Genomic DNA, 122,224 nt, shown 5'->3' on the forward strand with positions numbered 1-122,224 from the left:
AATTTTGTATTTATGCCAATTGAGTTGATTCGGTCAATTTTGATTGGAAATCACTAGCATGGACGTCAATTATCCTACGTGGCACGGTTAGCGCTAATGTGGATATTTTTTAATATTTTAAATAATTTTTTTAAAAAAAATTGAAAAAAATGCTTAAAAATTATTCAAAATATTAAAAAATTGTCCAAGTTAGCGCTAGCCGTGCCCTATAGGACAATCGATGTCCACGTCAGCGATTTTTGATCAAAATTGGCCAGATTAACTCAATCGGTATAAATATAAAAGATTTATGACTGAATTTGCAACAATACATAATGTTTAGGATTGAATTAGCATCAATAAAAGGTTTAGGACTTAATTGACACCAATGCAAAATGTTTAGGACTGAATTGGCATCAAAAAAATATTTAGGACTGAATTGGCACTAATGCAATAGGTTTAGGACTTTTTTGACACTTATCCCGCTTCCGGAGACCCTTTTTTTTTGTTTGATGGAGTTTTTTGTGGTGTTCGAGAGGGTAGTGAAAATGGGATCTGTGAGAAAGATTGGGGATTTACGTTCCAAAAATTAAAGAATTGATTCCGACGGGTAAATTGTGAGTTTTAGCCCGAAAATTTGACTGAAGCCTGCGGTGCCTAATTTCCCCCTCTAAGTCAAATAAACGTGGAGATCGGACCGACCACATATCAGGATCTTAAACTTTTTCGATGGATTGACATGAGGCTTCAGTGCAATAATTCCGAAGACCCAATTGTCCTGCCTTTGTATATTCAAAGTCAAAGATAAAAGTGTGGCTAAGAAGAGAAGCTCCTGCCCAGATTTTCACGCCAATTCAAAAGTCCCAAGTTGAATAGGAATTGGCCCTCTCTGTCAATTCGAAATTGCCACAATCTACTCTATCATGACAATTCATAGATTCATCACTACATTTTTCCTCTAGTTTCAAAAGGACTTCCCCGCATTTTTTTTATTGGTCTATCCTATGTCGAACTTTCTATTCTCTCTCCGACTTTTATTCTGTCTCTTTGTGGAACGTAAAAGTCGAACCCTATACTTATGATATTAGCGTTCTCATCCTCAAAATTTTTTTACCAGCCCGACATGGGCACTTGTCTATTATGGTCGAAGCAACATTGGATGAGGCAAGGGGCCCTTGGTGGTTCACATCATGAGCTGTTTCACATCTTTGCCACGTAATTTTGAGTAAAGTGGCACAATGATTGATTTGGCAATCCCCCACTGCCAATATTTTTCGAGCAACAAATTTTTTTTGAGAAATGATATAAAAAAAATATCAGCATAACAATTATTTTTCTGACAATTAACGTTATCTTTTGCAAGAAGAACAACCTGTATTTCTCCCGTGTAACTGTTAGGTCTAAACTTGTTGGTAATCCGGGTTCTAATACCAGTATTTAGTGGTCTTATGCCTCTCTCATCCTAAAAGCTAGCTCAAAAGTTGAGACTTTTCCTCATTTATAAACTAACCATCATCTCCTTCTACAACAGATGTGGGACAATCCCAATAGCTTTATCATTACGTTGAACCTTAAAAAAACCAAAAATACAAAGGTTACATATGGGGTAACTTGATTTAAGTTTATCCCTTGCATATTTTCTTCTTCTTTCTTTCTTTTTTTCCACTTAGGATGAAATTGGTGATTTTTTTTTTCCCAAAAGAGTAGTTTTTTAGCTAACTAATTATTGTGTTGAAGAGTTGCGTATGTTTGTGTTTTGTACCAGGAAACCGTTATCCTAAAAATAATCTTAGCGCAAGAGGGAAGAGAACCATCCATTAGTTTTAATGAATGCACGTGGTTTAATTAAAATTTTAATACATGCCGCCGTAATTCGTGTATTTTAATTGCTTAACTTTCGTTTTATTTGGTGAATCTAATAGTTCTATTATTTTTTATTTATTTTGTACTAATTATAAAATGAAAGTTCAGCAGTTCAATAAACAGACTATGACGTAATGATATATATTCATGTATTAACTATACAAAATGCATTCATTAAAACTAGTCGATGATTCTCTTCACTCTTGCTTGTGCCTAGGATGGTTTCATACTAAAAAAATAGAAGGAAAGATTCAAATGTATAAGTAGTTTAGGCAATAATTAGTTCACTATTTGTCAATAAATAATTTTTTTTTCGGAAAAAAGGGTCACAAGTTTCGTCGTAAATGGAAGGAAACCAAAAATATAAGAAAATGCAGTCAATGACCTTAAATCAAGAGCGACCCAATATTTGATATTAGTCTTCGCAACTGAAATATTTTACGATCTATTGGTATGCTAAAGTAGCCAGGAAGGGATATATAATATCGTCTACTGAAAGTAAAAAGGTGTCTCCAACCATATCCGGTGTGGAAAAAGCGTGAACCTTATTGGAATTACAACAATTATCAATTGAACTCCGCTAAATGTAATTAAAGACGCGTGAATCTACTAATTTATTGATAAATCACAAATCACATTGTGACAGAAGAATTGATTTGGTATTAATAATTGGGTTTATATACAACATGAGGAAGAAAGTACCTATAGGCAGGCTAACTGTGAGAAAGTGTCGAAAAAGTAATAAACCTATTGTCTTTGTGTCAATTTAGTCATAAACCTTTTAATAGTGCCATTTTAGTCTTAAACATTTTGATCTAGAGCCAATTCAGTCTTTTCAGCTAATTTTGGCCAAATTTTATTGACATGGACGACGGTTAATTCACATGGCACGGTTGGCGGTGACGTGGACGATGTTTATTGATTTTCATTTTTTCATTCTTTTTGTTTCTGTCTTTTTTTACTCTTTCTTTTTTTTTTTTCTTCTTTCCCCGATGGCTACAAGGGCGGACACTCGCGAGGCCGGGTGTCGCATGGGCCGAGACGAGCCCGGTGAGGTTGCCCTGGTGTAGGCAACGCCCGGCCTCACCCGATCCGGCGAGGGCGGCCTTGCCGACGTTCGCCCTCGCCCCAACTAGGTTGACCGTCGTTGTGATGGAGAGTGCCAGCCTTGCTCGGGTGAGGCTAGCCCTCTCTGGCCATCGGGATAGAGGGAGAAAAAAAAAGAAAGCAGAAAAAAAGACAAAAACAAAAAGAAAGGAAAAAAAAAAGCAAGAAAAATAAATAAATAATAATTATTAAAATATTAACAAATACTTTTTATGTCAACGCCGATCGTGTCACGTAGGCCAGTCGACGTCCATATCAGCAATTTCCGGTCAAAATTGGCCGGAATGACTAAATTGACTTTAGGTCAAAAGGTTTAGAACTTATAACTAAATTGGTATCAATACAATAAGTTTAGGACTTTTCCGATACTTTTTCCGGCTAATTAGTGTTACTCGAAAGGTAAAATTTTATAGTAGGACAAAATTCAACAGGTGGAGATTCGAGGGATTAACATTTAATAGAAAAATAAACCTTTCTATGATTGTTTTGTGATCCTTAGGCTTTATCAAAAAGGTGTCAACAGTCACTTGATGAAGTATTATCTCAATGATAGAAGACTCAAACTCAACATGCAGATGAGACAAGCAAAGCTTATTCTCAAACTTTTTATTTTATTTTATAATTTTTGTTGTTGAAGACTTAGTGGGGGGAGCCCCACGGTATTATTATATAGACCTTTGTCTGCTAAATTGTCTGAAGAAAAGCCATCATTTTCAATCTTGAACCAGCTCTTGTCTACAAACCCAATTATTTTTTTTTTCTGTAAGTCCATGTCTCATTTCGGATGAATAATGAGATTACACGATTTGTTCATCATTTGGGCCGCCCACACTTTTTGATCTGCATTAATCATCTTTTTGCCTTATGATTGAGAACCACAAATTGCTTAATCATGACACGTCTAGCATTAGTTTTGCATATCAAACATGATAGGCATATTCCTCTCTCTCTTCTCTCGTGAAGGCCTACTAGTGCCAAGCACAGTGTCTTTGAAACTAGAGGTATGTCATTGACAAGTCGGTTAAAAAATATTGTGCAAAGAACAGGTCGACAACGTAGGAGTCAAAGCTCCGATGATTCACCCCAGGCGCGGGACGCTATTATATGATCCTACTTGATAGTACCCATTTGAAGATGACATGGAGTCTCTCTTCTCTACAATCACATCCCTAAGTTGAGAGAAAATATTGTTTTTCTCTTCATCCTAAGGAATACCCCTGAATTTTACGTCATAGAATTCAAACGAAACAGTTTAAGGACTTTACTCAAGTCCAATGTCATTGTATGAGCACACAGGATCATTTTGATGCCAGTTCCAGCAAACTCATTGCTACAAAACCCTAATCCTGACCACCAACTACCATACCCGGATAGGAAAGTTGAAACTTCAACAAGATTCTTGACGTGCAACTGACTAGACACGTACTGTCTCCCTACGCTTTCAGCTTCCACTTTTGGAGATTAGGTGAACACAGAACTAGTGAAGGAGGTTGAACTCAGAAAAGTGCAATGCAAGTGCGTTTTTCCTCCAATGTCTATCTTAATCGATGAGCACAAAAACATTGAAAAATCATCATATGAGACCAACCCGAACCAGAAGACCTACGTGAGTAATTAGGGCACAAGAGAAAACAGATGCAGAAAATTGTAAATGACGCCAAAAAATAGCTGATTATGTATTGTCAGTTCCGAGTTTGCAGAAGGATAAATGACACAAATGGTCCTCAAACTTTAGCTTAAAGTATAATGTGGTCTCTGATCTTTAGCAAATAAATGCGCAGTGTCGTCCATGAACTTTTAATTTGATTATTATGATCTTTAAACTTTTGGTACATGTTCAATTTCGTCCCTAGACTGTATAAATATGTTCAATATTTTGAACAAATTTAAAGTTCATGGAAGACATTGCACATTGAGCTAAAGTTCATAAATCACATTGCATATTAAGTTAAAGTTCATAAACCAGTTATGTCACCATCGCTTTGCAGACCTTGTCAAGCAACCATTCTTTAGGTGCATAAAGGATGAAAGACTACATATGGAATGACCCCTTGAGTTTTTGGACTCTGTTCTTTTTGCACCAAAGTCCAAACGCCTTCTCTGAAGGCGAATGGTCAATTTAGTGCTGAAAGAACAAAGAGGTCTACAACTAAAGCACATAATACAGGTTCCACGTTTTAAATGCATGGCTCAATTAATTCTTTAAAGAAGTATGATACTACGCATTATCAGGTTATTAGGCATTAAAATCTTCGTTGTATTTCGAAAGATATTGTACATGCAATCTCACCTTTTCAAGTCCTTGAGTTGAGTTTCGGCTAGTGTCATAATAAGATGAAGAAGATGGAACTCACCGGTAGAAGTGGAAGTTGCGTCTCTTTTTCTCACCGGCAAAGTTGTTCAGTCCTTCGGCATCTGCGGCACGATTTTTGAAAGTGGTTGCAGGGTCAAAATTGATGCTATTCAACACAAGGGATTTTGTCCTCGTAATATTCATCCTTTCGCAGCGAACTGTCGCTTCCTACTTAGCAACAACCCGGGATGGACTTTGAAGTGGACCAATAGACCTATTAATTTAGTCTTTTTTCGATTTGTCATTTTAATGTTGGCAATGGTTCCTCTTTGTAATATTTCGACGGCTTTTGGTGGAACGGAAGGTTAGGTTTAGGAAAAAAGAAGAAGAACAAGTCACGAGGTTGATGAACATTTTCTGAGTCGTGGTATCTTCAAGGGAAAAGAGGGTGGTGTCTGAGGCATCCAGGGTTAAATCAAAATGCCAGGGGGCCACAACAGTGGCCCCAAACACATGACCACCAACTTGGGCAGATCCCCATGTAAGCAAAATTTTCCATTGGGTCTTGACAAGATCATGAACAAAAATCAGGTACTCAGCCCACAGATTTGGGTATGTCAGTGGATGGATGGTATATTGAAATCAACGATCAGACAATGATGGCATCGATTTAGTCAAGTATTGTTGTTGATGTTTAAGCTGACATGAGTAAGTGTCAGATTCAACAGTTGTCAAATGTTTGGTATGCTTTCACTTGATTCAAGAGGCAGGAGCATCAAGAAGAAATTTGCCCTTGCGCATGCACAAGCTGTGCTGCTCGTTAAGTGGAGAAGCTCAGAGATCTTTCTTCTCTCCTTTGGGAGAAAGGAGTTGGATCTCTCGTAATTCATTTCAAGGAGAAATATTTTCCGATTGGAATGCTTTTGCCACGCCAACAACTGTCCAATCCAAATTGTCATAATCAAAGGCAAGGAAATCAATGCTTTGTCTCCTGCTTTCTTGGTTGCCACATAGACAAGTGGGTCTCCAAATTATGTTTTAATTCTTGATTCCATTTCATTACATGATCCACTGCATTCTGACATTATTCCCTCTTATCATACCAAACATACAAATAATTGAACCAGATAGTCGAGACTAACTGCTGTATCATGATAACGTTTGGTGGCCTCTGCCTCTGCCTCTGTCGGCCATTGCAGGGAAACAGAAGGGCCATTGGACCAAACAGCAGATGAGCAGGAAAATTTTGGGTCAATGTGTTATGATATGCGTTCATTTCCTTTGTGCTGGTGCATGAGAGGGGTCCAAAAGCAACAGCAACAAATAAAACAGCTACATTTTTCTCTACAATTTCCTATACAAACCCACCATTGATTCACTAGCTGGAATACTTTTCACTCAAAAAACAATGAAGAATAAAGGTCTGTCAACGAGTTGCATTTGTATTTTCTAGTTCTTAAGAAAACTTCATGATCGCTGTATCAAGAGGAAGACTCGTGTTCCAAAAGACCAAGCACCCGCCTGCTCTTTGGTCTTGCAAACACCATGTATCGTGGGTTGAGTTTTATTCAAGCTGAGAACTTCAAAAAGATCATACACAATCCCCTGGAAGCAAATTCACCTTATCATCTCGAGAGCATTTGGCCAGATCCTAAGGGTGGTTGCTTCATCATGAATGGACTGCCTTGTGTTCATCGATTAATTGCGGGCTTGCTTGAAGATCTGTTCAAAGAGTTATTATATCCATTAACCGATTTACAAATAGAGCAAAACAAAGTTAGCCGTTTGCCAACTTAAGCATCACAAGGCATAACCAGTGTTCGTATAGTAATCTAGTTACACGCTATAACGACCTATCTAAAACTTTAAGTAATCTAGCCTTCTGTATGTGACAAGTCAAAAGACAACTCATGACATAGCAGCCTGGCCTTCGCTGTTAGGCTCAGAGTAGGCGTGACGGTTGACGCCATCTTAACTAGATCATTATTTGGTTCTGCAGAACACAAAAGATAGCTATACTAAGTAAGATGTCCTCAAGTGAGGATTATGTCAAGTCATCATCCTTGACTTCCAATTATGCTTACATCATACTGCAGAATGCCTTGACCTCTCCAATACCATTCTTCATGAGCACATGCTGGTCTATCAATGTACAAGTAGGTTCTAATTGTAAACAGATGCAAGTCTAAGTGACAAATGATTCCGAAGCAGATCAGCAATCATCAAATATTAAGAGAAGTGGAAAACAAATATGCACAGTCCAACAGCTCACCTCTTCTTGATTTGTGGGATGGTTGATTGAAATTGGTATGCCCTCCATGACTAGACTTAAGTTTTCCTTGTTCTCCCTTCTTCCTTGATATTGAGGAGCTCAGAGAGCCTTCGACTAACAAAAACAAGAGAACTGAGTTAGGGAATAAATCAGAGAAAGGAAGACTTCTTTAGATTATACGAAAAATCTTGTCGAGGCCAACTCAACATGTCAAATTAAAACGAGAGACTTTAACATTTTGCATATTCTACAGACACTACAATGGTTATATGTGGCGGGCATAGTACAGATAGTTCGTCAAGCCCTATCATATACCCCACATGAACTCGTCTTCCTTTTCTTATCAGTAGAGCAAATGAACTCTTGTTCTGCCGCAAATGAGATCTGTATTTATAATTATACATCCAGCCAAGTGATGTAGTTATACATATCCAAGTAAATTTGATGCTTCATAGTCCTTGTAGAAAATGATGATCCTCAATATATTTTGCCCATATATTCACAAGTATTAAGAAAGGCAATTCTGCTTCAAATGCATCACGTTCCTCATGTCATTGATGAAAGATTGTCTTGTAGCTATCCCAAAATAGAGTTACATGCTCATCTCTTCTCCTTTCAACCCGTTCTCCTTCTTTGCTTTCTTGTAAATGAGACCATAATATAATACCCAGAAAAAGCTGAAACATATTTTAATCTCAATGCTGTCATCTAATGATTGCATAGTTATTGACCTTCTTTTCTTTGTTTTATATGTCATATTAACATTGAAATAAAGAATCAGATGACTTTTTTAATATTGTCCAAAACATGCAATTCAAGTTAGTAGGCAGAAATTTCCGTAATATTCTATGGACACTTCAACTACACAAACCATGAAACAGATGACAAATGGCGCTGGTTGATAACATGGTGGCATTTCTTGTGAGACACAGAAATGCAGAAACTACAGAACGTAGAAAAGTGCAGCACCATGGAAAAAACCGTCAAAACATTTGCAAATACAATGGCGTGGAATTTTCTCTGCACTGTGTTTCAGGTAGAGAAATGAGCCAAAGCATTTGTGACTGTGTTTTCGATATTTCAAATAGTACATCTAACTACGAAAAACAACCATTCTGCTGTGATCCTCTTCAAGTGATCCAACTTGTGGAATTATGTTACAAGTTACACAAATTAAACATGTGCAAATTCCGATACCTTGCCACTCCCAGACCACTTTTGATTCACCCTTAACCAGCTTTGGATATCTATCTATGCGAGAATCTTCCTGGACCAACTCTTCAAGCTGCCACACAAATGGATATTAATACAGACAACTCTTTTCTTTTTGCTGGAAAATGAACAAGGGGAATTAGAAAAAACATGCTATCAATAAATGCCAGAGCACACATGTGTCATTAAAATGTTATCTGTCCAGAATTGGGGGTGTACGAACCTTCTTCCACAGGACACCATCTTTCCTTTCTTTCGGTAAGAGAAGGTGATCTCGTAGCCTAGCAGCAACTACCCATGGCTCAGTTTCGCCATTACCCTTCTTTGATGTCAAGGCATTCTCCTCGAGTATGTCACAAACCTATTGGTAAGATTGCAATCAATGGTCAGACATGAAGTTGCAAGTAAAATGGAAGAACAGTACGAGACTATTAAATAGCTTATATAGCCCATCAAGCTCAGCCACTAGACCAATGTTTGTAAATCATTCTATAGAGTCATCTCTCTCTATGTTCATGATGGACGGAAAAAATATAAGATCAAGGCCCTAATCATCTCAAGAACAGGCAGTCAAAGTCTTCATTTAAGTTAAGTGCCTGAAAAATACATCTTATGAGGCAAAAAGGTGCAGATTAAAAGATGGGACATGCATTCCAGATTTAAGCAGGTTCTCCACGAGGACAACTGGACAGGAGAACTAATATGGCGGAGACAGCTATAATGAGTATAAAGCATGGGTTGACTCCAATGAATGAAATTACAGTTATGTCTTATCTTTGCTTTTAGTTATCTCCAATGAACTAAGTACTTTTTAATAATCAGCCAGATATATCCCTTGACTACCTGATGGTAAAGCTCTTCCACTCTAGTTGACAAATGCCATCTGCGACGGACTTTCCAGAATAGCATTGCAGAAGCCACGAGCTGTATACCTTAATACAGTCAACAAGCTTTGGTAGTATAGATGGTAAAACATAAACAGTGAGATCTGCCCAAGAATATAATACCAGCAAAGAAACTGGCACAACCAATAACACATGCTTGAAGATCCATTGACGGATTCGGCAGGTGTATGGCTTGAAAAGTTCTGCTACTGAGTCTGGACACTTCAGCTCTTTCATCCTGCTCAAAAGTACTGAAGCATAAATGCACGTCCTCACTACATCTTCACCTGACTTTTCAATTAATGCAAACAACATACCCAGAAAAACCTGTCCTGCTCTCCATTATTTTTCCAGCAATTTCTACTGCCTTCTGTTTTGTATAAATGAAAATAGCAGTGTCCCAGCCAAAGTTCTTCATCAGTGGGTGTCCGTCCAAATCATTCAATATCTCTTCAGCTGGAACCTGACAATACTTAGTTAGTTGTTTAAGCAAACAAGTAATCTGTAACTTTATTTAAACGCAAAGAGACATAAAATGAGTATGTAATTGTTCCAAAGTGACAGAGGAAGAGATAAGCAGCAAGAACATACCCAAGCTGTCCCAGTCCCATAGCAGAGAAGCTGAGCATTCGCTGCACAAAGACGGTTTTCAACCCATTCTGACTGAAATCACGATGATAGATTGCACGATCCGCGTCAAGATATTACATCCAACAAAAACGACACAATGAGTACAGTAGAATCAATGAGACTCATAGCATACAAGTTTCCTGGCTGTTTCATTTATATCTCCATCTTCCACACATGACCTCCCAAGCTTTCTGTATCCACGAGGACAATCCAGTTTGCCCTGATGGCATTCTCCATGACTTGGACAAGGCTCACAATCATCTGTAGTCATGAGAGTTAATGACAATACTGCCGATGTAAGCACTACAATGTAATTTATAGCCACGTAATTTAAACACAAAAATGCGAAAGAAAACTGCTACTGGAAGGTTCCGCCAGAAAGAGTTTGGGTATAAATCATTTAGTCTTTGCATAATGAAAAACTGAAACGTCTTCAAGAAAAGAACGTCAAAATGCCAATGCACAACATGTCAGTACGATTTTGCCCAAGAAAGACACCTTCAGTTTTCCGACATGGAAGGGAACACAAACACCAAGCGGGCCAACAGTTAGATGATCAACACTTACCCATGTAAGAGCAGCTACCTGATCTAGCTAAAGATTCTACCTTGTGCTTGCCAAAAAGAAATTACATCATATGACAGCGATCTCGAACTCAAGCGGCCATTTAGACTTACAATCCAGCCAAAAGTGCGCTTCTCATCGCAGCTTAATGACACAATTAACAAAAACAAAGAACGCAAGCGCGACGACAAACGGACCCACGAACCAGGCACCGAAAGCACAGGACTAGAGAAACCCATCAACATTGAAAAGGAAGGAACCTGCGAATGCATCGAGAGGGTCGATATCGCTGTCGCAGAAGGGCTTCGTCTGGGGGCGGAGGAAGTTGGCGAAGAAGTTGCAGGTGACGGCGACTGAAGAAGCGATGGCGAGCACAATCACGAGCCTCAGCAGCTCCTGCTTCGACGGGAACAAGAATTGCGGCGGCTCCAGTGCGATCGGCGATCTCCGGGATGAAGGACGAGGAGAAGGAGAGGAGATTTTGGGTTTTGGGCGCTTCTTTGGCGTGGACGACATTTTTCTTTTCTGCATCCAAATGTCGAAGCTTGGAAATGCAGTTTGCTCTTGTTCGGCTGTTTGGTGGGACAAAACAAAAGGGTCGCGCTATTTCCATACTTATTTTGATTATTATTTTTTTCAATTAACGGACGGAAATACCATTCTTTCTTTTCAATTTATTATTTTTTATCATCGTAATCAATATAACTGCCTTTATTTATATTTTCTCTCTTAAATTATTAATTTCGCAATATAACTGCCTTCATTTACATTTTTCTTTTCTGCATCCAAATGTCGAAGCTTGGAAATGCAGTTTGCTCTTGTTCGGTTGTTTGGTGGGACAAAACAAAGGATCGCGCTATTTTCATACTCATTTTGGCTAATGTTTTTTCAATTAACGGACCGAAATACCATTCTTTCTTTTCAATTTATTTTTTTTATCGTCGTAATCAATATAACTGCCTTTATTTATATTTTCTCTCTTAAATTATTAATTTCGCAATATAAATATCAAATTACACTCAATAAAATATTATCTTATCATACATAATGTTATTACTTTGTCAAGAGAAGATCGTTATTTTTAATTTATGGTCTCATTTTTTTAATTACAAAATTTTTATAAAATGTTAGAAACTTTTAATTGTAACGGCTGTTGAACATACAATTAAATGGCTATGTTTTATGAAATAATTTGAGGAAAACTTATAACTCAGTCTATCTAGCAGATTATAACCTAGTGGGTGATTTTGCGAATTAAATTTGCAGGTTTCTAAAGTTAAACATTGTTGATTTGTGCTTTCTTTTTAGCTTTTCGCATTTTAATATGAATTACTATATGTTGTTGAAAATTTATTTACACATTTTGTACTTTCAAACTCGGGTAAGATTTGACCCCAAAAAAAAAAAAAGCTTGCGTAAGATTTTTTTTAGGAAAATTTTTAAGCATATTTAAAAATTTTGATCTACTTGCTATGAGAGTGAATTTACAAATTACTTTCTTTGTAGGAAGAGTTGAGCAGTAAGAAGTTTTGTGTTTTTTTCCTTTATGCGTTTATCCTTTGTTAATATTTAGATATGATCTAAATTTAAATATGTTTTACATTTGATGCTTTTAACAAATTAACCTTTTACATATTTTGACTAATTTTTCTTTTCCATTTTTATCAAGATTGGTTGAATAATTAAATTGAATTTTAATTTTTGATTTTTTTTTTATGATAATGAATTTTTGACATGGAAATATAATCTCACTCACACTGTTAGGGAAAAAGGCACTTAATTGTATGTTCATAAATTATCATAATTAAAAGTTTCTTGTGAATGAAAATATAAGCCGTGAATTAAAATTGACAACATTCTCCAGAAAAATGATACTAAGATATGGTAAATTGAAATCTTGACGAGTGTAATGGAGCATTTATATTATGAAATTAATGAAAAAAGTGATAAAAATAAAGGTAGTTTTGTGGATTAGCCTAATAAAAAAAGAAATAATAAATTGAAGAGAGAGAGAAGGGTATTCCGATAAGTTAACTAGAATAAATGAGTGCCTAAGCCAAAATGGGTGAAAAAATAGCTCCGCCCTTAAATAAATATGTAAATATATATAATATATGTTCATTTTCATATAGGGTTATTGGTTTCTTCTCCAATGAGCTGTTTCTTTTCATTAAAAAAAAAAATCAATTTGCCTCTCAAATCACGAGCTGAGGGCCCACTTGATACTTGAACTAAAGGAGTATAAATATAAAATATTCAATTCCTTTTTTTTCTATAGCCTGATTGGATTATTTTGTATATATAGTAATTACTAGTTTAAGTAGTATTATAGAATTCGAATTGAGCTTGCCAAAACATAAATAAAGTAGCATAATTCGAGTTTGCCAAAACAGTATTTTTTGGTTGAATAATTTCTCTATTTTCGTTTTTGGGTCTAATTGAATTTAACCATTTACTTAACATTTATCTAAAGCTACAAAATTCATGCTATGCATGCTTTATATAAACAGTACATATGATAAATTTCCTGGGATATGATGGGAGTTTGCGTGCCTCGCTAGGAAAGAGGTCACCGAGATGTAGCGCAATATCACCTTCTCTTGCTGCCATGGGGTCAACCTTTGAAGAAGGATAACCCAATTTTCGACCCCCGCCAAAAAAAGGTGAACCCAATGGGAACCATTCAATTATTAAAAGTAGAGATTGTCACATATGTTATTTAACATTTTCAAACAATCATGGATTTATTGTTGTGAAATTGAACAAACAGGTTCTCAAATCTAAACTAAGGGATATTATGTTATCAAAGAGATGGAGTTATATTAGGAGAACTAAAATTTGCATCTAAAGATAATAAATTATTATGGTCTTCGTTCTTATTATAATTAATTATGTTGTTTATTCATTTATTGAACCATGACCAAATGTCACCTAAATTTATTGTATGACCAAATGTCACCTAAAAAAAAAAATGCTTGAAAGTGCTATCTCTCAGTAATTTCAGGGGGGTGAAAGGTGGCTACAGTCCTATTTTAAAAAAGAAAAATTTAGTCACTAACTAATTATCTCAAATAATATGAGCAATTATTACTTTTTTTGGTCGAAAGCAATTAATCTTAAGAAAATGTTTGTGGAATTATTTAGTTTTCACGAGAGCAATATGCAATATCCATTAGTATTCAATTCGATCAAATTCAACAAAAGACAATGAAAACTCCTGGTCGGAATCTCCTTTGCTCTCGGCTCCCTCCGTTTCTCTTCCATAGCCGTTTCTTAAAGGACCCGCAAATTGCACGGTAGATTCCAAACGGACGAGGCTCAATCTAAGCTCCACCTTTCTTGAATCTTCTTTGCATTTCCGCCCCTTTCCAGCCTTTTGCCAGGTGCGTTTGCGTATTCTCTTTCACGGCTTGATTCGACCGATTTGGTCTGAAATTATCTCGGAAGTCGCTCGTCGGGAGCAAACTTATGCAACTATGTCGTTTTGCTGCCTTTCTGGAGGTCCCATGTCGCTGTATAGTTGCATCTGGATAAATGTCGGAGAGGTCGACGTTGCCGTGAGGAGTTAGATTCGATCGGAATCTTGCAATTCGAGTAGTTTTGTTTCTTTCGGAACCAGACCCAGTTAGGGATACGATCATTTTACTGGTTTAGCATTGCTGGTTTCATGATCTAATTGTAGATAGTTGGGTCATGGTTAGTGAGATTAATAAGGATGAAGCAGAAGAAACCCAGTATCTGTACGATTCATCGATTCATGACAGCAGACTCAAAGTTGTGATTTTTTCTTCTTTGTTTTCGGAACTGACTTACAGTTGTGAACTTCATAAGCCAAATTTTAAGACTTGAAGTTAAAAATTGCTTCCATGCTTACATTGTGCCTCTACCTGATGGTCTGAGTTCTTGAATGACACATGAATCTTTTGCTATCACAATACAGTTTATTTTGAGTCATTGGGTTGAATGTATTTCACATGCTACACTGGCCGTGCCTTCATTTTCTCGTGATTTATACATCATAACTTGAGAGTGTTTAGTTCGGCTTTTTTTCATTTATTGCTTTCTTGTGATACTTTCATTGAAGATTGACGTTTCTGAAGCACTTGGTGAGAGTTCTCCTTATATTCTGAAGGATCAAAACGTTGGGTTTCTTGAAGTATTGGCAGGCACGAATACTTTGCGTTCTTGTTTTTGCTGTTTTTCTGCTGCATTTTGATATTCCTCCTGTATATGGAACAGCTCTCTAATACGTTTCTCTCGAAATTATCTTCATTTCAGTTTTGATCCCATATGAGGTGACCGGAACCGGATTTGCTTAATGGCAGACTTACCGGGGTATATGCGTGCCTGCTTGCATTCAGGGAAACTTGCTTTCTTGGCAATTTTGGTCTCTGGTGGAATTGTGTTGCAAATTTTGGTTAGTATCAGTGGTTTTACCAGAACTTTGTTTGAGTGAAATAATAAAAAGATTCCCTTGCGAAGCACCAAGTGTCTTCTAACATTCTAATGATGTGCTGCAGGCATGTGCTTTGTACGATAACTGGTGGCCGATGCTAAGCTGTAAGTGACTGTCTCCTGGAGTATTGGATGTCATAACCTTTATTTGCATGAGCCCATGTTCACTAAGGAATTTGGACTCTCCAGTTCTTCTTTTATTGTATGGCATCTTAGCTTTTAACAAACTTAAATATGGTCATAGTCGTATGAAATCGAATCAATTGTCAGTAAGATTGTGTCCTAACCAATAATCCTGATTCTGAATGCTTATCTTATGATTTATTGTTATGTTAACATTTCCAGAGACAGACAGAACTGCAAGAAGTTACCCTAACCGACTTCTCTTCTTTTGTATCTTAGGGGACATACCTAATATAGACTTTCTAGCTGATAGCACCTGTGATAATTCTAAATTATGACTCTTGGATAAATTTGTTTCAGAAACCGAGAATTTAGAAAGTGAATTACCGTTGCTGTCAGTAAGATACTGTTTAGAGTGTGTCTCTCTATGTTGAACTTCTTATCAGCCTGTGCATCTAGTGACAATATGCCCTACATGGTTATGTAGCTTTGCTTATTTATCAATCATTTTGTTTGCTTATCAAGTTGTACTTTTAGATCCCATAAAGATTTTTTGACTCAAGAGACGAATGTCGTATGACTTCAATTCCTTTTGCAATTAGAACTTCAGTCCTATAAAAGCCCATTTTACATACGCTTCGGTTAAGTTGCTTGAGCACATGCATGACTTACAAAATCCTCATCCTTGCAGTAATCATGTATGTGCTCCTGCCTATGCCACTGCTCTTCTTCGCTGGCTCTGATAGCTCTGCTCTGTTTTCTGAATCTGATAGCGGGTTAGTCCAATTTCCTCCAACGAGAGTCCTTATCCTTTCTTTCTTATTTTCTATTTGTTTGAGCAAATGCATGAGAATTGACAAGTCCTTATTTGTTCTTTGGTGACCGATAAAACAGATGGGTGAACGCAACCAAGTTCCTGACTGGAGCTTCAGCAGTCGGAAGCATTGCCATACCTGCGATCTTGAAGCACGCCGGCGTTATCGGCTGGGGAGCTCTGGTTTTGGACCTGTCGTCATTCTTCGTGATTGTGCTAGCTATCATGTGCTACATCCGGACAAGTGACAACGAGGAATACAGGATACTGTGAGATACGACGCCACAGTAGCAGCTACAAAGAGAAACCCCCCTAGACCATTTGCGTCTCGTATGACGGCGCATCTTGTTACATCGGAGACTGTATCCATCTGTGTTGACAGAGAATTCGTTATTGTTTTTGAGCGAGTGATTCTTTGGCTTTGTCTGGTGAGTGCTTTTGTTGCACGGTGACTTGTTAGCCTCTTGTTGTACAGACACTCATGATGTTAATGAATTTGGGAAGGAAAGCAGAAATACTCCTGTTTCTCCATGTGCAAGGTGGTGTAACTGCAGAGAAGAACTTGGTGCGCTCCACATAATTAGACAGCTGACACTGGTGCAGCTAAGAAGAATTCAAATGTCTGATGGGTCTCCGCAATCCGTTCTTAACTATCGTAAGAGTATCTTTTGAAAAAATTTCATGGGTTAATTTCGATAAGACAGACAGAGTCATTGATTGATTCTTTTGACAAATATGTTCTGCCCATACACAATGAACATGATGATAGATCTAGCTACCAGGTGAACGATAGGTTGATGGGTCGTGTCGGTCCGAAACAACACGGTAACAAGTGCAATCCCCGAAGAAAAAATGCCGAGAATGAAACATTCATGTACAAAATCAAGATATGTGCTCCTACTTTGGATCGCTTGAGGAAATCCCGAGTAAATGAAGCACCTTTTCGGACAAAAATTCTTCCTTTGACCGTTTGCTGCTTGGTACTGGTAGCATCTATTTTGGTTTAGGTTTCTCTTCTCTTAGAAAATAAAAAAGCTTCATTTAAAGGAACTTTAAAATGAGGATGTTTTAGAAAACCAACTCGAAATACAGTTGTTGCCCGCCTCGTGTTCGTATAACCTCAACAGTCGTTTTGTCTGTCAAATCGATGGAAGATTTAAAATCCTGCCTTGTCCTCTCACTCTTTCCCTTTTTCCACACCCAGTTGACAAAGCTCCGCACCTTGTCACACCAGGCACTCTTCCAATGATTCCGAGATACGGCTCTCGCTCTTTTCTGGATAGCATAACGTGTTCGACCTTTCGATGGACGCTGGATTATCTCCGCAAGGGTAAGCTTCTAGATGCACGGAACGTGCTCGAGAGAATGCCCGACAGAGGACCTCATGGCCGAGTCGGGCACTGGACATCGCTGCTATCGAGATTTTCTAAATTTGGTTTCATTGATGAAGCTAAAGCTCTCTTCGACATCATGCCGAAGAAAAACCAAGTGACATATAATGCAATGTTGTCTGGGCTCGTTCAAAGTGGGAGAATTAGTGAGGCTTGTAGCTTTTTCGAGCAAATGCCGGAGAGAAATGTCGTGTCATGGACTTCAATGCTTTGTGGGTATGCGAATGTGGGGAGGATTGATGAGGCGAAGAGGTTGTTCAGTGCTATGCCGGAGAGGAATGTTGTCTCTTGGAACGCCATGGTTGTTGGGTTGATTAGGAATGGCAATTTGGACGAAGCTAAGTGGGTTTTTGATGCAATGCCTATAAGGGATGTAATTTCTTGGAATGCTATGATTTCTGGGTACACTGAGAATTTCAGAATGGAAGAAGCTAGGAATTTGTTTGAAGAAATGGAGGAAAGGAATATTGTTACTTGGACCATTATGGTAACTGGTTATTGTAGAATTGGAAATGTAGAAGAAGGTTATACTTTGTTCAAGAGAATCCCCGAGCAGAATGTTGTTTCTTGGACTGCCATGATTGGAGGGTATGCCTGGAATGGCTTCTACAGAGAGGCTCTGTCTATTTTTCTAGAAACAAAGAAGAATTTCAATCTCGAACCAAACAAGGAAACCTTCATCTCGCTCGCATATGCCTGTGCTGGAGTTGGATTTAGTCACCTTGGCAAGCAGCTACATGCAAACTTGATACTCAGAGGACTGGAGTCTGATGATGATGATGGGAGGCTAAGCCAAAGTTTGATACACATGTACACTTCGTTTGGAGTAATGGACTTTGCTCATCACATTGTTGTCGGAAACATAAAGAGCTGCTCTGCCCAGTTGTGTAATTTGATGATTAACGGTTATATTCGGAGTGGACAGTTGGAAAAGGCTAACAATTTCTTTGTCACGGCACCTATGTGTGATAGGATCTCATGGACATCCATGATTGATGGTTATTTGAGTGTTGGACAAGTTTCTAAAGCACGTGAGCTCTTCGACGTCATGCCTGATAGGGATGCTGTGGCATGGACAGCAATAATATCAGGTTATGTCCATAACGAGTTGATTGTTGAGGCTATTGACTTGTTCTCTGAAATGCGGAGTCAGGGGTTTCATCCTCTTAATCTTACATACGCAACTCTAATTGGAGCAGCTGGTGCAGTGGCAAATCTTGACCAGGGAAAGCAGTATCATTCACTCTTGCTGAAATCTAATTTTGAGCATGACCTGACCGTTCAAAACTCACTGATCTCTATGTATGCTAAGTGCGGGGAGATAGATGGTGCAAGTAGTATTTTCACGAGCATGATAGATCGGGATATTGTTTCGTGGAATTCCATGATCATGGGTTACTCGAACCATGGGTTGACGAATGAAGCTCTGCAGGTTTTTGAGTCCATGATAAAATGCGGAAGCCACCCAAATTCGACGACCTTCTTGGGGATTTTGTCAGCATGTAGTCATGGAGGGTTAGTTGACCGTGGGTGGGAGGAGTTCAATTCCATGAGGGACGTCTATGCAATTACTCCAGGCCTGGAGCACTATATCTGCATGATTGATCTCTTGGGCCGTGCAGGAAAACTAGAGGAAGCTGAAGACTTCGTGCTGCGGCTGCCTTTCGAACCAAATTCAGCTGTTTGGGGGGCTCTTCTTGGTGTATGCGGATTAAAGAAAAATTCCAAAATTGCTGCCCGTGCTGCCAAGAAGCTTCTTGAACTGGATCCTTTAAATGCACCAGCCCATGTGGTGCTGTGTAACGTATGTGCAGCAAATGGACAGTACATCGATGAGACAATTTTGAGGAAGGAGATGGGTCAGAAGGGTGTACGGAAAACTCCTGGATGCAGTTGGATACCACTGAAGGGGAGAGTTTATTTGTTCCTATCAGGGAGTAAAATATCTTTGGAAGCTGATGAAATGCTATCTCTCCTGCTTGGAAATCTTGATGAGTGAGACTGTTTTATGGATTACATCTAATAACTCTCTGTGCGTCTATTCTGAACTGCATCGGTCAACAGGATTCTTGTTGGTACACACGCAATTCGCATTGGTTGTGTGAGACCAGTCATTAACATGCCGCCAGTTGCACAATTTGCATATAGGATAGTAATAAATGGAGAGAAGATGGAGCTGTTTTGTGAAAGCTTGAGGAGAAACCAGCTGAATAACAAGGTGTAGACATAGCAAAGCAGCGAAGATCAGAAACTATTGCTGCGAAAAAAAGTTTGCAATATCAACAAATTTGGCGTACGGAGGTAACTATCGTTACTCAGTTTTGGAGTGAGATTGTCATTAACAAAACAGAAATGCAATTTTTGATTTTAAGTTTCACATTAGGCGTGAACCAGCAAAGGGACTGAGCTTACCACACCCAATCCTCAAAATGAAAGTAAGTTGTAGGCTTCTTGGATTCAATGTTGAAATTGAGGAATGTGCATTATCCATACGAGAGATTCTACTGACAGATACAAATCTTCCCTGATCATCGTCGTCGCAATCTTTTCCAGTTGTTTTTATGGGGGGTTATAGATATCATACTTGATCATTCATAATTTTGCCGCTTCCATTCACAGGCTTGAAACATTAGGGTTAATCTGTTGGGACTAGGGATTTCCCTGTACTAGGATATCTGTTGCATAACAGAGGACTTCGTGTTTGTGCCGACAGACTTCGTCGACATCATATTCATTATCAAATTAAGATGGAACAGCATTCGTTCTCGTGCAAGCACTCGATGACTTATCCAGTTGAATGCCACTGAGCTTTTGATGGGAGCCCCTCTTCTGAGATTCTTAGCATTGATAATGCAGACATCTTGCTTGGAGCTTCTTCTCATTATCAATCATAGTGAATTACTATGCAGGCATCTCGGAGAATGCCGATGTTGCAGATCTCACCTTGTTCTCTTACATTCTGTTTTTCTGGTTTACCGATGCATTGTGAAGATCGAAACTTTGCCAAGATTACAATCCCGCAATGCTTAATCAAGAGAATTTCTGCATCTACAATGTGGGAAGGTAACTGCAAACTTTATATGTTGGACAAGTTCATTTACAATTTATCTTTAAGCTGTATAATTTTAGTGTGTTGCTCGCAGGTTGTTCATTTGAGAATTGTGCAAGTGCAAAGCATCAAATCAGGGCCATTTCGTTCGATCAAATCGTACCCAGCGATATCAAGAACGTCCCTTCACAGCAGCACTCAAATTTATTTCACGAAGATTGCTCGTTTCCTAAGATAATGGAGTCACATTTTTTACCCAATCCAGACACAGAAAAAGATGCTCATATGAATCATCATCCTCAACAGTCGTCATCTATATAAAAGCAAAAATCATATCTTTTACCCCTCAATCCCAGACATCGAACGACAATCCCAACAATTCACACTCTTATTGTACAAAGCAGGACACCCAAAAGCGGGTTGCTTTCCTCCTCCTCTCAGAAGACCACGCGAAACTGCGGCGCATCGGAGCCGGCCGCCGGGAGGACCTCCCAGCGGCAGGGCTCGAGGTCGTCGGAGACGGGACAGTACCCTGCGAGGGTGACCTTGTCGGCGGTGGCGGCGACGGACCCGAACTCGAAGACGGTGACGCCGGCCGGCCGGGGGACCTCGACGGCGCCGTTCATGCCCGGAGCTTCGGAGGGCGAGTTCGGAGCAGTCGACGCGTTGGAGGGCTTGGGCTGGGATTGAGGTTTGGGAGAGCCTCTGAACCAAGAGAGAAGACCCATGGCGTGTCTGTGGGATGCCGCTGCGAGTGATTCCCTGTTGGATGTTTGTGGATTAGGGTTTTGCAGGATTTGGGGATTGTTTTTGTGGGGAGGAAGGTCGTGAAAAGACATAAATGCCCTTCGTGGGTTTTCCCCCCACTGTCCGGCGGCAAAAATTGCCGTTCGAGGTTGAATGTTAGCTTACGTACAATCAACCGATGCCCGGTCAAAAAAAGTAAAATCACACTAATGATTTCTAAACTTTTAATTTGATTAATATAATTGCTGATCTTTAATTTAATATGTAATGTGGTCTCGAGGGGACGAAGTTGAATATGTTCCAACAGTTTAGGGATCATATTAATCAAATTAAAAGTTTAGGGATATTTTACATATTGCATTAAAGTTTATGGTTCATATTGGTCAAATTAAAAATTTAGGGATTACATTACACATTTGATCAAAGTTTAAAGACCATTTTTATCACTATATATAAAAAAAATAGTGCCTTTAATTGATCTTATTCTTTAAAAAACTTTTAACTTTATGTCCAGTCCCAAATCTATCATGAACTTTTTCTTATCTTAGAAAAAACTCTCAACTTTTGATCCAGTCCCAAATATGCTTTGAACTTTTCTTTGTCTCGGGAAAAGCCCCAAACTTTAGTTCTAATCCCAAATCCGCCTCAACTTGTATAAAAAAATTTCGCAAAATTTCAATTTATTCTCAAATTTATCCAAGTGGTCCATCCTAACTTGATGTGGCATTTCCACATCGATAAAAAAACCATGTTGACAAAGTAATGATGCGATAGGTACAAATCAACGTGGCATTTTCACGTAAATAACAAATTCACGCCAATAAAAATTATTGAAAATTTTCAAAAATGAAACCATTCTCGGATATGAAAAGTAAGGATGACTAATGATGATTTTTGGACAAAGGGCTAATGGGGGTATATTTGAGATTAGAGTAAAATTTGGTTATTTTTCGCTTAGAAAAAAACATTCGGGGTAAATTTGGGATTAAACCTAAAGTTTGGGGGGTTTTTTATTAAACAAAAAAAAGTTCGGGGTACACTTGGGAATGGACTGAAAGTTGGGGATTTTTTCCGAGACAATAGAAAGTTCAAGATAGATTTGGGGTTGGACATAAAGTTAAAGATTTTTTACGAGACAAAAAAGTTCGAGACCGGACTTAAAGTTGGATTTATTTTTTTTTTACGGAATTGGGAAGTGAATGGGGGAAGATGACTTTTCTATATATATTTTAATATAATTTAATTGATATTAGGGAAAATTTTAAATAAGGAGTTGAAATGTTTTTATTTTTTTAAAAAAAGACATTAAGTGGATATTATTTCAAATAATGGCATAAAATGATGTTATTTTCTTAAATAAGGGTCTGAAATAAATATTATTTCAAATAAAGGCATGAAGTGGCCAAATGCAGTCTCAAAAAAGGGCTTGGCCTTGAGGGCTGTTTTGTCATTTGCTTTTTGTTTTTCTATCTTTTTTTGTCCTTGTTTTTACTTTTTCTGTTTTTCACATAAAAAAGATAAAAAGTGGAAGAAAAAAAAAATACAAAGCAGGGGATTCGAAGGGACGTGCCTTCGTACTATTTTCTTGCGAACTTGTCCTTCTTTTTTTTTTTTTGGTCCAACGCGAACTTGTCCTTCGAAGAGTACAAACAGGGGGCAAAAATCGGGCCTTTTCACCTTCGTCTTCGTCGTCACTTCATCTTTTCAACCTCTCGCTCGAGCTTCATCCTCGTCTATTCATTTTGACAAAAAAAAAAAAAAAAAAGTTTAGTTCTTCACCAAACTCAAATCTCTTTTTTTTTTTTTTTTTCATTTCAATGGCACCTAAAAAGTACGGGCAGCCCTCCTCTCTGTGGCCCCCGCCCCATCCCCAGAGGCGAGGGCCAACAAGCCCTCGCCCCTATCTGGACAAGGGCCGCGGCCCTCTCCCAATTCCAGCAAGGGCCAACAAACCCTCGTCTCTCGCCTGCGAAATCGCTGGCCACATGTAGGGGGGGGACAACTTTCCTGCCAGTTTTTTTTTTTTTTAACTTTCAATTTTTAAATTTTTGTAAAAAATAGAAAAACGAAAAAACAAAGATGAAAAAGATTAAAAAAATAAAAAAAGCGAATGAAAAAAGTGCTATTGAAGTTAGGCTCCCTTTTTGAGACTATATTGTCATGTTGGGTACTTGTTTGAAGCAAGTTATGTCACTTCAAATTCTCATTTGAAACAACGTTTATTTCGGATCTTTATTTAAGAAAATAATAGTACTTCGGGTTTTTATTTGAAATTTTCCCTTGATATTATGATTTGGACCAAAATGACATTGTTTTAGATTTATATTTCATGTTTTAATAAATTGAATAACATGTAGGAGATAAAAAAATAGAAATAAAAAAGCACGTTAGCATTTAAGTTGAACAAAATTAAAGAAGGGATTTAATTTCATCAATTTGACAAGTTTTAGAACTTGGTTGCACTTTTTTAAGTTTTAAGATACAATTGTGCTTTCACGATAAATTTTAGGGCTTCTGGTGAACTTGTCTTTTTTTTTTTTTTTTTCCTCCTAACTAAATAAGAGCTGGTCTTGGACACCTCTGGTCTTGGACTACTTCGATGCGGTGGAACTGCTGGTGGGACATTTAACTAATTTGGTCGATTGGGACATCGATGAAAACAAAGCTTTTAACTTGTATTTCTATGTAAGAAATGTGGATAGCCACATGTTTGGTTCTAACACCAAATTATTCAGCGCAAAATCTACTGTGCAAAGCAGTGCTCACATGCCAGCTGCGTAATAGCCAAAACTCTGATGACTCACCCTAAGCGCGGGAGACTACTATACTTGCTTACCCGGCGGTAGCCAACCGAAATCGACATGAAGTGGGGCACTCCCTTAAGTTGAGAGAATATATTTTCCTTCCCTTCTTCTTAAGAAATGCCCTTGAATTTTACATTCTAAAGTTCGGATGAAGCATTTTAAGGTCGTGCTTAGGACCAAGTGCAAAATCTATTGTGTGTCCTCGTGAAATTTGATAAAGTGAGTGGGTTGTATCTTATTATATTCGTGAACTTGAAATTCTCTACATTAATAATTTCCGAAAAGTTCTGTCTGATTACACTTAAGCAAAAGCAAAGAGCAATTTCTTAATTTCTCGATAAAATTTTAGCTATTATTTAATTTTCAGAAAATTGGGAATTGCATGTGAATTTACGCGTAGGCATTTATATGTTTGGGAAGTTTTAGAGAGTTCAGGTTACGAAAAGTTTAAAGTATGTCAATGAAAATATCTAAATTACGTGAAAGATATATGTAGTCCATAATTCGATAGACAAATTATTAGCCTTGAAAACGTTTCGGCTAGGCTCTTCCTCGTCTTCTTCATCGGGCGGGGGAGGATTCTGGTTTGATAGTGACTTTGGAAAGGTGCAAACACAAAAAAAAAAAAAAAAACAATATTAAAATGAATAAATATAAAATAAAAACGCCTTATAAAAACCCTGGGTTTGACGGACAAATTCGCGCAGGCGTTAAAGAAAACAACAACTCTCTTTGTGCGAAAGCTAACTCAGATCAATGTCCGACATCAACTTAACTACAACTGAAGCTCGGAGGTTCGTTTTGCATTCAACCCGTCGGAGAATTTACATTGATTACTGCTCTTCATTGTCTGAATACGTTCGTCTCGTTCCTTATGAGCCGATCAAGAGTCATTTGTTACTTAAATTGCAACTAATCCGTCTAGATGAGGTATATGGACCTTTGATATTTTTAATGCTGAGCTTTAGTTTGTAATTTTGGATTCACATACGACATCATGTAATGCAATTTTGGAGAAACTCTTACTATAATATTCCATATGTACAATCATATGATTGTACAAGTAAGCTTCCGCCGAGCAAAATTTAAGCATGCAAGTCAACCCCTCTAGCTACGAGCTTCTATTATTACTTGCACGATGGGTTAGTGATTTTACATTTCGTTGTTCTTTTACGTTGATTTGGAGAAGAAGAAGATGCCATCGATGAAAAATCGAAAGATTTCTCTCCTCGGAGTTAAGGATCCACTCATAAACATGCATGCAAACTTCATCACCTTAGCCATAGCTCTCATCACTCTCTTTGTCATCAGCTCGCTAGCAACACGAAGCAATCGTGGAACGGCTTTCATCAATTGCGCGTTTCTCATCTTAGGCTGTCTTGTTGTTGGAAAAGCATTCGACTCGATCGTATTGAATTTGTACATCAAGAGGGTTATCGATGGTATGTTCTTTGCTATGGTAGCTGCAAATTCCAATTACCAACAATTTCAAGAGACAAAACGAGTCTTCAAGTCCACGTGCGAAGCAACTTTTTTGTGACTCAAAAACTTGTTCATTCAATCACAAGCGTCTATTGAAAATCTTTTGAAGATTAATGTTGTGGACGGAGAAGAATCGTCGATGAATAAAAATCCTGCCACTCCACCAGCCGGCGATGACGGAGGCGGGGAGGACATTGTGTAGTTGAACTCATCCCAGAGACTACACTTGATGTCTTGAGTGAGAGAGGAGCAACTTAATTTTTAAATGCAGAGGTTTGGGAGTTTGAATCTTGAACCACGAAGGCAACTTAGTAGAATATATATCCCTACCTTAAAAATTTTACTCCCTAAATTAAGACATGACTTAAATTTGATTCCGAGTTATTATTCACCAAACATGGTAACGAGGAAATGAGAAAGTTATTCCGATTAGTTCTCTTTCATTTTGGCCGTGTGACTTCAATTAAAAGACTCATGGCGACCATTTGCTGAGACAAAAACAGTAGCAAATGAATGGCTTGAACCTAGAAACGTATAGTGACATTCTAGAGATTCATCCTAAGAGTTTGTTAGGGGATTCAATAAATCCCGAGAAACAGTTTATGGGGAATTGGTGACCATAGGATCACAAAATAACGGATATCAACCGTTCGCTGATAGTTTTAAGACTTCTAATACTTTAGGACACTTTGAACAAGAACCAAAATAATGTGATTTCGATAAGTTATGACCGCAGAATAAGTCTATTGAGGGACCATAGAATTCCCCTTGTAGGACCAGAATTCTCAAGTAATGATAAGTACTATAGGAATTACATCACTCATTCCCAAGAGTGTGGATACACAAACTCAAATCGATCTACAGCCGAAGGACTCGAGAGAAGTCATTGCACTGTCAACAGCAGGCATTCCTAAAAGGAGGCAAGTCTTTAGCACCAGGCCTCCTAAATTTTTGCCTTGTGAGGGAAAGATAAAAGCAGGCAGGACACAAAATTAGGAGGAGAATGACACAAAAGAGAGCGCTATCAACATCAGCAGTGTCTTATAGCTACAAAGACTCTTCTTCAGCTGGAGGGTTTCTGAAGATGGTCTAACTTGATACAACTGGGTCACGAACAGTGATTCGATCGATGATAAAAAAAGAGAATTCTGGATTCAGTTTTCCACCTTAGACCGAATTGGAGTTCACTGCCCAACAATAAAACGAAGAGACTAAATTGGAGGAGAGAAACACAGTGAAGTGAAAGGTAGCTCCTTTCTGCTGGAGCTACAACCTAGAGATTAATTTGTTAAATCTGGTGGCGTCATGGGAAAGAAACAGGCTTAACTCCGGAGTCTGACAACTTAAAACGACATCATGCTAATTAATGTTCATGCCATGCCGTGAAAATCTGTAAAGTGACAGAATATCAATCTACCTTATATCCACAACAGACACCCTTTGGAGATTCGTAATGATTCATGAAAGCACAATCCGCTATGGCTTGTGAAGAGCTTGAGGGATGAATCCATCTAAAGCTTTCCATTGCATACATTCGAACATGAAACTAGGTCTTGCACTGAAGGTCTAAGAAACTACACGAACACAACATTGGACCAACAATTTTGTCCGTTCACACAGTCCGCAATGGGAGATATGACAGTGCTAAGTATAGCTATTCATTCCTCAAAAATTGGTGTCCAACTTAGTTGAGCGCAACCACCGCAATTGTCGTGTACAACACAAGTTTCTATGAGTTGTAACACCAAATGCAAGAATACCTCATAGAGCTAAACAAGGTCAATAACAGGAAGATAATTTAGTGGCAAAACAACATGCCCATCTTATTGGGAGTGTGTGGTGTACAGAATCCCAACAGGACTCTATGGTCATGATCACTATCTTATTCGATCCTCTAATCTGGCTACAATAAACCAATCAAGAACGCAATATGTTGACTCAAACAATGGAAAATCAATGCCAAAATTGAGTGAAACCTACCAATTCTCATTCTTCCATCTGTCCCTCTTTGGCGGCTTTAGAACTCCGAAAATCCTTCTTCAACTCCGAGACCCTCTTGACACAATCCACCTTCGTCTTACCCGGGACGGCAGCTGCAATTTTCTCCCACCTCATCAGCGCATCCTTTGGAAACGCCTTCAATGCATTGAGCAGCGCAATGTCTTCCGCGCTGCTCCATTCACTCTCCCTTCTGACCTCGCCACTGCCATTACCATCCGCCCCCTCATTCAGCCTCTCGTCCAGAGGCTTCCTGTTCTTCAAGAACTGAGCGTACGAGTCCTTGTCGCTCGACTTCTTATCGGCCAATTCCTTTGCTTTCTTGATCACACTCTCCAATCTGTGACCCCCATTGAAAGCCTCTGCAATTATCTCCCACCGCCTCGGCTTCCCTGCCGGATGCTTCACCAGTTGCTTCCTCAAGAGCTCGATCTCATCCTCACTCCAATCCTTCTCCTTCTCCCGAAACCCTAGATCACTCTTCCCCTGAATCACTAAACCATTTCCCTCGATCTTCTTCCCCAATTGTTCATCAATTTCAGCAATTGGCGGTGAAAACGCAACATTATTACCTGGAGGCTGCCCTTTAGGCCGCTTCTGGGACGGCTTCCTCTTCGTTTCCTCCACGACCTGGGGTTGCTGATCGGGGAACTCGACGATCGGGCCGCGGCCGACGCGGACGGAGCCGCCGGTGAGGGAGGACGGGGCGAAGGGGCCGACGAGGAGGGAAAGGGAAAGCCAGAGGAGGAGAGATTGGAAGGGCTCGGAGACGTAGAGGAGCGAGAGAGAGATGAGGACAGCCGAGAGTGCGGTGGTGACGAAGAGGAAGGGCTTGTTCAGCTGCTGCCGTTGATCGGAGGTTGAAGAAGAAGAAGAAGAAGACGACGACGACGGAGGAGGAGGAGGAGGAGCCGCGCGCGCTTGGAAGAGGAAGCGAGGTCGGTCGGCGTCTATGAACTCCATGGATCTCCACGCCTCCGGGACTGCGCTCACGCCATTTCAGCAGCTCGGGGTTTGGAAGTCAAACCGTTAGTGGTTGGGCGGGCCGGGCCGTTTGTAGTGGTTGGACCGGGCCTGCGGCCCATCATGTTTGGTCTTTATCATATTATTGAGATGGTTTGATGAAATATGACCACACAATTGTATTGTCGGCTCAACAGCAATCTGTCAACAAGGGAAATATAGCATTTGTCTAATACTCAGCATAGCCGACATTGACTTTATTTCGTTAATGACTTTGTTTTATCACTTCACGCCCGCCTCTTAAAATATTTCTCTCTACGTCAATGGTCTCAACCCTTTCAAGTTTCATCAATATATGCTCGAATTGGTATCCTATTCGGTGCATAGCTGATGTATGGTCAATGACATTAATTGCTTATTTAACTCCGACTCTTTTACATCAAAGTTTACGTTTTTTAGGGTGCAACACATATCCCCAACACCCAAATCCATGAGTAATGTAATCAAATATTTTGTGCCATTATCGAAAAACTCATTTAGTTGATGGTCACGAATTGACATTTTTACCTTCCAAACGACATCGCGTCCGGTCATGACCTCAATTTCCTTTTCATTTGAGCTCAGCCAAAGTCGAACGAATCATCTCTGCATCTGCTTTTGGCTCATATTCCTTCCTCTTTGACTGTGCTTTATGGTAAACTCTTCTCCATAATAATCGTCAAGCTTGAACTCAACTCACCTCTAACAGCGAATCTTCATATGGAGTCCATTTTAATTTTCAAGCTCAAACTTGGGTCGATGAAATGTTTTATTCTATTGAGCCCTACTAATAATGCGAGTTCAAACTCACGCGCGAACTAAAATTCTCGAAAATGATCAAGTAAAAGAGAAAAGCGGGTTTAGTAACGACAACCAAAAGAAAGCAAAGATTAACTACGTTAATGTCTAAAGTTTATTCCGTTCTGTCACTATAGAGAAGGGGAAAAACGTTAAGATTACATACTAAATGATCAACTATCTAAGGGTCAAAAGGCAAATAATAGTGATAGTAAATCAAATTAATCTCTCTCGCAAGTGCTCACCGTTTGTGAGATAGATAAATGTAGGATCAAGAAAAAATTGCTCAATAAGTCCTACACTTATTGCACATTAACCAGTTCAATTTTTAACCTTTTTAATTGTATCAATTTAGTCCTAAACCTAATGTACGAAGGTAGTCTTAAACCTTTCATTGTGAAAATTTAGTACTAAACATTTCGATCATTTGTCAAATTAGTACTAAAACTGTTGATAATTTGCCAATTTAGTAATTATGGTCAATTTTGGCCGAAAAGTGCCAGCGTGGACAATTCTTGTAAATTTTCTGATTTTTTTGCCTTTTTTCCTTATATTTTTTTTTCATTTTTCTCTCCGCTAGTCATTGTCGCGCCTTGTCGATCCACAGGCCATCGGTGAAGGCCTTGACACCCTCCCCCGATCCGGTAAGGTCGGCCTTTGGCAACCTAGGCATGGGCATCCCTCGCTTGAGGCCGACAAAGGTTGCTTGCCATCAATGAGGCCGATGATGGCCAACAAAAGGAAAAAGAGAAAAAAAAAATACAAAGGAAAAAGAAGGAAAAAATAAAAAATTTAAAAAATTACAAAAATTATTCATGTTCGTGCTGGCCGTGCTACTTTTGATGACCAACACTAACTAGCCGTAGCGCCAATGATTTATGTCAAAATTGGTCGAAAGGACTATATTGGCAAATCGTTAAAAAATTTAGAATTAATTTGGCACAATTGAAAAGTTTATGACTAATTGAAAAATCGTTAAAAGATTTAGAATTAATTTGGAAAAATTGAAAAACTTATGACTAAATTGGCAAATTGTCAAAAGTTTTAGGACTAAATTGGCACAATTGAAAGATGTAGGACTGAATTGGTCACAGTACAATAAGTTTATAAATTTTTGGACAATTTTTTGTAGGATTAATGGTTAATTTGATTATAAGGAAATAAATTTTAAAATTATTATTATATAGTCTAGTCTGTTTTATATATTTTGTGGAAATCATCAAGGTATTTATTATATTAAATGCGCAGAGCAACTCCCAATGTTGATTTGTTAATAGTGTGTTTTAGAAAGAAAAAAAAGAAGGAAAAAGCCTTAAGAAATCCTAAACTATGGACATTGTGACACATTTACCATAAACTTTTTTTGGTGACATAAAAATCCTCAACCCATGTAAGATATTTACCCCAAATTTATACCAATGTGACACGTTTATCCCAATCTTTTTTTATGACATCAAAAATCCTAAAATTTGTATCCGTGCGACACGTTTACCTCGAAATTTGGGGTAAATGTGCTACATATCCATAAGTTTGGGGGGTTTTTAGTGCCACAAAAAATTAATTTAGAGTGAATGTGTTACGTGGATATAAGTTTGGGGTTTTTTTATTTTTATTTTTATTTTTTGGTAAGATAAGTATGTATTGATCATCCAAAAAGCTAGGTACAAAGGAGCCGGACACAAAGAAACCATGAATTCAAGATGGCACAGAATGTGGCATAGGGAGTTCATGGGTGAAGCAACTGCAAAAAAACAACAACGAGATGAACGGAACAAAGGCAAACAAGCCAAAAGAAGAAGGCCAAACAACCGGCCAAAAGCTAAGGGGCAAACAAGCAAAGAAGAAGTATAGGCCAAACAACCGGCCGGAAAGTAAGGCCAGACAGACGGCCAAAGACTAGCAGGGGATAGCAAACTAGAGAGAAGACCTAACTGTACATGTACGGGAAGGGGAAAAGCAACAAGGCAAAAAAGAAGGGGGCTGTGGAGGAGTGTGCGGCGGCTCCATGGCAGCAATCCCGAGAGTGACAAGAGAAGATAACAGCGGGAGCAAAAGGCCGGCAGCCTTGTTGAATGGAGTGAAGGTCCCGCCCGTAGCAAGTGGCGGGAGGTGGTGGCCTGAGCAAGAAAACCAGAAGCAGCGGACTTGTTGCAAAGGAGCAGCGGCAAGTTGGCAGCAAGAAGAAAAGCCTTCCGGGTAGCTTCCGAGAGGAGAGCCAGCAATAGGAGCAAGTACAACAACCTGGAGAAGACAGCAGCACCACCGGAAGTGGATGGTTGACGAAGAAGTAGCTTCTGAAGAAGAGCGTCCCAAATAACGCCGGAGGTGACATCTCCGATAGGGAACAACGGCGGTAGGGCTCCAACAAACCAACATCGGTGTGTTTAGTGGAGGAAGGCACATCCACCTCCCAAGAGCAGAAGAGATGTCATTGTTGACATGTTGGAGAAAGGAGCAGCAATAGGTAAGGGAGAGAAATGACAGCAGCAGAAGAAGAGAAAGGCGGCACGGAACCGGGCTAAAAATCCGCAAACGGGGAGGAGATCATAAGTAGGAAGGCTCCCATAGTCCGGTGTCGTCAGAGTCATCCGGATCAGCAACAACAGAGGACGGCAGCAAATATATGTCACACTAGGAAGGGCATCCATACCATGGGGACAGCAAAGGCAACATCCATGAACCAGCGTGTAGACATGTAGTAGTTGCAACAACTACACCCGACGTGAAGGCTCATTAAAGATAGAAGCCGAAAGTCCCCAGTTGGTTTGAATGCGTACATTACACGAATGATCTCGAATATGGCCCAAAGATAAAGCTTTATCCTTGATGAGTTTGGTGAGGTGGGACAGCATCGCGTGCAGAAAAAGCTGCTTATTGCGGAATAGTATATCATTCCATGTAGTCCATATAATGTGGCATAGTGCACCAAGGGAAAATCTCGCGATCCTATGAGAGAAGGAAGATGCACCCAAGTGTGTCTTTGCCCATCTAATAAACCCGTCCCATGGCCGATTACGCCAATGTAAGAGACAGTTGGAAGCCCAAGTGGAGGCTAGTTGACCGGTGATAGAGCATCCAAAGAAGAGATGATCCACAGAGTCCGGTGTACTATGGCAAAAAGCACAAGAGCCATCGTCTATCCTACAATATTGAAGAAGTAAGATTTGGGTAGGAAGACGATTGTGGGATGCTAGCCACATAATAAAAGTGTATCTTGGAGCGAAGGCCTTATCCCATATAAAAGAGTGTCAATGGACAGCTTGGCCTCTCGGCCTAATAATGTCCCAAGTCGAAGAGACAGAGAAGCGACCGGAAGCTTGACCACTCCAATAGAACCTGTCATCCATACTTTCCACTAAAGATGGTGGCGGATCCAACCAAGGCTGCATAGTAGTAAGTAAGGGAGATGGTGGGAAATCGGAGGAGAAGAAATCCCGTACCGAGATTGTGTGAGGGATCCCAGCTCTATATATTTCCCCCGGTGTAAAGAACTTGTAAAGCGGGCCTTTAACATGCCGGTGATCAAACCGGAAGGATGTTGAGACTCCATTTCCCAACTTCCACTTGAAATGGTCAGAGAAGTCTTGGCGAAGGTCCAGGATTTTCTTCAAAGACCATGAACAAATCGTTGGTCTAGTGACAATCCGGAAGTTGGATTTCCGTAGGAAATTGGAATGAATCCACTTACACCAAAGAGATTCCTTATCGTCGAAGAGAGATCAAATATGTTTTAGCATCAAGGCCTTGTTACAATCCCCAAGCCTACGAATCCCCAGGCCACCTTCCTTTTTAGGGCAACATATATTTGCCCAGGAGACTTTGGCCCCTCCAACCCCAAGATTAGGGCCCTTCCATAGAAATTGGCGTAGGATAACCTCAATGTTCTTCAAAACTGATTTCGGGAGGGAGAATACGGTAGCCCAATAAACTTGGATGGAATGGAGCACCGATTTCGATAGTTGTAGACGGCCGGCATAAGATAAGTAGCGCCGAGCCCACGAACGTGCTCTGGCCGTAATAGCGTTAACTAGGACATTACGGTCATTCTTGCTAAGCCTGGATGAAATTACCGGGACTCCCACGTAGCGGAAGGGTAGTTTCCCTTGTTGAAAGTTCAGCACGTGTTGAATTTGTGTAAGCGTGGTCGGGTGCCCACCAGGAGCGTAGAACTCGCTCTTGTTTGGGTTTGGAATGAGGCCCGACCAATCGGAGAACAAGTCCAAACCATTCTTAAGTAGCTCGATAGATGGCAAATGGCCTTCCGAAAATAGTAAGACATCGTCGGCAAAAAATAGATGGGAGAGCCTAAGATGTTTGCACCTCCAATAAGGTTTAAATCCAGCGCTTGAAGATTTGTCGAGTAAAATTCCGGAAAGCACTTCCATAATCAATGTAAAGAGGTAGGAAAGAACTCGTGTAACTCCCCGTTAATCGCGACCGAGAATTTTGGCGTAGTAACACACTCCATGATCGGGCCAACAAGATAGTCCGGGAAACCGAAGGCTTGAAGGACTAGCCTAAGGAACTCCCAACCGACAGTGTCATATGCTTTTGAGAAATCAACCTTGATAGCACATCTAGAGCTATATTGAGGATGGTGGAAGTTCGCAAAAAGTTCTTGGGCAATCAAGATATTGTCGCTGATTCTCCTCCCTTTAACGAAGGCTGTCTGCGAATGGGAAATGATCGATGGCAAGATGGAAGCCACTCTATTGGCCAAGAGCTTAGTGATGCATTTATATACTGTGTTACAACATGCAATGGGCCTAAAATCATTCATTGCCAAAGCATTGGGTGACTTTGGGACAAGCGATAAAATGGTTGCATTTAGTTCCTTGAGTAGCCGGCCACTAACAAAGAAGTCCATGACTGCGGAGACGATGGAAGGGCCAATGATATCCCAAGCCGATATAAAGAATTCCGCATTGAAGCCGTCGGGGCCCGGTGCTTTACCTTTAGGTAAAGAGAGAAAGGTTGCACGAATCTCCTCCTCGGTGAATGGTCTTGAGAGAGACTCCACCCGATCGTTCGAGAGGGTGTGGGAGATAAAGCCCACGATCTCAGCAACACATGGCCGAGTAGTAGCCGCTTCCGAGTTGAGAAGTGTCTCATAGTGGCTAACAATTCGGGCCTTCACTAGATTCGGTTCCGTAAGAGTTGAGCCATCGGATCCGATTACTGAAAGAATGCGGTTATGCAGTCTTCTCTTGTTGACAAAGTGGTGAAAGTATTTAGTGTTCAAGTCTCCCTCCTCGAGTCACTTGATTCTTGACTTTTGTTTGAAGAAAGACTCCTCTTGTAGTCTAAGAGTTGCAAAAGTCTGTATATGTTCCCGCTCTCGGTCTACTAAAGCCTCATTCATGGGGTCATGTTCCAATGCCTCTTGGATCAATGATAATTCAATCCTGGCTTGTTCCGTGCGTTCCGAGATATCGGAGAAGGAACTCCTATTGAGTCGCTTGAGCCGGCATTTGAGTAATTTCAGTTTAGCACATATCACGAACATCGGGGTGCCGAGAAAGGGGGTAGCCCAAACCTGTGAGACTATCTCCTTGAAGGAGGGGTGAGTGGACCAAAAGTTAAAAAACTTGAATGGTTTCTTGGATTGAGGAGGGGGCAGAATTTTCACTACCATAGGAGTGTGGTCACACGAGTACAAATTTGAGATAAATGTGTCACGGTGTCCATAATTTAGGATTTTTTATAAACAAAGTGTGAAAATAACGTCATCTCATATACTGCAACTGATTATTGTCTTACCAGTAAAAGCAAATCAAAGTATAGTATCAAAATTCGAAGATAAATCTGTAGAAGTAGCAACTCAATAACTATACCTTCCATTTTTGAATTTCGCAATTCCGGAAAATCCAAAGATACCAAAACTCGAGACATCAATACAAGACCCATTTCCGTGGAGGGACATGACACCTGTCAACCACATCTGTCTCCAAAAGTCTCAAAACCTAGGAAATGGAGAAGTGTCAAACCAAGCTCAGTGCATTGGCAATTCTGCTGGTGATTGCATCATGTAGGTGGCCCCCTTTCATTCATTTTCTCTGATCCCTCACTTATCATTGCCGCTATCATTGTCATGATACTGGTGATTGTTCCTTCTTTTAAGGTTTTGTGGTCTCGCAAGCTGAGGAAGTGCGCTGCCAGACTAACCCGGATTGCGAACCTAAGCAGTGTGATGCTGGGCTTGTTCCCATCTGTGTGAAGGACATAGGCATATGTGTATGCAAAAGCTACGTGATGGCTCGAGTTGCGACACGCCTGAGGACTGTCGCTACATCTGTGGTCATCCATCGGACCCAACCTGCTTCACCTGTTCCCAGAGAAAATGTGCCTGCTTGTGTTGGTGAGGGCGCGTGTACGGGAGATTGTTTGAACGAATCGATCTTTGTCCTCAATAAGACGTGTTGTTGACCGAGACAACTTGCTTCGTTCGTGTGTAAATGATGATGGCTAAATTGCTTAGGAAGATCAAAGCTGAAAGCAGCACTCAAGTTAATTACCATCGGGAAGCTTGAATAGACTCACAAATCGCTGATACTAGCGGCTCTCTGCAGTATCACCGAGATGAATGCATGTTTCACTCGATTACAAATTCTGAATTGATGTCGGATATATATATATATTGTACTATCAATCTAAGTGTCTACGAATATCGACGACTCTGGAAAGAATAAACGAAGGAAAATCCAATCAATCGTCGATCACTTTGGTGAAAAAGATTATTTTCTAATACAGCCAACTAAATTGACTCCCTCGAAGATTATCCAATGATTATTTTGGAGATTGAAGATATTACAAGAAGATCAACGGATGCTGAATCGAAGAAGAAATCGGCTCCGAATAGAGAAAGTTTTATACATTGATCCAGTGATGCTCTTGTCAAGTTGCTGAGCAAGAAGTTCATTCACCGAGAGCATTTGTCACTGATTGTATGTCTTTTAAAAAGTGTACGAGTACTGTAGTAGTGCTGGGAATTTGGGAGTGATAATCCAGCTTTGAGTAGTAGCACCAGCCACACAGTGACTACTCAAAACATTACTCGTGGATTCCACCCTTTGGGACCTTTAGTTTGGAAGAGTGGACATTAACTTGATCTAAGCCAAATAACTATAAGATCTGTGTGCAACGTCTTCTATTGTTTTACTTATTTTCATATTTATTTGATAGAAGCATATATTGTATTTGATATAATCAATTTATCCTTGCATATTTTAAACGTGATTTCGATAATTTTGTAAAAACTACACAGTTTCAATAATCAACTTACTTATCCCCTTTAGGTTGTACATTTAGCCATAATAAAGTGAAGCGGGATTTAGTAACTTCGTGGGGGGTTGCTGGTGGCAAGAAAGTCGACATTCAATCCAACTCAATGATCGGACATTCAAACCAGCTTGAATATCCAGATATTTACAAAACATGATATAAGATATTCAAAATTCTATTTTTCTTCAATCTGACCTATATATTCCATCCGATAAAAAGTTCCAAACGACCAATTCATCGCAAAGGTAGGACAGATGGAACAAACTACTGGATAAGTGAAGCAGAAAAATGTGGGTGCTTATCATCTTTTGATTTAATAGACAAGAAACATATATTTCTCCAACTGTTTTCATTTTTTTTTTTTAACACGGGTGTAAGATCTTGAGTTACAATCAACATATTAAAGAATAGGACAATCAAGGACAGTCTGGTAAACATAGATTGGACACCAAATTCAAAGACTCTGATTTATAACAATAACATATTTAACCAAAAATCCCCATTGAGATGCTTTGGGAATTGCTGTAGCTTTATGTTTCATGTTTTAGCCACGTCATCGCCACGTAAGAGAGAGAATATTAAAGAAAGCCACGTCAGCATTTTCTGTTAGTCATGGGTGGATTTATCGGAATGACTCGATAGCACCAATTTGACAAATTTTAAGACTTGATTGCACTTTTTGTAAATTTTATGATTCAATTGCTCTCTCGTGACAAATTTTAGGACTTCCGATGCATGTATCCCAAATTAGTATTAGACAGTCTAGTCTATTTCGTATATTTTGTGGAGCTCGTCAAGGGACGATATTCGACATCAAATATATGCGCAGAGCAATTGTTGATGTTAGTCAATTAATATAAAAATGGTTAATACCACGAAAAATCTCAAATTGGTACACTTGATACACATTTACCCCAATAACCACCAAAAAGATTAAACTGGTACATCTTTGATAAATTTATCTCAAACTGTTACTCTTGTGGCAAATTTACCTTTTGTTAGTTTTTTATTAAATTTTATCGTCAAATTGCCGGTTTGGTTAACATGTGGCAATTATCGGATGTACATCTTTGGGGTTTTTACTCTGTATTTGTCACATGTGTGTCAATTTGAGATTTTTGGTGGTATTAATCTAATTTAACATAAACCAACGAAGGGTAAATTTGTGACGTGTACACCAGTTTGAGGTTTTTGATAGTCAAAATAATTAGTTTAGGGAAAGTTTGTCACACGTGTACTAGTTTGAGGTTTTTTATGGTAAAAAAAATAGTTTATGGTAAATTTGTTACGGGTGTACCAGTTTGAGGTTTTTCGTGGTATTAACCAATATAAAAATTGTGTGTTTTGGTTAACAAAAATGGTGTGGAAATAGCATCATCATATATACTGCAAACTAATTATTAACTTACCAGTAGAAGCGGATATGCATTTCGATGAAGGCCCATATAAAAATTGTGTGTTTTGGTTAACAAAAATGGTGTGGAAATAGCATCATCATATATACTGCAAACTAATTATTAACTTACCAGTAAAAGCGGATATGCATTTCGATGAAGACCCATGAAAGGTTACCCTAAAGGAAAACCCAATAATATTAGCAGGGTTACACGATGAATCAGCAGAACTAGCAACTTAATAATTACACCTTCCATTTTTTTTTTTTTTTTGGTAAGGAATTACACCTTCCATTTTTGGATTTCAATTTTCCAAAAATTCCAAAAATGCCAAAACTCATGACATCTATATAAGGCCCCCTTTCCATGGAAGGAGGGACATGACACCCATCAACCACATCTAAGCAAAACCCAAATCCTCTCTTCTTCTGTCTAAACAAAACCTAGGAAATGGAGAAGTGTCAAACCAAGCTCAGTGCACTGGCAATTCTGCTGGTGATTGCATCATGTAGGTGGCCCCTTTCAGTCATTTTCTCTAATCCTGCGCTCATTATTATCATAATTATCATGATTATACTAATGATTGTTCCTTCTTTTAAGGCTTTGTGGTCTCCCACGCTGAGGAAGTGACTTGCCAGATTGACCCGGATTGCAAGCCTAAGAAGTGTGATGTTGGGTATGCTCCCATCTGTGTACAAGGCATATGCGTATGCATCAAGACCAAGAGCCTAGATGGCCCGATTGCAGATGGCAAAGAGCCTTAAAGACTGTCTCCCTGTCTGTCTCCATCCAACTAAGCCAAGTTGCTCCATCTGCACCGAAGGAAAATGTGTCTGCTTGTGTTGATGTTGTGTGTCTATGTGAGTATTGGAGATTGTTGAATTAATCGATTTTATTCTCAATAAGACGTGTTGACCCGACACAAGTCATTGGCTTACTTTTAAGCACTTGCTTCATTCGTGTGTAAAACAAGATGGCTACGCCCCCATGAGATGGAGCTCCTCCTTCGTGAAACCTGATCCTGCCCCAAGTTGAGATTACTTTAGGGTGCGTTTGTTTATCTTAAAAATTCATGATAAAGGAAAATATTTTTCATGAAAATATTTTTAAGAAAAAATGATTAGTTTTTATTTATTTGTTTTCAGTCCATGGAATCATCTTTTGTAGATCTATTAGCTTTCCATCATCCAAACATTGGAAAGTCGGAACATAATTTCCCAGAAATATTTTTCCTTCATATCTGAACCGAATCGAACCGACATCTAATGGTGGAGCCCCATATCGACTTCATTTTAATCATCAAGCTTGAACTTGGCTCAATAAAGTGTTTTATTTTCTTTCACTCTCCTGAAACTGTAAGCTCAAACTCAGGCTTGAACTAGAATTCTTGAGAATGATTAACACTTCCTTTAGCCTTCGTTTGTTTTGTAGAAAATGAACGTTTTGAAAAATATTTTGCTAAATCAATTCTTATATCATTTACAAGATGAATGATTGAAAAATATTTTCGTCGTTCATGAAGATATTTAAATATAAATCATTAGCGATGATGAAAATATTTCTTATTGAGCTAGTTATTTGTAGCGGCACATGTGATCGTTTTCAGTATGAAATTGGTCACATCAATAGTTGTCGTTCTTGGAAAAAGGAAAAGAAAAAAGCGGTTTAAGTAATTGCAACCAAAATAACTAAAGATTAGATAGGGTAAAGTCGAAAAAGCTTATAACACAACTCGTCCTACTTGATCAAACTAGCTTTGTTCCTTGTAGACATATTTAGGACAATGCCATTATAACACGTGAAGCAATTCACAATAAGCAAACTCCAAGAAAAATGTTGATATATGATCCTCAAAATTGACTTGGAAAAAGCGTAGGATCATCTTAAGTGGTCATGTATTGAGGAAACTCTTCACATGTTTGGCATTCCTTAATGTGTGGTTGAGTTATTTATGAACTGCATCACTTCAGCATCCGTATAAGTTTTGTGGAAACGCGATACGACAGAGGATTTCTTTCCAAGTGGGGAAAATCGTCAGGGCGACCCTCTCTCGCCATATATCTTTGTGGTATGCATTGAAAGACTATCTCAACTTATTGATGCTGCAGTAAAGTCAAAGCGGAAGAAACCTTTTCATTTTGGAAAGAGAGGGCCAAGAATTTCTTATCTGATGTATGCAGACGATCTATTGTTAATGGCTAATCAAGGAATTATGTTGAAGTTATCATGAGGCCTCAACACTCAACCCAACTGTCTCTAGGCACAGGTTTTGAATGCCAAATATTGTTCACAACAAAATAATGTACATGCTAAACCTGGTGACTCGACTTTGTGGAAGGCGATTGATGGTCGGCTTTACGGGGCAAAGCTTTGTGGAACTAGGAAATGATCGACAAGTCGGGTTTTGGATAGATAGATGGATTCCAGATATAGAGCCTGTTTGCACTATAGTTAATTATCAATTATCTCCGGTCGAGATGGGCAAGAAAGTATGTGCTCATGTGATGAATATGAATCGAAGTTTTTAGGCAATTTTGGGAATCGCACCAGAAGAAATAATTCTTCGACGAGAAAGAAATTCTCATATGATAGGGAAGGAACCGTCCTGCTAATTGACTTGCCGATCTTGTAATAGAGAAGTGATTGGACATTGCGTTCTACTCACAACCTCCCACGGTGTTATTTCAAACGTTGTTAGGTGATAAAATAGGGGTTTCGACGTTAGGACATAATCTTTATTTCCTTTGGTGTACCGAAACATAGTACATGAGATAAAACAGGTTTTTTTTTTTTTCTATGAACACAATATGTAAAAACCATTAGTTAAGGATATGTAGGAAAGTAAAGAAGGGTTAAATCCCATAAAAGTAGGATCAATGGCATGGATTAGTGAATAAACAATTGTGGGTGATTAACAGAGAACACATGTATTTCTCTAGGGAAAATTGCTGAAAACATTTTAAATCTATTATATGGGGCCAATTCAGTCATAAACCTTTCAATTTTTGTCAAATTAGTCCTAAATGTTATTGTATGACATCCAATTAATTCGTAAACATTCAAATTGTGTCAATTTAGTGCCAAATATGTTGAAGATCGTCAATTTAGTCCTAAACTTTTTAACTAATTGTCAATGTAGTCCCTCTGACTGACTTTGGCCGGACATTGCTGGCGTGGCAGTTTAGTAAGGGTTGATCATCCTACATGAGTGGCCACCACTTATGTGAATAAATTTTCAATTAAAATAATTTCTAATTTTTTTATTTTTTTCTGTTATTTTTCATAATTTCGATAAGTCCGGTGACCTTCGTCAGCCCCTGGGCTAAGGCAACATCGCCTTGGGCGATGGTCATGGGCCACTGAAAGGGCGTTGTAGCCCTTGCCTGTCATAGTTGTGGCTAGTGGGGGCTTGGGCTAGGGCTCATGACGTCCTCGCTCAAATCTAATGAGGGCTGCAATCCTTGTCGGCAACGAAAGTTTGATTTACTGTCAACAAAGTGAAAAATGATAAGAAAAACAATGACGTTTTAGTAAAAATGAATTAGATGCCAAATCAAAATTTTGTTTTATAATGTTATAGACTCCAAAAGAAAAAAAAAATCCAAATTAAGTTCCTTAGCGAGTTATGCAAAACTAAGCAGCTATTGAAGTGGAAAAGCTTAAAACCCAAGAGTTGGATTTTTAACATTCACACTTTGCACTTTGTTCGATATTATTAAATTGTGCATATTTAAATCGGGTCCAAAAATGATATTTTCGAGGAAAAAAAGAAGAAGGAAAATTTATCTGAGGAAATACATACATGTCAGGTATCTTTTCTCATATTATGGTAGGAGAATCATGAATTATCCAAAAAGTGCGCCGATTATAGTAGGAAAATCTCAAAATATCCAATCGCATGCCATGATTACTGATTGTTGTGCACATTTAAATTGAGACCAATGAAATAAATGTAAAAAAAAAGAAAAAGGAATGATATCAGCAGCTGAATATGAATATGTAGCAAGCTAATTACTATTCATCCAAATTTCGAATCTTGCATTTGCTCGAAATCCAAAAATACCATCCTTTAAACATCTATATAAACCCACTTGAAGGGGACTCATGGCACATATCTTCCACAACTATCTCTAGTAATCAAGCCCAAATTTCCCCTCTATAATCCTAAAAAACTCTCTCCATAATCATACCTCAGACAATCAAGCCTATCATATTTGAAAATGGAGAAGGGTCAAGTAAAGCTCAGTGCATTGGTCCTTCTATTGGTGATTGCATCAAGTAGGTTTCTCTCATCCCTCATTTATTATTATTATTATCACTTTCAAATGCAGAACTGCACTAATGAATTTTCCAAACTCCCCTTCTTTTAAGGTCTTGCCATCTCCCAAGCTGCAGAAGGAGAAGGCGCATGTCTTCCGGAGATGTGTCCTGGAGGGTCACGTGCCGTCTATGTACATGGCAAGTGCAAATGTGCCCCGCCTTGTGCATCAGATCAGTGTCCTGTTGGGTCTCAAAAGGTCTACACACACGGCAAATGTTTCTGCGTTCCATCAGAGCGTCGGGATGTCGTGGCTAGTCAGGAAAATGGAGGCGCTTGTATTCCAGAGTGTCCTCAAGGGTATCATGCCATCATTGTAGATGGAAAATGTCAATGTGTTCCAACAGAGCGTCGAGATGTCGCGGCTAGTCAGGAAAATGGAGGCGCTTGTATTCCAGAGTGTCCTCAAGGGTATCATGCCATCATTTTAGATGGAAAATGTAAATGCGTTCCAACGGAGCGTCGGCATGTCGCAGCTAGTCAGGAAAATGGAGGTGCTTGTATTCCAGAGTGTCCTCAAGGGTATCATGCCATCTTTGTAGATGGCAAATGTAAATGCGTTCCAACAAAGCATCGAGATGTCGCTGCTAGTCAGGAAAATGGAGGCGCTTGTATTCCAGAGTGTCCTCAAGGGTATCATGCCATCATTGTAGATGGAAAATGTCAATGTGTTCCAACAGAGCATCGGGATGTCGCGGCTAGTCAGGAAAATGGAGGCGCTTGTATTCCAGAGTGTCCTCAAGGGTATCATGCCATCATTGTAGATGGAAAATGTCAATGTGTTCCAACGGAGCGCCGGCATGTCGCAGCTAGTCAGGAAAATGGAGGCGCTTGTATTCCAGAGTGTCCTCAAGGGTATCATGCCATCTTTGTAGATGGCAAATGTAAATGTGTTCCAACGGAGCGCCGGGATGTCGCGGCTAGTCGGGAAAATGGAGGCGCGTGTATTCCAGAGTGTCCTCAAGGGTATCATGCCATCTTTGTAGATGGCAAATGTAAATGCGTTCCAACGGAGCGCCGGCATGTCGCAGCTAGTCGGGAAAATGGAGGTGCTTGTATTCCCGAGTGTCCTCAAGGGTATCATGCCATCTTTGTAGATGGCAAATGTAAATGCGTTCCAACAAAGCATCGAGATGTCGCTGCTAGTCGGGAAAATGGAGGCGCTTGTATTCCAGAGTGTCCTCAAGGGTATCATGCCATCTTTGTAGATGGCAAATGTAAATGTGTTCCAACAGGGCACCGGGATTCCTTGGCTAGTTGTGTCGGCACTCATGACTGTGTCTCTATATGTGGCCATCCGAAGGAGCCAAAATGCTCGGTGCGTGCCAAGGGAAAATGTGTATGCCCGTGTAACCATTGACTGATGCGTATTGGGAGCGTGTCCGTGTTAGGATAGGAAGCAAGAATAAAAGGGAATAAGAGACAGGCGAGTCATATGTGTCGGAGATTTTCATGCATCAACTTTGCTCTTAATAAGATGGGTTCATACTATTGAGTATTCGACTTATCATCGAAGCATGGTCTAGCAATTTTAACTAGGCTGAACTTCTTAAAGCCTTGTTAGTTCTGATTTCGAAAATGAAGCAATCGGAGTTAATATGTAATTTCAGACCAAGGGAAATACTTCCTTGACAATACTGCTGGGGATGGAGCAACCTCAACCATAAACCCACGAACCATCACCGCATATTTTGCATAAATTACTCAACAAAAATAACTAGCTGTACTGTCAAACCGTGAGGGTAGTAGCTTCCTCGGACCAATTAGTTTGTGTAATGCCGGTTACAAAATTCTCACCAAAGTAACTGTTAACAGATCAAAGGAAGTGCTACCACAACTCGTCCTACCTCATCAAACTAGCTTTGTTCCTCGCAGACATATTTAGGACAATGCCATTATAACAATTGAAGCAATTTTCAATAAGCAAACTCCAAGAAAAATGTTGATATATGATCCACAAAATTGACTTGGAAAAAGCGTAGGATCATCTTAAGTGGTTATGTATTGAGGAACTCTTCACATGTTTGGTATTCCATAATGTATGGTTGAGTTATTTTTGAACTGCATCACTTTAGCATCCGTATAAGTTTTGTGGAAACGCGATACAACAGAGGATTTCTTTCCAAGCGGGGAAATTCGTCAGGGCGACCCTCTCTCGCCATATATCTTTGTGGTATGCATTGAAAGACTATCTCATCTTATTGATGCTCCAGTAAAGTCAAAGAGGAAGAAACCTTTTCATTTTGGAAAGAGGGGACCAAGAATTTCTTATCTACGATCTATTGTTAATGGCTAATCAAGGATTTATGTTGAAGTTATCATGGGGCCTCAACACTCAACCCAACTGTCTCTAGGCACAGGTTTTGAATGCCTAATATTGTTCAAAACAAAATAATGTACATGCTAAACCTGGTGACTCGACTTTATGGAAGGCGATTGATGGCTGGCTTTACGGGGCAAAGCTTTGTGGAACCTAGTAAATTATGGACAAATCGGGTTTTGGTTAGATAGATGGATTCTAGATATAGAGCCTCTCTGCAATATAATTAATTATCAATTATCTCCGGTCAAGATGGGCAGAAAAGTTTGTGATTATGTGATGAATATGAATTGAAATTTTTAGGCAATTTTGGGAATCGCACCAAAAGAAATAATTCTCCGACGAGAAAAATATTCTCATATGATAGGGAAGGAAACCGTCCTGCTAATTGACTTCCCAATCTTGTAATAGAGAAGTGATTGGATGTTGCATTCTACTCACAACCTCCCACGGAGTTATTTCATTCTTTGTTAGCCGATAAAATATGGGCGTTTGACGTGAGGACATAATTTTTATTTCCTTTGGTCTACCCAAACATAGTACATGAGATAAAATAGGTTTTTTATTTTTATTTTTTCTATGAACACATTATGTGTAAAAAAAATTAGTTAAGGATATATAGGAAAGTAAAGAGAGATTAAATCCCTTAAAGGAAGGATAAATGGAAAGAATTAGTGAATAAGTGGAGTGAAAAATCGTGGGGGATTATCATCCTTTATTTTAATACGGACAAATAACATATAATTCTCTAACCGCTTCAACATGATGAAAGTTTAATTAACGGTCAACAAAATAATTAGCGACAAGAAAATTAATGACATTTTGTAAATATGAATAATTAAAATCGAAAGTTTGCTTTATGATAGTTTGACTTCTGAAAAATCCGAATTAAGTTCCTTAGCAGCTTAAAACCAAATGAGTTGGATTTCTATTGTTCACTTGCACTTTCTGTGGCATATTTTAGTTGGTTCAGATAATGACAGTTTAGAGAAAAAGGAGAGCATTTATTTAATGAGAAGACATATACATGCTAGGTATCTTTTTTTTTTAATACATAAGAGGATTAATCATTTAACTGTTGTAATTATATGTATTAATGGCTCAACAATTGCAAGACGTTACTTCATTCGTATCTATTCAGTTCCGCATGCTCTAGGGTCAGTAAAATCCATAATTGCTGCAATTATGGGGGTTAATGGTTCTTCGGTTTATGCAGCAGTTCCTTTTCTTCAGTTACGTGCCAAAGATTTAATAATGATTCTTCAAGTCACTGATATGTCTCTTCTTCTCACGCGCAGCAACATTAATGGACTCGTTAATGGATGCTCTTAAGTTCACGTGAAGAAGTGTGATTTTCATTTGTCAATTTAGAAAGGCACTCCTCTAAGTGGACCGGTTTCGAGAAGTGTTCGATAGAGTCCTATTTGTTTAGTTTTAATACAAATGGATTCGAAGAGTTGTATTTTGGGAGGTATAGATGGTGAAGCTACTTAGCACGGTTGGCATGAACTAATTGTGTTAAGGAGATTCGGTTAGCCGTACTTCACCTCATGTTCAATTTATTTCGAATTTACAGTATTAAGCAAGTCTATATTTGAGTTGTAACATCATCTTCAATTGGAGAAATTATATAAACATTGGCTTGGTCGTTATTATATTTATTCTCGGTTTTTTTTAGAGCTTTTTTTTATCTCTATTTATATTTTCTGATTACATAGTGTCGTGTTACCTATTTTCCCCCCAATACTTTACGCATATATTTTCCAACATTAACTACATTATACAAATTACATTCATCTCATTAACTCCAAGAAATTCTCAAATTATGGTATGGCAATCTAGAATTACCCAATTGATCCAAAATCAAAAACCAATAACTATCATCAGGAAATGATATACATAGCAAGTTAATTACTATTAAAAAAAAATCAAATCTTGCATTTACTCACACTCCTAAAATACCATGCTTTAGACATCTGTATAAACCCACTTCAGGGGGACTCATGACACATATCTTCCACAGTTGTCTTTAATAATCAAGCCCAAATTTCCTCTCTCTAATCCTTAAAAACACTGCAAAATCTTACCTCAAATAGTCAAGCCCACATACTCGGAGATGGAGAATGGTCAAGCCAAGCTTAGTGCAATGGCCATTCTATTGGTGATTACATCTTGTAGGTTTCTCTCATCTCTCGTTTATTACTATTATATCTAAATGTAGAACTGCACTAATGAATTTTCCATACTTCCCTTCTTTTAAGGTCTTGCTGTCTCACAAGCTGCAAAAGGACCAGCATATTGTCTTCAAGATAGCAAGGGAAAAGCTGATGTGTGTCCTGTCGGGTATCATCCCATTTTTTTACAAGACCAATGTTTCTGTGTTCTGTCGCAGCGCTTGGATTCCTTGGGTTGTATTCCAATGATGTGTCCTATTGGGTCTCGTATGGTCATCGAGCATGGGCAATGTTTCTGCGTTCCACCAAAGCGCCGGGATGTCTCGCCTAGTCTAGAAAGAGAGGGCGTTTGTATTCCAGAGTCTTGTGATATAGGGTATCATCCCATCCCTGAAGGTGGCAAGTGTAAATGTGATCCGAATGAGCACAAGGATATCTTGGTTGGTCGGGAAGGAGGAGTCGTTTGTATTCCGGAGTCGTGTGATATCGGGTATCATCCTATCCCCGAAGGTGGCAAGTGTAAATGTGTTTCGAATGAGCACAAGGATATCTCGGTTGGTCGGGAAGGAGGAGCCGTTTGTATTCCGGAGTTGTGTCCTTTCGGGTATCATCCCATCCCTGAAGGTGGCAAGTGTAAATGTGTTCCGAATGAGCACAAGGATATCTCGGCTGGTCGGGAAGGAGGAGCCGTTTGTATTCCGGAGTAGTGTGATATCGGGTATCATCCCATCCCCGAAGGTGGCAAGTGTAAATGTGTTCCGAATGAGCACAAGGATATCTTGGTTGGTCGGGAAGGAGGAGCTGTTTGTATTCCACAATTGTGTCCTTTTGGGTATCATCCCATCCCTGAAGGTGGCAAGTGTAAATGTGTTCCAAATGAGCACAAGGATATCTCAGCTGGTCGGGAAGGAGGAGCCATTTGTATTCCAGAGTCGTGTGATGCCGGGTATCATCCCATCCCTGAAGGTGACAAGTGTAAATGTGTTCCGAATGAGCACAAGGATATCTCGGCTGATCGGGAAGGAGGAGCCGTTTGTATTCCGGAGTCGTGTCCTATCGGGTCTCATCCCATCCTTGAAGGTGACAAATGTAAATGTGTTCCGAATGAGCGTTGGGATATCCCGATTAGTTGCACCAACAATCACGATTGTCTCTCTATTTGTGGCCATCCGAAGGAGCCAAAATGCTCGGCCCGTGCCGAGGGCAAATGTGTATGCCGGTGTAACCATTGATTGATGCGCATTGCGAGTGTGTCCGTATTAGGATAGTAAGCAAGAATAAAAGGGAATAAGAGAGAGGTGAGTTGTATGTGTTGGAGATTTTCATGCATCAACTTAGCTCTTAATAAAATGGGTTGATACTATTGAGTATACGACTTATTTTGGCAATCTCGAAAATTTCCAATGGTCGAAATCGATGGATTTTGGGCGTGACCATCGATTACATTGTAGTATTCAATAACCCGGTGATCAAAAGTGGTTATTGTATTTCTTATATACAAGCTAATCTAATGGTTGACGACTAATAAGAGAACAAAAATTTCGATTTTTGCTTTGAGCTATGGATACTCGACAACTAAGCTGTTACAAATACATGAAGACCGTCCAATAAAAGTTTAGTTTCCTTTTTTTGGTCTGCCCCAATAGAAGGTTGGAAAAAGCTTATTTTTGCATATTTCCATTAAAATAAATGATTTCCTTTTTATATAAGATCTGAATTCTTATAAGAGATTCATAAATAAGGGGTAAATTCACTGTTTGAATAACATAAAATTGATTTTTGGATTTGAGGACATTTGTCGCAATTTCTGGATTTTGGTTGTTGGTGGTCTTAATTCATGGTAGGCGTCGGGAAAGGAGAATGAAGACAGAAGACAAAGACGAAGAATTCTTATGGCTATTGAAGAAAAACTATTCATGAATAGTAAAAAGACAAAAAAATACTATTCACCATAAATGAAGGAGGGCTATGAAGAGTGCTATTGAAGAGGAATGAAGAAAAAGAAGCCAAACTTGTTTTCCTTCAACATTTATTATCTTATCCTTTATTTGACTTTGTGTTTTAGCATTTTCATTATTGTACGACTCTCTTGCTTTCTCTCGTTCAATATTATCTACGACCGGCCACTACAAAAGGCCATGAAGTTCAGAGTAGTTATACACACGAAGCAAAAAGCATTTGCATTCCAATAAAAATTCTTCCTCCGATCCCCATTTTATCCAATTGTATTAAATTTTTTCAAAGTCATCGTTATTGTTTTGGTTCCAACATTTGATATCAGAGTTAGAAATGATATTTACTAGTTCCGTTCAATTGTGGCTTCCAAAGTTGAACTGAAAGAATTTCACCAAACCGGTCCGTCTAGATGAAGGTTCTTTTCAAATCACAAGATTTGTGGAATCTAGTTGAAAATGGCTATAACAACGTGGCCGATGTCAAAGCATTCGAGGTTTTAAGAAAGAAGGAGAAAGAATCTTTGGTGGATTCTCGGAAGAAAGATCAAAAGACATTGTATGCGATCTTTCCAGCCGTGAAGGAAACGATATTTCAAAAAGCATTGAGTGCGGAAACCGCAAAAGTAGCATGGGGTACTTTACAAAAATCATACAAAGGCGACAATTGTGTCCAACGAGTGCGTCCGCAAACGCTTCGAGGTGATTTCGAGTATTTACACATGAATAACTCCGAATCAATCTCGACATATTTTGATTGTGTGCAAAACCATCATTAATCAATTGAGAGTTAATGGTGAAGAACTCCACAATACACGTGTCGTAGAAAAAATCTTAAGGTCTTGACTGAAAGATTTCACTACGTCATCGTTGCGATCGAGGAAAGGCAAGATGTGTCAACCTTAATGTTGGAGTGATTGATGGGTTCATTCTGCTTGCATGAGCAAAGAATGAATCAAAAGTCTATTGGTTTAGTTCTCGTGCAAGCATTGCAAAGTCGAGTCGCTCCATCAAGTCGAGGAGGTCGAGATAGAGATGGAAATTCACATTTCATCGAAAAATTTAAAACACATGACAAATCAATAGTCAAGTGTTTTAAGTGCAACAAATAAGGACATTACAAATTCAAATGCCAGGCAAAGGCTACGTACGAGCGGGTTGAACATACACATGCCACCGATGCTGAAGAATACATAGTGCTATCATGTAAGAAGGATGACTCGAGCACCATAGACACCAATATATGGTACCTGGATACGGGTTGCAGCAATCATATGTCCGGCCGGAAGGAATTATTCCCGCAGTTGGATGAGACGAGTTGTGGTGAAGTCAACTTCGAGAATAAATCAAAGATTATGGTGATGGGCAAAGATAACATTAATATCAAGTCAAAAGATGGTACTAATGTTGTTATTGCATATGTTTACTTGGTGCCAAGACTTTTTTGGAATTTTTTTAGTGTTGGGCAACTTTCAAAAAAAGGCCATAAAGTTCACATTGAAAATGGAGTTTGCACTATCAAAGGTGCGAACAATAAATTGATCACAACGGTGCATATGACAAAGAACCGGATGTTTCTCATGACTCTTCGGACAAAAAATCTCTTTAGCTTTCAAGCAATGATGAAAGACAACTAGTGGCTGTGGCAACTTCGGTTCGTTCATCTAAATTTTTGCAGACTAAAATTATTGGTTCAGAAAAGATGGTGACTGGCATGCCTTTGATCGACGGTCCAGACCGCCCATGTAAAGAATGTCTCATTGGAAAACAACATTGAGAATCATTTCCAATTGGAAAAGCTAGAAGAGCCAAGCAGCTTTTGGAGTTGGTACATACTGACATATACGGTCCTATTGAGGTTGAATCATTCGGACAAAAAAGGTTCATGCTAATTGTTGTGGATGATTTTACTAGAAAAACTTGGGTATATTTCTTAAGAGAAAAATCTGAAGTATTTGGCAAGTATAAAGAATTTAAAGTCTATGTTGAAAAATATAGTGGTTTTAATCGGAAGACGTTGAGATCGGAAAGGGGGAGAATTTACCTCCAATGAATTTGACAAATACTATAAAATTCATGGAGTAAAACGTCGATTGACCGCCACCTATACACCTCGGGAAAATGGTATAGCAGAAAGAAAGAACAGGATAATTTTTGAAATGGCAAGAAGTATGCTAAAAGCTAAAAATTTGCCTAAGAAGTTTTGGGCAGAAGCTGTTGCATGTGCTGTATTTGTACTAAACATGTGTCCAACAAGGAGTGTTCTTAGAAGAACCCCGGAAAAGGCTTGGAGCGGTAACAAGCCGGATGTTTCGTTCCTACTAGTATTTCGGTGCGTGGCATATCCCCATTTATCGGGATGAACAAAGAAAGAAGTTGGATGAGAAAAGCGAGAAATGCATCTTCATTGGCTACAATGATACAACTAAAGGTTATAAGCTGTATAACCCGATCACCGAAAAGGTAATCATCAACAAGGATGTCCAATCTTTTGAAAATGAAGCCTAGGACTAGAACTAAAATGGTGACCAAAAAAGCATCACCATTGAAGATGAACCATTGGAGAGAGAAACGGAAGAACCTCCATCATCTTCGACTTGTAGTACATCTTTACCAACAGCAGCTTCAGAACCACCACCGAGTCATTCACAACGAGCGAGGGAGATGCCAGCAAAATTCAGGGATTATGTTGTTACAAGAGACAATGACAGTGATAGTGACGGAATCATTGATGAAATAATGGTAAATATGATGAAGCAGTTGTATATGAAAAGTGGATCCACGTAATAGATGAAGAAATTCACTCCATTGAGAAGAATGACACATGGGTACTAACTTCTTTACCACCTGGTAAGAAGTCTATTGGTGTCAAGTGGGTGTACAAGACAAAGTACAAACTCGAAAGTCGGGTGGACCGTTACAAAGCCGGACCGATTGTAAAGGGCTATAGGCAAAAGCCAAGTATTGATTATTTTGAACCATTCGCACTAGTGGCCCGAATGGTTACCATTCGGATGATCTTAGCACTTGTAGCTCAAATCCATTGGAGAATCCATCAAATGGATGTGAAATCAGCATTCCTTAATGACGTTCTTGTAGAGGAAGTCTATGTGGAGTAACCATAGGGTTATGAGAAAGGGCACGAAAATCAAGTTCACATGCCGAAAAAGGCATTGTATGGGCTAAAACAGGCACCTCGTGCTTGGTACACGTGGATCGACGAGTATTTGTTGGAGCATGATTTTCAAAAGTACCCGTATGAGCATACGTTGTATATCAAGTCAAATACTAACGGTGACAACATAATTGTGTGTCTTTATGTTGATAACTTGATATTTATAAGAAGCTGTGAATAAGTGTTTGCTGAATTTAGGGAGGTTATGACAAGCCGGTTCGAGATAATAGTTTTGGGATTGATATCCTATTTTCTTGGCCTTGAAGTGAAGCAAACACATGATGCATATTTATTTCACAGTAGAAATATGCGAATGATATTTTGAAGCGATTGAAAATGGAATCGTTGAAACCAATTTAGACTCCCCGTAATAGAACGGTTAGAGCTGAAGAAAGAAGGAACCGATGAACTAGTAAATCCCACTTATTCCAAAAACATTGTTGGTAGTTTGAGATAGTTGGCTTCTATGAGACTAGATATTGCCTATGGAGTGGGAATTATTAGCAGGTTTATGGAAAAACCGTACCAATTACATTTGCGGGCAGCAAAAAGAATTTTACGGTATGTCAGTAGAACTCGTGACTATGGAATTTTATATTTTTGTATTGACAATTTTAGTCTAGTGGGGTACATAGACAGTGTTTGAGCAAGTAATACCGAGACTCGCAAAAGTTTTTCAGGATATGCTTTCTTTCTTGGATTGGGAGTAATTTCTTGGTCTTCGGAAAAACAGCAAGTTGTTGCACTCTCAATAGCTAAAGTAGAATACATGCATTAGCTTTAGCGACTTGTTAAGCAAAATCGCTTCGTAAGATGTTGTATGAATTGAGGCATGAGCTAACATGTCTTACTAAAATGATGGGTGACAATAAGTCGGCCGTTGCATTAGCCAAGAAACTTGGCAGGAGCAAATATATTGACATCAAGTATCACTATATTCGTGATCAAGTCAAAGGTGGTGAAAGTAAGCTAAATTTCTACATATCATAAGATCAAATTGCATATATTTAACAAAACCACTAAAGGCAAATTCATTCAAAAAATTTAAGATAATGCTCGGTGTTGTTGAATTCAAAAGTTAATTTTAAGGGAGGCTGTTTGAATAACATAAAATTGATTTTTTGGATTTTAACACATTTGTCACAGTTTCTAGATTTTGGTTGTTGTTGCCTTGATTCATGGTAGTCGCCGGTAAAGGGGAATGAAGACAGAAGAAGAAGACGAAGGATTCCGACTATTGAAGAAAAACTATTTATGAATAGTTAAAGGACGAAAAACACTATTCTTCATAAATGAAGAAGGCCTATTGAAGAGAAACAAAGAAAAAGAAGCCAAACTTGTTTTCCTTTGGCATTTATTATCTTGTCTTTTATTTGACTTTGTATTTGTGTGTTTTCATTATGGAATAATTGCACCAGAAGTCCTAAAATTTGTCATGTAAATACAAATGAGTCTTAAAATTTTTAAAAAGTTCAATTAAGTCCTAAAACTTGTTACGAAAGTGCATTTGAGTCCTAAAAGTTTCAAAAAGTTCAATGAAGTTACAAAACTAGCCACGAAAGTACAATCGAGTCTTAAAATTTTCAAAAAGTGCAATCGGTGGAAGGACTTGACTGAACTACGGCTCCATTTGTTTTGCTGAAAATAACTTTCCGGAAAACATTTTATGGATTTTTCGATGTTTGGGGGGCGAAAATTCTCTTATAGAAAAAACTCCTTCAAAAATATGAAAAATGTTTTCCTCTTTTTTGAGAAGAGGAAAACATTTTCCACATCTTTCATTACTCATTTCTTTCACATTTTCTTTATTTATAATTATTTTTTTACTTTCTTTTCATTTTTTTATATAATTTCAAAAATTCAGAATTTTAATTTTAAATTTTAAATTTGTTATCTTTTATCTTTTTTATTTTTATTTTTATTTTATTTTTTCCATTTCTTCTTTTTTCTTTTCTCCTTCTTCTTCCTCCTCCTCCTTCCCATTGCCTCTGCCCGCAGCTGCTTTCTCTGCCAACCGCCTACCATGGACCTCGGCGACGGCCGGCGAGCCCAAGGCTCAGCCCTGAGCTCCCAATCTCGGCAAGCTCCGCGACGACGCCTCTGTACACAAGCCTAACCCTCCCTCACCAATCATGAGAGCTCTGCTGAACCCTCTGCTGGCCGATTTGAGATCTGCGTAAGGAGAAAACACGCAAATCGTTGGCACAACGCTGGGTCAACAACTCGTAGAAGGATAGATCCGGCGAGGTGAGGCTCTGGCTCTGGCTTTGGTGACCGAGTAGATCTCGACACCGGTGAGATTGGAGGCGTGCAGCGTGATGCAGTTGAGGCCATGAGACTTGAAGGACGAGATCATGGAGGAAGCGTTGGACTTGCAAACGACCACGTGGAGCCTCCTTGACGGCCTCGAGAGAGGCTCGCCTCTCCAAATGCGGTGTGGCCCGAGCTCGCCGGCTTCAAGCGAGGCCGAGCAAGGGACTCGCCGGGAGCGGCTGAGCCTCGAGCTCTCTGGGCTGAGGGCGGAGCAAGGAGAGATGGAGGAAAGAACCGGTGGAAAAAGGGAGAAGATGGAGGAAAGAAAAAGAAAAGAAAAAGAGAAAAAGAAGAAAAGAAAAAAATTTAAAACCTAAATAATTAAAAAAATGAAAATAAAACTCTTGAATTTTAAAAACTTAAATAAAAATTGAAAAGAAAGAAAAAAAATAATTATTAGGTTATTCAAAAAATTAAAAAAACTATATGTGATGGAAATTGATTTTCCTTATCAAATGGTGGAAAATATTTTCCGGTTCGTTTCCGTGTTTCAACCAAACATTGAAAAATATTGTTATTTTCCAGAAACGATTCATTTTTCGCGAAACAAACGGAACCTAATATGATAAGTTTTAGAACTTGATTGCACTATTTGAAATTTTTAGGACTCGAAAATACTTTCACAATAAGTTTTAGGACTTAATTGCACTTTTTGAAACTTTTAAGACTCGAATGTACTTTCGTGACAAGTTTTAGAACTTTCAATGTATTTTTCCTTTTCATTATTGTACGGCTTTCTTGCTTTCTCTCATTCAATGTTATTTTCGATCGACCACTACAAAAGGCCGTCAAGTGCGGAGTAGTAATGCACACCGAAGCAAAAAGCATTTGTATTTCCATGAAAGTTTTTCCTCCGATGTCCTTTTTTTTTGTCCCATTATTCTAAATTTTTCCAAGTCATCGTTTTTGTTTTGATTCCAGCATGCACTTGACATTATAGCATGATCTGAGCTCCGAAACTTCAGAAGTCGGAAGCACAACCAAAAACGAGCCAGTAACGATATGTCCATTGCCCGGAAACTCACACCAAACACCAGATTCTCATCCCTATCTCTCGACAAGTCCATCAAGTCCCGGAAAAACCTCTCCAAGCCGACACCGAAACTCTGGCCTGACGATGTCAAGCGACGAACTTTAATCACAAACGATGAAGAAGTCGACGAATTGACGTTAGCCCATCCGATTCTGCGCAGATTGGAGTCGAGTAATAGTATCAGAGAATTCAACCAAGCCCATGCGCAGCTAGTTGTCACTCGTCTCTCTCAACACTCTCTTGCCACAAGCCGAGCCGTGAAGAAACTCTGTTCTTTGCGCGAGGTTGCTCGTGCGGCTTCGTTCTTCAGGTGTACCCAAGAGCCCGATGCTTTTCTGTGCAATACTATTATGAGAGCTTATGTCAACATGAACGACGCCTGTAGTGCTATGAGATTTTATTATGACGAGATGGTGGGGAATGATGTTTCACCGAATCACTATACGTTTCCCATTGTTGTGAAAGGGTTTGTGGGGATTGGGTCATTGACCGAAGGAGAGAAGGTTCATGGCAGGGTGTTAAAACTTGGGTTTGACTCGGATTTATTCGTGAGGAATGCGTTGATTCACATGTATTCGGTTTTTCGAAAAGCTGGGAGTGCGCGCTTGGTGTTTGATGCAGGGCCTGTGTTGGATTTGGTTAGCTGGAATTCCATGATTGATGGTCATGTGAAGAATGGGGAAGTGGATGTTGCTCGCGAACTTTTCGATGAAATGACTGAAAGGGACGTCTTCAGTTGGAACTCGATGATTGCGGGTTATGTTGCGCGAGGGGACATGGGTGAGGCACAATGGTTGTTTGATAGAATGCCGTTAAGGGACATCGTCTCATGGAATTGTATGATTGATGGGTGTGCAAGGATTGGAAATGTGTCGGAGGCTCGCAGGTTTTTTGATTCGATGCCTTTCCGGAATGTGGTTTCGTGGAATACCTTGTTGGCTCTTTATGTACGTGTTAAAGGCTATACGGAGTGTTTGAGTTTGTTTGATAGTATGCTACAAGAGGAAGAGATTAAACCCAATCGGGCTACTCTTGTGAGTGTTTTAACTGCATGTGCCAATACAGGGGACCTCAATACAGGCCACTTGGTTTCTTCTTACATGAAGGATAATGACATTGAAGCTGACACGCTGCTTTTGACTGCGCTATTAACAATGTATGCAAAATGTGGCACTATGGATTTAGCCAGGAAAGTGTTTGATCAGATGCCTGATAGAAGTGTTGTCTCATGGAATGCTATGATCATGGGGTATGGAATACATGGGCATGGCGGGAAAGCCCTGGAGATGTTCTTGGAGATGGAGAAGAGAGGTCCAATGCCAAATGACGCTACCTTTGTCAGCATATTCTCTGCCTGCACCCATTCTGGAATGGTTTTGGAAGGTTGGTGGTGTTTCAACCTAATGTCTCGGGTATACAAGATCCAACCTAAGGTTGAGCACTATGGTTGCATGGTCGATCTTCTTGCTCGTGCTGGGCTGGTGAAGGATTCAGGAGAGTTGATTAAAGAAGTACCTACCGAGGCAGGATCTTCACTATGGGGTGCTCTGCTTTCTGCCTGTAGGACCCATTCTCACATCGAACTAGGAGAGATGGTGGCCAAGCGTTTGATCGAGTTGGAACCAACAGATGTTGGGCCCTATGTGCTATTGTCAAACATGTATGCAGCCGAAGGTAATTGGGTTGCAGTCAAGAATGTCAGGATGATGATGAAGGCAAAGGGTTTGCATAAGGAAGTTGGGTCCAGCCTCATTCAACTTGGAGGCGTCGAATCTACAGAGTCCGCAAAAGATGGCATGCACCATCAGAGAAGTATGATTTATACAATGTTAAGTGAGATTGGTTCACAGATAAAAGCATCCTCTAGAGACTCCACGGCAGTAGAGGATCGAGAGTAGAGAGAGACTTGATCATATTGCTGGATTTTGTCGAAGATCCGTGTTCTGTATATTCTTTAGGATTGAAGGTGAAGACATTCTGCAAAGAATACGCCTTGCTTCTAAATGTACGCCTGTACAGCACATCTCCCAGATAAAAGAAAAATCGCAGTATGCAAATTCATGAGTATGCCCATCTTCGAGTTATTGAGAACTATTGCTGGAACACTACTTTGGATGAAAGATACTGTGGAAACCCTTTAAGAGGTTGAGTTAATCCTACAAGCATTAGTCGGTGAAATTAAAAGTTCAGAGCAGAAGTTGGACGTTAATATACATCAAGCAATCATCTCTTAAGTTGGAAGGTAATATGCTTATTGACGAGTTTGCCTGGAAGATGTTTTAGCTGTCGATGTATATATGTTGAACATTTAGCTGGTGTCCTCTCCTCCAGGTAAATAATATGTATTCTAAATTGATTGCTCCATCGCCAATTTGGACAAAAAAAAAAAAAGCATATAATACAGGGCTTAATCAGAACAAAAAAAGTTCGAGGGCCCGATTGAACTTTTGAAAAACTCGAGACGATTGATGCATTCGTCTGTTTTTTGTTGTGGTAAATTGTTGTAATTGAACGAAACGAAGACTTTTTGTTTGACTTTCTTCTTTTGTTGTAAGATAAATATGGTGGAAGATGAAACGTAATGGGGATTCAAATAAATCTAATTTATATTGGAAGTATATAATACACTTTTAGTTATTTAAATCATGGTGTGAGCAACATAGTTATGATTGGTTATGGGATAATTGACTAAACTTCATTCGTGAATCGTGGTTAACATAATATTAATTCTACTGACTTACTATACTTGGTATTTAATTTGTAATGGTAAGTACAATTAATTTTCTATTTAAAATCATCTATCTGTATTATTCAGTAAAAAGGTGGGCTTTGTGTCGCTTATTGGTATTTCTAAATTACCATTACGTTAAATAAGAAGACAAAAAAGGCCATAATTAACACATATTTCCAGTAACCTTCCACTTCATTCACTTCCTCACACGGCTATTCATTTTTATTCCTTTAGGGGAAGATTGGTCGGGAGCCGCATGTTAGTTCCATAGACCCACCCAAAAACTGTACCGCCAGTCTAGTCCGGTTCCCAAGTGAGTCCATGGAACCGGTCCTACCAAGTTTCACACCATCAGTGGCTTGTTTTCTAGCAAGCCATGAACCCGTCCCACCAAGCTTCTTTTTTTTCAGAAAAAAAGAATGCCTCGTTCTTAAATTTCCCTATTATTTGTTATAAAAAAAAATTCAAACGCGTGCAAAGAGTACTTCACTTTCCTCTCAGTACTTCAAACAATGATTAGATTGAAGAGCAAATGGCAGCACTTAGGGTTCTAACTTACAGCAAATGGAATCGACCGAGAGCGAGAGAAGGAGGTGAGGCAGTGAGCCGTGCTCGTGAGGAACAGTTAGGGGTGCAACTGTGAGTCAATGGGAATTGAGAGTCGAGAGACTAAGAAAGTTGCTTGAAAGAGATCGAGATCAAGATGAGATGAGATGACTGACGAGCGAGATTAGAGATTTATTATTTTAGCTTTCTTTACACACACACACACACACACACATATATATATAGAGAGAGAGAGAGAGTGTGTGTGTGTGTGTGTGTGTGTGTGTGTGTGTGTGTGTGTGTGTGTGTGTTCGGTTTAGGTGGGCGGTTCCACACCTGGAATCGGGAATCGGACCGGTTCTAGGGTGGCTCGATCCGATTTTGAATGATTCCCAATTCCTTTGCACACCTCTAATTCCTCTAAAAAAATTACCAAATGACATTTGGTACCAGGTTGGAAAGTAGTCACTCATTTATTGAAAAACTTATGGGAAAAATTTCAAAATACACATTTGATTGAACGCATTTTCTCCAAAGAACCTTAAAAAAGACATGGAAAAATTCCAAAAAAAAGCTCAAAGTGCTCTCATTTTCTCCAAAAAAGAGCCTCAAGTGAACAATGTTTTAAATAAGGGCATGAAGTGGCGTAACATGTTTCAAATAAGGGCTTAAATTGGCCATGAAGCTCAAAAAAGGGACCTGGCCTAACTGGCATTTTCGTCGTTTTCGCATTTTGATTTTATTTTTATCTTTTCTTCATTTTTTTTCCATTTTCTTTTTTTTTAAATTAAAAAAGAAAAAAGAAAAAAGAAAAAACACATACATACAGAGGCTCGTCACTCCATTGTCGGTGGGGGTCGGCAAATGATGGCGGGGCCGTCGGCCCCAGCCCGGATCCGGGAGAGGGCTCAACCCTCTCCTTGTTTTGGCGAGGGCCTGCTACCCCGGCCTTTGATCCCGCCAAGGGGGGTGGTGGTTGCTGGCTCTCGCCGAGGCGTCGGTGACCTTGTCGACCTTCATTGCCCCTTCCTCCCGATAGTGGGGCGGCGGCCTACCCTTCTTGCCTGTGTGTGGATGTGTTTTTTCTTCTTCTTTTTTCAATTTTTAAGAAAATAGAAAAAGGAAAAGACAAAAAAAATGAAAAAAATCAAATAAAGGGAAATGATGAAAATGCCCTTGAAATCGGGCCTTTTTTTAGACTTCATGGCCGCTTCGGCCTTTATTTAAATAAGGTTCACTTTAAACCTTTATTTGAGAAAGTAAATGCACTTCAAGCCCTTATTTGAAACAAAATTTACTTGGTATCCTTATTTGAGAAAATGAGAACACTTCATATCCTTATTTAGAATTTTTCTCAAAAGACACTTATCTCAAATGATCTCTTAGATTAGACCTCAGACCACATGTCATTCGTGTTCCCCTTTTTCGCCGTTGCATAGAGTCATTTTGTCCCCAATTAAACGCTAAAGTTTCTAATTTCTTGGCTAGATAAATCCTAATTTCGAATTTGAGAGAGTAGAATATGAAATTGTAACTTTAATTGAAGCAATAGAGAAACTCACATTTAAACTAAATTTTTGGGTGAATTTGTTTTGGAGAAAACTTCGTGTAAAAAAAAAGAAAAAACACTCTCCTGGAGATCATTTTTCGAGAAAATGATTAGTTTTTCTTTGTTTGGTGGCATGTGACCAAAATATTTTTTAGTGTTTGGATCTCATTTAAAAAGTGATTTCAACCTCATGATTTTATCTCAAGCAAAAAACAAATCACATTTTTTTTGTTTCTTTTATTTTTTTCTGTCTACCTCCATCATGACCGACCATGGTGGCCATCGGTGAGCTCGAGGCTTGTTAAATCCGGCGAGCCAAACAAACCTTGAGCTCATAGACCTCTAGCGAGCTCCTCACCGTTGACCACAACTGGCCGATCGTGGTGGAGGAAGAAGGAAAAATAAAAATAAAATGAATCTAAAAATATAATATTCGAATACTAAAATAATTTGAGGGGAACATTTCCAAAAAATATTTTCATTTCTTTAGATTTATGAATTAACTTTCATAATTTTATGCATGAATTTCTGATAACCGGAAAGATTCGGCGAACCAAACCGATGAAAGTCCAAAAAATTAATTCCTTGAAAACACTTTCACTCAATCAAACGCACAATTAAAACGAGTTAAAACCCTAAATCTCTGAAAATTGCACACATTCACTTGCCCATACCCTTTTGCATGCAAGAAATCACTTACCTGGTTCGCCTCAATCCATGATCTTCGATCGGGCCCTCATTCCACACTTACAATTTTGGATTTCTAATGCACCATGATCAACTGAAAGAGATTTTCTCTTAAAAATGATTTCAATCTCAAGATTTTATCTAGGCAAAAAAAAAAATCACATTTTTTTTTTTTTTATTTCTTTTTATTTTCCTGTCTTCCTCCACCATGACCGGTCATGGTGGCCATTGGTGAGCTCAAGGCTCGTCGGATCCGGTGAGCCTAACAAGCCTCGAGCTCACCAACCTCTAGCAAGCTGCTCGCCAGTAACCACCGCCGGCCTGTCACGGTGGAGGAAGAAGGAAAAAGAAAAAGAAGAATAAAATGAATTTAAAAATATAATATTCGAATACTAAAATAATTCGAGAAGAACAATTCCAAAAGATATTTTCATCCTTTTAGATTTGTGAATTGACTTACTTAATTTTATGCATGAATTTTCTGTTGATTAGAAGGATTTTTTTATTTTTGGCGAACTAAACCGATAAAAGTCTAGAAAATTAATTCCCAAAAAACACTTTCACTCAATCAAACCAACAATTAAAACGAGTTAAACCCCTAAATCTCTAAAAATTGCACACATTCGTTTCCCATACTCTTTTGCATGCAAGAAATCGCTTACATGGTTCGCCTCGATCCATGATATCTTCGATCGGGCCCTCATTCCACACTTGCAATTTTGAATTTCTAATGCTCCATGACAGACTAAAAGCAATTTTATCTAAAAAATGATTTCAATCTTATGATTTTATCTAGGCAAAAAAAATCACATTTTTTCTCTTTTTTTCCTGTCTTCCTCCACCATGATCGGCCATAGTGGCCATCGGTGAGCTCAAGGCTCGTTGGATCCGGCGAGCCTAACAAGCCTCGAGCTCATCGACCTCTAGTGAGCTGCTTGCCGGTGACCATTCTTGGCTGGTCACGGTGGAGGAAGAAGGAAAAAGAAAAAGAAGAAAAAAATGAATTTAAAAATATAATATTCGAATACTAAAATAATTTGAGAGGAACAATTCCGAAAAATATTTTCATCTCTTTAGAGTTATGAATTAACTTTCTTAATTTTATGCATGAATTTTTTGTTGACCAGAAAGATTTTTTTATTTTCGGCTAACCAAACCAATGAAAATCCAGAAAACTAATTCCTAGAAAACACTTTCACTCAATCAAACGAATAATTAAAATGATCTCTAAAAATTGAACACATTCACTTGCCCATACTCTTTTGCATGCAAGAAATCGCTTGCCTAGTTCGCCTCAATCCATGATACCTTCGATTGGGCCCTCATTCCACACCTGCAATTTTGAATTTCTAATGCTCCATGATCGACTAAAAGCGCTTTTTTTTCTAAAAAATGATTTCAATCTCATGATTTTATCTAAGAGGAAAAAAATCACATTTTTTTTCTTTTTTGTTTCTTTTTATTTTCCTATCTTCCTCCACCATGATCGGCCCCGGTGGCCATCGGTGAGTGTCACGACCTAAAAAATAAACAAGTTAATTTTCGGGCTAATGGATTATCAGGTTAATTAATTAACTAACCTAACTCGGATTCTCCCAAGTCCATACCAAATCGCAACTTAAGGTTCAAATAATTAACATGCAACGTGTTTTGAATTTGGAGTCGCCACTAATCATTTTCGGTAGGTTGATTAGAAACCTAAATAAAATAGCGGGAGAAAACTATCTTATTTCCGCGAACCGGAGATTTTGAATTCGGGGATTTGGTTACGCTAGATTACTCTAACGCCCTTTCGGTACCATTTTCATGAAAAATATTTGATTTGGCAATTTCGATGGATTTTACTTGAAATTCAAAGATGCAATTTTTTTGGTTTTTTCTTCTTTTTTATGGGGATGTAAAACATTGAACTTTGTACGATATACACCATGGATGATTTAGAAAGAAAGAAAACGCAGCCAATCACGAGTATTTACAAAAATAAATTAACATGTAATAATGCTAAATTTTGGGACACGTGACATGTCTAAAATAAAAAAACAAATGTTCACACCAAACGATTACATTTTTGTAGATCGAGATGGAAAGGGTTACCTTCTATTCCACAAAATCTTACTCACGTACACGTTATGGCTTCCTTCAAGATCTCGGAGTTGGAAGAACGTGGCTATCGTCGAAAAAAGGCAAGCGGTGGCGTTGTTGGATGGCGAGAGGCGAAGTACGTGCCGGGACTCGTCGAAGATGATGCTCGACTAAAACTCTTTTCTTCACTCTCAAATTTTCTCTTACGATTTTTCTCAAGAACTCTCTTTTTTCCTCTCTAAAGAATTTCTCTCACAAATTCTCTCAATTCTCTTCCACTCTAAAACTCTCTCAATTCTCTTTCACTCCCTCCTCCAATTCTCAAGAACTCTCCCCCTTTTATAGCCAAATTTCTCCATCATCTTCCCTTCTTCATCTTCTCTTCATCATCTTCTCTTCATCACCTTCCCTTCATCATATTCATCTTCTCTTCTTCATCTTCCCTTCACCATCTTCCTTTCATTATCTTCTCTTCTTTATCTTCTCTTCATCACCTTCCCTTCATCATCTTCCCTTCATCATCTTCCCTTCTTCATCTTCTCTTGGTATTTGCAATGCAGTCCCCTGAAGTTTCAAGTATTTGCAATACGAGTCCACGAAGTTTTAAGTATTTGCAATACAGTCCCTGAAGTTTCAAATCTTCTCGGTATATTTTTCCATCCCGTGCCTAGTCTAGACGCATGCTAAATTAAGTGTTCTGCTTGCCCAATTATATGCCAATGCAATGTACGCTAAAAATAAATATATGAGATGATTTTTTTATAATTTTTATGCAAAAAATAGATTAATCAAAATTTAGGCGTCAACAGCTGCCCCTCTTTGAGTGGAGGCTCGTAGAGGTTCCGCTCAAAGACAAAATTGAATCCTAAATTTTGACAGTGCAAATTATGGATGAACTTTTTGGCGGGAGTTTTAATCCCATTTTTTATGTAATGAAGTGATGCATGATATGCAAGACTGTAAATAACATGTGTCATAATTTCCCTTTTTCATGATAGAGAAACCTACACATGGATCGCATACAAGAATACCTGTTTTACCAAATTTCTCGTAAGCTAATGGTTCTCTTAATTTCCAAGCTTCTTTTTGCGGATGCAAGGATTTTAAGGTATTTGGCCTATCTGTTATCAGAGACTTCTCCCTAATGCAAGACAGCGCAAGATATGTGTGTCGTTTGAGATCACAAGAGCTACGTCGTTGTGAGTCGAAAGAAGTGGGATCAAGTTCACAAGAGCTACGTCGTTGTGAGTTGATTAAATGTTGAAATCGCCAGTGCATATGTCTTCACGATTCGATAAAGGGGAACCAAAATCATAAGAGCTACGTCGTTATGATTTGGTTTGGATAAAAAATATGGGTGCTTATGTCTTCATGATTTGATAAAGGAGCCGAAAATCATAAGAGCTATGTCATTATGAGCCGACTAAAGGTCAAGATCACCGGTGCATACGTCTTCGTGATTCGATACCGAAATCATAAGAGCTACGTCGTTATGATTTGAAGAGATGTCAAGATCGCCCAGTGCATATGTCTTCACGTCCCGAGATTGAAACCATAAGAGCTACGTCGTTATGATTTGATAAGATATCAAGATCGCCGGTGCATATGTCTTCACGTCCCGAGATTGAAACCATAAGAGTTACGTCGTTATGATTTGATAAGATGTCAAGATCGCCAGTGCATATGTCTTCACGTCCCGAGATTGAAACCATAAGAGCTACGTCGTTATGATTTGATAAGATGTCAAGATCGCCAAGTGCATATGTCTACACGACTTGACCGTGAAGAGGCATATTGCCCGAATTGAACAATATTTGATAGGAGCACCATCGAATGGAATCGATAAGTACAAAAGGGGCATATTGCCTGAATTGAATCATAACAACTATCATGAGAAGAGTTGTTAATTTGAAAAGGGGTTCGAAAACTTACCCGGGTTCTCCAAACGATTAATCAAGGAACGAAGCGGATTGCTTCGTATCGTACACGGTAGGCATTTGCCAACAAAACTTGCTCATTCAATAATCCTTGGATGAATTTCGAGACCTTGGGAGGGAACTCGAACATCGGGAATGTATTACCTATCATAGAATGTCGAGGTAACACACACAAACATATTCAACAATGAGTATAATGCAATCACTCATACTATGGTTCATGCATAACAATTCGTCAAGTTTGCATTACCAATTTTGTCCAGGGAGGTTCTCACATTACGAATACCTCGAATGTGAGCTGAATGGGGGACTTCGGTCCGAAAGGGCTTTCTCTCACTCTCGAGAAAAGCTATTTATCCTGTCTGCAGGATTCAAGAGAAATCACTCAATCTTTCCATCATCGCATTCGATAAGGATCCAAGTAATCTCGCAATTGATACGACCGAGCCGATCGGGAGGTCTTGATTAGGACCGTAATGAGAGCTAGGTCAAAGGTTTACAAAGGGGACTCCAGTTGAGTCAAGGCTGCTGAAATGAATTTCTTCATCATTTGCTCCGGATTTACAAGTCAAGAATCCCGCAAAAATGAGAGAGAAATAATCTTGCTCGAACTTCTTCGAGTGATGCTTAAAATCATTTAACTCTACGTTAACTCAAGTGCCCTAATCAGAAGAGACTTTGGAGGGTTATAACGTAGGCTAGGATTGGGGACTGAGGAACGAAAAGGCTCGTTTTGGCTCGGAAATTAAATGAGAAGGGGCTTGACGTTGGTGATCATCGCCGACTAGTCACCGATCTTGGTCTTCGGAAATGTCTTCGTAAAGAATACCATCATTGAATGAGGGATGGTAGTTTTCTACTGAAAATTGCACTTTGCAAACCGATTTCTTGGGGAGTCTTCTTCACAACAAGTGTCTCATCAAGGATTTGCAAGAGACACAATGCAAACATGTACATGGAATTTACAACTTAACATGCAAAAATGTACATTCAAAATTCAGAAGTACTTTACAAATGAATGTGCATTGGCCTTGCTTTTGGTAGGCACTTTGCTTTTCCTATGCTTGAAATTTTCATATGAGATCAGCCTTTGCTTTTCTTACTCCCGACTCTCATTTTTTCTTTTTTTTCTTTTTTTCGAGAAGAGATTTCTTTTCCTTTTTCTTTGAGAGCTCTTCGACATCTCTTTATTTTTTTTTTTTTTTTTTTTCGAGAGCGGGCCCTTCTCCTTTAAGCTGAGTTTGCCTCTCCTTTTTTTTTTTTTAATCCCATGATTTTGAACCAGGAATTACAACAAACATAAACATTTACAAAGAAAAATTATGTAAACATAAAAAATCTAGCATACAAGAAATGAGTCCATTCGGGAATTCTCTGTTGACCCGACCATCTCCAATTCTAATCCTTGGGAAAATGCTATCTTCGTCTTTGGAATGAGCAAATGATCACCAACAAGGGTTTAAGAAATGAATTTGCAGGCTCAAGTGGGCTATGCAAAGAATGAAGTGTATAGGATAGAGAAGTGAATGCTCTTCATCATCCTAAGGCACTTGAATTAAAATTCGAGTATAAATGCAAAGAAACACCCGAAGATTAATGTTAGTCCCAAGCAAGAAAATTTCTAACCATTTACCTCGTGTTGCCGCTGGAATTAACTCGCCTGGGACCCCGATGTGGGGTGGTTCTTGACAGGGTAAAGAAATGAAACCACCGCTCAAAAGGGGTAATCAATGGATCACCCGTAGTGTTTGGGATAGAGAATTGAATGCCTCTGTCATTTCGGCTAACGTACCTTTCGCGAGAAAACTCTTTACCTCGGGGAATGCGGAACTTAGCCACCGTTCAACTCGCCTGAAAAAATGGGACGTGTTTGGAAAAAGATTGCCTTTCATCATCCTGTCTTGCCCCATTCCATACATTTGGTGTATCTTATGTAGTTCATGTTCCTTATTCAGAGTTGATAAATTAAACATGAGGAATAATCATGCACAAACTATGCAATGTATGAGTGTTTTCGAGCATATAAAATGCAGCAACTTTTTATCTTGGTGGACAGAATTCGCAAGCACATAAGAAACTTCTTAGGGCGTGGATCGTGAGTTGCCCCTGCTCATGCAAATAAGTTGCAAAACTTCATTATCCGGTTCGAGACATGAGATTGTCAAAGGCTCCGGGGAATTTCTCATTTCATTAATTTTAGGGAGAAGGGATACTTCCCTATCCGGAAAGGCAGTGACCCCTGTAAAAATCAAAAGGGAAAGCATCAATGTACGTTCTCATGTTCTAAACGAGTTGAAACGATACCGCTTTACCCTTGTACGTATTCCTTGTAAATTTTGAATTTGAAAAGATCGATTCATCTGGATCGGATTGTATGTTTGTGATGTTATCTCTCCGGTTTTGTAACCATCTCGGGGAGCTTCAATCGGCATTGAACTGCGAAGTAAAAAGATTTTTATTAATCTTTGTACATTGACGCCAAATCCTGAGACGCCTCGGACCACTATCATTCCCCCGACCACTAAGTCGTGGTGTTGGTGATTTTCAACTTGTCATTGACATTCATCGGGATCGATTGTACCCGGAGAAACCGTCCATGAATGAGAACAATTCAAACCCTGCAGCACCGAATACGCCCATCCTTCTTTATGATCGGGACTATATTGGCAACCAATCGGAATATTTTGTAGTCTCAAGGAATTCGACGTCAAGCACCTTCATGACTTCCTCTTTGATCTTCCGGACCAATTCTAGTCCGGCCCTCCTTGACTTTTGCACCACCGGCTTAGCCGAAAGATCCGTCGGCAAACAATGTTCGACAATGGAACGGTCAAGACCGGGCATATCCGCATAGGACCAAGGCGAAAATGTCCTGGTAATCCTTCGGGAGCTTAGTCAAGCGCTCAATCATCTCTTTGGAAAGGTTTGCCCCGATCTTAACATCTTTAGGGTTTTCCGCATCGCCTAGGTCGACCGAGACAGTTTGTTCACCGGTTAAGGGCTTGATCTCCTCATGTCGTTCGAAATCCCGACGAATTTCCTCATAACTGGATTGGACTCATCTAGGTCGTATACTTCGAATCCACTAAGTTCCCCTCCCCTTGAAACATAAAGTAACAAAATCAAAAGGACAAACAGGGCTTAATTGCGGTATGATTTTTTTGAAGAACTTTTTTTTATTTTTATTTTTTTCAAAACCGTGGGACATGAATTCTTGAAGAAGCCCAACCCTCGGTTCTTACCATGATGACAAACTTGTTGGTCGTTGGTTATCGTCATCGGGTTGGTTTGGGATACTTCAACAAGATTCGAAAAATGGTGCAATTTTATTGATATGAAATTACATCTTCTAGGAAAGAAAATCCAAGAGTGCAAGACAGAATAGAAATCCAAATGCGATCCAAAACCTAAAGGAAACAGAAAATTTCCCACGTAGGGGATTGCATAAACATAAAGATGTTACTCGAATCTAAACCCTCCAAGGGATCATCACATATGGCATTAATGAATGATTTGGAAGGTTTAGGCGCCGGGTAAGGTTCCTCCTTATGCGCTCCGTCTTCGAGATATAGCAGCAATGGTTACATCATCAAAACAACCGGCGATATCGAAGACTCCTTCATCCTTACTAGCACCAACCCTGTCGATTCCCAGCCCGAATACAAGCATTAACTTTACCGGAATGATCCGGCAAAGGATTATTCTCGGACATTTGGCTGTTTGTTGCCTTGGAATGAGAATGCTTTAGAATCCAGGAGATCTTGAATCCGATGCTTGAAGACAAAACAGCCATCGGTGTCATGTCCAAGCTCCCCGCAGTGGTAATCACATTTCTTCGATGGATCATATCTCGGCAAGCTCGTATCATCGGGTCGTAGAGGCTCGGAAGTCAGTAAACCTCTCTTACGCGAGAACCGCAAGTACCGCGACGGGGTTCCCGGTAGAGGGGTAAACCGCCGAGGAGACCGTTGATTCCCTCTTTGTCGTTGCATGCCGAAATTAGCTGCTGCTGATTAGGAATGCACGACCGGGCGTCCGGGTCGTGGGTTTTTGGCTGTAGGTCATGTTGACCTGTGGGGCCGACTCCTTGTCTTTCCTTACCACAAACCTCTTAGTCGTCATGGCGACATCACCGTACCAACCTTTCTTCATGCCGTTCTCGATTTCTTCAGCCATTGCGATGAGATGGCTGAATGACGTGGCAAGCAGATCCCAAAATTCGAGTTCTCATAATCGGCGGCGGGGTGGAAACAAACAATTTCATGAGTTCCCTTTCGGGAGGGACCGGTTTCAGCTGAGATGCCACGTTCCTCCACCTAGTGGCATATTGCTTGATTGTTTCTTCCTTTTTCATCTCAAGCTGCTCAAGGTCCTCTCTGGTGGTGAGCACGTCCAAGTTAAAGCTGAAATGTTTGATGAAAGCATTAGCTGCCTTCTCCCAATCATCCATCCGGTAGATCTCGTAGTCCGTATACCATCTCATGGCAGCTTCTTTTAAACTAGCCTGGAAGGTCTGAACCATTAAGGGACCGTTGGTCGCATGCTTATTCATTCTTGCCTGGTACATCCGGACGTGCTGAACCGGGTTGGAAGTTCCATCATACTTCTCAAAGTCGGGCATCTTGAACTTCTCCGGCACCGTGACCTTTGAAAAGACAGACGAGTCAACTCGGGGTATGTTGTGAGTCCCCTCAACCTCTCGGATCCTCTGTTCCATTTGGGCCAACAGTTTGACCGTATCACCATTCAACCCAGGGCCCACAGGGTTGGCTTGAGGGATTGGGACTACGGGCGGCGTGCTCGAGTTCACGCCTGTGATGATCACATCCTCTAGCGGCATTGTCGGATAGGGAGTAGCTTCTAGGGCTTTACCGACGTTGTCCGTAGGAGGAATTAGAGCAGGAATGGTTAGCGGCGGGCTGGAGGTGGATGATTGAAGTTTGGCGGCAAAGGCGGCCATCATTTCCTCCATCTTTCGGGACATCATCCCTTCAAAGCGCTCGGTCAAGGAGCCAAGTTTCTCATCCAGGGCAGCACTAACGGTGGCGTTGATGTCGGCCATCCTTTTTGCTAACGATCGGGTGATATGTGGAGGATCCGTGATAAATTACCTGTACACAGTAACAAACCCAAAATGAGTACAGGGAGCAAGAATAGCGAGCCGGCCCATGGCATCCCTCTAGACTCAAACGAACAAAGTGATTATGACCAAAGGATTGAAACATGTAATTTTCAGTTTATCCGCTTTTACGAAAAAATTCATATTAATTCGCACGTTGATCAAAACATGTCCAAATTTTACGAGCTTGTAGTTGAGAAGATGATGAACAACTTTTATGTTGGCCAATCGGACTAGAAATGCACGGGTCAAATCAGTTTAATGTGTTTTTCCAAAAAATCACATTCAGAAAACTGTTATAACCGCAGGTAGTTGAAAAAACGAAAGGCCATCTTAAATTATGAATTTAATTCTGAAATTTTGTAGGATATTAGTTGAAACATAGGTCTACAACTTTCGTGTTTGGTACTTACTCAAAGCTCGATCGTAGAATTTAGTAAAAATCGCACAACAAGAACAAGCCAAATCAGAAATGAGGACAACTGATGAAATTGTAAAAGCTACGGAAGCAAAGTGCGAAATTGGAAATAAGACAACGATACTCCTAAACCATGGACCAGCTCAAAATAAAAATGAGATAACAGGGTACAAGAGACAAGAAATTACCTCTCATACGAAGAAAATGCCAATCACAAAGACATGCGCATGAATTGTGAGTTTAAATCTTATTCTATCTATCCAAAAGGCTTTTGCAAAGTGAAATGATGAACGAAACGACATGTCGCAGCCTCACAAGACAGTCATCATGACTAGTCGCAACCTCGCGTACAATAGTCATGACTAGTCGGGTCCAATCACTTCGGCTTGGTTCGGTCGACAAGGGCAATTCTCATGCATCGTAGCCTCACGTGTATGAGAACGACTCTTGAGCCATTTTTTGGAAAAATTTTCGGGATCCAGATAGGATAACCTTTAGCGAAACCTTACCACCAAGGTTAAAGAACCATCTAAATACCATCTTAAAACTATTAGTGTGACCCAGGTCCGGTCACGGGTTATGTGCAATGTAGTGCAAATACGATAAATCATGCACAACAATTAAAGGCAAACATCGCTTCAATGATTCAAAAGTTAAATCACAATTCCAATTCACCAAGTCTGCAAAACAAAGGGTTAGCCGATCACTCCTCCCCTTATAACTCCCAATCTGCAAAAGCATTTAACACCTAAGAATGAGAATTCAACCAAAGTTTGCCAAATCAAGTGATTCCTTTTTCATGAAATTATCCGGCCTAAGTCCTCTTAAAGTCCCCGGTGGAGTCGCTAAGCAGTCACGACCTAAAAAATAAACAAGTTAATTTTCGGGCTAATGGATTATCAGGTTAATTAATTAACTAACCTAACTCGGATTCTCCCAAGTCCATACCAAATCGCAACTTAAGGTTCAAATAATTAACATGCAACGTGTTTTGAATTTGGAGTCGCCACTAATCATTTTCGGTAGGTTGATTAGAAACCTAAATAAAATAGCGGGAGAAAACTATCTTATTTCCGCGAACCGGAGATTTTGAATTCGGGGGATTTGGTTACGCTAGATTACTCTAACGCCCTTTCGGTACCATTTTCATGAAAAATATTTGATTTGGCAATTTCGATGGATTTTACTTGAAATTCAAAGATGCAATTTTTTTGGTTTTTTCTTCTTTTTATGGGGATGTAAAACATTGAACTTTGTACGATATACACCATGGATGATTTAGAAAGAAAGAAAACGCAGCCAATCACGAGTATTTACAAAAATAAATTAACATGTAATAATGCTAAATTTTGGGACACGTGACATGTCTAAAATAAAAAAACAAATGTTCACACCAAACGATTACATTTTTGTAGATCGAGATGGAAAGGGTTACCTTCTATTCCACAAAATCTTACTCACGTACACGTTATGGCTTCCTTCAAGATCTCGGAGTTGGAAGAACGTGGCTATCGTCGAAAAAAGGCAAGCAAGTGGCGTTGTTGGATGGCGAGAGGCGAAGTACGTGCCGGGACTCGTCGAAGATGATGCTCGACTAAAACTCTTTTCTTCACTCTCAAATTTTCTCTTACGATTTTTCTCAAGAACTCTCTTTTTTCCTCTCTAAAACTCTCTCAATTCTCTTTCACTCCCTCCTCCAATTCTCAAGAACTCTCCCCCCTTTTATAGCCAAATTTCTCCATCATCTTCCCTTCTTCATCTTCTCTTCATCATCTTCTCTTCATCACCTTCCCTTCATCATATTCATCTTCTCTTCTTCATCTTCCCTTCACCATCTTCCTTTCATTATCTTCTCTTCTTTATCTTCTCTTCATCACCTTCCCTTCATCATCTTCCCTTCATCATCTTCCCTTCTTCATCTTCTCTTGGTATTTGCAATGCAGTCCCTGAAGTTTCAAGTATTTGCACATCGATCCTCGAAGTTTTAAGTATTTGCAATACAGTCCCTGAAGTTTCAAATCTTCTCGGTATATTTTTCCATCCCGTGCCTAGTCTAGACGCATGCTAAATTAAGTGTTCTGCTTGCCCAATTATATGCCAATGCAATGTACGCTAAAAATAAATATATGAGATGATTTTTTTATAATTTTTATGCAAAAAATAGATTAATCAAAATTTAGGCGTCAACAGTGAGCTCAAGGCTTGTTGGATTTGGCGAGCCTAACAAGCCTCGAGCTCACCGACCTCTAGCGAGCTGCTCACCGGTGACCACCGCCGGCCTGTCGCGGTGGTCACAGGAGGAAAAAGAAAATGAAAAAGAAGAATAAAATGAATATAAAAATATAATATTTGAATACTAAAATAATTTGAGAGGAACAATTCCAAAAAATATTCTCATCGCTTTAGATTTATGAATTAACTTTCCTAATTTTATGTATGAATTTTCTATTGACCAGAAAGATTTTTTTATTTTCAAAGAACTAAACCGATGAAAGTCTAGAAAACTAATTCCCGAAAAACATTTTCACTCAATCAAACCTACGATTAAAACGAGTTAAAACCCTAAATCTCTCAAAGTTGCACATGTTCACTTGTCCATACTTTTTTGCATGCAAGAAATCCTTTCCTCCTTCGCCTCAATGCATGATATCTTTGATCGGGCCCCCATTCCACACCGGCAATTCAGAATTTCTGATTCTCCATAATTGACTGAATTAACTCTAAAATTTGAAATTTCAGCTCTATCTTCTCTTCCAATAATTTATTAACTACAATTGATAACTAATTATTTCTGTGAATAGTGAAAATATTTTTTTATTTATTTTTATAAAAGGTAAAATCAATATTTTTCTGAAAAAGTTTTTCAAATTTTTAGAAAAAATAAACTTCCCCCTTTTTTTTAAAAACATTTTTTTGGCCGCCAATATTGGAGGACCTACGATCCACGATCCAAATCGGTCTGAAAACCCACAAAAGTAACGACCACCACCCCGCCAGGCGCCAGATTCGCCTGCCTCTCCGACCAATGTCAAGCCCCAGGAGGGCCAAGCACTTCGTTACGTTAACCCACCCGCTTCTGCGCAAGCTAGACTCATGTTGTAACGTTGTAGAATTCAACCAAGTCCATGCCCAGCTCATCGTCTCCGATCTCTCTGATCATTATCCCGCCATCATCCGAGCCGTGAAGAAGCTCTGCGCTTTGCGCGCGGTCGCTTACGCGGTCCTGTTCTTCAAATCTACCAAAGCGCCTGATGCTTCTATGTGCAACACCATCATGAGAACTTACGTGGGCGGGAAGGATGCAAGTAGTGCCGTGAGATTTTACCGGGATGAGATGGTGGGTAATGATGTCATGCCCAATCATTACACGTTTCCCATTGTTCTGAAGGGGTGTGTGGAGATTGGGTCGTTGACCGAAGGAGAAAAGGTCCACGGTAGGGTGTTCAAGCTTGGGTTGGAGCCAGATTTGTTCGTGACGAACGCCCTGATTCACCTGTATTCGGCTTTTCAGAAGACCTGGAATGCCCGCTTGGTGTTTGATGCGGGGTCTTTTCTGGATTGCGTCAGCTGGAACACTATGATTGATGGCTATGTAAAGAATGGGGAAGTTGATTCTGCACGTGAACTGTTCGATGAAATGACCGAGAGGGACCCTGTCTCTTGGACCTCGATGATAGGGGGTTACATTGGCAGAGGGGAGATGGAAGAGGCGAGATGTTTGTTTGATAAAATGCCATCTAGAGACACCCCATCGTGGAATTGCATGATCAACGGGTATGCAAGGATTGGCTGTTTTTGGGTGGCTCTTGAGTTGTTTAATTCAATGCCTTCCCGGAACGTGACCTCTTGGAATACCTTGTTGGATCATCTTGTCCGTCATGAACACTATGGGGAGTGTTTGAGTTTGTTTGATACTATGCTACAAGATAGAGATATTAAACCCAATAAGTTTACTCTTTTGCCTGTTTTGACAGCATGTGGCAATCTGGGGGACATTGATAGAGGCCAACTAGTCCATTCTTACATCACAAGAACTGACTTTAAGGCTGATGTGGCACTTTCCACTGCTCTATTGACAATGTATGCAAAATGTGGGGCTGTGGATGTGGCTAGGAACCTGTTTGATCAGATGCCTGATAGGAATGTCGTCTCATGGAATGCCATGATTCTGGGGTATGGAATGCATGGGCATGGCGAGAAAGCCCTAGATATGTTCTTGGAGATGGAGAAGAGAGGTCAAATACCAGATGGGTTGAGCTTCGTCAGCATCTTATCTGCCTGCAAGCGCTGTGGGATGGTTTTGGAAGGTTGGTGGTGTTTTGACATAATGTCTCGAGTTTATGCGATTGATCCCAAAGTACAGCACTATGGTTGTATCCTCGAGCTTCTTGCCATGGTCGGATTGACGAAGGAAGATATAGAAGAGTTGGAAAAAGAAGTCCCGACGGGGGCTGGATCTACCCATTCTACCACTGAACTAGGAGAGATTGTGGCCGAGCGATTGATCGAGTTGAACCCGACTGATGTTGGGCCCTATGTGCTCTTGGCAAACGTGCATGCAGCAGAAGGTAATTGGGATTCTGTTGAGAACGTCAGAAAGATTATGAAGGAAACCGGTTTGCAAAAGGAAGTCGGGTCTAGCCTCTTTCGACCTGGAGACATCGAGTCCGGAGGTTCCAAAAAAGATAGTTTGCCCCATCGAAGAGTTATGATTTATTCAATGTTGAGCGAGATAGGTTCTCATATGAAAGTGTACCGTAGAGACTCGAGAGTTGTAGAGGAACTTACATTGTGTTTGGTGGAGTTGATTAGAAAGGAAAAGCAAGAATATAAGTAATCAAAAAGTAGAAAATGGATGCCGAGGGTTTTTTTTTTGGGTTCAAAATGCCGAGGGTTGAGTCACAACGTTGCTTGGATAGGAGAATTACCAAAAAAACTCCTAAACCTATTACAGTTGTGATAATTCAATCCTAAATTTTTATTTTTATTTTTTACCAATTAAATTATAAATATTTTGCATTTGTGTCAATTCAACCTTTTCGACTAAAATCGCTGATATAGATGTTAACCGTTCTATATGACACATATGGCGCCGGCATAGATATTTTTTAATAATTTTGTGTCGATAGTGTCACGTAGGACGACGTTCACGTTAGCGATACTTTGTCGAAAAGGATTGAATTGGTATAAATGCAAAAGATGTAGGACTCAATTGATAAAAAAAAGATTTTAGACTGAATTAATAAAGTTATAATAGATAATGACTTTTTTGGTAATTTTTCTTTGCTTGGATACTAGCGAGGCAAAAGCATAAAAAGGAACGCATCCCCTAAAAGCACGTGGATTGATCTTCAACATTAGCCCCAAATATCGATTCCTAGGATGGTCAAGACTCAACCTCACGTGAATGTGCGTTTTTTCTTTTATAGGTTGCGACTTCCTGTAAAAATACAAGAGTCACGTCCCTTAAAAGAGTTATGAGAAATCCTACATAGACCCTTCTTGTCATTTCATATCGAGGCACAGCCACAAGAATTTCTCTCGTTTTCCAAAATTCTCTCCCTTCTCATTCTTCTTAAGATCTCTCAAAACATTTTCGTTTATTACAAATGATTCTATTGAGCTAAAGTTGATGGATCATTCTACAAAATCCGAGATTTATTTCTTCATCCATACCATAGTACATGAGTATTTCATCCAAATGTGGAAGACTAATATAAGCATTTCTCTAGCTAAATCACTGCTCATCTCTAAGGAGGACAATTATTCTATAACCCATTGAAAGAACAAGAATGCTCACGAGCAATTATTTCTATTGAACATACTACAAAACAATCAGCTGTCTTTCCTTGGCTTTTTAACAATTAGCTGATCTGTACTCCGGTATCATATGTTTCTCCGGCTTTCCAGTCTTGAGGTATGTTGTTGACAGGGACCAGCCATGTCTCGTCTCCATCGTCGCCGCTGAGCAACATCCTCAGGGACAATGGACCGCTAGGGGGCGAGGTGGTTGTCCAAACTGCACCATATCTCCGGTCCAGGAGCTTGCATACATAATTCTGAGTCTGCCCAAATTTTGATAATATGAAGTCAGCAATACCATCCTCAAAGGTACCACTGCCATTGAGTGTGGTTAGTCGCAGAGCAATCATCAGCAAATTTTTGGATTTTGATAAACGTGATACCAATATTTCTGTAAGAAGCCGGTGCGAGTGACATGAGAGAAATCTTGCCGAGGCATGGAAAATGTGAGATTAGTTGGACAAGATTGACTTTAAAACAAGTTTGAGTATCTTACAGACCTCTGGTTTTGGTTAACTAGTGTCACATGCTCCTTCATGCAACAACAGGAAAAAAGTCACGCAAATTGACAAATGGACAAGAATATCAGCGTGAATTGGTAGGTTCATGAGGATATAAATTTGATTTTCAAGACAAAGTGGATGGTTTTATCTTCTCCCATAGAATGATTATAAATGCAAATTTTAGCTTCTAAATATCTGAAGTTCATGAGGATCTGAAACATGGTTGCAAGGAAGAGGGATGCACATGAAGTACTTGTCATTTGACGGTTTGAGAGCAATCGTCGATAGAAAATGAGTGTTAACTTACCTCGCATAGCTGCACGGCGGTGATGTCCTTATTGCCCTGTTGATACCATATCACAAAGGCCAAATAATAGGGGTTATTGCTGCTCCCATCGATCTTGATGGTTATATTCTTGTTTGGGTAGCTACAGGAAACCCTGCGGAAGATTTGAGATTATTGGATTAGTTCAAACCTTCATCCTGCGTGCCGTTCACATCTTGGCACTACTGATATCTCTAAGTTTTGCTTGCTCTATCACATAAAATCATTAAGAGTACACTCTTTGGCAAGAGCTTAACTATCACACTGGAGTTATGTGCACAAGAAAAAAATTGCACTTATCTCCTTCTCTTACCTCTGGTTTCAGCATAAGCTATCACAGATACACATGATATCAATAAAAACTTTCCAATAGTGCACGTATCAAGCACCAAGTATGATCTCACCGTCTGTATTCGATGTCAACAACACCAAGTGTAAATAAGTAGCTGGCTACATCGGGTGTTTGAGCCATTTGGCTGAAGGCATGTTGGCTTAGAATGAAATCCGTGCGATCACCCGAACCTTGATCAGTTATAACGATGGTTGCGCCTTTATCCGAGCAGTACTTACCGCTGGTGCACCTCACCTGAAGTTGTTATGCAAGTATTAACAACTTTTGCATCCTCATAAACTCTAACTACAGTATGATATTCAAAAAAATCTGTTAACAGGATTCTGACCTGATAGCAAGTGCCACAGCCGACACCACCGCGATAGAGATCAGATGCTGCCGACACATCTCCACCATTAATTATAGTTCCAAATGAACCAAACCCACATGCCCCAGCTGCGGTTGAAAAAGAAACGTCCATTAGCATTTATTTTATCATAGTATCTGCTACAAAAATCTACATTTTTGCTCATTCTAATATTCCTTACAGTCTGTTCCTTGTTGACTCGAATTCGGGTAATAGGAGGCACGAGAAGAGACAAAGCAATTGCTGCAAGTTGCACCGTTGGCCGGAGTTTGCACAAGAAAGAGGGTGGCTGAGAGAGAGAGAAGCAACTGGAGCTTGAGAGCCATTATGCGAAAGCAGAACCAAGGAACTCTCAAGCCCAAGAAACACAATGTGGGGTGCAAGAGAAGCAGCGAGCTTTCGAAAGATTTATAGAGAACATTCAAATGGTTTGGTAAAGAATTTCCAGCTTTGACATTCTGCAAGCAGTATAAATGAAGTAGATTGAAACACAATCCTTTTCAGCTAATAGTTAAGACTTGGAATTTCCCCTGTTTGGTATATAGCGTCCAAATGTGCTTTTCTGACTCGAAGAATTTTTCCTAAGTGTACAATTCCTCCTTCTCTTCTTGTGTTCGAGTTTCCTTGCTTAACGAAAGAAAGTAGGGTCACAATGTTCCCTTTGTGAAAGTTCAAATTGGTATGCATGCTCTTGAACCAATACAGTAGCAGCTATTCCACTCCTAAGTTTACAATCAAGCTATGAATAAACAATAGAAGGAAAAAGAATTTGACTCCCAAAATGTCATCTGATGTATTCATGCTAGGCACAGTTGACCGCTAAGTGATCTTTACCTACCCAGCGCCCGCAATAGAGAGTAGAGACAGAGAGAGAGAATTTGACTTGCAAAATGTCATCTGGTGTATTCATGCTAGGCATAGTTGACCGCAAAGAGAGAGAGAGAGAGAGAAGTCTAAAATGGCAATATGCTCTGACCGAGAAATTATAGAAAGCAAGATTCAGAAGAGAAGGAAGAAGAGAGAAGTCAGTTAGGTGGTGGTGCACTAGCAAAGAAGTTTTACGCATTTCTTGATTTTCCCACTTAAAGCAGCCTTTCAAGAGTCCCAAACGGCTGTATGCTCTGCTATGTTGGCCATGTTCATACTGTTCTGTCTCGGTCTAGGCATTATGAATTCCGGCAACTTACCTGGAGAAAAACTATGCATCCTGTCTATAATGTGGGAAGAATCCTTGAACATGAACATGAACCCGAACCTCAGCATCTATTAGGTGACTTTGCGTGAATGCCGATGCTCATGTACCGGGACAGGAAATTGGTTGAGGAATCTGGCTGAAACTGTAGCGCGATTGCCAGCGCCTGGGTGCTATCTCATCCTAACGCCATCCAAATCGAGGTTGTTGCTCGTGAATCTTTCTTTTCGTTTATTGTCTAGCTCTATCATTGCTCCACGCACACCGAACTTGAAAAGTTGCAAGGAATATAATTCAATTCTGTCTTGTCCGAACAAGATGTACATGATCATAACGCGAGTACAGATGTCTGTCCAGATTTCTTAAGGTAATTCTTAGATATTAGTAGCCAATGAGTTGCGTGTTGATTAGCCAAGAGTTTTTTTTTTTTTTTTCCTTTTTGGCCAGTTCAAATGTGATTGCTTTCCTAAGCATGTCCTTAATTCCAGCTAATTCCTCTTGATTGAACTTTGAATTTTGGGGGGTAGTAACCCAAAGACGACGTATGAAGGAAGCCAATCAGACCGGCTTGAGATTTTTCCATTGAACCTCATCAGCAATGACTTGGAAACCATGATGAAGGTGTAGACCCCCAGGCCCCACGCACGATCAACCAAATTGTCATTTCTCAATGATGAAAACTAGAGAACAGAGAGCCACAGCGAGAACCATGTTTAAGCCTTGGAGGCGGAGATATTGACCATGAATGCAAGATGTACACTGTTTTACTTCCGCTGTCATTCTTATCTGCAAGGAGCCTTGGAGTTTCTTCACATGAAGTAATTGAACACCATTTACACTAGTTGTAACAACTCTATTAAACAATAGGCAAACCGGGCCAAGTCTCAGCCATGTAGAGTCTTTGGTATATTTAGGACAAACAGTCATGTTCTCCTTATGACTAAACCACACAAATACGGATATTTGCTTATTCTCTTTGAAAATAGACTCATTCGTTATCAAAATAGCTAGTTTATGCATGCAACTCCTTTACGTGGACAAGAATTGGATTCTACTCTCCTGATGGCTACAAAGAGATGATGCAGAGAGATGCCATACAGCTAATGAATCATACAGCAATTTTGTTCAGATAACAGTTCATCCAACTGTTAACATCTCGGTGCTATCCAAGCCGGAATATAAGTATATATGTACACGACTCAAAACTACAATTGACAGCCCTCAAAATACAACAAAGTACAAAGAGTCATCTCGATGGCTGTGGCCGTTCACCTATTCCACCAGGGGCATCATCAAGCACGCGAATCTTTTCATCTTGACCAAGAGACTGAGTCTATCTCGTCCCGAGCAGATTTATATAACTCAAGCCTCCTAGTGCATTGCTGCCTTCTTTCCATCTGTGCAGGATCTTCATCCAACAACTGAGCGAGCTGATTGGCCTAGAAGATAGAAAATGAAGCAAATTATGATTGTGCGGTAAAATATGCAATGGCAAAATCATGTCATGCTGATGAGTGTGAGTGACAAGTCCACACACCTCCTTTTTGCCCACTTGAGTATAGAAATGATCTAGTAAAGAGCGTTTTGCTTCTCTCACTTGACAATGGACCACAGCCTTTGGGATGGTGTTCCTCAGTGTCTCGGACACCATCCCGACGTAAGAGGAAACATTTGATCCGATCCTGCGGTAATGCCCCTCCGTGTACCTATCTGCAGCATTGGCAGCTTGATTTCCTCCCTTTTCTGCTTCCTGAGGAAGTCTCCTAAAGAAGTCTACCGTCAGGTATGAAGATTCCATGTCCACCAGCCGTAAAGTTGTCTTCTTGCCATCTTCACGGAACCTTTCCAGTGCTTCACCGGCAGCTGCTCGAATTTCCACTTGAAGAGTTGGAAAACGCTTCAATTCCTGCTTGAATACAGCATTCCATATGGTTATGCTAAGACAATATCACAATCTTCAGCATAACCTAATTTCAGACCTGACCTGAGTTTCTCCAATAGATTTTCTCACAAGGTCCTTCAAGATATAATGAACCTGCGGGAACAAGTGATAAAGGGTGAAGAACTTATTCAGTTTTGACTCCTAACTGATCACCTTAAGCCCAAAAAAGTCATAATTAATTTCATAAGAATAACCACCTAATTCTCAAGTTTCATTTCTTTAAGACACGGTATTTTCATATGTCCCTTTAATCATCTTTGAAACAACCTTTTGGCACCACTTGACTTTGGTAGAATGTAGGAGTACCAAAATAACTAGTAAGAAATGGACTCTCACAACAAATCAACAGAAGCAAAGAAGGATACTCCATGATGGCACTTACAGCATCCACTGATGCTTCAGCTGGCCCTCTAAAATAATTAAGTGCGCCATCGATAAGCCGTCGATAACCTTGCTCAGGAGCAATAAGATGAGGCTGGTAGCCATCTGCCTCTGAGACCACCTTCTTCACATTTTGCAGTGACAGGTGACGATCAAAAGGAAGCTTTCTTAAAGCAGCAGGGAGTTGATTGTCAAAAATACCATAGATTCTAGCACCACCAGGTCGTCTGAGAAAACTCAAATTAACAAGAAAGAATCAGAATTCGAGCTTCTGAAGACAACTTTTAACTGTAATAAACACTAATGACGGTTATCCAATTATAAGCATATCCAAGGAGATAAAAGCAAGAAATTTAGAGATTGTTGCTTCTGAGAGCTGTGAAAAATCAAAGCACCAAATTAGCAACAGACTGCTTCAACTATTTTCAAGCCTTAATACAATATGATGACAAAAACGCTCACATCATGAAGAAACTCAAAAAAAGGAGTCTAGGTGAGAGAAAGGGAGCACAATATTACCCTCCTTCCAAATGCTCCTTGAAAATTCGGTCAAATGCACGGCACAACTCTAGTATGGTATATAACTGGGCCTATAGCAACGCCAATCATCAAAACTTAAACTCATGAAGAATCCATATCATATTCACATGTAAGAGAAAAGGATGGTCAGAAATTCCTCACCCCAGCATCAGCAGCAACAGGTCTACCTAGATGATTCAACTCTGCTTCAAGTTCATCAATTGTTTTATTGATCAAAGATGTTATGTCCGGTATGCGAGCTCTAATGACAGACTCTAGATGCTGAAACCAAGTCAAGTCCCATTATGTAGACAACTCAAAAAAAAAGAGAGAGAGAGAGAGAGAGAGGAAGCAATCCCAAGGTCGAAGACTGCAGCAGGTTATTGTCAAATAAGGAGCAAAAAGAACCTTTGAAAGGAGTTTCGCAAGGTACTCTGAGCCCATTTTACCAGCCAAGTGTCCATAATCAGGGCTTGTTGCAAAGAACTCACGTTCCTTCCTCCGAGCAAAGATCATGTCTACGTTCTTATTTATATCAGCTTGGGATCGGTTCACTATACCAACCCAAGGGTGTTGAAGCCGATAAGACCTTCCTTCTAGAACCTTGTAACAACCGCAAAGGTATATGGATGAGAGAGAGAGACAGAGACAGAGACAGAGACAGAGACAGAGAGGGAGAAGGAGAGAAACTGATGCTCTAGGATCAGATACCAAGCTGGAAAAGTTTGTAGTGAGAAATCACTTACATCAATTGCATTAGTTCCCTTGTCCATCAAATCAAGCTTTGTCAAGACGCCAAATGTTCTCTCACCTATGATCATCACAAAGTTATTCAAAGTTCCATGCTATGAAATCATTTGTATAGGCTGTACCTGAAGGATCAACTTCTCTTGCGAGCTTGATAGAATCAGATGTAGCAATATCTTGATTGGCTGGAGTAATGGCCAAGATAATGCAATTCGGCTACAACAAAGAGAAAAAACAGAAACTAACGCTGAAGTTATGGCCAAGATGATGCAGTTAGGCTACTTATATGCAATAAAATTATGACATGCACATATTGAAGTGGCAGATACTATTTCATTTCCAAAGGGATGCTCATCATAATAAAGCATGACCAAAAAACACGTATTGTCAATTAAAATAGCAAATTCCTAAAGTCTACATAGGAGATAGACTTTGCACTTTAAGGAGATTTGACAATATAATTTCTCGGCAACATTTGAACTTCTAAGTGCCCTCATTCCAATACCAGTCATCCCTACTAGTTTGTGACTATCGTGCAAAAAAGAAGTGAGCTCACCAGTTGGACAGATGTGACCATCATTAGGGATTTCTTTCACTTAATTTGAACTCAAGGGGCTGTCATGATAGACAATTTCATTATTATGTAGAATATAATTCTTCTAATCTGATCGAGAACTTAAGCTCATCTCTCTCAGAAACTTAAACCTGTTACACCAGTTGCTAAGGTCCCTTCAATTTCAGAGATGAACTTTGAGACCGAAGTCAGCTTCCTAGAGTTAGACTAGCCAGAATTAGCATGAAGTTTTCCGACCAACAAGCCTTCCTTTTTTTAAATTCGCTGATGAGGAGAGTTCACGAAAGCAGAGAACATCATTGCCATAGAAGAGCAAGTTTTGATATACAGTCAGAACACATATCTTACCTTTTCAACATACGACCGGACCATAATTTCAATGTCTCGGACGATACTCTCTGGCTGTCCCTCTTTCAGCAACAAAAGATATCCAATACTATTGAGATTAATAGATCAAAAGTGAAATCATATGAAGAAATCCATTTCACCAGAAATGGGTGTGTTAAAAAACATACCTACAGCAACTTTGGTCAATCCGGGCAAATCTATCAAAGTTAAGTTGACAACTGCCAGCAAAAAGAAGCTGGTTGATAACTCAAGAAATGAAACAAAGAATATTGATGAAGTTATCAAACTGAATAATGAGAGCAAAAAAATGTCAAAAAGACATGTTTTTTCATCAGAAATCACAGAAACGGATTATGGATCCAGTTAACAACTTAAAGGGGAGGATGTATCTAATGCGCATTAATTAACTACGAGCCAATTCTTACAACAAAAGGTAGAAGATCAAAATTTTGAGAGGCGACTCCACTAAAAAAAATGAAAACAAAAGTGCGGCTACTATAAAGTTTAGATCTTGTGACCAGTCAAACAGACCAACTTTTCAACTAGCGAACAATGATTAATTCTTGCCCTAACCCTCGTGTCTTGTATCCCACTGCCACCACACTAGCCCACGGGCCTAAATCTTAAAAGACCATCCTTAAAGCTCCATTAACCCCTTCCAAGCCCCCACCAATATTGATAAGACTAAGATTCAGGCATATTTTCAGGAAGCTGCTTTCTGTAGCTTCAGGAACGGCTCATAATTGTTCATTTACAGGAGAAGAGAAAAAGTACACATGCATTAATGCATCCCAGTACCCAAAACAGTATGGTCCAGAAAAAAATGATTGCCAATCTACAATTGGTAGATCTAAATTTCAGATGTTGTTACCATTTGGGGAGTAGATGCTAAGATGGATGGGAACCGGAGATATCTGTTTCGACTTTCCAGTCAATCTATCGGTCTCATCCTGAATTTCATTGCGAACCATAGCTGCATAATACCAAGCAAGAGTCAGACGAACTGCTCCTACTGACATTTCTTTTGCAAATTCAGGAATTCAGAGTATGTAGAGCACATCAATCTCATTTCACACATTTTGGAAGCAAATATTGCATGCATCCAAGAAACTGTTGATCATAAAGGAACATAAAAGTGAAGTTGATCCTTCTTTGTAGACTAAGATCTACAACCAATTCAAAATGCAATAAACCAAGATAAAGGACAGCTCTTGCTGATTAAAGTGCCTCAAGCTCCAATTGTGTGCACCTTATAATGTCGATATCAGACAAACTATCACGTGAGCGAGCAGATAGATAGCTATCAGAAGCAATTTAAAGGTGACAAAAGACACTGATCTTGGAGTCGTGTCACAAACTTGAAGATAATAGGAAAATTACTCCTATGCAAGCTAAGTGTGCAAAAAGACAAATCTGTAGAGGATCTCAAGAATCCCAACTTGCACAGTGGGGTGTAGACTTGATCTCAAGATGCTTCACTAGGTCTATTTAAATGAATTAACTGCCACTACCATGATAGAAAAGTTGACTGAAAGCAATACGTCAAAATGCAGTAGTAAAAGTTCAAGAATGTAATCACTTTATTTAAAAAGATTCATCATTTTGATCCCCTTTTCTTTTTCGCTGACGGTGCAAATGTAAAGACAAAGTCAATTTGTTGAAGCACCAAAAGCGACATATCGTCATTCCGAAAAAAAGTTGACATACAGAAGTCAGTGAATCTTTTCTTTGGCAGATGCAGGAATTCTGCATATTCTTGTAACCCAGACTCTGTCTTTTGCAGCTGCAACACTAGAGGCCGCCTGGTCACAATTCCTGGAAGCAAGTGACAAGGAAAAATAAGAACCCAGAGGGCTTGGACTGAAGATAAAGCAGTGCCTACTCGAACTTCAAGCACATAATTCTAAAACAATCGCCTAAAATCTAGACGAATCAGTTTCAGCATGACTGAAAACCAGAGGTATAGCACCACCAACCCACTTGTTCAAATGCTCCATCACGTCTCCTTATAAACCAATTTCGCAAACTGAACTGAGCATCCATAGTATTACATGAAATTTTCAAGGACAACTGATAGAAAGATGGATTCTTTGTGTCTCCCTTCACTAATTCCGAAACCAAAAAGTAACGCAAAAGCAACTAGCAGCTATATAAGCACATACCTGAACCTCGAGGGAGAAAATCTCGGCCAACAATACTCTCCAGCACAGACGATTTACCCGAGCTCTGCAACGATACATATCATCGATAACACCGGCCATCAAGAGGCATTTCAAAACGCTCAGTTCAGAACTAAAACCCACAAACATATACCGACATATGCACGCTGAGAGAGAGAGAGAGAGAGAGAGAACCTGGCCGCCAACGACGACGACGGAGGGAAGAGCCTCCCAGAGAGTAGGCAGAGCGCCGTGGTCGCCGCCGTGGTCGCCGAGGACCGTGCAAGCTCGCTGAATCCTGTTGACCAAGCCAATCAAGCTCTCCATGGTGGCCATGCGACAAGCAGAGGAAGCGAACCCAGCTGTCGAGCTCGAATTCGAATTCGAATGGATAAGAGAGAATACGAGGAGGACTGCAGTGATGGTGATGGTGATGGCGATGATGGGGATGGAGAGAGAGAAGGAGCAGAGCAGGAAGGGAGCTATTTTCGCTGCTTACTTCTTGTTTTCTCGAAAAGAGAGATTTTTAAAAAAATTCTGAGCGAGACGTTCGAGTGATGGTGATAGAGACGAATGTCGGCCTTGTGGGCGCACTTGGTTTGCTTTCTTATTTTTGTTGGCTTTTTAAATTGACGTGGTCTTCGACCCAAAAAAAAAAAAAAAAAACTTGGACGCGGTCAGCCTAAGGTCAACTCATTTTCTTTTCTGTTATGACATCTCCGTTTAGCTCCCAAAAAAAAAAGTCAATGAAAAATATATTTAAATAAAGATCTAAAATAAATTTTATTTCAAATAAAAGCCCGAATTTCCCTCTTCATTTCAAAAAATTTCCTGACCAAGAACTTTTTTATTATTTATATTATTTATTTTTTTTCCTTGTTTCTTTTCTATTTTTTCCCTTTTTTTCTTCCTTTGTTTTTTTACATTCCTTTTCGCCAGAGGCAGATGTCAGGCGATGGTCCGCCACCAGCGAGAGCTGGGCATGGCCGCCAAGGCGATTCAGCTAGCCCGTGGTTGTCAAGTTGAGGCTGCCCTCAACGGCCACTGAAAGATGAACTCACTGGAAATGACGAAATACGGGAATAACTCGACGAGGAAAGGTACCAGTAAGAGGTCCTAAGATGGCGGCGGGCGAGGCGGGTGGTAACATGAAGGAGGGTCAGTGCATGAGTAAACACCCGAGCTCTCTCTCCCTTTCCTCTCTTTCAGATCTGTTTTTTCTCAGTCTATCAATCTTTCCTTTGTTCGGTTACCAAGAGGAAAAGAAAATCGAGAGAATTAATTTCTGAACGAGTGCGTCCCTGTGAGTCTATATGTGACGAAGCTCCAGAGATGTAAAGAAGTTGAGATGAAGAGATCAAGGGGAAGAAGGCGCTTGTGAGATCAACCGAGAGAGAAAAATCCAGAGAGGAGAATGCATGTGTTGGTTTCGTGCTCCGCCGAGTGAGGAAGAGCGCATGTCGATGGTAGACTGGTGCCGCATGCTGACGGTGGCGGCAAGCTTCAACAGAGCTGGAAGGGAGTAATGATGACATTGTCGGCCGATTGGAACTTGCCGATCTCTACTCTTTCATCGTCTGAAGAAGGTATGGCCATCCCTCATGGCCCTCGACAGTCACCCTTGCCTCGACAGTCACCCTTAGCTCTTGTCGGAGGCCAGCCACTAGCCAGAATCGTATGTTGAAGAAAGAAAGGAAAAAAAGAGAAAACAGAAAAGGAAAAAGGAAAAACAAAAAAAAACAAATGAAGAAGATGCTTTTGGTCAGTACCGTCAGGTCCTTCTTTGAAATAAAGAGGTTACTTTAAATTTTTATTTGAAATAAGGTTTACTCAGGGCGCACATGGCAACACTTCGCTTCTGAAACACCATCAGAAGCAAAGGTTGATTTTTCAACTTCTCCATCAAAAGCAGAGGTTGATTTGGCAACTTCTCCATCAAAAGTTGATTTCTGATAAAAAAAGACGTTTGATAAAATTTGAAATTTCTACTTTTAATCAAATACCGGCGGCGGCGTCGACCTGCGGCCGGCGAGCGGGCGGCGACCGGCGGGCGGGCGTTGGTCGGCGGAGTCGAAGAAGTGATTTCTGAAGTTGAGAAGTAAAAATTTTTTACTTCTCAAAGTTGGACAAAAATCTAACCAGAAGTCAATATTTTTACCAAACGGATTTCGGTTTCAAAAGCACTTTTGAAGTGTCTTTACCAAACGGATTTCAGCTTCAGAAGCACTTCTGACGGCGAAATTCTGCTTTTGAAGTGTTATCATGCGCGCCCTCAAAGCCCGGAATGAATGTACTTTACGTCCTTATTTAGAATTTTTCCGATGTACGTTTAATATTTAAAGAGCTACGACAACATTTATATACGATTTTACATGTATCAATACCCATGGAAGATATACAAGTAAAAAGGGATGCATAGTTTAAGAAAATAAAGGGTTGAGAGACCACAAAAAATTTCGTGCCACATTTACTCCGAAGTAATTTTTGTGTTTCAAAAACTCCCAAATCGGTGTAGTTGTGCCACATCCATTCCAAACTAATTTTTGTGTCACAAATTTTCAAATGCACATGTACCACATTTCGCCTAAATTGATACATTCATGTCAAGTTTACCCAAAATTACGGTAAAATTGAGATTTGCTAGGACAAATGTGGCATATGTGCATCAATTTGGGAGTAAATACGACACGGTTGCTCCAGCTTGAGATTTTTTGTAACATAAAATTCTTTTGGATTACATGCAACATGGGTGAACCGGCTTGAAGTAAATGTGGCATGTGTATATCAATTAGGGAGTTTTTTGTGACGTAAAACTTAATTTGGGGTAAATGTGGCATCGATGTATCAATTTTGGATTTTTGTTGGTATTAACAAAAAAAAAAAGCGGGAAATTACCAAAAATGTCCTAAACCTATTGCAATCGTGCCAATTAAGTCATAGACATTTTAATTTGGTAAATTTAGTCTTAAAGCTTTTGACAATTTGTCAATCGAGTCCTTCCGGATAATTTGCCTTAAAATCACTACTGTAGATGCTAGTCATCCTACGTAGCGCCGCTAACGCCGACGCAAATAACTTTTTATAGCATTTTTTAAAAATTTATTGAAAAATATATGAATTTTTTATTATTTTCACTTTTTTCCCTTTTTTATTTTCTATTTTTTTTTTTATTGTGGCTAGCTAAGTCGTGGCTCGCCCAACCACTAGCGAGGCTCGAGCCCTCGCCCGAGACCGTGATGTAGAACCTCGTGGTCTTCAACCTTGCGGCCTCTGGCGAGGGCCGTCCTTGTTGGATCTTGCAAGGGTTAGACCCATGTAGCCCAAGCGAGGCCGCCCTCGTGGCCTCCGGCGAGGACTCGAACCTTGGGTGAGGCACAACATTGCTGGCCGCAATGAAAAATCAGAAAAAAAAAAAAAAAAAGAGAAGAACAATAGTAATATATTCATAAAATTTAAAAAAAAATTACAAAAAATGTCCATGTTAACGCCGGTGGCGCCATATAGAACGGTCGGCATCCATGTTAATAATTTTCGGACAAAATTGGCTACATGAAATGAATTGGCAAATTATCAAAGGGTTTAGGAAAAATTCTAAATAAGGGCCTAAAGTGCCCTCATTTTCTCAAATAAGCTCCAAAAATAGACATTACTTTAAATAAAGGCCTGAAGTACTCAAATTGTTTCAAAAAAGGGCCCGGTCAAAGGGCATTTTTGTCCTTTATTTGTTGAGCTTTTTTTTCTTTTTGCCGTTTCTTTTCTTTTTTTTTTCTTTTTTTTTTCTTTTTCTTTTTTCTCCACTCCCTTCCCCTCCCATCCCATCGCCATGTCGGCGCCACGCTACTTGCGAACTCTATTTTAATCTTTTATTATACATAATATTAGAAGACGCATGCGGAAGCTTAATAAATTAAAAACATTTGGCGGCTATACATCAAATACAATTGCACATAAAAACACGAGGCAAGCACAACACTTAGAAGGTATGGCCTTCTACTCATAGGGTTCACTGCTTGTCACACATTATCAACAAGATCATTCATAGCAAAAACAATTGATTTTATATAAATAATTGATCGTTCTGTGCATCATCTTCTTTAAACAAACCAAACAAATACACTAAGAGGATTTCAAAAGTTATTGTCTATTCTAGAGTATTATCCACCGTTTTCATCGGCAAGCTCTATCGCCATCATTCATGTCCACTACTTCTCAAATGGGATGCTTATCTAGAAAAAAAAAAAAAAGGTTCAATCAACGGGATGAGTCGAAGCTCAATGAGTGGGAACTTTCTAAGACTATCAACTAAACTATCTATTCGTCACATGATTAAACCAAGACCACAACACGCAACCACACATACGACACTAAGCATGTCACAAGCAACCCGCGGCCTCAAGCTGAACACCCACAAACAAGATTGCTCAAATTCTCACCATCTCAATGACAAACAAGATGACCAGCGCATAGCTCTTGACTACCCAAAGCCACACGATCATAATTCGGCAAGCAGAACCCACATGCAAAGCAAATCTCATCGTCATACAACCGAACCTCACTTTGGCATTCCCAAAAACAAACAGTGTCACTGCGCCCAATTAGTGGACAAACAGCTAATCTAGTGGAAAGGATTAGAAGTTCAACCTGCCTCTAGTCTAACGTTCGAGGAAATGGAACTCTAGTCAACGTCAGAACAAGCTCTGATTGTTTCTTCCTCCCTTAGTTCACGTCTAAAGACTCATTCGCTGTCCCACTCCAATTCACTTCAAATTGATGACAAACAAAGCGATCACGCCTTAGAATCAGCTTATCCAGGACCTAAGGATACTAGATCAAGCGATGGATCTTCCATATCTTCCCCGACATGCGAACTGATTTTTTCTTCTTCATACCCATTTTTCAAAGTCAACGATCCTCACCATAACGAAAGTCCATCTAACCGTCTAGAGGTAAGGTGAGATGAGCACTTGGCTTAGGGTCGCCCACGAAGAAAACGAAAGTCGAGTCGCCGTTCGAACGAGCCAAATCGACACTTTCTTCCTTGACGGGTCACGCGCGAGGAGCACCGACGGAGGGGGAGCAAGCGATGTTGAGGTGCTGAATATAGGGCCTAGAGGAGTTCGTGGAACCGCCATCGCCTGGTGGTATCGCCGACCAAGCAACAGGGAGCGAGAGAGAGCATTAGCAAAGAAGAAAATGAAGAGGAAGAAGAAGAAAGAGAGAGTCAGTAGGGACGGCTAGTCTGTTCTTGGGGCTTCGCGGTCCGTTTCCGAAATAATTCTGCGCCGAACTGTTACTACACGCATCAAAACAATTATAAATCACCAGTGGTTCGTCTAATAATATCGTGCCCGACTACTTCATTTAACCAATGTAACCCACTGCACAAGAATTTAATGCCCCAAGTTCACATTTGCCACTAATCCAAGCCCAACATTACCTATTCTGCTTATAATCCAACTAGTGAGAATTCAGGTCTTCACATGTTGGCCTCAGATGCTCGCGTAGGCCGGTGTCGAGCTAGGGCCCCCTCTCCAGCGTCGGCCTAGGGAAGTCCTCGCTTGGGCTAGCGAGGCCACCCTCGCCTGGGCCGGCTCGGGCGATGGTTGCCCTTGCCTGCCCTCGCCTGAGGTTGGCGATGGCCTGGGAAGGGAAGGGAAGGGAAACGGAGGAGAGGGGAGAAAAAAAAAAGAGAAGAAATGGATAAAAGAAAAATAGGAAAAAGAAAAAAAAATCGAAAAAGTAAAGAACGAAAATACCATTCAACCAGATCCTTCTTTGAAATAATTTAAGTATTTCATGCCCTTATTCGAAAAAATGAGGATATTTTATTCCTTTATTAGGAATTTTTTCAAAGGTTTATGACTAAATTAGCTAAAAATTAAAAGGTTTGGGGTTGAATTAGAATTTCTTGATAATTTTCTCAAAAAGAAATTACCGTAAAGAAATCATAATTCGAAAACGTTAAACAACACTAGCTGTTCGGATGAGAATTCTCACTAAGTCATCTGATTACTGCTGACCCACCTGTCTCGATTTGTCAAAGTAACACCTACAGAAAGATTCAGAAAACTTGAATGCTAGTGTTCATAGATTTCTAATGAACCTAAATAATTTATTGCTAAGCGCTCAAAATGTGTACTTTGAACTCAGAGCAATCAAAACAAACCACCGCGCCAGAGTCAATTCCAATTCAGGTGGTTGAATCATTGAGAACCTGACTACTTCCTGTTTGTTCTCTTCTCACCCACCACCTTTCTCTATTGAGAATCAAACGGAATTAAGGAAAATTAAGGCTGCAGCAAAAGATAGTTGCAACAAGTGGGAACATTATGAATTCCAGAAGAGTTGATCACCAAAATGCCACCGGCTAATCACCCTTCGCGCCGATTTGTCCTCGTGTTCAATCACCCCACCTCGTGCGGATAAATTATGCTCCTGCTAAATGAAGCGCTCTTGTTGAGTACGTCGCGGCTTTTTCTTGTATCAGACCATCAACACATCTCTGCGGTACCCCCAGAAACCTCGGTGACATTGGCTTCATCTTTTCTGGATTCAGCATCATCTAAGTAATGCTGATATTCGACCAAAAAAAAAAAAGTAATGCCGATAGATGTAGGAAATGAATCCCCAGATTGCCAGAATCATTGCCATCACCTTAATCCCGTCCATCTTGTCATGAAAGAATAGCACCGCAAGAATCGGAACAACCGGCAATGCCAAGGTACTGATTACGTTGGAAAACAGTGACGACACCTCGAAAATCAGCCCGAGCAGACCCACCGAGGAGATCTGCCATGTCAGCGCCGTCCAAATTAATGACATCAAGTACGACACTCTTCCCTCCTCGTATGCCTTCATCTCGCCGCCTAGTTTCCTCCACTCTCCGCTCAAGAAAAGCCCAACAACGCAGGAGCAAGTCGCCACGAATGATGGGTATATTTGCATATCCAGCACAGCAGAAAACGTTTCTCTTTTGATCACTTTTTCGAAGGAAAGCTGAGCTAATGAAAGGTACAATGAATATGTGGCGGACGCTCCCGGGGTACACAGGAATCCGATCACGTACTTCGCTCTCGAGGTCTTTGTGGTGTCAGAGTCCGAGTGAACCGCAAGGAGCGAGGCTGACACAGTGAGCAGAACGAGGGAATTGAGAATGAATGGGGTGAACTTTTGGGAGTTTAGGAAGAAGGAAAAGAGTGCATTGAAGGCCAATTGAGTTGCACACAAGATAGAGTAAGTAGAAACGGGAAGATAGAGCAGACCGTATGAGTACATCAGGTTGTCACCAGTCAAGAGCAGGCCAAAGGCGAGGTAGAGGAGAGCTAAGGAAGAGAGCTTTGGTTTGGTTGGAGATCGAGTACTTGTAGGCCTGTTTGAATTGGAGAACACTGGTGTGTTGAAAATTAGAAGAGGTATGAGAATCTGTTACAGTATTAGAAAAAGGATACCGACAATATGCAATGGAGTACGTTTATTCCTTACTACTCAAAAAAAACTTACAACAGATGCTCCATTTAAAGAGCTCATACCCAACGGTTAATAAAGAAAGTGCATCCACAAACTCCTAAAAAACAGCAACTGTGTAGAAACCTCCTATTGACTTGGTAAAACACAAAGCCATGTTCAGCACCACTAAAACAAACTCCTAATAACTAGGACACTAAACAACTGATTATTCTACTAAAATAAAATAATAAAATAAATAAACATGGTCCACGTGACTCAACAGAATCGGGAAGCCAGCAGATTGAACAAAAGTGGCCATCCATTTGCTATTACCGCCTTTGTCGTAATACAGTCTGCCTAAAAGGGTCGCCGCGGATTGGCCGGAGAGGAGGAAGACGATGTAGGCGGCGACCCGTATCAGCCATTTGTAACTTCTGGTCCTTGGATGCTGAAGGTCATGATTGTCCACATCCACAACAGGGTCTTCTCCATTCGATTTCGGTTCTCTGCGCTCCTCTCAAAGAACCAGTAAGAAAAAAGAAGTAAGAATTTGCAGAGTCAATTTGGGTGCATTAAAATCGGGTGACAGGATGAGAATATCCCCAAAATACATCATGCATTCAAGATCGATTCGAAATTCTCAAATTGCTGTACATTATTAGCAAGCTTTTGCTCAGTGACTGACCTCCAGTTTGCAGTTGCAGCTCTCTTGCAGTCTCCATGAAGAATCATTAGAAGGACATGAAGGGCAAGATCTTTCTGTTGGATAGCTACATGAGGCAAATTTGATTACCGCGAATAAGAAGGTTACTAGGAGCTTCAGCAACCTTTGAAAGAGACATGGAGGTTGAAAATTTGAAGACGATCACCTGTACTTTCTCTATCGCATTTGAAACTGGAAATACTCACTGTTGTGACCTCTTTATGCGACTGTTGAGGTGCCAAATTACAAGTCGAGTCCAAAGCACCAATACTTCAGTGAGGATCAGATTGAAGAAAGTCAAAATTGGCTCCTTTATAGTCTTTGAGTTCTTTTTGGAGAACAAACGCATAGACAGTGCTAGGGCTGTCAAAAGGGCCTGCGCCGGTCCGGCCCGAAACGGAAAATTTCCTGAATTTCGGGCCGGACCTTGGTTCTGTTTCAATAAGGGCCGGCACATTGGGGCCCCAAAAATAAAAGCCTTGGCTCTGGTCTGGTACCACTTAGAGTCTTAGACCAGGCTCGGGAATGAAAAGAAGCAGGCCGATTGAAGACTCAAGTAACCCAGGCCCAACTCTACTACTACTCATCGTCTTCTTCACCGACGTCTCCCTCCTCGCGACACCGCCCAATGTGCGGAGGTCCGCCAAGACTCTCATCACTTTCTTCCGTCCGAGTGCACGCCGGACGCCAACAGCGCGCCATCCCTCAATGCCATTGATCTTCATTGTCCCTTTGTAATTTCTTTGGTTTACTGGTGTAGACACATCTAATCTTCTCTATGAGGCCATTGATCTTCATTGTGCCTTTGTAATTTCTTTGGTTTTTATAGATCTTGGCAAGTTCTCCTGCATCTCTTGCGGGCTTTGGGTGTGGAGTATTTTCTTCAAGTTTAGGACTTTCCATTATGTTTTGAACAGTTGCCTGTGATGAAAGAGATGAGCTATTTGCAATTATAGATGAGAATTCGTGATTTACACATAACCTCTACTACCTTCCATCCGAAGCTGCGAAAGTCGTTTCTTTGATTGATTTTTTTTTTCGATTTTTTTTTTCGTGGGCATTAAGTTTTGCAGATGGGTTTCGATTTTACTATTTTGATTGGTTGAGGGGTTGGTCATGTGATGATTAGAAGCATAGTTCGGATGATAATCTTTGTGATTATAACATTTCAATAGTCTTTCGGTCTATCCGATGACCCCAACTAGTAGAATTTATCTTTTTTTTTTGCAAATCCTCATCGGTGTTGTTTGTCTTTTTCACATAAGACTTACTTCACATAACTTTGATGGAAAAAAAAAAAAAAAAGAGGACCCGACCTGACCCGAATATCTTGGATGTTTATGATTCCGGTATCGGGCCGGTCCGGTCCGGTCCAAACTTGGCACTGGGTCGGGTCGGGCCTATATGAGACCCGGCCCATTGACACCCCTAGACAACGCCCCTCTATCTCGTATGTTCTGTGGAAACTTGCAGCCTTTCCCTTGAAACTATGTCTTGAATTGTCGTGCTGCGCCTACACTTGAAAATGGGTCGTGGGTTCTCCACCAAAATTGAGGGAAAGTGCGAGGAAGATGCATGGCCAGGCCCACATGTAGGTTTTTGTAAAGTAGCAACTAGCAAGGGACAGAGATCAGAAATGACCCTGTTCTTATAAAGGCATGGCTTCGCTATGCAACAGTTCATTCCTCAATTAGTGGCTCTTTAGACACAAATGTCTCTTTGATGAAAAACTTCTAGTGAAATTTAGCTTCATTTAGCTTCCAATACTAGCATATGCCAAGATATTATTGAGGTAAAACCATACAGGGTTGATGTTCAAAATAGGAAAATTTATTTTCAACACGAGAAATGGAGACTTTGGCTGGCTAGAAGAAGACCAACCTTTTGGTTTCTCCAAAATTAACAGCAGTAACAACAATAGGAGAGGGAGAGATAGAGAGAGACTATCAAAGTCAAGTAGTACATTGCTGCTTAAGAAGGAATATTCAATGAAAGGAAGCGAATGATGCATCGAGCAATATCACACAGTTGAAACAGGTCATAGTTCTCCATTGTCAGTGGACAAACTTCTTCTCTCTCTTCAAACCCATCCTCACATGTTGTTGCTGCTTCCATGGCTGCACTCACCTGCATATTAGCAACCCCGTATCGCCCCACCATGAAAGCCCCAATTGCATCGACCAAGGTCTTCGATGCATCCAAGTAAAGCACCAAGCAATCCCTCAAGCAATCCAGCTGAAAAGGGTCAAGACTCCCATTACTTACCATCTTCTCTATGCTTGAGATGGTGGTGGTGGCATTTACCAGAGCCAGCTCCATGGAGATGATTCCTAGGCCTTGGAGGTTAGTGAAATGGCTCACCGGGACGGCTTGGAGAGACACCGAACAGAAGGTGTAGTTAAGGACGGGTGATTCTCGCGAGCATTTTTCGCAGGTTAGGCTGATTATGTCCATGGTTTTGGCGCTCACCGCCAAGTGGGTTGTTGCGAGGAGAGTGAGCAGGGAGAAGAGGCAGCAGCAAGATGCTCGGGAGAACAATGAGGGGTCCTGCATTTTCTCGGTCATTAGTTGAGTGGATTGGGCAATATGTTGAAGCATTTATCAGCTTATGGACATGGAGTTTACAATTGAAGGAAGCTTCCTTAGTGTAGCAGCTTCTTGTACTCTGTACTTGAAAGAAAACAAAAAAAACTACATTACTGTTCAGAAAGGGGCAAAATTTTGCAAGACCGGTACTATAGCTTAATTGGGAATTTGAAATCACTAGCACAGAGAGACTCTTAAGTGGACTTGACTTGCATAAACTGTACTTTTATGAACCATTATCATTGGAAACCCGCACATGTAAGTTTCTAAGGCGCATAAACGGACGTTGCGTTAGGTATCCCTGGTCCGTATATAAAGATTACATTGACAGAAAAGGCTAGTCCTTACATGTTGATATTCTCGTGCTGCAGTGCAAAATACCAAGTTCATTAGAGGACTTGAGATAGTCCAAGCGAATGCTTACATCCATATCCCTTACAGCCACAAACCGAACAATTAACAGCTACCATGCTCCTTGGTCTCGTACGTACGCAGTAATTAACTGTTACTACTAAATTACTCTTGCCTCAGACCTGGCCACAGGAGTCCATGGGTCAGAACGAAGTGGATTGCTTTGTGTTGATTCTTGTTGAATTCAAATTTGGAAAATTTGATTTTAACAGGACGGCATAAACTGCCTCTGATACGTTAAAGGTGTACATTGTAAAGTCACAGCAACTTCAGGAGAACATTCATCTGACCCTTGCTTTGGAAATTGTTTTTATCATGTAACGCCTACCAAAATATGGCAACAAAAAATCAGTATCCAGTACAGTCCTTGCACTTTGAACAATTTTCAGAAACACAGTAAGTGTTATCTTGATCAAGATGTCTAGATCTGATGATGTAGTACAATTGGAGGGGTTCGTCCTACATACGAAGGCATCATAGATATATTTGTATGAAATTCTTTCAGAAATTATCAGCCAGAAAATGCATCCGATATCGATCAATTGCAATGTAGCATTGCGATGAACGCGAGGGAAATCGCGTTCATTTGGAAAAAAATGTCGTTCTCTTTGGTCAAAGGAGACACTAGACCTTCCCTCTCTTTAAAACCATCTTCGCAAGTGACGGCAGCATCCATCACGGCACTTACGTCCACATTAGCTTTGTAATAATCTCTGGAACCAAAATCATCCACAACGCCTCTCAACGTAGAACAAGCATCCGAGTACAGCTCCGAGCATGCCGTCAAGCAGTCACGAGCAAAATGGCTGAGTCTTTCGTTCTGGAGGAGTTTCGATATGCAGGAACTAATCTCGGTGGCATTTGAGATGGTGAGGTTGATGGACATGAGAGCGAGATCTCCAATACTTGCAGGTTGGCTTGTCGGGTTGGCTTCAAAGCACGCGATGCAGAATCCATAGCTTATATTTGGATCGCCATCAGCAGCTCTTCTGCAGCTCCCGTGGATGATGTCGCTGTCCCGATCATTGGCCTGTGCAAGATGGAGGAGAAGGAAAGTTAGAGCTACAAGAGGCAAGAAAGACTTCATCTTGTTTTGTGTTCAATTTCCTCCTCCTCCTCCTCCTCCTCCTCCTCTTCTTCTTCTTCTTCTTCTTCTTGGTGTGGGGAAATGAAGGGAACTCTTTTGACTCTGAGAAATTAATGTGCATGGTTCGATACTTATAATGAAGTGAAAAAGGCTCAGGAAATTTGGCAATTCCAAGAGCTTTTGTTCTTTCTGTTTTCTGTTGTCATCTTGTATTTGTCTGTGGAGATACGTGACTGCATTTGGTTGGGGAAGCTCAGCACGCAATCCGGGCACATGCCTCATGCACGTATGGTGGAGGGACTATTTTAATGGAGCTTGCCATGTTTGAACCTTTTGCTAATTCAAAAGTCTAGCACATTTCATGGGCAGTTTTTCGCTTTTTCCTAGAATGTTCTATATTATACCATGTCACAATTGGTAATTTGAGTTTACAAGAGGTCATGCCTACAATCATTAAAAGAATCTCGATTACCTATGTGATTAATTCTAGTGATCTGCCCCATCTATCAGTTCAATTTTATATAGTCACATCAACTTAAACTGTTTTTTTTTTGTGGTAAGTTACTTAAACTTAAATTGTTTTTCATGGACACAATTACCAAAAAAATCATAAACATATTATTTTTGTGTCAATTTAGTATTAAACTTTTTAATTTTAACAGTTGAGTCCTAAACTTTTTGACAATTTGCCAATATAGTAATTCTGACTAATTTTGACTAATAATTGTTAACATAGATGTCGACCGTCCTATATGACGCGGTTGGCGTTAATGTAAATAATTTTTATTTATTTCCTTTTTCTTGTCCTTTTCTTTTCTCTTTTTTTTCCCTTTTTCCTTGTGACCTACGGCAAGGGCTGCACTCACCAACCGCAAGTGAGGGTCGCCCTCGCAGCCACAAACGATCCTTGGCGAGGATGGCCCTCACTTGTGGCTAGCCGAAAAAGTCAAAGGAAGGAAAACGGAAAGAAAAAAGAAAAGAAAAAAAATTTAAAAAATTGAAATTTTTGAAATTTGAAAAATTACAGAAATTGTCCATGTCAGCATTGGCCGTATCATGTAGGATGACCGATGTCCATGTCAGCAATTTTCAGTCAAAATTGACCGAAATGATTACATTAACAAATTTTCGAAAAGTTGAGGACTCATGGCCTAATTGAAATGTTTAGAATTAAATTGGCATAAGTACAATTGGTTTTAAACATTTTTTGCAATTTTCCCTTTTTCATGTACCGTGTGTGTTATCTACTAATTAATTATGAGGTCCCTAACCAGCATCATCTCTATGCCTCATCCTGAAAGTGTCTTTTCACTATCTTATGAAGCTCCGTAATGGAGTTTTCCTATGGTCCTAAGCAAACCCCACGTATGTTTCTTTTCGTATTCTCTTGTCGTTATCGTTAATGTTATCTAGACAAATAGGCCATCATCAAATATAATCTAACATTGCAAGTGCACATTAGTCTCCATGGCTAGATTCATTCTTAACTCGGCCATCCTTTTTGCATGTGGAGTATTGTTGCCACTTTAGACTATCTGCCCAAGCAGCAATCCTAAAGCATGGTTGCACATGCTCCTTCCTATCATTGAAATGTTGCTCTCCCTTCCTTTTGTTTCTTTAGGAGTATAGTCAAAATAGGGATCATCAACATAAACAGTTCCATAATTTATACATGCAACCTAGCGTTCTATACATCTTATAGCAATCACAAATTCGTGGTCGAAATAATTGGTACATATGGTTGAAATGGGGGTAATCGCTCCAAAAAAAAAAGAGTCATAAACCTATTGTAATTGTGTCAATTTAGTCCTAAATATGTTTTTGGTCAATTCAATCCTAAATCTTTTGCATTTTCGTCAATTCGGTCTTTCCGATCAATTTTGGCCGAAAGTTGCTAACGTGGCGTGGGCGACGTTGACGTGGCAATTTTTACTAATATTTTTAATTTTTTTCATATGTTTTTATTTATTTTATTTTCTTTCTCTTTCTTTTTTTTTTTTTCCTTTTTCCTCTAGCAGTTTGCTAGACCTTTTGACCGGCCAGAGGCGAGGCTGACCTTGCCGGCAGAAGGAAGTAGGTAAGAAAGAAAAACAGAGAGAAAAGAAAAAAAAATAAAGAATAAATAAAATATTATCAAAAATTATCACGTCAACGTTAGTCGCACCATACCAGCGATTTCTGGCTAAAATTGGTTAGAATGTCCGAATTGGTACAAATGCAAAAGGTTTAAGATTGAATTGGCAAAAAAAAATATTTATGACTAAATTGACACAATTACAATAAATTTAGGACTTTTTTGGTAATTTTCTTGTTTGAACGCATGCGAGTTAGAATTTCGACATCATGAATGGGATTCGGTGTGTTTGTCTAAAGGGTATGATCGGCCGAACAAAGGAGGCTAGAAATGATATTTAGCTTTTTGAAGAATTGGTCGGGAGAGGAGTTCTAACGATTTAAGTTGAAGCCCATGAGTGAGTTTGGCGATGTGGAGAAGATGACGCTTTGGCTGATGCAAGACATGGGTGTTTGTTGGAAGTCGACTTCGATCGAAGACCTTTGGAAACCACGAGTTTTATCTCTTTGGACAATTTCTCCTTCGACGACACGTTTATCCTCTCGGCAAGCACAGGTGTCTGCTTCACTTGCAACGTGGCCAACCAAAACCATAGAGAAAGCTCTCTAATTTAGTTTGGACCGACTTAAGGACCCCTAGGAGACAAAGCAACCACCGATTGCGAAAATCGTCATCACGCGTTGTTCCAAAACTCCCGGTCAGACGCCCGGACGTCGAGCTGAAGCTGAGACCGGAGTGACGGGGCAAGGAGGAGAAAGAAGAGGAGAAGGATGTCGGCCTCGCAAGTCGATCCGCACGACAAGAAGAGGTCGAGAGACGTCAACAAAGTGGCCAAAGGCGAGCAGGTGCCTCGCCCCGCCCACGACCCCAGCACCGTCTCGCGACCCCCTCCTCCTAAACAAGTGGACGAGGAACTCTCCAAGCCTAAGGTCCTAGCTCTCCCTCTCCCTCAGAACGTCTTATAGTCTAGTGTAAATTTGACATGATACGAGTATGGAATGATTAGCTTGATCCATATTGGCTTGCATGCTCCGTCCTCGTGACCCGTAAGCACTAAGGTTGAGCTAGAAAAATTAGATTGAGGGTTAGTTCTCGGGCACTAGACTTTCTGATCCGGCAACTTAGTCAAGTATAGCACGTGAATTTTGATTGAGACACTCAATATGATCTGTCTTCAAGATTTGGTAGAAAAGATTTGGTGTTGCTCTAGATTAAAATTTATACATATCTTAGATATGTACAATCGACGTCATTTTTTGTGGATTCATATATCTTCTTTCCCATGAAAGGGATCCGCTCATTCCGATGACGGCAAAAGCAGTGAACCGGGCAAATGGAGCGAGGAGGAGGAGGAGGAGGAAGAGGTGATAGTTCTTGAAACGGCACCGTTGGACATGCGCTTCCCCTTTGCTAACCAAACGCGTCACTGTTATGCGCGGTATCTGGAGTACCTCAGGTAAAGCTATTTCGTGCAAAACTCCATTGGATCATGTATAATCCGGAAGGCGGGCTATCAAGGAGAAGCACGTTTTAAATTGAACTCTAAACAAGATAAAATCAAGAGTCCCAGTCCTGTGCAGTATGTGCAACATGTCCAAGATAAACCTTTATGCATAGCTGCCTGAATCTATTGGATAGATAGATGCTCCCAACAGGATTCGAGTTCCTTATTTGTCGCAAATCGTGTCTTATTTGCAGGCGCATCCAAGAGAAGGGCAAGGATGCTCCGGAATGCGAGAAATTCGCGAAATACTACCGGTCACTATGCCCTTCCGAATGGGTAAATGGGGACGCGTCGTCTTTTTTTGAACGTGAAATTTTGTTCTGCATTCTCGGATCCTTTCGATCGGTTTTGATTTTGCTGTCACTTGAAACGGATGCCCATTTCGTGCAGATTGAGAGGTGGAATGAACAAAGAGAACAGGGCACATTCCCTGGTCCAATCTAAGGGGGCTCTTGGACAATAAAAATTTTGGACATGTTTCTCGTGGGCTTGGGGAATTAGTACAATCGGGCCACAGACGTTTGGTGAATAGGAAAAGCCAGGGGGTGGGGGAGGAATTTGCCCTTTAAAGTAGCGAAGAAGTGACGCAAAAGTTGCCGTGAGCCTCATGTGTGCGAGTGCCTTTGGCATGCCTCGGGCAGGATCAAGGGAAGGATGAAAAGCTAATCTTCCCATGAGATATTCTCCTATCCATGTAATAAAAATGCATGTAATCCGCGTCTTATTCACAAAGCTTGAGGATGTTGTTCACTTGGGGACCGCATGACAATAATTTTTTTTTTGTTTTTGTTTTGTAGAACAGGTTTGGAATAGAAATTCATTTGATAACAAAATTCATTTTTTTTAATTTCTGAAACAGAAACAAAAATAAAAAAACAATTGTCATTGTTTACTTCCTCTCTTTCTCGTGCGGTCTCCTTCTCTCCGGAGTCTCTATTCTTGGTGGCCATCTGCTGGCCGCTCATCGCCCGTCGCCATTGCCGGTCACCCACGGCCGGTCACCATCCGCCGGTCGTCTCTTTCATGTCCCTATCACCGATTGTTGTGCGTTGTTCGTTAGTTGCTCGCCGTTGATCTCTGGTTCTCGGCCACCGGTTGCCATCCGCCATTGATCATGGCTCTCGTGTCCCTCGGTTGCCATTTGTCGATCGCCGATCTCTGGTCTTTGGCTATTGTTCCCCTGTTGGAGGTCGCCGTCCGCCGTTTGCCAACTGACTGTCTCGTTCCATCCGTCGCCGTCTGCATGTGAACAACTACCCTCCTCCGGTCTCTGTCTGCCGGTCGTCGCCTACCCTCCGTAGGTCTCCGGTCCGCCATTCGTCGGTTGCTTCTCTTGTGTCCCTGCCGTCGGCCGACCATCGATTGCTATTCATCGTTCGCCGATCGTTGATCTCTAGTCCCTAGTCGCAGTTCACTGGTTGTCGATCACATCTCTTCGCATCCCTACCGCCGGCCACCGGTCTTCGATCCCCGTTCGCCATTCGCTCGCCACCGACCGCCGGTCTCCATCCACTTGTCACCGTCCTCCGGTCGCCCAACCATAAAAATTTTATGCTATTATCAAGCAAAATTTTATTTCGAGAATATAAATTTTGTGTTGTTGTCAAATGAGTGTCTCTACTCAAAAACTCGTCCAGAAAATAGAAATAAAACTCATGAAAAGAATGGTTCTCATTCACCCCCTTGATGAGTTGATTGAAAGAAATGGCCATAGTAATTCACTTATATGAGATGATCTCATTGCTGTTTAATAAACCATCAAACAGGTGGTGGGTAGCGTTTAGGTTGAATCATAAATGGTCCGACTCAAATAAACTCATTTAATCCGTTTACAACCCATTTGTTGTAATGCGGATCTAGTGAGTCATACTTGATCCATACCCAACATATATCAACTCAACCCGACCTATACTCATAAAACACTTTTAATCCAATCTAGGAAAACGCATATTCAAATTGATGTGAGAGTGTCGAGTAAGCGAGATGGAGATTGAGCAGGGGCGATAGAATGAAAAGAGAGTCACAGAGGTGGGTTGGGTTTAAGTAAGTTGTAAAACCATTTATGACCCATTTAACACCCATATTATGTTTTCCGACAAAAGAAAAAAGCACTCACAACTATATTTAAACTCATTTGTGACCTATTTTATCGAATATGACTAACTCATATACAACTCAGCTCATCATATTTATGTTTATGACCTATTTTGATAGATTTAATGTTTGACTCGAGGATGCCGGACATTCAAGCTTGCCTCCTTGGGATCATCTCGAATCGAACTTAATACATATTCTAGAATTATATATGCGACATCTTGTTGGAGTTGGCGAATACTTCGAGAACCCTTGTTTCTCACATCGGGCACGTCTAAGTGAGCTTAGGGAAACCGAAGTATAATCCGACGGCATGTGACCCCTGCGTAGAGAATGCCGGGGTTCTAGGGCAGTGCCCCGGACACGGGTGCCCCGTTGCCCGGTCGGTGGGCGGGAGTTCCGCTCCCCGGTGAGCAGACAGCTACCCCCCCGGCCGGTGAGCGGGTGGGGGTTCGGGGGTAGTGCCCCCGAAACCTAAACGGGTTTGGGCTTTTGTTTAAGTTCACCCATTTGTTGAGGGATTAAAGGGGTTTTAGATAGATTAGGTTTTGGGCTCATTTAGGGCATATATATATTTGCTCGTTTTTGGCCGATCGTTGTAATAAGTTGTGTGACCGTAAATCAAAAATCATAGTGAAATTTTTTTGCAGAACGTAGCCCCGTTATGGGGTAAACCTGGGTAAACCGTGTGTCATCTATTTTTCTTCTATTATACGTGCGATTGTTCTGAATCGGTTTACGATATATCTCTTCAATTATATGAGACAATTGACTAAAGCAGAAGCGTAAATAAAGTATACGATTTGAATAAGAAATAAATTGTAAAAATGATAACTTGAACAAGATGATATTATAATAGTTGTATTACAATTATTCCTAAGGTTTTTTCAATCCTAAATTAAATCAAATCTACGAGCGCTCTTTTTTGATGACGACATTTAATTTTTTCTTGCGTCTCTCGCAAAGTTCACATGTATTAAGCAACACTTACTTTGTATACCGGTCAAAACTCAACAGCGGAATGTTTATGTGTAAAAAGCAATGAGCTAATTCTCCAACATCTCTGACCCCTCTCCCCCAAAAAAAAAAAACAAAAAGAATTCTCCAACATCAACATCGATTTCCATCTTCAACGAACAAAAGAAGTGTGAGACACTAATTTTCATTTTTGTATTATCCATGATCCTGCTGAGAGCGGTCCATCTTGGACTTGGTTTGCTTGCTATGCGACTATAGATTGGACTTCAAATCAATCGGAATTTACTTAGTCGCCGGAATCGATATATCAGATACATGTACATGGTTTTGCTTTGGCAGATTCTCAACAAATCACGAATTGAGTGGTTTATATTTTTGTGTGTGGTCAAACTGAGTAAGTTTAGTCGAGTTGAAATGAGCTTGTGTAATATGGGCAAACTTCAACCCTATTAAATGATTTTAGCTCTTCGACCCAAGAAAAACAAAAGATTTTAGCTCGCATCTTATTTGATTCGTGAATTAAGTTATTGTTTAATGGGCTTAAGATTTGTCTACCTAAAGTAGTTATTCTCATCATTGGGCAAAGTAGCGCTTTGCCCTCTTTTAGCTTAGTGAAAGGCCCCGTTCACTCTAATTAATTATTTCAAGTGATACAAGTAATATTTTTTTAAAAAAATTCTTAGATTATTTATTTTTCGAGAAATAAATGGAGCTAAAAGTAGTGTGAATAATAAGAATTGAACATTAGGAAAGAATATCACTTTTTCTATCAGCAAACTATCATGACTAGAAAAATCAGACACATATTGAGAAAGCAAGGCTCGTTAAGCAAAAATGTCTATCGGATTTGACATTTAACCCCATTTAATTTTAGCTTTTTTAATTCGGTTTCGTTAATTTCAAGAAAAACTCATGTTACTAAGGTTCCATTTGTTTCGCGAAAATTTTATAATTTAAAAAATATTTTTCAAAAAATAATTGATTGCATCGGTTGCAAAAATAAATGAATGATAAATATTTTTATTGTCCATGAAAATGTTAGATGTAAAACCCATTAACTAATTATTTCAAGTTATCCATTTTTAAGAAAATATTTTTCAAATCATTTATTTTTCGCGAATCAAAAGGAATTTTTTTAAGCAATATAAGCTATCACTTTTAAAAAGATATATTTTTCAAATCATCCAATTTTCATGAAACAAATTCACCCCACACACGTGAGGATGAGATGAAAGCGGTGCTTTTGTAGCACAAACGAATGGCATGCAAAGACCTGAATATTCTCTCTTCCACGCCGCCAACACAAGTCCGGCATCACCCCTCACACGGTATCGAAGATCTCTAGGACCTCGCTCGACCAATTTCTTCTTTATCTTATTATATACTAAATACCTACTGAGGATAAGCGATTTCTATACGACATAATACAAGCCATTTTGACGAACTCCATCTATGGTGAACTATAACAATGTCGATTAATTCCACTTAAATGTATTGTTCAGGAACAAATTATATTCATTCGAATCAATTGGGATGAACGGACTTCTAATGCAAAATCGTACAATATTAGCTTTTTTGATCGGGTGAAGTCTTGGCCTACATGAACATGAAGGTTAGACTGAGCTCGAGTTCAACTCGTTCGCATGAATCGAGCAGTCCTAATGATATTTTCTTAATTTTGAGTCAAAGAAGGTATTTTAGCTTATGTCCCGTTTATTTTGCGAAAAATGGATAATCTGGAAAATATTTTTCTAAAATTGATCGCTTGTATCGCTTGAATTAATTAGTCAATGAAAATATTTTCGTTGTAGATGAAAATATTTTTTGTTTGTTTATTTCTTTAGGCGATATAAGCATTCATTTTTAGAAAAAATATTTTTCAAATCATTTATTTTTCGCGAAACAAACGGATTGTAAATTTCAAGTGACGACACTTATATTTAGGGGTGAGCATGGTTTTGAAAATTATATTTCAAGTGACGACACTTAAAATCGAGAATTGAAAAACCGGATCGGTGGGAACAAGTCCGATTCTATGTTTCGGGGTATAGAGGGTAGGTTACGTATTTTAAAAATTGCGTAACGATTTCGATGGATATGTTTCAAGTTCCAATAGGTGAAACCTGAAACAAGTCCTTGTGTTTATCTTGTTACGTCCACGCGCGATTCTGCAGTATTCCATGGTATCCGGAGATAAATGTATAATCCGAAACCACTAGTCCGAACTTCTATTTTTACCGATATCTATAACCGAGGCTTCTACTTTGTTGATGTTTCGTATTCTTTGTGTGTCTATATATGAGTCGTGATCAGTGAATTTCAATAGCAAATGACGACTACTACGGATGATAATTTATTGTTATCATTTAATTAAGAATACAAATGGAACTTGGCTAAGTTCTGAAATCTGCGATAGGGTAAATTATAAGTTTCATGATACATATGGCATATTCCACATTCCAAAAATTGGGATATTGATACACGCCGAATCTGAAACCACTCGTTCCTATTTATAATTTTTTTGGTCAACATCCCTATTTATAATTTTTTTTTGGTCGATATCCCTACTTATAATTCAAAGTCCGTATTTTCGACCATGCGTTCGTGACGTGGACCATATGATGGACCGTCAGCCGTCCGATTCACCCTCTAGTCGTCGGCTAGCGGCTTTGGAGCTTCAAGGAAAAAGGCGGGGAAATCCACCGGCGCGGCGGGACTGATTCGGCGCGCGTGAAGGCCACGCTCGCATCTCGCCATTCTCACATCTTTCGTGCTCTTTCAGCTTCTTCCTGACGTTAGTAGGCTACCTCCTAAATCACGCTCGCGATCTCTCTCTCTTCCTTCTGACAAAAAGAGAAGAAAAAAAAAACTCTCTTCCTAAATTTCCTTCTCTTAAGCAGTGCGCTCTCTCTCTCTCTCTCTCTCTCTTACTTCTTCTCACCAAACCCTAACCCCGACCCTGCGTCACCCCTCAAAACCACGGGCGCATCGACCCTAAAACCCTAATCAGTCGCCAAACCGGGAGGCGTTTGCGTTCGGGTTCTCCAATCTGCTCGATGGATTCGCAGCAGAACAGCCTCTTCGAGACCGCCTCGCAGCCTGACACCAGCAATGACGCATACACCTTCTACGAATTCAACACCCAGGGCGATGGCGATTTCGATTACCCCGAGTTCCGCGACCCGATTCGGTCGGCGTGGCCGACCCCGTCGGACTCCATCGCGGACCCCGCCAGCTCGTCGGCCGATCAGCAGTCCGACAATTCTCCGGTCTCTGCTGCTCCAGGTGGTGCCACGAAGAGCCGCCGCGGCGGAGGTCCTGGGGCCGGTGGAGGTGGCTCGGGGAGCAGCAGCGGAGGAGGAGGGAATCAGACGGTGGATGCCCTAGCTGCAGGAATGAGCGGGTTGAATTTTGAGGATACGGTGGACGATGATAGTTATGAGTATGGCAAGGGTGATTTCATGGAGCACGCGTGTCGGTACTGCGGGGTTTCAAACCCAGCTTGTGTGGTTAGGTGTAACGTGCCGTCGTGCCGGAAATGGTTCTGCAATTCGAGAGGGAACACATCCGGTTCACATATTGTCAATCACCTGGTGAGTTTGCGTGCTTCGTGTTTTTTCTGCGGTCTTGGATAGTTTACGAAATCAGTAGATTTTTATCGTTGCTTCTTTCTCCTTTGTGAGGGAATATGATCTTGGCCGGATAAGTAAAAGAGTTCCAGCGCTGTTGGGTTTTGCTGGTTGTCGATAGCTTTGGTCAAATGGGTGGCTGAAGTGAATTTGGGTTTTAACATGCTTGTGTGTGAATTTCACAAAAGCACATACAAATTTGCTTGTTTTTTTCTTTTCACAAAGATAGGGAATGCTGAAGACCGTAGCTTAAGCAGGCTTCTAGTTTTGGTTTTGTGTCAATCATTTGGAATTTGTTAATAGATGCTCGTGGAAGTTGGAGAGGAACAACAGGGGGAAGCCTTTACGTCTTTTGGAATTGAGCTTCTGAAGCATTTCATGGAGACATTTTTTTCTTTTGAAAGGAGAAAATGTTTGAGGTTCTTATGAGATGAAGATATAGGTGTTTAAGTTTTGTTTCATTGAGATTCGGTGTTATGAAATGAGGGACTTAGTCTTCATTGCCATTGGCTGTGTACATGTATGTCTTTTGGCTGTTAATCCTGTCAGTCAGTACTTCAATGTGGAATTATAATGGTGATCTAGGATCGAAATCTGTGAAGCTGTGTTGTCCAATGAATTAAATGTAGATTGATGCACATTTTTTTACCCATTTTTCTAAGATGATCTGCAAGAACTAATATTTTGCCTGTTGGGTGACGGTGACTTATGGATCTTTTTACTTCTTTGCTATTTCTAGTTCTCTAGAGTTCCAAAATTTTGTTTTCCATTATTGTTTCCAGACCAAATAGGCCGAACCAAATAGGCTCTAGGTAAAGTCTGTATGTTGCCAATAAACTGAATGCTGTAAGTTTATTCTGGTTAAGTTTTTGTTACACAGTGCAGTCATTATGCTGCTAATTGACTTGACGGTTCCAGATAGGTTGCCCATGCAGCTACAGTTTCTTATTTTTGTTTATAATTTAGCGTTGCTTCATTGGTTCCATTATGCTGCTAATTGACTTGAAGGTTCCAGATAGGTTGCCCATGCAGCTACAGTTTCTTATTTTTGTTTATAATTTAGCATTGCTTCATTGGTTCTTCTGCAGGTTAGAGCAAAGCACAAAGAAGTTTGCCTTCATAAGGACAGTCCTTTAGGGGAAACTATTCTCGAATGCTATAATTGTGGATGCCGTAATGTTTTCCTTCTTGGATTCATTTCTGCCAAAACTGAAAGTGTTGTTGTTCTACTTTGTCGGGAACCCTGCTTGAGCGTCAATGCTTTGAAGGACATGAACTGGGACCTGAGTCAGTGGTGTCCTTTGATTGATGACAGATGCTTCTTGCAGTGGCTTGTTAAGGTCAGTTTTTCTCATTTTATCCCTAAAGATACCTATCAAAAGTATTAGCTGGAGAGCCTGCTGAGGCTTTGTCCCCTACAGGTCCCTTCAGAGCAGGAGCAGTTGAGGGCACGCCAGATCAGTGCACAACAAATAAACAAGATAGAAGAACTGTGGAAGACGAATCCTGATGCTTCCCTTGAGGATCTTGAGAAGCCTGGTGTGGATGATGAGCCTCAGCCTGTAGCACTGAAGTATGAAGATGCATATCAGGTTCCTACACTGACTGTGGTTCAGAGTGTGTTCTTGATTACTAATTGTGTCTAACTTATGGATGTTGCTGTTCGCTGCAGTATCAAAATGTATTTGCTCCGCTCATCAAGCTTGAAGCTGATTATGACAAAGTATGTGCCCCTAATCTTTCTTGTGCTCTCAGTTCTTGTGTTACAAACTTTAACAGTTATTGGTGATGCCTTTATCTTGCAAACAATTACTCGTTTCTACTGTGTATGTTCTGTTGAGAAGACATTTCTACTTACCTGTTCGGTGAAGCTTAATACCGCATTTGTATTACTGAATTTGTTGTAGATGATGAAAGAATCTCAGAGCAAGGACAATGTCACTATCCGATGGGATATTGGTCTGAACAAGAAGCGCATTTCGTATTTTATTTTCCCAAAGGTGATTCAAGATGTGTTTATTCTTGCAAAATACATTGTTTTTTTTCTTTGCTTTGCTGCAAAGTTAAGATGCATCTGTTGTTAATTTAGGAAGACAATGAGTTGAGACTAGTGCCTGGTGATGAGTTGAGGCTCCGTTATTCAGGAGATGCTGCTCATCCAGCATGGCAATCTGTGGGGCATGTGGTATGTCTTTTAAATTTCGTATCTGCCCAAAAGATATATTAACTCTTCTTTCTTGTGTTCTGGGGGCTCACCTAACACTTTTTCATTTCAGATTAAGCTAACCGCACAAGAAGAGGTTGCTTTGGAGCTTCGTGCCAGTCAGGTTTGTTTTTAAAGAGCTGTCTTTAAACTTTTTGTGTATTTATTTTTGCTTATAGGCTGCTTTAATGTTTAGGGTGTTCCAGTTGATGTCAACCACGGTTTCAGTGTTGACTTTGTTTGGAAGAGTACAAGTTTTGACAGAATGCAGGGAGCAATGAAGACATTTGCTGTGGACGAAACAAGTGTCAGTGGGTGGGTTAATCTCCATTTTCCATCATTTTTTTAATATCTGTTTTGGTCTAACATTCTTTTTTCTTCAGGGTTGATTTTTAGTAGCAATTTTTTGTAATCCTTGTTAATTTTTGAGGGTGTAATGCCCGCAGACCATGTATATGTACTTGTATCATTGTTCAGTCCTTTAGACATCTGAATATGGCGGTGAATGTTGGGTGTGGATCTCGGAACATGTGGTGGTACACATTGTAGCGTGTTCTAGCATAATATTCAAGATTATGCTCTACTGTCCGCATTGTGGGGATGTCCTAGATGTCCTTTTTCCATGAATGAAGTTGGGGTTTTTGATGCCTGTCGGCCTCCTGTTATTGATGGAGCATTTTGTCTTATCTGCTCTTGTGCCTTTGCTGGCCTCTCCACACTTTATATCTGCTACTTGGGTCTGTTTAATGCTATTACTTCTTGCAGATATATCTATCACCACTTGTTGGGCCATGAGGTTGAGCTTCAAATGGTTCGGAATACATTGCCTCGTCGGTTTGGTGCACCTGGACTTCCTGAGCTTAATGCATCTCAGGTACTTTTGTCTGCTGTCTCACCTTCTATCATGTATGGCTGAGGTTTATTATCCATTCTGGCATAGTATTTGACCGTTTTACCATGTATTAATGTTTGTTAATTTGGAGTTCTGGCATGCTTGATCTTGTTGGGTGTAAACTGCTTATACATATCCTTTTTTGGGTGGAAAAGGTTTACTGATATCATTCTGGCTTTGTTTACATAAAGCACAGCAAGAGTAAAGGGTGAATTGGAAATTCTCCTGAATCAATTGATTTCTTGTGTTAAGTCAGTCATCCTGTTTAAATATGGGTTGAAACATTCATTTTGTAACATGGCTGTTCAATTACTGGTTTCTCCCTCTTCCCTCCTTTTCTTTGTGGGTGTGCGTCCATTTGTGTTTAACATGAATAATGTGTGAATCATGGGGCTTAATTCAAGTTTCTGCTTTTTCTGTGTTGCTTTGTTTCTTGTTTTCACTGCATCCGAATGGTTGTTGCGTATCAGGTTTTTGCTGTGAAGAGCGTTCTCCAGAAGCCCATAAGTTTGATTCAGGGACCTCCTGGCACGGGCAAAACCGTTACTTCAGCGGCAATAGTTTATCACATGGCTAAGCAAGGACAGGGGCAAGTAAGCTTAGGGGCTTTCCTTTTGAATACATAAATTATAAATATATTTATTATATAAATTTGTGTGTCTATGTATCCTTGGAGAGTATACTTTTGTGCTAATAAGGGTGTCCCGTGTATATAGAACCACAATCATTGGTGAATAAGATTGTCTCACGAATATAGAACCACACCCACTCTTACCTATGCATGTCCCTTTCTAAATTACAAGGTTTTGGTCTGTGCTCCAAGTAATGTTGCTGTGGACCAGCTTGCTGAGAAGATTAGTGCAACTGGATTGAAGGTAAGAGATTCTTTTAGTAGTGTTAGTTTTGTTTTGGCATCAGTAATAAATGATGGTTGGCATCCAAGATCACTTTCTATGGGTTCAGCCTGCTTCCTATCCTTACTAATTGACTAGAGGTGATTTTACTGAAGGAAACTTACTTTTACGCTACATAAAGTTCTGGGGCTGGTTTTTTTAGTAGTCCTATAATAGTGTCTCATTATCTTCCCTTGCCAGTGTTTTTTTAATCCAGTCATTATTTCGTTTGAAGGTTGTTAGGCTTTGTGCAAAATCCAGGGAAGCTGTCAGCTCTCCTGTTGAGCATTTGACCCTCCATTATCAGGTTTGCAAACTTGTCAATTGTTGATGATTTACAATAATTTGTATTTATGTGGCTGTGTTTTCGCAGAGTGATCAATGTATCATCTGTATTGCAGGTTCGACATCTTGACACTTCTGAAAAGAGCGAGCTTCACAAATTACAACAGTTGAAGGATGAGCAAGGTCGGTTTTTCTTGTCCTGCAATTCTAGTTTTCTTTGTTGTTGACTATGTATGGGGTTGTGTTCTTTCATTTTCATGTTCAGTTTAATTTTTTTTTTTTAATCATTTCGGCAATATGTTGCTTCCGGTATATGAAAGTTGTTTACTACTACTGTTTTATTCAGCCTCTTTATGCCTCAAATTAGGGTTGAAAGTTCTTCTTTAGTGCAAGAAGAGGTAATACTCTTAAGTCGTAGCTGATGGTTTATAATTCTTGGACCTTTTATGCATGTTAGATTAAAATTATGGGGATCAAATAACTTTTTTTCCCGAAGAATGTGTATATGCTGTAAAATGTTTGAGGTTTCTTTTAATTACTAACATGATGGACTTATATGTGGAGGGACTATATCAGAGGCGTATTATAGCTGGTTTAATCTTTACAACTAGCACAGCCTTCTTTCCCTCTAAAACTTCAGTGGCATGTCTAGTTGCTTTAATTGTTTTGTTTTCTCTATCTTTTTTTGTGTAATGTAGCTCTCTTGACATGTTTTTTGATATATAACCAGGGGAACTATCAAGCAGTGATGAAAAGAAGTACAAAGCTCTTAAACGTGCCACCGAGCGAGAGATTTCTCAGAGTGCTGATGTAATTTGTTGCACGTGTGTTGGTGCTGGAGATCCTCGATTAGCAAATTTTCGCTTTCGTCAGGTATAAGATTGTTTGCACAAATTTTCTGGTGCTTGTTTAACTTTTAAGGCCGACTAAAACTGACTGATCATTGTTACTGTAGGTTCTAATAGATGAGTCAACTCAGGCTACAGAACCTGAATGTCTGATCCCCCTGGTTCTTGGTGCCAAGCAGGTGCTGGAAGTTGAAGATAGTTGCGCTTTATGTATATATTAGTTGCTTTAGCTTACTTTGAAAGTTCCTACTTCAGGTAGTGCTAGTTGGGGATCACTGTCAGCTTGGTCCTGTCATTATGTGCAAGAAAGCCGCTCGAGCTGGACTGGCTCAATCATTATTTGAACGTCTTGTTCTTCTTGGGGTAAAACCAATCAGGCTGCAGGTAATTGTTTTATTATAAGAGTACCTACTACGTGATGTTTGAAACTTGGTCTGAGGCGAAGATGGCACCGTTATTAACTCTTGTTAGCAATTCTTGGATCTTGGATGTCATGTGTATATGTACTGATAGGAACAAGAGGATGGGGGTTTGACTGGTCCTTCTTTGTGCTTAATGAAGTATGCACAACCTGGTCACTTTTAATTGCCTTCTCATCCATTACCTCTAGAACTTGGGGTTGCACTTTGACTGTCTACATTCTGTAAGCACGAGTCTGATTGGGGTGTCGTCCGGTCAGGACAGAAGATGGTTTGGATACCCTTTTGCGTATAGTGGTAGGCATATGCTCCCCTCTGTTTTTGGGGTTAAGATTGCAGATATGGGACCTTACCTTTACATGATATGGTCGGATCTCTGAAGTGCTGTGAACACTTTCTTTAGTATGTTGATGTCCTGTTTCAAAGATGTTGAAAATGATATCTATTGGTGGAATTCTGTGTATTGATACGAAAATGTCTACAAATTCCCTCTTTGAATGCAAAGAAGTTTGATTTCGCCATGGATATCAAGATTCATTCCTGTGGATGCACTCTGGTTTTCTGTGGTTGACACAACCTGTTCTCTTCTTTTACCTCAGGTTCAATATCGTATGCATCCATCCCTGTCTGAATTCCCATCAAATAGCTTCTATGAAGGTACACTGCAAAATGGAGTTACAATCAATGAAAGGCAGTCTACAGGCATTGATTTTCCTTGGCCTGTGCCAAACCGCCCCATGTTTTTCTATGTCCAGGTATGATTGTGCAAAATGCTTTGTTGTAATTCAATGTATTTCAATTATTTTGGTCATATGGTTGCTTAACAGTTTAGGATACATTAAAATAATTATTGTCAAGCAATTGAACCAAGGGGGTGGTTATTTCAGTGCTGGGTTGCTTGCCAATGGGCTATGGATGTGGCTTCTTTCAGTTTAATGTGTGCCAAAATATATTTTAAAGGCTGTTTATTTTAGTGGGGGAATACCGGGAGGAGTTGGATGAACCATCTATTTTATAAAATTGAGAGTACATAGCCATCAGTTTTAATGAGTTCTTTGAAGAACTGGTAGGGTTTCTAGCTCCACATATGCATCAACTGTTTCATTTTCTTTTTCTTTTTTTCTTTTTTGCCTTAAGTTTCTCAGTGGCCACATTTAATTTTCAAGCTGTTTTTTAGATGGGACAAGAGGAGATAAGTGCCAGTGGAACCTCCTATCTTAATAGGACTGAAGCTGCAAATGTTGAGAAAATTGTAACTACTTTCTTAAGAAGTGGAGTAGTCCCCAGTCAGGTATAAACACTGCTCTCTGAATTTGCAAGCATGCCCCATTGTGTTCTTCTAATGGTCTTTTCTTCAGATTGGAGTGATAACACCATACGAAGGACAAAGGGCCTATATTGTCAACTATATGTCAAGAAATGGTGCTTTGAGACAGCAACTCTACAAGGAAATTGAGGTGAAATTGTTGTCTCAAGATATTACTTTCAACACCTTCTATCTTTAAATGGGACTATATGTGAACTTTGTACTACCTTACAGGTTGCTAGTGTAGATTCATTTCAAGGAAGGGAAAAGGATTATATCATTTTGTCTTGTGTGCGCAGTAATGAACACCAGGTTGGTAATATCATTTTTGTGGCTTACATAATTGAAGCAACTGCTTTTAAATCTGCTGCACAAATACCTCTCAATGTGATACATTGTTTATCGCTTCTCTTTCCCCTTTGGGTTCATATACTCATAGGCTCATATACTCATAGGCTTATTATTTACTGTATGTACTGGGCAGTAAGTCTAGTATAATTTTAGTCAACTGCTTATTGCCATTTCGCTAGTTTGTGCACTCAGTTGCAACCGCTTCCTGTATAATCATACTTTTATTGGTTCAGGGAATCGGGTTTCTGAATGATCCTCGCAGGCTCAATGTTGCTTTAACACGTGCTCGATATGGAATTGTTATCCTGGGAAACCCTAAAGTTCTAAGCAAACAGCCTCTGTGGAATAGTTTATTGACTCACTACAAGGTACTTTAAACATTCTGCTGTTGTTAATGTCTCAGTAGATCGGCATCTTCTAAAGCCGATTGATATATGAATTCCTGGAGTCTGTTTCAATAGTACATGCTAATATTTAAGTTTTTATTCTCATGCTATATCTTGATGATAGTTGGAGTTGGTAGTCATTACCTGCTGATTTAGTAATGATTCTGTCTGCTAATGCTTTCTCTCTGTTTTCTGGAAATGTCTTATCAGGAACATGAATGCTTGGTTGAAGGACCTTTGAATAACTTGAAACAGAGCATGGTTCAGTTTCAAAAACCAAAAAAGGTAGGCTATTGTACACTCGAGAACGCTCCAAAAAGTAGCTTAAGGTGGCTTTGTTGTTGTGATGCATCTAGATATTTGATGGTTATTTTTGGTACTCTAATTTGGAGTAGATCTACAATGATCGGAGACTGTTCTTTGGTGGAGGACCTGGGATTATGCCACATGATGGTTTTGGTTCCATTGCGTCCTCCAGTCCAAATGCTGATAGGAGAAGCAGCCGCTCTAGAGGTGAGTCATGATTCAATTTTTCAATTATAGAGTCGGATCATCTCCCTTCTCCCCCCATTCTTTCCAAAACCAAGACAATACTACACACATTATTAGCTACTAATTTAGGTAGGAAATAAGCAACGGTATTTCCTTTTTATGTCCATGGTAAGACATTTTTTTTCGTCCATCCTGAAGTGGTTCTCTAGTACAAATGAAGGTAATGCTTCTAATGTGAATGTGGTTTCTGTAAATGATATTATTCATTGTGAAAGCAATACGTTCTTTTGAGTAGGTTCTTATGTGCCACCTGGCCCACCAAATGGCACTCACAAGGCAGGAGTGCATCCAGGTGGATTTCCGATGCCTAGAGCCCCCATCCATCCGTTTCCTGGCGGTGCCCCTTCTCAGCCATATGCTATACCAACTCGAGGAGCTGTTCATGGACCTGTTGGAGGTGTTCCTCACGGCCCTCCACCCGGAAGTCGTGGTTTTGGGGCTGGACGTGGCGGTGCTGCTCCTATCGGCAGTCATCTACCGCACCAGCAAGGCACACAGCAAACTATTGGTGGTTCTAATTTCAACTTTCCACCTCTGGAGAATGCAAATAGCCAGCCATCTGCGGGAGGCCAACTGTCTCAACCTGGTTTTGTCAATAACGTATGTAGCTATTTAATTGCCCCATCCTCCCTAACAAAGCCCTAGTGTTTTTTCTGTTTCGTATCTTTATTTCTGCCACTATTTGTTCGTCATGGAAGACAGTTGTTGTAAGAATTGCTTTGTCCTTGCGTAACAGCTATCAGCACAGGGATCTGGCCAACCTTTCCGTGATGGTTTCTCCATGGGGGGCATGTCACAAGTATGTGTTTCCTCTAGTGGCTGAAACTTTCCTCATCATTTCATACTCCTCTCATTTTCTCATATATGTTCATATCACTGATATTCAGGATTTCTTGGGTGATGACTTCAAGAGCCAGGGATCACATGTTCCCTACAATATGGCTGATTTTTCTACACAGGTGTGTCTGGAACTTGCAATTCTTATTTGAATGGGTACAATGTTCATGCATTGACTAAACATAGCCCTAATGCCGTGTTCGGGAAGTGAAGGAAATGGGGAGAACTGAAATTTTGATTGAAAATGGGGAACGACTTTAAAATTGCTGTGAGGACGAGGGAAAATTAGAAATTCTGTATTTTTACCCTTTCTCACCCCCTTCTCTCAAACAGAGCATGAAAGTTACAGATTTCCTCCATGATCTCTTATTCTTTGGAAGCCATTGAGATATAGATCTCTCCAGTTGTTTGATACAGTTTAAGCTGTGCATTAGATGAATTAATTGTTGCTGTATCTACCTTTTCCTATCATTCATCTGAAACAGCTGATGGGTGCTCCTTATTGCTATGTGTTCATTATGTGTGGTACCAAATGTTCACCACCATAGAATACTGACACTGTTCTGGAATTTCTTCAGGCTTCTCAAAGTGGATATGCTGTTGATTACATGACACAAGGTGGACAAGGTGGCTTTCCTGGGAATTTCCTGAATCAGAATACGCAAAATATGTATTCTCGTTTTGGCAGTGGAAATGATTTTATGTCTCAGGTATGCGACTAATTTTTCTTCTGCAATGCCCGTCTGTGCAAAAAGGTTGTGCACTGTCATTGATCCTGTGAATCTTCTTTTGACTTCTGTTGTTTTGTTGCAGGATTACATGACTCATGGATCACAAGCTCTATTTACTCAAGTGGGTTTTAGTGAACCCTCGCAAGATGATCCATCGCAAAGCCACTTCGGGATGAGTAGCCAACTCCAGACTCAGGTTTCTACTCCTCTTATACCATGTAATAAGATCATTAGGTATGCTTCAATAAAGCGTTTTTACAAGCACCGAAGTGGTAGTTTTCCATCCCTGCATACATTTGCTGGGATAACTTGGACTCTAATTTTGCCACAATCTCTCTCTTTTCATATATGTAGTTATATACTCCTCCTTGAATTCACGTGGTATATGACTCTTTTGCAGGGCTTGATGAATTCTCTCTATTCTCAGCCTTATACGCAGTATGGCATGCAACCTCTGAACTTGCAATCTTCTCAACAGACGCAATCTCAGCAAGGTCAGAGCTCACAGAATCAAAAGATTCACTATACCGGTTAAGGGTTGAAGTGTGGCTATAGCTGTGATGGGTTATACTCTTTGCATTCAGCAGCTTGGTCTGTGCTGTTCTGTCTGCGTAAAAGTATTGGCTTGAAGAATGGGGAAGCAGAAAAGGTGTTTTTTGAGGTCCATTGGATCCTCTTGATGATGAGGTTAGATGGATTTTGGATTGTGGGAAATAAAGAGGTGATTTGAGGACACAACTGGTTGTTAGCCATGACGCAGACACAGCAGCACATATTCACGGCTGAGAAAGAAAAGATAACCCCAGTAAACTGCTCTTATCCTTCCTCTCATCTCCAAAGAAAGTGCAACTTTTTGAGAGATATAGAGAACTTTACGTGGATGGTTTTGTCGAAAGGGTTTCCGAGGCTTGGAAAGAAATGAAGCCGCTCATCTTGCAGTTTGACAATGTAACACACAGGGAAGCGATGGCAGCAAGAGATTTTGGACAGCACTGCCAGGAAGCCGCCGGACCCTTTTAGCTTCTCCTGACATGTAATTATACTCTCTAGACAAGTATTCAAGACACAGATAGGTGATCTATCTAAGTGTGCCTAGAGTAGTCGAATGATTTGTGCTGGTGATTTGTTAGTGTTATGGTTCCTGGAACATGCCTACTTGGTATGCTATGCTTTATTAGAGTGGAAACGGGTGATTGATTGACTGGAATTTGGCAGTACTTCTTTGGCATTGTGTTTGTGGAGTTATGAATGGGTGCTGGCGTTGTTTCTTGCGTTTTGTTACAGAGACAAACGGGGCATTGGCGGTGGTTGAGTGGAAATATGTTTAATTCCCTATGTTTCGCTTTTTAGACAAATATTATATGCCTTAGACATCACATCTACTTTACCATTGTAGAAACGAATCAATTCATGATGGTCTAGCAAAAAAGAATCAATATGACAGTGAAGGCTTAGTCTGTTGTTTTTCCCGTTTGTGCGTTTTTGTCTCGTTGTCAGCCAAAAAGAAAGCGTCGAATAGCACAATCCGCATCAGCCCCCTAAAGAAATAAGTTTGTAAGTGTTACAGCTGTCAGCAGCAGAGGTAAGAACTCAACAGCCTGCGTAGGGAGCCTAACTGGACTCTAGCCACGAACGCTGGGCTACTTCATTTTGCGCCATCCTCAAGATCTCATACACCACGAAACTTCCCTCACCGACCAACTCCCCTTCATACCCCGGACCGCCGAGTCGAAACGCCAATTCCACTGCTCCAAAACCCTCCCTCCCCAACTCCTCCAGCCAAAATCCAGTCCAATCCCTGACCTCGCTTGCCGCCCACACCCTCGTCCTCTCTCCGCACAGCCCTCTCAGGGTCTTCCCCAACTCCCTCGCCTCCTCAGCGCCAAAGAACACATCGCTCATCAACACAACGTCAAACTCCTCCCCAATTCCCCTCGCCGACTCCTCCGATCCCCACGCCAGCTCCCTCACCTCTACTTGCTCCCCGGCTCCGTTCGCTTCCACGTTCCTCCTCAGCCCCGGAAGGATCGGCGCGACGTCAGTGAGGAAGACGCGGCTGGCCCCGAGCCGAGCTGCCGTGAGCCCTGGGAGGCCAGCGGACCCAGCGCCGAGCTCAATGACGTTCTTGCCGTTGAGAGGGAATAAGTGGAGGTGAGCTTCAGTGACAAGCCAGTCGGAGAGGACGAGGGAGGAGTTCCAGAGCCAGGAGCCGGTGAGGGGATGGCCGGTAACCGAGTCATAGACGTCTTCTTGTTCGAGGACCGTGTACTGGTGTCCCGCGATTTCGATCTTCCTCGTGGTCATTGAACTCCCTCCTTGCGAGCTGCTTCAAACGGCTGATGCGTCGGTTATTTGTTCATGGCAACTAGCAAACGACAACTGACACATATATATGCTGTCTTCAGTGTCTTGTGGCCATCTTCACCCTTTTTATTGTTTTTTGGTTCTGTGAATGCCGCAGCCGGCTTGAGATCAACGCGACCTCGAGTCAGTGATTCCACTTGTCATCAAAGTGCGGCAACTTTCGGCCCAAATCTCTCTTCCGTCAATGCTTCGTGTTCTAGAGTCGGTTTCTGCTCCGAGTTAACTTCTTTAAGCTCTGTAACTTCTGACGTCTTCTAACTTTCTGAGTTTGTTTGTTGCAAGTGATTGCGTTCCAGGAGACCAAAAGAAAGCTAAAATGAATGTATTTGATGTCATCTAAGTAAGTTGTAGGATGCGCTTATTCGCTGAAAATTCCATGATATAGGACAATAATTTTTTTTTTTGTGGAAATCCGTATATTTGGTGATTTATGGAAAATGTTTTCCTTCTTGCGAAAAGCGAACCTGTTTTCTTCCAATCTGAGTTTGTTGTATTTCAGTCCATGAAAAATGTCTTTCGTAAATCGATCAGTCTGCCGTCATCCGGACACTGGGAAGTTTGAAAACGACTCTCCGGAAACAGCTCTCCATCAAACCAACGGACTCTGTAGTGCAACGCGTCAATGCTCGAGCCGCTATTCTTTTGATCCACAGAGAATCGGAAATTCGACGTCTTTGAAGCTTCTCCCTCTCCGGGAAACTTCCTTCTTGTCTGTTCCTTTTATCGATCTAGATTCGATCCATTATGGATTGGGTCGATCGTATAAGAACCAGCGAGCTTAACGTCATACCATGTGGTCCCTCTTCCAGCATAAAGAAAGGGTGGTGGTGTGATCAGTTTTGTTTAGCTGCTATTTCCAGAATTTAATGATTTTGAGTTTGTTGATTGTCGGTTGTTTGAGTATTAGACTTTGCTGCTTCTTTTTCTGAGAAGAAATGGGGTAGAATGGATTGCCTATAATGTTTTGCACGATGCAGCGTACGCGATCGACAAAAGAGATCTCCCATTAAAGACGCATTCACGATGAGATGGGTATTTCCGAAGTTTTACACTCTCAAACTAGTTGCGGTCGGACAAATGAAGGAGACGTGCTCTGACAACTTGATCCCTCGTACTTTCTAAGTAAATTCTTGTTTTTCATAAGCAGAAGTGAAAAATTGCTAGTAAAATCCTTCCCGGAGTAAAATATGTGTAACTAGCATGGTCGACTTTGACCGCATAGACAATATTCATGCAAATAACATCGACCAGGCCGACATTTCATAAGAAAAAATATCCAAAGTCCTCTTCAAAATTTGAATGGACATTATGGCGAATCAAGTCGGTAGTTCTGAAAATGATCATCCGTTCGCGAAATTTGAAATTTCTATTTTTGAATTTTCTCTCTCTCTCTCTCTCTCTTTTTTAATGGGTAACGAGAAGCCCCGTGGGTGTCAACGGGTTGGATCGGGCCGGGTCTCGGCCCGGCCCGAGCCGGCCCGAAACTAAACAGTGCCAAACCCGAACCCTCTTTGGACCGGGTCGGGTCGGTTTTTTTTTTAATCAAAATTACTTAACATGTCCATCAAATGAAAGAATATAAAAAATAAAAATGAAAATAAATTAAATTAAAAAGAAAACGTGGGTAAAAAAAAAGCCGGAATCGGGCCGGGCCGACGCGGGCTTTTTTGACACCCCTAAGAAGCCCTTGATGTGGTCACTTAAATCACGAAACGTAAATTATCGATACGAGGATCGCAAAATCACGGCCATAGGAGAAGTAGAAAATGATAAAAAAAAAAATTTCTTCAAAGAGCAAGGGGAAAAAAAATTAGGCGGGAGAGATTATTTTGGCTTGTAATAAATTCTAGTCCGAGGGAGAACTTCTCGAGAAAAGGCGGTTAATTAAGTGTAATTAATTCCTTTGGCGTCAGCCAATTAACGACTTTGTCGCCGTCTCAATAATTAACCAGGCGGAGG

The 122,224-nt window shown here is 40.1% G+C and overlaps 16 protein-coding genes and 1 non-coding gene across 33 annotated transcripts; 8 read left to right on the forward strand and 9 right to left on the reverse strand.

The window, feature by feature from the left end:
• Positions 1 to 6,486: 6,486 nt before the first annotated feature.
• LOC115743200 lies at positions 6,487 to 11,355 on the reverse strand. Of its 4 annotated transcripts, none has more exons than XM_048276421.1 (11): positions 11,065 to 11,355; positions 10,374 to 10,501; positions 10,202 to 10,273; positions 9,928 to 10,073; positions 9,734 to 9,861; positions 9,570 to 9,658; positions 8,950 to 9,087; positions 8,712 to 8,799; positions 7,515 to 7,628; positions 7,087 to 7,235; positions 6,487 to 6,964 (listed from the first exon to the last, which is right to left on the reverse strand). In XM_048276421.1, the coding sequence occupies exons 1-10, from the start codon at positions 11,333 to 11,335 to the stop codon at positions 7,117 to 7,119; spliced, it is 1,293 nt and encodes a 430-aa protein (XP_048132378.1). In that variant the 5' UTR covers positions 11,336 to 11,355; the 3' UTR covers positions 6,487 to 6,964; positions 7,087 to 7,116. The 4 variants fall into 4 exon arrangements, with proteins under 4 accessions (XP_048132378.1, XP_030533765.1, XP_048132380.1 ...); XM_030677905.2 differs by having other exon boundaries at positions 9,570 to 9,650; positions 9,734 to 9,848; positions 11,065 to 11,352; XM_048276422.1 differs by lacking the exon at positions 6,487 to 6,964 and adding an exon at positions 7,327 to 7,405 and having other exon boundaries at positions 7,094 to 7,235; positions 11,065 to 11,354.
• Positions 11,356 to 14,019: 2,664 nt separating this feature from the next.
• LOC115743214 (vacuolar protein sorting-associated protein 55 homolog) lies at positions 14,020 to 16,727 on the forward strand. Of its 8 annotated transcripts, none has more exons than XM_048276585.1 (6): positions 14,020 to 14,187; positions 14,889 to 14,960; positions 15,130 to 15,221; positions 15,325 to 15,364; positions 16,074 to 16,158; positions 16,277 to 16,727. In XM_048276585.1, the coding sequence occupies exons 3-6, from the start codon at positions 15,144 to 15,146 to the stop codon at positions 16,467 to 16,469; spliced, it is 396 nt and encodes a 131-aa protein (XP_048132542.1). In that variant the 5' UTR covers positions 14,020 to 14,187; positions 14,889 to 14,960; positions 15,130 to 15,143; the 3' UTR covers positions 16,470 to 16,727. The 8 variants fall into 8 exon arrangements, with proteins under 8 accessions (XP_048132542.1, XP_048132544.1, XP_030533793.1 ...); XM_030677933.2 differs by having other exon boundaries at positions 14,021 to 14,187; positions 14,889 to 14,970; positions 15,083 to 15,221; XM_030677934.2 differs by having other exon boundaries at positions 14,021 to 14,187; positions 15,083 to 15,221.
• A 259-nt stretch (positions 16,728 to 16,986) lies between these two features.
• Positions 16,987 to 20,142, forward strand: LOC115743197 (pentatricopeptide repeat-containing protein At1g32415, mitochondrial). 2 transcript variants are annotated; one of them, XM_048276560.1, is made up of 2 exons: positions 16,988 to 17,526; positions 17,676 to 20,142. In XM_048276560.1, exon 2 carries the CDS (start codon positions 17,700 to 17,702, stop codon positions 19,584 to 19,586), a length of 1,887 nt encoding a protein of 628 aa, XP_048132517.1. In that variant the 5' UTR covers positions 16,988 to 17,526; positions 17,676 to 17,699; the 3' UTR covers positions 19,587 to 20,142. The 2 variants fall into 2 exon arrangements, with proteins under 2 accessions (XP_030533762.1, XP_048132517.1); XM_030677902.2 differs by having other exon boundaries at positions 16,987 to 20,142.
• A 775-nt stretch (positions 20,143 to 20,917) lies between these two features.
• LOC115743198 lies at positions 20,918 to 21,490 on the reverse strand. The gene has a single exon (XM_030677903.2). It carries the CDS (start codon positions 21,473 to 21,475, stop codon positions 21,074 to 21,076), a length of 402 nt encoding a protein of 133 aa, XP_030533763.2. The 5' UTR covers positions 21,476 to 21,490; the 3' UTR covers positions 20,918 to 21,073.
• A 5,824-nt stretch (positions 21,491 to 27,314) lies between these two features.
• Positions 27,315 to 28,662, reverse strand: LOC115743204 (transcription factor MAMYB). The gene has a single exon (XM_030677914.2). The coding sequence runs from the start codon at positions 28,628 to 28,630 to the stop codon at positions 27,656 to 27,658; it is 975 nt and encodes a 324-aa protein (XP_030533774.1). The 5' UTR covers positions 28,631 to 28,662; the 3' UTR covers positions 27,315 to 27,655.
• Positions 28,663 to 42,362: 13,700 nt separating this feature from the next.
• LOC125314165 (platelet endothelial aggregation receptor 1-like) lies at positions 42,363 to 43,820 on the forward strand. Its single transcript, XM_048275659.1, has 2 exons — positions 42,363 to 42,420; positions 42,514 to 43,820. Exons 1-2 carry the CDS (start codon positions 42,363 to 42,365, stop codon positions 43,818 to 43,820), a joined length of 1,365 nt encoding a protein of 454 aa, XP_048131616.1.
• Positions 43,821 to 55,341: 11,521 nt separating this feature from the next.
• Positions 55,342 to 57,593, forward strand: LOC115743237 (pentatricopeptide repeat-containing protein At4g18840-like). Its single transcript, XM_030677969.2, has 2 exons — positions 55,342 to 57,354; positions 57,386 to 57,593. The coding sequence occupies exon 1, from the start codon at positions 55,397 to 55,399 to the stop codon at positions 57,323 to 57,325; it is 1,929 nt and encodes a 642-aa protein (XP_030533829.1). The 5' UTR covers positions 55,342 to 55,396; the 3' UTR covers positions 57,326 to 57,354; positions 57,386 to 57,593.
• A 15,928-nt stretch (positions 57,594 to 73,521) lies between these two features.
• On the forward strand, positions 73,522 to 75,333 carry LOC115743043 (pentatricopeptide repeat-containing protein At4g18840-like). Its single transcript, XM_030677630.1, has one exon. It carries the CDS (start codon positions 73,522 to 73,524, stop codon positions 75,331 to 75,333), a length of 1,812 nt encoding a protein of 603 aa, XP_030533490.1.
• An 807-nt stretch (positions 75,334 to 76,140) lies between these two features.
• LOC115743137 (expansin-like B1) lies at positions 76,141 to 78,247 on the reverse strand. Its single transcript, XM_030677786.2, has 5 exons — positions 78,006 to 78,247; positions 77,807 to 77,913; positions 77,531 to 77,712; positions 77,109 to 77,241; positions 76,141 to 76,561 (listed from the first exon to the last, which is right to left on the reverse strand). The coding sequence occupies exons 1-5, from the start codon at positions 78,148 to 78,150 to the stop codon at positions 76,361 to 76,363; spliced, it is 768 nt and encodes a 255-aa protein (XP_030533646.1). The 5' UTR covers positions 78,151 to 78,247; the 3' UTR covers positions 76,141 to 76,360.
• Positions 78,248 to 80,079: 1,832 nt separating this feature from the next.
• Positions 80,080 to 86,300, reverse strand: LOC115743135 (phragmoplastin DRP1E-like). Its single transcript, XM_030677783.2, has 15 exons — positions 85,882 to 86,300; positions 85,690 to 85,753; positions 85,235 to 85,342; positions 84,399 to 84,500; positions 83,695 to 83,745; positions 83,528 to 83,589; positions 82,731 to 82,821; positions 82,605 to 82,669; positions 82,267 to 82,461; positions 82,021 to 82,140; positions 81,859 to 81,929; positions 81,341 to 81,566; positions 81,001 to 81,051; positions 80,554 to 80,922; positions 80,080 to 80,455 (listed from the first exon to the last, which is right to left on the reverse strand). The coding sequence occupies exons 1-15, from the start codon at positions 86,020 to 86,022 to the stop codon at positions 80,327 to 80,329; spliced, it is 1,845 nt and encodes a 614-aa protein (XP_030533643.1). The 5' UTR covers positions 86,023 to 86,300; the 3' UTR covers positions 80,080 to 80,326.
• A 5,574-nt stretch (positions 86,301 to 91,874) lies between these two features.
• LOC115743136 (probable purine permease 11) lies at positions 91,875 to 93,963 on the reverse strand. Of its 6 annotated transcripts, none has more exons than XM_048276686.1 (5): positions 93,818 to 93,963; positions 93,466 to 93,648; positions 92,949 to 93,074; positions 92,296 to 92,807; positions 91,875 to 92,264 (listed from the first exon to the last, which is right to left on the reverse strand). In XM_048276686.1, exons 1-5 carry the CDS (start codon positions 93,852 to 93,854, stop codon positions 92,178 to 92,180), a joined length of 945 nt encoding a protein of 314 aa, XP_048132643.1. In that variant the 5' UTR covers positions 93,855 to 93,963; the 3' UTR covers positions 91,875 to 92,177. The 6 variants fall into 6 exon arrangements, with proteins under 6 accessions (XP_048132643.1, XP_048132642.1, XP_048132641.1 ...); XM_048276685.1 differs by having other exon boundaries at positions 92,949 to 93,108; positions 93,419 to 93,648; positions 93,818 to 93,955; XM_048276684.1 differs by having other exon boundaries at positions 92,296 to 93,074; positions 93,818 to 93,958.
• A 981-nt stretch (positions 93,964 to 94,944) lies between these two features.
• On the forward strand, positions 94,945 to 95,035 carry LOC115743239. The gene has a single exon (XR_004015658.2). It is a non-coding gene; the product is annotated as a small nucleolar RNA snR60/Z15/Z230/Z193/J17 (small nucleolar RNA).
• Positions 95,036 to 95,643: 608 nt separating this feature from the next.
• On the reverse strand, positions 95,644 to 96,428 carry LOC115743138 (putative invertase inhibitor). The gene has a single exon (XM_030677787.2). The coding sequence runs from the start codon at positions 96,398 to 96,400 to the stop codon at positions 95,807 to 95,809; it is 594 nt and encodes a 197-aa protein (XP_030533647.2). The 5' UTR covers positions 96,401 to 96,428; the 3' UTR covers positions 95,644 to 95,806.
• A 755-nt stretch (positions 96,429 to 97,183) lies between these two features.
• LOC115743191 (putative invertase inhibitor) lies at positions 97,184 to 98,058 on the reverse strand. The gene is made up of 2 exons (XM_030677889.2): positions 97,979 to 98,058; positions 97,184 to 97,942 (listed from the first exon to the last, which is right to left on the reverse strand). The coding sequence occupies exon 2, from the start codon at positions 97,917 to 97,919 to the stop codon at positions 97,371 to 97,373; it is 549 nt and encodes a 182-aa protein (XP_030533749.1). The 5' UTR covers positions 97,920 to 97,942; positions 97,979 to 98,058; the 3' UTR covers positions 97,184 to 97,370.
• A 2,523-nt stretch (positions 98,059 to 100,581) lies between these two features.
• Positions 100,582 to 101,950, forward strand: LOC115743202 (cytochrome c oxidase subunit 6b-3-like). The gene is made up of 4 exons (XM_048276187.1): positions 100,582 to 100,922; positions 101,283 to 101,449; positions 101,692 to 101,773; positions 101,888 to 101,950. Exons 1-4 carry the CDS (start codon positions 100,764 to 100,766, stop codon positions 101,939 to 101,941), a joined length of 462 nt encoding a protein of 153 aa, XP_048132144.1. The 5' UTR covers positions 100,582 to 100,763; the 3' UTR covers positions 101,942 to 101,950.
• Positions 101,951 to 107,488: 5,538 nt separating this feature from the next.
• On the forward strand, positions 107,489 to 119,172 carry LOC115743226 (regulator of nonsense transcripts 1 homolog). The gene is made up of 29 exons (XM_048275793.1): positions 107,489 to 108,162; positions 109,287 to 109,538; positions 109,620 to 109,790; positions 109,871 to 109,921; positions 110,106 to 110,198; positions 110,288 to 110,383; positions 110,475 to 110,525; positions 110,598 to 110,716; positions 111,167 to 111,275; positions 111,764 to 111,886; positions 112,097 to 112,168; positions 112,422 to 112,493; positions 112,588 to 112,654; positions 113,202 to 113,344; positions 113,427 to 113,498; positions 113,575 to 113,703; positions 114,338 to 114,493; positions 114,916 to 115,029; positions 115,097 to 115,195; positions 115,279 to 115,356; positions 115,629 to 115,763; positions 115,992 to 116,066; positions 116,177 to 116,294; positions 116,569 to 116,933; positions 117,070 to 117,132; positions 117,221 to 117,292; positions 117,749 to 117,880; positions 117,984 to 118,097; positions 118,302 to 119,172. The coding sequence occupies exons 1-29, from the start codon at positions 107,626 to 107,628 to the stop codon at positions 118,434 to 118,436; spliced, it is 3,813 nt and encodes a 1,270-aa protein (XP_048131750.1). The 5' UTR covers positions 107,489 to 107,625; the 3' UTR covers positions 118,437 to 119,172.
• Positions 119,173 to 119,339: 167 nt separating this feature from the next.
• LOC115743044 (EEF1A lysine methyltransferase 3-like) lies at positions 119,340 to 120,583 on the reverse strand. The gene has a single exon (XM_030677631.2). It carries the CDS (start codon positions 120,203 to 120,205, stop codon positions 119,513 to 119,515), a length of 693 nt encoding a protein of 230 aa, XP_030533491.1. The 5' UTR covers positions 120,206 to 120,583; the 3' UTR covers positions 119,340 to 119,512.
• Between the last annotated feature and the right edge of the window lie 1,641 nt (positions 120,584 to 122,224).

The sequence above is a fragment of the Rhodamnia argentea genome, chromosome 3, assembly GCF_020921035.1.
Source record: "Rhodamnia argentea isolate NSW1041297 chromosome 3, ASM2092103v1, whole genome shotgun sequence".
NCBI classification, from domain to species: domain Eukaryota; kingdom Viridiplantae; phylum Streptophyta; class Magnoliopsida; order Myrtales; family Myrtaceae; genus Rhodamnia; species Rhodamnia argentea.

What these genes read in the sequence shown, in the direction of transcription:
- LOC115743198 (XM_030677903.2), bottom strand. Translation starts at nt 21,475, where the DNA reads ATGTCTTTTCACGACCTTCCTCCCCACAAAAACAATCCCCAAATCCTG.
- LOC115743135 (XM_030677783.2), bottom strand. Translation starts at nt 86,022, where the DNA reads ATGGCCACCATGGAGAGCTTGATTGGCTTGGTCAACAGGATTCAGCGA. An exon ending in AAGAGAAGTTGATCCTTCAG is followed by an intron (nt 82,670 to 82,730) that starts GTACAGCCTATA and finishes TGATGATCATAG; the next exon opens with GTGAGAGAACATTTGGCGTC. An exon ending in CTGTTGCTGCTGATGCTGGG is followed by an intron (nt 81,930 to 82,020) that starts GTGAGGAATTTC and finishes GCGTTGCTATAG; the next exon opens with GCCCAGTTATATACCATACT.
- LOC115743137 (XM_030677786.2), bottom strand. Translation starts at nt 78,150, where the DNA reads ATGGCTCTCAAGCTCCAGTTGCTTCTCTCTCTCTCAGCCACCCTCTTT. An exon ending in GCTGTGGCACTTGCTATCAG is followed by an intron (nt 77,713 to 77,806) that starts GTCAGAATCCTG and finishes TAACAACTTCAG; the next exon opens with GTGAGGTGCACCAGCGGTAA. An exon ending in GTTGACATCGAATACAGACG is followed by an intron (nt 77,242 to 77,530) that starts GTGAGATCATAC and finishes AATCTTCCGCAG; the next exon opens with GGTTTCCTGTAGCTACCCAA.
- LOC115743044 (XM_030677631.2), bottom strand. Translation starts at nt 120,205, where the DNA reads ATGACCACGAGGAAGATCGAAATCGCGGGACACCAGTACACGGTCCTC.
- LOC115743237 (XM_030677969.2), top strand. Translation starts at nt 55,397, where the DNA reads ATGTCCATTGCCCGGAAACTCACACCAAACACCAGATTCTCATCCCTA.
- LOC125314165 (XM_048275659.1), top strand. Translation starts at nt 42,363, where the DNA reads ATGGAGAAGGGTCAAGTAAAGCTCAGTGCATTGGTCCTTCTATTGGTG. An exon ending in TCTATTGGTGATTGCATCAA is followed by an intron (nt 42,421 to 42,513) that starts GTAGGTTTCTCT and finishes CCTTCTTTTAAG; the next exon opens with GTCTTGCCATCTCCCAAGCT.
- LOC115743197 (XM_030677902.2), top strand. Translation starts at nt 17,442, where the DNA reads ATGATTCCGAGATACGGCTCTCGCTCTTTTCTGGATAGCATAACGTGT.
- LOC115743226 (XM_048275793.1), top strand. Translation starts at nt 107,626, where the DNA reads ATGGATTCGCAGCAGAACAGCCTCTTCGAGACCGCCTCGCAGCCTGAC. An exon ending in CGTATTTTATTTTCCCAAAG is followed by an intron (nt 110,199 to 110,287) that starts GTGATTCAAGAT and finishes TTGTTAATTTAG; the next exon opens with GAAGACAATGAGTTGAGACT. An exon ending in AGTTTCAAAAACCAAAAAAG is followed by an intron (nt 116,067 to 116,176) that starts GTAGGCTATTGT and finishes AATTTGGAGTAG; the next exon opens with ATCTACAATGATCGGAGACT.
- LOC115743204 (XM_030677914.2), bottom strand. Translation starts at nt 28,630, where the DNA reads ATGGAGTTCATAGACGCCGACCGACCTCGCTTCCTCTTCCAAGCGCGC.
- LOC115743043 (XM_030677630.1), top strand. Translation starts at nt 73,522, where the DNA reads ATGTCAAGCCCCAGGAGGGCCAAGCACTTCGTTACGTTAACCCACCCG.
- LOC115743136 (XM_030677784.2), bottom strand. Translation starts at nt 93,854, where the DNA reads ATGGAGACTGCAAGAGAGCTGCAACTGCAAACTGGAG. An exon ending in GCTGCAACTGCAAACTGGAG is followed by an intron (nt 93,649 to 93,817) that starts GTCAGTCACTGA and finishes TGGTTCTTTGAG; the next exon opens with AGGAGCGCAGAGAACCGAAA. An exon ending in TTCAATCTGCTGGCTTCCCG is followed by an intron (nt 93,109 to 93,418) that starts ATTCTGTTGAGT and finishes ATACTGTAACAG; the next exon opens with ATTCTCATACCTCTTCTAAT.
- LOC115743191 (XM_030677889.2), bottom strand. Translation starts at nt 97,919, where the DNA reads ATGAAGTCTTTCTTGCCTCTTGTAGCTCTAACTTTCCTTCTCCTCCAT.
- LOC115743138 (XM_030677787.2), bottom strand. Translation starts at nt 96,400, where the DNA reads ATGACCGAGAAAATGCAGGACCCCTCATTGTTCTCCCGAGCATCTTGC.
- LOC115743214 (XM_030677933.2), top strand. Translation starts at nt 15,123, where the DNA reads ATGGCAGACTTACCGGGGTATATGCGTGCCTGCTTGCATTCAGGGAAA. An exon ending in GAATTGTGTTGCAAATTTTG is followed by an intron (nt 15,222 to 15,324) that starts GTTAGTATCAGT and finishes GATGTGCTGCAG; the next exon opens with GCATGTGCTTTGTACGATAA. An exon ending in TTTTCTGAATCTGATAGCGG is followed by an intron (nt 16,159 to 16,276) that starts GTTAGTCCAATT and finishes CCGATAAAACAG; the next exon opens with ATGGGTGAACGCAACCAAGT.
- LOC115743200 (XM_048276421.1), bottom strand. Translation starts at nt 11,335, where the DNA reads ATGCAGAAAAGAAAAATGTCGTCCACGCCAAAGAAGCGCCCAAAACCC. An exon ending in ATGAAACAGCCAGGAAACTT is followed by an intron (nt 10,274 to 10,373) that starts GTATGCTATGAG and finishes TCGTGATTTCAG; the next exon opens with TCAGAATGGGTTGAAAACCG. An exon ending in AGCAGGACAGGTTTTTCTGG is followed by an intron (nt 9,862 to 9,927) that starts GTATGTTGTTTG and finishes TTTATGCTTCAG; the next exon opens with TACTTTTGAGCAGGATGAAA.
- LOC115743202 (XM_048276187.1), top strand. Translation starts at nt 100,764, where the DNA reads ATGTCGGCCTCGCAAGTCGATCCGCACGACAAGAAGAGGTCGAGAGAC. An exon ending in AGGAACTCTCCAAGCCTAAG is followed by an intron (nt 100,923 to 101,282) that starts GTCCTAGCTCTC and finishes TTCCCATGAAAG; the next exon opens with GGATCCGCTCATTCCGATGA. An exon ending in CACTATGCCCTTCCGAATGG is followed by an intron (nt 101,774 to 101,887) that starts GTAAATGGGGAC and finishes CATTTCGTGCAG; the next exon opens with ATTGAGAGGTGGAATGAACA.